Source organism: Saccoglossus kowalevskii, chromosome 8, assembly GCF_978046115.1.
Source record: "Saccoglossus kowalevskii chromosome 8, keSacKowa6.1, whole genome shotgun sequence".
Taxonomy (NCBI): domain Eukaryota; kingdom Metazoa; phylum Hemichordata; class Enteropneusta; family Harrimaniidae; genus Saccoglossus; species Saccoglossus kowalevskii.
Window position 1 is genome coordinate 18417448 of NC_140648.1, and position 144179 is coordinate 18561626.

At 34.7% G+C, this 144179-nt stretch overlaps 5 protein-coding genes and 1 pseudogene across 6 annotated transcripts; 4 read left to right on the forward strand and 2 right to left on the reverse strand.

The window, feature by feature from the left end:
• Positions 1-1088: 1088 nt before the first annotated feature.
• LOC102800622 (dual specificity mitogen-activated protein kinase kinase 6-like) lies at positions 1089-21858 on the forward strand. Its single transcript, XM_085502291.1, has 10 exons — positions 1089-1673; positions 4855-4915; positions 12903-13071; positions 13217-13336; positions 13597-13713; positions 13895-14074; positions 16693-16776; positions 18423-18562; positions 18938-18983; positions 19487-21858. Exons 1-10 carry the CDS (start codon positions 1655-1657, stop codon positions 19577-19579), a joined length of 1029 nt encoding a protein of 342 aa, XP_085358417.1. The 5' UTR covers positions 1089-1654; the 3' UTR covers positions 19580-21858.
• Positions 21859-23420: 1562 nt separating this feature from the next.
• On the reverse strand, positions 23421-88054 carry LOC100371914 (protein tweety homolog 2-like). 2 transcript variants are annotated; one of them, XM_002733229.4, is made up of 14 exons: positions 87775-88054; positions 52132-52295; positions 37857-37968; positions 36404-36648; positions 35641-35736; positions 32558-32630; positions 30337-30409; positions 29247-29302; positions 28939-29031; positions 28039-28172; positions 27548-27649; positions 25221-25367; positions 24915-25041; positions 23421-24487 (listed from the first exon to the last, which is right to left on the reverse strand). In XM_002733229.4, exons 1-14 carry the CDS (start codon positions 87901-87903, stop codon positions 24380-24382), a joined length of 1659 nt encoding a protein of 552 aa, XP_002733275.1. In that variant the 5' UTR covers positions 87904-88054; the 3' UTR covers positions 23421-24379. The 2 variants fall into 2 exon arrangements, with proteins under 2 accessions (XP_002733275.1, XP_085358416.1); XM_085502290.1 differs by lacking the exon at positions 87775-88054 and adding an exon at positions 87010-87074.
• A 105-nt stretch (positions 88055-88159) lies between these two features.
• Positions 88160-94662, forward strand: LOC100371765 (leukocyte receptor cluster member 9-like). Its single transcript, XM_002733228.4, has 3 exons — positions 88160-88280; positions 90263-90470; positions 91514-94662. Exons 2-3 carry the CDS (start codon positions 90296-90298, stop codon positions 92992-92994), a joined length of 1656 nt encoding a protein of 551 aa, XP_002733274.1. The 5' UTR covers positions 88160-88280; positions 90263-90295; the 3' UTR covers positions 92995-94662.
• A 6819-nt stretch (positions 94663-101481) lies between these two features.
• On the forward strand, positions 101482-104253 carry LOC146739368 (uncharacterized). The gene has a single exon (XM_085502734.1). The coding sequence runs from the start codon at positions 101482-101484 to the stop codon at positions 104251-104253; it is 2772 nt and encodes a 923-aa protein (XP_085358860.1).
• A 138-nt stretch (positions 104254-104391) lies between these two features.
• LOC146739369 (uncharacterized) lies at positions 104392-109570 on the forward strand. Its single transcript, XM_085502735.1, has 2 exons — positions 104392-105532; positions 109092-109570. The coding sequence occupies exons 1-2, from the start codon at positions 104392-104394 to the stop codon at positions 109568-109570; spliced, it is 1620 nt and encodes a 539-aa protein (XP_085358861.1).
• A 3660-nt stretch (positions 109571-113230) lies between these two features.
• On the reverse strand, positions 113231-114135 carry LOC102810380 (histamine H2 receptor-like; annotated as a pseudogene).
• Between the last annotated feature and the right edge of the window lie 30044 nt (positions 114136-144179).

Below are 144179 nucleotides of genomic sequence, written 5' to 3' on the forward strand. Positions count from 1 at the left end.
CATTATTATTGTACACTGTAGAATCGATCCCATCTATATTTTTTTCTTTTTTTGGCATTCGTAATTTGAGCATGTTGATGGGTGACAACGAAGTTCCATGAATATCACTTTGATACAACAGCCTATTCGTCTTAGTGTTTTCATTATCACTCACACACCTAAACAAATGGTCTGGGGGTAGTGAAGTCTGTTGCAAAACTAATGTGATTTACAATACCTTGTACATCTCCTGCTATTTTCTTGTTGTTTTTATTTTTCAAATATCCTCTTTAATATGTGATGGTGAAAATGAATACTGAATTTAACAACAAAACTTGTTTTTCAGTGTGGTTCATTTAAATAGATAAAACAGAATGGAAATTGGCTATCTGTTTTTCAAGCATATTAAAATGCTCTCACTGTCTGGTATAAAATCATGCCACTATGGAGAAAAATAATCAGTTATTTCCTTGTGAAAATACATCAACTGAGACGACTTCCATCTTTTCACCTGATTAAAATTATCCCGCCCCCCCCCACTCCCTATATTTAGGGGGGCCTATGCTTGTTCCCTCATTTTTTTGACCCCCCCCCTATCTAGGGAAAAGAAGAAAATTTAACCCCCCCTTTCACAGGCTTTTCCGATGAATTTCACCCCCTATCTAGAGAACTTTTCAGTCTAGAACTCCTTTTAAACCCCCCTTTTTTGTATATCTCGGGAAGTGTTTTGAAATACACCCCCTATTTTGAGAGTCTCTGGAAAACAAGCAAAAAATACCCCCTTTTCTAAGATTTTCTCGGGAAAATGTTCCCGAGACAGATCGTCAAAAAGTACCCCCTTTCCCGAGAAAATGGGAACGCGCATGCGGCCCCCTATGGATCCTGAGTGGGGGGGGGGGGGAAATTATACTGTTAACATAAAAGTTACGGAATCTAAGCGCCATCATTGGCGGAAAGTGTTTCTTCTTTTAACTTGTCAATGTGCCACCACCACGCCACCAACGACAGACTCACTCCGAACTAAGTACGTTCGGGAGCCGAACATTGCCGAAAGCTGTGATGATGATTAATGCCTATCAAATACCTTAGTATGAGTCATCAACGTCACCGTATTATGAATGACCACTCCGTACACCGGTCGTGAATCTTAAAAACCTGATCACAAAATTGTATACTCTGCGTAGTTTAGTCGAAAATCGCAACAGAATACTGCGAGTCTGTAGTTAAAGTTTCAATCTTAACGTCACATCCGGTGGGGACAACCCTTAGCTGACTCATTCCGGAACTAAAGGAAGAAACATCCGTAGTTACGCTTGCTCCCTGGAAATACTATTGTTTAACACGTGGATTTTGCACGATTCGAATACTGAATAGCTTGTCCGTGATTCGGTTGTGACCGAGGAATTTAGTTTAATGACTTGGTAGATTTGTGCAGCGATCGATTTAGTGGCTCGAGTTCCTGTTTCTTGATCACCGACGCGACACCGGCGTAATCAGCTGTTAGCTGTGAGAATTTGGTGTTTGTTTGCCCATCCCGATTGACATCCCCATCGGTGGTAGGCAGGTATTTTCCCCATCGCTACGTGTGTTGGGGTCCCTGCCTGCTGATGCTAGCAGGTTTTGTGCTTCGGTCAGCAGAATTCCTTGGATACGATAGAAATTCACCGAAGACAATATGTCAGCTTCCCGGACAGGTAGGTCAGACCGTTATTTGTCTTAGAGGAACTCGGAGGATGGAAGTGGGGTCAATATGGGCGTGTCGCATTTAATTTCCAAACCTCAAATCTGCTGGGTGTTGTACAGTTTCTTATGGCATATTGTACGTGTTCTCTTTTTGCCATTTTTTTTCAATAATAACTTTAGCCACACGTAGCGTTTCTAAATATGACGAAATATTACATCACGGTTTTTTAGTAACCGTGATTACATCAATGATACCAGTATACATCTAGCTTTATCATTTGTTACTTAGGCGGGGTGGGGGTGGGTGAATTACAGTATTTTACCAAGTAGTTCACAGGTCAGCTTACTCTTTTGTGATATATTATCCTAATCTACTTGCGAGTACAATCTTTTTAAACTAGTTGATGTGGTTTCACTAAATTTAAAAAACCAAAAAAAAAACAAACATTTGTTCATGTTCCTGTATTTTTGTGTCTTTTTTGTGGATGTTATAAACTTAGTATTGAGAATGTTCCTGCATACTGAAAATATCAGTTGAAATATGTCAAATCGGCACTCTAGATTAAATTTAATATGTGCTTTGAAGATTAGAGAGCTAAGGCGCATCCATGGATACTGTTATCTGAAGCAATTGTAGTATTTTTTAGTAGTAATGTTTGTTTAAAATTTATGTGACTTGAGTTCAAGTTCAAGACCTCTTTGCATTTACATAACCCACCATTTATTTTAATATGATTACATGTACCAAATTCAACATAGCCTTTAGTGTGGCTCAGTTGTCCACAGAAAAACAGCGTATTGATGGGCTGCATGATGCAATATATATTATTATTGAAAAGTATTAGATTTGGCGGGCGACTGTGGTGGACAAAATGCAACACTTTGGGTTGGGGACTTAAAAACAACACAATGAATGCATAAGCTCATTTCGCCAGATCAAATATTTTGGTACTCATCACATGGAATCCGGATATACTTGTACATATCAACGTTTTTTATTCTATTTTAATGCAAACATATGTATTGATCAATTATAAAGATCATTGCAAATCTACTGTTAGTCAGATGATCAGAACCTTGTACTAAATGTCATTAATTTCTCATGTTTGTTGCAGTGGTTTTTATTTAGCAATAACTATTTACTGTAAACAGTTAAGTTTTCACCACTAGAACTATTCTCAGTTTCATAATTTGTGTTTGTGAAGACAAAATTCCATGAAAATCATTATGACTCATTTATGAACTTCACTGCTACAGTATTGTCCAATTGTTTCTGGCTTACTAAATTTATGAAAATTTATCTTGTGAATTTAAAGCATTTGCAGTTACTATATGTCACATGATGCGTGAAATGCAAATGAAAATTCATAATTGGAGCTATCCATTATCATTCGTTAAGAATTGCACTGTATGATTGAACAGTGAATTTAGAAACTGATCGTGATAATATTTTCACATACAGGGGAGTGTCTAGTATGTAGGTGGATTTTTGATAAACGGTCAGCGTTCTTTAGATGACATCTCCTCCCTAACTGTTGAGCTAATTGATGTGGGTGTTGGTACATTGTATGTAGACATTTTCTGGGTAAATAGAAAGTGGATTTGCCCATTAAATTTTGTAAATGAGATAATTTTTCTTCAAATGGCTTCTTCTAATCAGTTTCAAAGTCAGTTCATGATGGCTGACCCTACCTGCTTGCTCAAACTATAACAATTCCATCAAGCTACTAAAAACTCTTTCAGGATTTCACTATCTGTCAAGAAGTTGTGTGAAAGATAGATATTTCTATACTTGTCTGAATTCAATTTTATTACATACTCATGCAGACAAAGTGAAAGTGAAACCATCAAACAGTCTATGTGATGTATACTCCTCAAATTCAATTTGAGATAATACGTGAAGTGTTTGATGTAAATATTATTTCATGTGGTAAATCTATATTTTTATAAACATGCAAATTTATAAACTGCTAGCAATTTTTTGTTAATAAATATGGTCGTACCTAGCACACTTGTAACGGGAATTTCCTGACACTTTGCTATTAAGGTAGAAGCCTACTCATAAATTAAAAAACCCAGAATTTATTCATTTTGCAATAAAATGTACTCCAAGACAATATAAGGATATTGACCTAAAAAAAGTTGGGGGTCACCAGCCTTTTTTTCGAGAAATTGATGGTTCTATTTTAGTGGAAAGTCCCCATTTTGACACTTGTAACACTTTTACCACAGGTTCCTATGGCAGAGTAATTATGCAATATCTCAAAATCTAACCTGGTGACATAGGCTGAAAAAATCATATATTGTTAATGATGGGGTTTTTTGTTCTATAGCAATTTTAGCAATTTTCAAGAAATATTAGAACACGTTTCTCGAAAAGCTTAACTGTAACACACAAAATAATGCTATTTCATTATTTCATGAGGCATTAGCTTCATGATTGTACATAATAAACTAATGAACCTGTTCATGCGATTTATGACCAATTTTGTCAAAAATTATGACTAGGCTTTTACCTTAAAATTAATCTTTGTGATTGATTTTTTCAAAACTCGGATGAGAGAACTCGGGATAATCTTACTAGTTTTTATATTTTGAACATCAATTGTGTTTAATATTTTACTTATTTTCAAATACAAAATGATCATAAAAGCAGGGTTATATACTATGGAGAAATTGTCATTGTTGCCATGGTAACACATTTGGGTACGCTTTCTTTTTTTAGTTTCTCTTCCACATTTATTTGATAGAACCTTTCAATTTGAAAAAATATCATTCTATTTTTATTTTAATTTCCAAATTTTTTTATAAGATCTAGTTAGTGTATTCCATTCATAGTGCTAGAATCATTCTCACCTCCCTGGAACAAGTCTTTTGGGGGCCTGGCCTTCTAACTGTCATATACATGTACATGTATGCAATGACATGTGATTAATGTGGTGTAGAAGGAATCCTAACCAACCGATATGTTATAAAAGTTTTTTATTACTCAACTAATAAATACTGTTCCAAAACAAGTAATTCCAGTATCACGGTACGTTTATATGATAGCATTAACTCTAGCGAATTAGCTCTCATAGTTGTACCTTGAGTTGACAACTTCATTTGGTACCTGTATTAAGATGCTTTATTTGAAGACCTTTCATTTCTGAAGTTATGGCCAACGTTTTTTTTCATTGTTCTATTTTTCAGGGAGAAAGAAACCTCCACGTTTTAGGGGGGAATTGAAATTCCAACCACCTGTGAGTCCACCGTAAGTAATTTTAACTTCACTATTATATTTGTTTCATTCACTACTGGCCGAAATGTCAAATACCTTGCCAACTTGAGGGGCTAAGCCATTCATTGAAAGCCTCTGATGATTATATGTGTTATTTCTCATCATAGTGTCATAGTATTTGCCACAACTTGGTCAATTTCAACAAAATGGTGACTACCTTGATCCTTAGTTTACACAACTTGTCTTGTGAAAGGGCACTTTGCCCATGCATATTGTGTTAGACACAATTACAGTAATTGTGTCTAAAACAATATTTTGGTAAGATTTGGTAATTTTTACATGGTTTTATCAATTATTTAATATTCAATACCACAACGAAAAGATACATGAGTACTGCATTGGAGTACTTGCATTGAAGGGTCAAAAAACATTCTCTTGCTCTCCATAATGAGATCCAAAATGTTTGTTTTTTTACCTTGCCCGTACCATCAAAGATGGAAGGGAAAGGTATATTAAGGGAAAAATTTTGTCCGGCGTTGTCGTCGTCGTTGTTGTTGTCGTCGTCGTTAATAATTGTTATTGTGTGCATAATAACTTTACTAATTCTATTCCAAACTTTATCAAACTTGGTCACCTTATTCATCAGTATAAAGTCTTCCCTGAGTTTGAACAACAGATGTCCTGTATGAAAATATCATGCACAAATTGAGAAAATATGATAAAATATTTTGACTGTTTCTACTTGACTGATCACTGGTGATACACATCAAAGGTCACTGATCTCAGTGGAAATATGCATTGTTGTATGTGTTCAATGAAGCAAATGATTTATCTTGTAATAATATCCTTGGTATTGTATCTCAGAATCCCATACTGGGTTTCAAAACCAACTCATGGAGAGATTGCACAGTCTGATACACATTTGCAAACCTACCAATAAAATCTTTACAGAAAACAAGATGTCAGAAAATCAATATAAGCACTCCTATGAACTGGGTGTCTAACTTTGATCAAGATCTGAAGCTAATAGAAAATCTGTTTAGTTCAAAGTTATCAAATCAAAAACAATACATAAAAAATACATTAAAAGCAAAACATTTCATCCACATTTTAAAAAGAAAATTATTTTAAAATATATGTATTCTGTATTTGACAAACAGTTCATTCGACAAATGAAAACTCACAGGAATATGTTTCAGCTATTAGAACAGAATGATAGAGTTTTTATAATACTAGTTTAAAAACGCACTTCAAAGATTGCAGTGTTTGAAGATGTAGATTCTCAGGAGGCAACAGTACTGTTGACTTCTTCCTCTACTGGACACCAACTATTTACTGTGGAATACTTTATTTTCGCTGGAATAAATTTTCGCTGAAAAGGCTTTTTAGGCGTTTTGTGTGGAATTTATTTTCACTGATTTTTGATGAGTTTAATGTGAAATATAGGAAAAAAAGTATATTCGCTGGATTTTATTTTCACGGAAACATCCCTTCAGCAAAAAAAAATTCCAAGCGAAAATAAAGTATTCTACAGTAAGTTGATTTGCATACAAAGCAGAGCTTGCAACATGATAGCTATTCATAAAAGGAGTTTTTTTTTACTTTTCATATAATACAGTAGTCACACAATGAGGCAGTTCATATTTGTCTCAGTGAATCATTAATTTTTGACAGACACCTGTACAAAATACTTGGACTAAAGCCAGCTAAATTTTTCTGTTATCTTGCATGTTTTATGAATCTATTTACATCTAAATGCAGCACTTTTTGTTTGCAATGAGACATTTGTTTTTATTCTAAAATATCTGAATTACTTTGAATAAAGCTGGAAATTATGTTCCTTAAAATAATTAAACAAATAAGGCATGTTTTTGTAAGATATTTACATCTTTTAAGGACATTCGGTAGACTGATTCCCCACTGTTGGTTCAACCCCAAAACTTGTTTGTATTCAAAATTAATTATGACAATGCATATTTATATTGAAACAAACTATGATAAAGGGAATTATATTATATAACAAAGGGCAAGGTCACCAGAGTTCAACTATGTTTTTGCCCTGATACTGTACTGCTCTATTAGAAGCATATTTTCAATAATATCACATATACATCCAAAGTGCTTTTATTCCAAAAATATTACTCATTTTGATCATAGAAATAACTCTAAATGCTACTACCGTAATAGAGCAAATACCATATATTAGAAAAAACAAACCAATTTATTCAGTGGCAAATTTTATGGGTTAGTCCACTGAAAAAATAAAAATATATTGATTATAGCCTTATTGCATAGGTCAACAACCATTACAAATCTAATAATGTAACCTTTGCACCATGGGAACATAAATCATTTTGTTGGTCCCTTTAAAACAACTTTGAATTGTAAAGGCTGAAAATGAAATAAATTTAAACTTTTTTTTCATTTTCTTGTGTAAACATTACACAGAATTCAAGCTATTGTGTGATACACTGATACAATGAAATAATTTCATGATCTGGTATTTTTGGGTTGGTCAATTTATTATTGTACACAAATTTTTTTTGGGGGGTGGGGTGGAGATTGTCTCATCTATCTATCTATCTTTCTATGGATTTTTGAAATTATTTTAAAATCATACATAATATTAACAATCAATATAAATTTATATACAACTAATTTTAAAAATGATTGATGATTTTCATAATAGATTTATGCTTTTTGTAAACTACCATACCTATATGTACTTTCTGTTACTTCTGAGACATTGATGTTACCACTGTTTAGTTTTTTTTAAATAAATAACACTCTTTGAATTGTTTATACAAATAAGACGTTAAACATGCGTATATATGATTTTTGTACAATGTGCTGATGTTAGTGATTGAAACTGAAGGAAATATTAAAAGGTATAGAGGCATTCATGCCATCCATCTAGGTGGCCTTCATGACCTTTTTTGAATTTTGAGCCTTGTATTTGTATCTTTCTCATGTCAAATTACAATGTAAGACACCTATACTTGAATACAGAGAATTGTTAACACGTTCTAATTGTTTTGATATTAACGTATATCGTTAATACCTGGGTATATTGAATTATTGTTCTTGTGAAATCGGCAACCCAGTATTAAAACTACTTTTAACAGTTCTGCTAATAAAATCAGCAGCCACATAAATTATTGCAAGTGGAAGCAACACGACAGGCAACTGTGGTATTTTTTGTGTGTGTGTCAACTATTCGTAAATGCGAACGTGAGATGTCAAACGTCATCCATTTTTTTCGCACGTAGACAGCCAATGATCGTCAGTGTGTTATTTGTTTTTAATTCAATAAATGTGAAAAAAGTAAGATTGTTGAGGTATGAGTATCACTAATTACTCACTGTACAATCAAGATGTACATTATTTTTATTTCTCGTCAAAATCTTGTATGTCAATGAATGATGTACTGAAAAAACTATGTCGATTTGGAGAAATTAGGCGCAGTAATTTGAAACTTTTGACACTATGATGAATGAGGACTAATTTTACAACATGTACCAGACATTAGACAGCACATCAGTCTCTTTGATGTTTGCCACAGTTGTGTGAACCTGTAATATTTATTAGCCTATATATATCAGGTCTAATAACACTTTTATTTGTAAAGTGAAACAATTCAGCAACAAGTACATGCACTATAAATTACTGTAAAAGGATTAATTATTCACTGGGTTTTAATTTAGCTTATTTCGCTGACTGGAAAATGCGCTAAATTAAAACCCAGTGAATATGTAAAATTTAGCATAGAACACATTATTAGTCCCCGTTCGGACGCTGTCCGAAAACGGGGACTTATGTTTTGCCCTGTGTGCGTCCGTCCGTGCGTCCGTCCGTCCGTGCGTCCGTGATCACCTGTATCTCGAACATGCATGGACCGATTAAGTTCAAACTTCACTCATACATCACACATTATATGGGACATATGCACATGCATTTTTTTCATGATCCAATTAACGATAGCCGAATAGCGGCCATTTTAAGGCCGAAAATGCATCAAAATCGCACATTTTCACCATTCCGGACCCGGATCTCAGTTATGCATGGACGAATTTTGTTCAAATTTGGTACATACATTAAACATAATAGGACCTTGATGCACGTCATTTTTTTTTTTGGATCAGGTTCGAAATGGCCGACTGGCGGCCATTTTGTTTTAAAGAATTCAGTTCTGGATCCGTATCTGAGACATGCTTGGATTGATCGAGTTCAAACTTCACACACACAAGGTACATCATGTCACAAATATGTATGTGCATTTGTTTCATGATCTCATTAACGATAGCCAAATGGCGGCCGCTTTAAGGCCGAAAATGCATTGAAATCGCACATTTTCACCATTCCGGACCCGGATCTCAGTTATGCATGGACGGATTTCATTCAAATTTGGTACATACATTAAACATAATAGGATTTTGATGCACGTCATTTTTTTTTTCGGATCAAGTTCGAAATAGCCGACTGGCGGCCATTTTGTTTTAAAGAATTCAGTTCTGGATCCGTATCCGAGATATGTCTGGATTGATCAAGTTCAAACTTCACACACACAAGGTACATCATGTCACAAATATGTATGTGCATTTGTTTCATGATCTCATTAATGATAGCCAAATGGGGGCCGCTTTAAGGCCGAAAATGCATTGAAATCGCACATTTTCACCATTCCGGACCCGTATCTCAGTTATGCATGGATGGATTTTGTTCAAATTTGGACCTTAATGCACGTCTTTTTTTTTTTTCGGATCGAGTTCGAAATGGCCGACTGGCGGCCATTTTGTTAAAGAATTCAGTTCTGGATCCGTATCCAAGACATGTCTGGATTGATCAAGTTCAAACTTCACACACACATGGTACATCATGTCACAAATAGATATGTGCATTTGTTTCATGATCTGCTTAACAATAGCGGAATGATGGCCATTTTAAGGCCAAAAATGCATCAAAATCACATATTTTCACAATTCCAGAACCGGATCTCAGTCATGCATGGATGGATTTTGTTCAGATTTAGCACAATGTGTTGTACATATGCAGGTGCATTTCGGTCATGATCTGCTTTGAATGTATATGTCACTCAAATATGAACGGAACGGGGACGTGTCATAGACAATGACTTGTCTAAATGATAAATTGTGAATTTAAAACACCATTGAATATGCCTGAAATGGCAAATCAGCGAAATTTAAACCCAGTGAAAATTAGTTCTTTTACAGTATATATTTGGGACATTTCTAGTGATACTGGATATCAATCATTGCGATGATCGTAAAAAGCATAAACCAATTGTTTCATATCATTGGGGGGAGGTACATGTATGTAGAACCCCCCACTCATTTATGATTTCTGAGAAAACTGTAAAGAAAGTTGTAAATAGAGATACAAGGAAACAAATCCAATCGTGATGAATCATAGGTCAAAATTTGCCCTCAAACTTTGTACTACTATCTTATCTAAACTTCATCTTAATTACTAAATGTATCGGCTCACACCCTTAGTTATTAGTTTCAAGTGATGTATAAATTCATGCTTGTGTAATTTTAATAGCTGGACAACTATACTCTGAAATTTCAAAAGTTCCTGTTACCTAATTAATTATTTCTTTTATTTAATAATCAAGTGTTGTACGTTTAGTAGGATGTTTAATTTTTCACATGAAAAATCAAAAATACCATGTACAGTGTATATACACCTCTGTTGCAGATGTGTTCGTAATAGAACAAATATTTGGATAACATTCTTTGTAATGTTCAACCTTTTCGCAACCAATTCCTTTTTTTCATCACAAATTCACAAAATAGTCCTGTTTATAGTTTGCACTTTTTTTTCAGAAGATTGGGACAAAAAATTGTTTAGAGTAAAAAGTGAAAATTTACTCGAATAAAAAAGCGCAGACAAATTTGGGCAAGAAAGTCTGGGGGTGAAATGGTTAGAGGTTGACACATGACTTGATACAAGTTACCATAGTGATAATATTTCATGTAAATTGGAAATGTGTTTCACACTTAATTCTTGGTCAGAGTACTGGTATTGTGGGGAAAATGTTTTCACTGTGACTCACTGCATAGCCTCAAACACATTCTATTTAAAAATCAGGAACAATTCAGAAATCCTTTATTTTTGTTATGGTAAGGACTTCAACTAAAGTACATACATATGTACACATTTAAGGGAGGAACTGACATCAGGAAGTCTATGCAATCACTGTTGAAAACATATCTACCCTATTTTGCTCTGTAAAACATACTGGTACATCTCTATAAGAAGTACATTTGTATTCATTCTACGCTTGCGCATTAACACATTGCTTGTGTCAATTGCTAAAAGCCTCCACGCAAATACCAAAATAAAATTACCAGGTATATGTTGTTTCTTAGAGTCATAGATTTCTTCTGAGCCTGTCTGAGTTTCTAATTTTAGACTGATTTGAAAAGTCAAATCTATTTTACACACAGTTGTGTTCAGCCTTGTACCCTCAAGTACAGTGCCTCATCAAGATTGTGAGACTGGGAAGCAGAATTTGGCCTTGCCACAATCCTAGCTGGTATTATCATAATTTGTAAATTTTGTGACTAATACATGTATGTGTGATAACCCTTCCTTATCTATTATTTTTTGCCCTGTTTTTTTATAATTTCTATCTGCCGAGGTATGTATGGGTGCCTCAAAACAGCATTTGCTACCGCAGTTGCGACTCACCAAAGTGGCAGCAAAGGTGCTTTGCCTCGGCCGCAAAGCTCTTGTAGGACCATGCTCTTACCTAGTAGCAAAGTGCTGATGATTCGATGGCCGTTTATCATCTATCACATGGTGACGCGCTACACGAAATAAAAACATTCTCAGGGGCGGATCTAGGATTCTAGAATAGAGGGGGGGGGCGATAAGTTGGCCGAAGGCCAAGTTGGCGAGCGCCGATGGCGCGAAGCCCTGTTGGTTGTTAAAAATACATTCATTGAAATCAAACCTTTTCGTAAATAATTTTCCAAATTATTCAATCGTCACAATGTCTAAAACTAACGCATTTACAGCGCATAATAGTATCGTATCGTGGAGGAGATCACTTTCCCGGCCAAGCGGTTCTATATAAAAGTCCAAAGCTGCCCAGGTCGACGTCCCCTGGGATAAAACAAAGTGCTGCATATGGAATGGCTTCCCAAACTAGTTTCACTTCGGGCTTTGGGTTACTGTTTTGTTTTACTATTTGAACTAATAGTTATATTTAGGCATTGAATTAAAATTCTGATACATAAATGCGTACCAACAAGCCTAGTAGTAGGGGAAAATGAACAATACCGCAACAACTATTTTTATTTTTTCGTATATAACGAGTACAAATATATCTAAAATCATGATATTCATAATTACTTGTCAGTAAAACCTGTCAAAATCGACCATGATAGGAATAGGTGACGACGCCGATCATTTGTTTATATCCGGGGTTATACTGCCAGACACAATGTGATGCGTGGGGGTCTGGTGTGAAAAAACTTACAGGCCGACTATTTACTAATTTGACTGATTATTCAACGACAGCAACTGTCAATCATTCATTAAATGTAGATAGTCCTAATCTTTTGTTTATGTGTATAGTTACTGATTTGAGCTATGTAAAGTGAAATAAACAATTCATTTCTGGTGACGAGGCTTGTTGGAATCCGAATTCAAGTCGGGTATTCTAGTATGCACAGTCCATTCTAAAGTCTATGCTGCAATGTTTAATAAATATATTCACAGACATAAATGACGTTGCGTAGAGTAGAGTAGAGTCTCTGGTCTCTGAGCGATCACTTTTTACCTCAGACAACTAAGAGAACTGTATATTCAAATAATATTTATGTTGATTGTCCTTGCATCATGAACCACATGATTAATTTGAAACTGTGTAGTGAAAATTTAAGACTACAAAGCCAAGAGGCAATTGTCTTTGTGGCCTCTGGAAATTTTGAGCTCTGTATGTGCTTGTTGTATATATTCTAATTAAATGTTCACTGTGTTTTCTCTTCAGAACTCCAGAAAACTTACCTGCTGATAACAAAGCCTCAATCACTGTTGAGGGGAAAAATTTCCTTGTTAGGGCGGATGATCTGAAGCCGATATGTGAACTAGGACGTGGTGCTTACGGTGTGGTGGAAAAAGTAAAACATGAACAGAGCGGCACTGTAATGGCAGTAAAGGTACAACTAAAATATGTGTTAATTAATATTGCAATTCATGAAGTACATGTGTTTAACAGGTCGATGTAAACAATTTTAATCAGTTTCAACATTTGTGATACAATGAATGGCATATTGAATGTTTTTCTAATGTTTTTCTGTTTAGAGAATAAGAGCGCAAGTCAACAGTAAAGAAGATAAGCGTATTGTAATGGACATGGATGTAGCCATGCGAAGTTCACTGTGTCCATTCACAGTCACCTTCTATGGTGCTATGTTTCAAGAGGTACCGTTTATCATCACATTAGTTTTCATCCCAACATAAATACTGTAAACTGCTTTATTTTCACAAATTTTCTCACTACATTTTGTAGTATTGAACATTTCTCTGGGGTTCTGAGACACCAAGTGAGTTTTGTTGGTACATAGTGCATTCTGTGAAAAATAAAAGTACTTGCAAGTGCTGCTAATCATTGGGTCATAAGTTTTGAATGTACCTGGATTTTTTTTAACATACTGTAATCTCATGGTATTTTCTCATTGCAGGGTGATGTGTGGATTTGCATGGAAATATTAGACACCTCACTGGACAAGTTTTACAAAAAAGTTTATGAGAAAAATGAGACAATCCCGGAGGAAATTCTTGGATTTGTTGCATATTCTGTGAGTATTATTTCTATACCAGTTATATGATCCTGCTTGTACATTACACATATAATTGTGGTTCTCGGGAAATGTCACATCCATACAGCCATTCAGCAACTCCCATTTATTCTTATTCTTTGCTGCCTCACACCTCCTCCACATCATAATTTGTTTTTTTGTTTTTTTTTCTACCTGTCAGATTGTCAATGCTTTACACTATCTACACACACAACTTAAAGTTATTCATCGAGATGTGAAGCCATCCAATGTTCTTATAGACCGAGCTGGTCATGTCAAGATGTGTGACTTTGGGATCAGTGGACACCTTGAAGATTCAGTTGCCAAGACGATGGATGCTGGATGTAAGCCGTACATGGCAGTAAGTGTACAACACATAGAAATTGTATTGTTGTTATTGAGCAAATCATCTAACTACCGGTAAGTGCCCGGTCGTTGAAAATCAGCGGAAAGGTCAGGTCTGCTCACTTCTGTTTTCTTGTCATTATGTTTGTATCATTTTTTATATGTAGCTGTCAAAATAAAACATTCATGTGGGTATACCCAACAAATTTTTATATAAAATATTCTTCTGCAATTAGAAAAATTTGCAAGATTTTGCTAATTTTCGCCAAAGTTAATTTTGATTCAAATAGACAGTATATGATATTAGAGATATCAAAAATTGAAATTATTAATCTGCTGATTTTAAAATGCCATATACTATTTTATAACGGTTATGACATAAAATTGTTGAAGGTGATCTCATATTCAAACATGCGAGTCAAACCTACGAAAACCCAAACCGCCCTAAACCGCCCAAACAAAACTCAGTTTTGCGATTTGGAAGTTTAAACAATAGACAGTGCAGTTCAGGACGACCGCACGAATTTGCATAAAAACTGCGGTTCGAACCGATCTCATTCACACCTCATTCAAGCTGTTGTTTATTTTTAGGATTGACAGAGTTTACATTGCTTTTTGAAGACTAGATAGTTGTCTCTAAAATGTGTCGATTTATTGGTGTACACACGGTTATTAAAAAAGACTGTGGTGTACAGTAGTCATTTTACCGTGTGTCTTGCCTAAAAAAAACACTCTTTCATATATCGGTGAACAGCGTGCTGAATACATTGTTTTGTTTTGATAAACTGTTATGCTTGAGTCACAAATTGAGCAGAGGACGTGAATCAGACTTTTCATTGGGCTGGACAATTGATATGTGTCTCTGACAGCTAATAAGTATCAGAAGACGAACATTTGTTGATACAAAGTTGCACTTGAGACTTACGCTACTGTGTTCAAGACTTTACTACTGTTGCGCGTTCAATTTTCAAAAAGTTCATTCAGGAGTGCGGCATCGCAAAATCCGGGAAAACAAATGCAGCGTACGCCATGAAAATTTATTTCGATTTGCTGCACATCGGTTATTTGCAGTTTTTCTTATTCAATTGCCAGTGACACGAAGTATCAAAACAGAAAATTAAATTAAATGGACTCGAGCTGATTATTTAAGGCTATTCATCTGCAGACGAGACTGCTTATAAAAAACGAACCCTGACCTCTGAAAATACCTTATTCAGAGAGTGCCTTATGTACCTAAGACCGTCGCCCAAGGCGACACAGTGCATGTTGCGATATCGCAATCGATGCATGCTGGGTGACAAGGAGAAATTCTGATTGAGGTAACCAAGATGGCTGCGTTGAGTGCATGATTTTCTGCGGTGTTTAAAAACAACACCTCGCTGCCTACTTCGCCCACAGTCCCTCAAGGCACTGTGCTTTGATGTATTTTCTAAAATAATCGTTTATTTTTAATTTACCGGGGGTTCGAAATGTGTGCATTTTGTCACAGCGTTAGCCCCGACTTTAGTTTTGACACAGTGATAGAGGGACTGTGGTTTTCAGATGTCTTCGTAGAAAACAATGTTGCCATTATCGATTTAATACTTTCATCATATTTTGATAAATCGCAGTCTCACAGACTTTACAAACTTAACCAAAAAATGTGTTCTATGAATTTATGAACTGACATGGACACAAAACTGACCGTACTTGTTACGGACAAAATGTACCAGTTCGCTCCATGGATAAACATATTTTACTGACTATGCCAAATATATATATAACGTAAGTAATTTATCCTTAGAAGCTGCTCATTAAAATTCTAGTGCATTTTTTCCCTGTTCTGTTTCAAACATTAATTTATCATATATATCACAATAGAGAGGGTTTATGGTATCACTTGATTCTCATTTAATGACAAAATATAACAAACCATCACGTCAGTAATTAATTCCAGATAAATTGAATAACAATAACAATTGTTCTGACTTGTACCAAAGTGTAAGTTGTGAGAAACTGATTATTATTACCAATCACAGAAATAAATGAATATAATTTTCATCACACTTATAAATGACATGATGTAAATAGATTTGTGAAACAAATGCAAGTTTGTTTTTTATTAGCATTTACATGTACAAGACTTGCAAAGAAAAAAAATCGCTGCTGTAATTCTTAACACTTCAAAATATAACACTCAGTATGAACATGGAGCTCCATAGTATACATCTTAATTTTTTTCCTACTGAAACCAGGCTGAAACAGTATTGTAAGAAAAACCTAGGTTTCCCTAGGTCTGTCTTCTTTGTTCTCTGTTGTTTGTTTTCAGTAGGGGCGTTAATGGGCAGTTAATCCAGAGATTAGGTTCAAACCTACTACTAATTTGCATATTGTAGGTCTAGTAGGTCTGAATAGGGCAGAAAAGGGCAGGCCGGGTTAACCCAGGTTTGACCCAGGTGTTTGAATATGAGATCACCCCTTATATCTTTATACACATATGTAGATATGATGTGCAGACAAAATAAATAGGAAAAAGATTGGATACTTCCATTCTTGACAAGTGCATTCTGGGTAGTATGTGATATGTGCTTTTATACATACATGTAACATAACTGATTGCGTTAGTAATAATGTTTTTGTGTTCTTAATTCTCAGCCAGAACGAATTGATCCTGAAATAACACAGAATGAAAAAGGCTACGATATTAAATCTGATGTCTGGAGTTTGGGTATCACTATGGTGAGTATTCTGATGTGCTGTCTTGATAAACCTGTAGGTTCTGTGAGAGTGTCATCACTGAATATATCAGGGTTAAGTTTCAGAAAATACTGCTACTGACAACACAGACTTAACACCCAGGAAATGTGGCAGTGGTGGAATTCAATGGATTAGTGACTGACATTTCAGGGTACATGTATTATAATTGACATAAAGGACTCCTCACTAGATGGTGTATTTTCGAGGCGAACATCCGGGCGTTTTCATCGCCTGGCAACTATCACGGTGAAAAAAAAGACGGAAAACTCTCAGAAAACTCTTCTTTGGGATAGTTGTAGAGACTCCCCTGACACAGGGTAACAAGATTACCCCTATATATATATATATATATAAATTTGGTTTATTTAAAAGTTTGTGCTGCTTTTTTGACTTTAGCTGTTTTCACAGGCTCTTTGAACGGTGTTCCACAGCAGCTTGTGCAGAGCCCATAGAAATACATGCTACAGTGGTGCACGTCTTAGCAACATAGAACGTTCCAAGGATACTTTGTTTCCTAATTATATATACCAGTCCCCTGTCTCTGTAGTAATCAGTACATCAATTTCAGCGTTCATGCTATGGCACCTTGATCATTTGTTTTTCTGTCTTTAAAAATTCACAGAGCTTGGGGAATATGTTGACAGATAGACACCGTGCTTGTACATATGTAGATTGTATTTGCCAGTTGATATGGAATTTCATTAAATCATGTTTAACAAACCAGCCGAACCCATTCATTTTGGTTTTTATTGGGTTATTAAAGTACAAATTATGTGTTGTCATTTGATCCAATTTTTTGCTTGCTGCGAGATCCCACATTATGTGTGAAATTGAACATAAAAACAGTACAAACAAAAGTCATAGTGGCGTTAAAACGTTGCACATTCAACAAGTGTGAAAGTATTTTTTGCACATTTCCATGTTTACTGCAGCTGCATGTAGTGTTCAAACATCAATACAGTGCATTAGTAAGCAAAGTTGTTAGTCAGTGAGCAATGTTGCTTTCAGACAAGCTTCCAGTATATTGACAGTGTACGAAAACAATAAACCAACCAGTATGTCAATATTCCTGTAATTATATACCAGATAGGTAACTTTGCGATATGAACAATATCTGATATCTCTATCAACTCCGGGGGCAGGCTTAAAACAGTGAAATTATTGTCCATCTGTCCTCTTGAGAGGTGTTATCTCCGGGTTTTACCCATCTTGACTATAAAACTATGCACTATAATTTATTTAGAATATTCCATTGGGGAAACAGTTTGTGGAAATTTTAGAATAAAATTGTAATAGGAATAAAGTCAAGTTTCATACGTGTGGAACAACTGCTTTTCGTATTGTGTAAGAAAAACACAAATATGACATTCTGTTCGTTGACGAAATAAAAGTATCCCAATGTCATATTCTCCTCTAAAAAAATCAGCATCTTGACATTGATCTATAAAAATAAGTTCAAAATCTAATCATTCAATTTTTGTGGCAGTCGTTCGGCCCACACCTTTCACATAAAATGGTGTGAAATTGCAGGAATGTAAAAGACTGCAGATTGAATAAGTATATTTTGTGAGACTAGTGTTATAAATCTAATGTTCCATTAGATTGTAACTCTTCCTTTGTTTCTTCAGATTGAGTTGGCGACTGGTAACTTCCCGTACGCCTCATGGGGAACGCCGTTTGCGCAGTTGAAGCAAGTTGTAAAGGAGCCATCACCAAAGTTACCAGACGGCATTTTTTCACAGGAGTTTGTCAACTTTACAGAACTATGGTAAGTTGGTTCATTATTGAAGACGTTTTTCTGACCTGTCTAGGGGATGCTAAAAGGTAGAGGCTTCCTCAACTGAGGCATTTTCTTTGATGTGACACCAATTCTTTAGAAGTTTCAACCATACGTACATTTATGTAGCTTTTTCGAAGAAATGATTTGATGCAATAATACAATTCAGTAAAATACTGTGTCTGTAAACAAGACGTGTAATTTACAGAGAGATCCCGAGTCTCTAGGTCATGTGACTTCAGTCAGGTCACATGATCTCATTCAGGTCATGTGACTTCAGTCAGGTCACATGATCTCATTCGGGTTACATCAGTCAGGTCATGTACTCTTATAGTAATGTATTGCTTTCATTCTTTGTCTTTATAGCCTTAAAAAGAACTTCAGGGAAAGACCTTCATATCCATCACTTTTGGTAAGTTGTCTCACTTATATATCTGTAGTTTCCTCCATCTTTTGCTCACCTGCTGTAATAATATTTGCAATGAAGAACATATATTTATCGAGTGTAGTACAGTTGTTCTGTTATACTGTAAGACCAATATTAACCAAACTCTGTGTCAGTCAAAATCATGCCTAAACTATCGTACACCTTTTCCATATAGAAAAAATTTCTATTAAAGCTGAATTTTCTAGCTTCTTTCGGTGTTCAATTTACATATGTATTTTATTAGTAAGCAATACATGTTCATTTCAGAAAAGAATTTGTTTGATGGTAAATCACCCTACAATTTGCAATAATTATTTTCTTCCTAAGCCAACACGCAATGTGGGACAGTGCTGCCAAATGTTTATATCTCCCTCTGTAGTTTGATTTTAATGATTCTTTTGTTTTCAAACGCAAGTTCATTGAGCCAGTTTAAACAGAATACTATATAGTTTGGTTTTAGTGATTCTTTTGTTTTTTCAATATTTCAGAAACATGAGTTCATTGCACCATATGAAAGCAAAACTGTTGATGTTGCAAGCTACGTGCAGAGAATACTGGTACCAGAACCAGACAATCAATAAGTTGGCCAATATATATATTAAACTCAGGATGCTATTTTTATTACAATGTATGTCGAGTAACAATTTTAGAAACAATTTATATCATGTAACCAAATGGGAGGGGGGATAACAAGGAAATGTTTTTTTTATTTAATTATTATGACCTGCCCATATGGGTGTAACCAAGTATTAAATCATGTTGATGTGGGCAATTTGGATTCATCCATTATAGGTTTATGGGGATGCAAGGGTACAGCCACGTGAAGGGGCAAATGCAAGTTTAATATAGAAATGGTTTTTTTTATTCTTATTTTATATGAGAGTTATGTGAACAGCAAAATATCCTTTTCTGCGATAATATGAAATACCCTTATCCAGTATTTACAGAATTTTGAGCACATGTCCATGCTGTAATTTCATATATTTGGTTTTTTCTTTTGTAGTATAGTTACCGACATAGCAGAATATTCTCCCTTAATTGTTTTCTTCTTCTTCATGATATGTATAATCCATTATTTATACCACAGTACCGGGTATAATAAATTCTGAAACGCTTGACAACAACCCCCCTCCCCTCCCACCTCCAGTGCATTCTTTGTTATCAAATACACGCGTTTAGTTTTTTCCATGACACTACTTTTAATATTATACACACACCACTTTTATATTCATTTCATCAACTTTGAACTCGCTTTACTCTCATAAGTATTAGGGGCTGACGTAAAGTGAAAAAATCATGGACAAGTAGGCAGCTAAAAGTTGAAAAAAAAAATTATGTTTCTTTATTATCGAGGTCTTTAACTCTTAGAAACTTTCTCAGAATAAACTAGCATCGTTTTTCCCCCATTTTTGATACAGGCCTGTAATGGAAATCCCACACTGTTACATTTGACATGCATGTTTTTTTCGTGATTGTTTTTAAGTTTCTTGTATTTGTGACATCAGTTTGGTATTTATGATTTTAACATTAAGTAAATTTATGTCCAGTATAAAGCTAACAGTATTCTGATTTCTGTATTTGCTCCATTAGATGTGTATGAACTGAGATTTGCATTTATTGTATACAGTATACATTGTATACAGAACATTATAATATGGCCTTTTTTTTAGACACATCTCTGCCATGTTGTAAGATGCATACGATGCTATTTAGTAGAGCAAATGTGGTATACAAAATTATAGCAGGACTTACCAGTACCAAAAATTGCTGTCATTTCCCATATATTTCTGTAATTTATATTCTAATTTTAGTCGGAATTGACACAGCACGGTAGTACTTGCAGATTATAGTGACCAATAATGCTTTAGCAAAAAATGAAGAAATTCTACAGTTTTTATAAAAAGTGACAAACGTGGGATTGACGCTTGTTTGTAAACCAATGGTCCAAGTTTGAGATATACTTTTTATTGTATTTGTTTGTTGGACAACATTTAGAAAAAGAAAAAAACAAGCAATATTAAACTGCTTTAGTCTTCCTAGATAAGTACTACAGATAAATTGCTGCTGAGGAGATCTTGTGGAGAGTGAGAGTACCAGGAGACTTGTTTTTGCCCCTCAAATAGGTAGCATTCTCCCCCATCATCATGTCCACTGTTCCCATGATCTACTACTATGTAATCATAATATTTGGAACGGTGGATTTGATGACAGGGGAGAATGAAACACTATTTGAGGGGAAAAACAAGTCAGGTGGATGCTCTCAACGTTATCTCAGCAGCTATTTGCGTCTATCTATTGCAATGAGATGAACACATTTGGATTTTTGTAGCATCAGAGGAATTTGTAAATAGACTTGATATGAAATATTTCCAGTGTAATGTTATAATGCATGTGGTTATTCGTATTGGGTCATTTTAAAGCGGGGGAATCGTCACCTGTGCATGCGTCAGATGGCCATAGTATGTCATTTTTTACAAACAAGCGTCAACCTGTGCATTTTTAGCATGTGTTGTTATCGTCGCTTGGAACTAAATTCCTGCGCAGGTGACGACCCTCCCGCTTTAAACACCACAGTAGTGTCATTGCATGCTTTTTTGTGTAAATAGACGATGTAATTGACACTCATTGTATACGTCTGGTGTATTGGACATTGGTGTGACTGTATATCCATGCAGTGAACAGCCAAATTATTATCATTAACTAGTCCAATTGCTAAGTGTCTCTTACCGGTAGTTATGTTGCAGAATGGAGAGACACTAAAAGCCGCAAAATTGAACTATATTTCAATGCACTTCCTTGACAAAGTTTATTGCTTTTTTTCAAATGAAACAAATTTTGAATAAAATGTATTTACACTGGAGACCAAGTATTTTGTGTCATATTAGGGTTGCTTTGATGTTTTTAATATTGTTCAGGATCATACAGACATAATTGAAGTTTTGTGTTAATACACAAATTGGCTGACTAACCTAACCCTGGTAACTTTATTCATTAACCGTGCACATTATGAAGAACTTTTGTGGCTCTGCCAAATATCAGTGGAGGAATAAATATCATCCTGTGGTTTCAATAAACCAGTCAATGAAAGACAGTCATCCACTGACACTGTGGGTGAATAACATCTGAATTAGTATTTTACAGGTGCGCTATTTGAGATTTCTATTGGGAAACTAGCATGATTCCACAATAGACCATGTACACTGTATACGCAATAATGAGGTCACAAGCAAAATAAACAAGTTAAACGGTGTTGTTCCCCTTGCAATTCTAAGTACCAAGGCGCGATATTCCGGTAGCTTCCTCCAAATATTGCATAAATCAATAAAAACATAAGCAATTTTTTTTTCTTCTAATTTTATTTTTTTTGACAGAAAATGTGAAATATATTCAGCTGATATAGACAATGGTAAAGGTATGAAAATTACATGATAAAAAGTGATCTAATCTAGTTTGGGTCAAGCACTCTCAGCGAGTTTGTTGTGAGCTTCTGTACTTCAGTAATGAGCTTCAAGATGTATAACACATGTACAATTGAAAAACACAGTGGGTACACAAAATATTGCTATACAGGAAAAATAAAAACATTCGCAGAGCAAATTCTACTGGATCATTTCATTTGGTTTTGCTAGTGTTCTTTGTAGAGGCAATTCAGTGAGACTTCAAAGCTATATTTGACCACAATTTTGAGCTGCTACTTATATCATGCAGATTGTGTGAAAAGCCCCACTTCAAATAATAATATTTACCAGTACATTAATACAAAAGGCACGGAATATTAAAAACAATCAACTGAATTTAAAATATGAAAATGGTATCAAACTGGAATCAAGAGGTTTGTTTTTTCCCCTCAAATAGTTGGAATCAAGAAATTGGCTCTCATAAATCAAACATATTGCAAGAATTGATTGTTTGTGAGGGACCTCTGTTCTAAATATTTTTGTTTTTAAATATTCAAATCAAGATATATCGGAACAGGGAGTAAGACGAGATTAAAAACACTTTTTTTTAAAATTACATTGGTAGAAAAATTTAATGCTATGTTATTGATGGGGGAAAAATACTACATTCAGGCAGTGATCATAGTTTCACTATGTTTCATCACCATGGCAACCTGTATATACAGATCAAAAATCCTTCAACATCTCCACAACTGAGGACAAGAACAAATTACAAAGACAGGTTTACAAATTTGTTCACAATATAAAATAAGTAAACCATTAAAATAAATGTCTCGACAGTAGTGTTGAAAATAAAATTGTACAGATGTAGTATTTAAACAGCTGCTTGGATTCAAAAGATAAAAATTACGAAAAAAATATTTTCTTTATTTTGGGGTTTATTATATACATATAAATATGCAAGATAGTGTAGAGACAATTTTGTTTTTTTAAAAATGGGCAGGAAGACTGCCCTCTACAAATGAACAATGCCTGAACTTTTGTTTATTTGAAAGGAAGCAAACAAGAAAACAAGCTTGTGGAGCAGTTAGAGCAACACCCAGACGAGTAAAAAGTGTAGTAATTAGAAAAATCTTTACATCAAATATTAATATTAAAAATGTTATTTACATTACATATTCCATTATTTAATAAATCTTTTATTCTTTATTATAGGATATAATAAACCATACATTATCATAGATACCTCAAAAATATACGATTCTAAAACAACACCATCTTCAGAAAAACAAAACAAAAAAAACAACCTTCTTTTTTATTTTGTTTAGAGTTGGTTGTGTAGTATAAAGAACGACTAAAAAAAAAGCCCTACTATCACGTATAAGGCACCGTATTTACAGCAATTATTGAAACATCAACCTGTACAATGACTGGGAAATATTTTAACGGGCTTTGAAATGTAGAGAGCCCTCTAGTGCCAGGTTGTTATAAATCTGTTGTTTTCATGAGTTACAACAACTCCTTTGTGATGTCAAAGTTTAGACAAAATGTCATTACATTAAAGATTACAATAATATTTTATGAGAAAAAAATGTCAAATAGGCACATCACTAAGTTGTGGATTTTAAGGAAAATAAAGTTAAAATCACATTTACTGAACTTAAATTGTTGATATTTTTTGATACAAACTAATTTATCGTCTTAATGACAATACACAGATTGTCAAAGGATTCACACTACATGCCTTAGAATCACCGTGGCAGTCAAGGAAATAAAAATCCTAGTAAACCTGATTAATAATTGAGAGTTGTTGTTTATGTAACTCTTGCTGTTGACAATGTGCCTGATTATCAATGTCAGCAAAGATTCACCGTTTCTAACAAGCATTCTTCAATAAAAACGGCTAGTCTTCTAATAAAAACTGTTGTGCTAGAAAAAACAGTAACTCTCAGACTTAGAACACAAAAGATGGTGCACACTTGTTTAGTGTATACATATCTGCCGATATTGATCCACTGTATACTCGTCATATGGATTTGGCGGGATGGATGTTGGCGGAGGTGGAGTGTGGTCAACGGTGACGGGATGATACTGCAGTGAAAAAAAAAATATTTTATTGAAGAAACATTTTGATAAAGAGCGATGATCGTTGGGCAATGTCGCCAAGCCTTCACTTGGTAATTTCTTTGGTCATCAACAGCAATTAGTGCATGTCACGTCCAGGTCAAAACTCGTGCATGTGATTTCCATTAGAAACGTGCATTGGATTCTGGGAAACTCAATGTTTATTACGCAAATGTCGCACACGTTTGGCGCGATTACCACTGCCCTTTTTACATAGTACTGTAACAGTAAATGGTATTCGCTACAATAAATTTTGATTGTTTGATTTGGGCATTCTTGAAAAAAACATTTTACGTTTAAATTTTTTAGTTTGAATTTTGTGCAAACAATGTACATATGTATTTTACAGATGTTGTACATGTGGCATGGGACCCACATGATTTACTGTACTTACTGCTGGTGGTGGTGACCCTCGTATCAGTGGCAGTGTCTGTTCACCATTAGGTAGTTGTTGGGTAGTTGGCCCTCCAGTGTACTGATTGGCACGTTGTGCAATCTCCACACTTCCTCGACCGGTACTACTAAAATGAAAGAAATTCAAGATGAGTTAGATTTGTTTTTTTTTCATCATCATAAACAAGGTTCCTTTTGCTTCTTGTCATCTCATTATGTGTATACATATTGTGTCTATTTTTGATGCGCTTCTAATAAAGCAAATACAGAATTGGACTGTGGATGTGACACTTAACCCTGCCCTCACCTTATGGAACTGACTTCTGGATCAGGTGACCTCAGTATAGCAGGCATAGTTGTATTATGACTATAATAAGCATCAAGATAGGGGGTCGCATCACTCTGAGGCTTTGGATACAACCCATCTGTCTTCTCCACTTTGTAGTAGTTTTTCCTATAAAAATAAATAAATATACATACCCATATATATTTTTGTAACAAGCCCAAAATCGGAACAGTCACTTCTTCAAATTTTTCTTTAAACGAAACAGACTTTTGACATAGCTAATATATTTTTATATTTTGAGCAAACGTTTTTAATATTTTCATTTTAATATTTTAGTTGTGAACAAGTCATTGAAAATGACACAGTCCTTGTTTAATTTTTGAAAGTTCTCTTTGTGCTCGTCATATTAAAGCAGAGGGGTTGTCGCGAGCGTGTCCTTGAAACTTTAGTTCCAAGTGACGTATACAACAGATTGTTTATTTAGTTGTAGTAGTAATATGGCCAAAAATAAAAACAGCCGTTATTCGGCCATCTTTGATCTGATTATGAAACACACTGATATGTATGATGTATGTGCCAAATACGAATGAAAATGGTACATAAATTGTGGAAATATAGTAGTAAGGCCAAAAAGTCAGATTTTGAAACAAATTGTCATGGACATGCATGGACATGTATAAAGTACATGTATGTGCCAAATTTGAATGAAAACTGACAGAGCACGTCCAAGATACCGCATAAAAAAACAAGACAAGATGCCTGCCAGTCGACCATCTTTGATCCAATTGCGAAATAAATAGTCATGGACATGTATCCTAACATGTATAATCTATGTACCAAGTTTGAATGACAAGTGACAAAGCATGTCCAAAATACAACATTTTCAAAAAACAAGATGGCTGCCAGTCAGCTATTTTGAATCGAATCGCTAAACCACTGCATGTGCATATGTCCCACATAAACACACTGATATGTATGATGTATGTGCCAAATACGAATGAAAATGGTACATAAATTGTGGAAATATAGTAGTAAGGCCAAAAAGTCAGATTTTGAAACAAATTGTCATGGACATGCATGGACATGTATAAAGTACATGTATGTGCCAAATTTGAATGAAAACTGACAGAGCACGTCCAAGATACCGCATAAAAAAACAAGACAAGATGCCTGCCAGTCGACCATCTTTGATCCAATTGCGAAATAAATCGTCATGGACATGTATCCTAACATGTATAATCTATGTACCAAGTTTGAATGACAAGTGACAAAGCATGTCCAAAATACAACATTTTCAAAAAACAAGATGGCTGCCAGTCGGCCATTTTGAATCGAATCGCTAAACCACTGCATGTGCATATGTCCCACATAAAGTACTAGGCACATGCATAGAATGAACAAAATCGGTCCAAGGGATTCTGAGATATGATTCCGGACGGACGCACGGACGGACAGAGACCAAATTATAAGTCTCCGTTTTCGAACTTTGTCTGAACGGGGACTAAAAAAGGTTTTACATCAGGGTCAAAGGTTTAAAGGTTATGACTTGTTTAATGCTAAAATATTGGTGCATAATTTTACATTACTATTTTAGCATTTAGCAGATAATTGCTTTGTTTACATATTCATGTCAGCAATTTTGCAGTTATTTAAAGCCACAATAGCTGTAACTAATGATCTTTTTCTCTGATATTTATTTTTAATAAAACATTTCCTGTATCTGTGGTATCAATTTGTAATGGCCATCGCCAAAATGTACTATTAGACACTAAAAACAAAGTTGCACATTAAATCACTTGAAAGTAGAAAAATATGGTCGCAAGGTTACTTCCAATTATTGGGAGTGCACCATCTATTAAAATCAAGTTTTGTCAAGTGAAATTCTGGAATTACGGTGCAAGATGACAATTTACCAGGGCCCTGGACGAAATCATGACAAATATGTCGCCATCTTGAGAGGCTAAGCGTCTCTTTGACAGCTGATTGTGTAGGGTGACTATTGTCATGCAATTGTGTCTACCGGTAAAACAATATTTCTGTAAGATTTGGTCATCATTAAGTGGTTATATTTAAACAACAAAAAATTCACAATTCACAGCCAATGTCACTTTAAAAATAGTGGTAAAGCTAACAAATTCTAATAATTGGGAGAAGGAAGTCCGAGGGAAAATGATACTCTCTTCTCTTTTAGATTGTTAACTTGTAAGAAGTATGCCAGGCCAGCTTTAGGAATATTAAATAACTGTACAGTTAGGTTTAAAGGTTGATTGCAATAGGTGTACTCAAGTGATATAGTCATTGATTAACCTATGACATGATCTGTAATTAAGTACCCACATACTACTTACTTTGTTGCTAAGCGACGCCAAGCACAGGATGCAACTAACACCATGAGACCAAACAAGAATCCGGCACCGGCAATGCTCACCAGTAACAATGCCAAACCATCACTGTAAATAGATACAACATGGTACATGGTAAATCTGTGTGAGTCAGTCAGGCATGAACAGATCCCACATACACTTCATCCATATTAATAGCTTTCCACTTTTCACATTGATTTTATTGATCATATGCCATGACTATTACAATTAAACTTGTGCATAGTGACTACCTAAGGGACTTCCTTAAAATGGTCTTTATAGACAGACGGTCGTTACTGTTTTATAACAGAATGATAATTATTATTTTTGTCTCTGAACAAAGACAAATCTGAAAAAATAATGAGCTGAAAGGGTATACTCAGATTGTTCATAAGTTATGCCTTGGAACTGCCTAAAAGCAGTCACTATAAAAAGGTTGTCTGTAGTAGTATATATTAGTCAGTAGTGGTACTTACAGCGCACAATAACATACGCCAGTTACAGCTCTCATGTATTCACTGTGTAAGACATCACAATCCACAAGGGCAGCCACTTGATGTATCGCCGCCTCAGTCTGGTTCAACCCTCTAACTATGACATGAACAGTGCTCTATGGAGCAAATCAAAAAAAAAAGAAAGATCAGCACAGTTTGATTTTTGCAACGGTACTCGTAAGAGTAAAATTTCATGAAAGTCTATGCAAATCAGTGTTTCAGAAAAGCTTGAAAATCTATGTTAGTGTCATTAAATTTTAACTGCCAAAAAATGGTTTGATTTTTACTGATTCAGAAAATCCGCAAATATTTGTGTTCATAAATTAAAACGATTACGAGATTTGAATGACACACATTAGCAGCCTACCTTGAGTAGCACATCAGCACAGTTTATATCATTTTTAAATTTACTGACTTTCTTTTCTTCAATGAAAATTTAGGCCAGTCAGCTAAATTTCATCAAAATCAAAAAATAACTGGAGAAAAAATTTGCCTTTGTACCTAATTTAAACCAAATTTGTCACAATATCTGGAACACAGGCTGCCAGTTATCCATTTTGAATCAAATTAACTAGATGACGTGCATCAGTAAGCCAGTATGAGTAATGTTTATTCGATAAGCAAATCTGAGAAACGGTAGATAAACTGTTCAAATGTTGTTTTTTGTGACAATTATTGTCAATCAAGTCAATTGTCAACCAAATAAAAATAAAATAAAAAATTGACATGCATTATGACTTGTCTTTGTACCACTTTGAACAAAATCGGTCCAGGCATGTTCGAGACATGACAAAGACAGACGAATGGATGGACAAGATCCAAAAACTCCCCCTTTTGGACAACGGAACTAAAAACTTACTGCAAACTACATAACATACGTACCATGGCTTTTGGGTAATACAATGCAGCCAATTTCTCTACTTTATGGATATTGGTTTGTGTCAGATCTAAGTTCGTCTGTCCATCTTTCAAGGGCTAAAGAAACAACGTTAGAATATTGATTATTAAAGCATAGATCATTCATATAGAAGTTAATATTCAGCCAATCAGCAATGTTAAATTCAAAGCTGGAGGTATACATTGCATATGATATGCAAATATGACCAGAAATTTATTTTCAAAAAAAAAAAAAAAACTGAATTTCATTGGTTACAAAATAGCAGTAAGAAGTTTTTGAAATTAAATCTTACATTTTGGAATGGATTATCCGTATCCGGGTAACAGTACACATAGTACTCCACAACATCTGAAAAAAAAATGATAGACACATCATTTATTGTCTGTAGAGGGCGCTTGTGCGTGTTCACATGTTCATTCATTTTAAGTAATGTGTATGTAGCGCAAATTGATGCATAAGCCCTTTTAACTGAGGTAAGTTTTTCTCATTATTGTTGGTAATCATGAAAGAAAGAAAACATTATAAAAAAAGTTGAATAAAGTTTGATGAATTTGTAGGTCGAGTAATGTACAAGAGCTGTATTTGCAGCACATCTCCAAGAGAAGAATATGCCCAAAATGTTAGTTGTCATTTATGTATGGTATATGTGCAGAGAGTTAATATTTATCTGATATGTATTTGACCAATGTAAATAAATCTGTTAAATGTGAATATATTATACTGTAAAATACTTTATTTTAGCTGGAATTAATTTTCGTTGAAAAGAATTTTTGGGTGTTTTGTATGGAATTTATTTTCACTGAATTTTGACGAGTTGAATGTAAAATACAAGAAAAAAGGTATATGCGCTGGATTTTATTTTTACTGAAACATTACTTCAGCGAAAATAGGGAAAATTTATTCTAAGCAAAAATTATTTTACAGTATTCTGTATTATTACTGAACACCTAATTCAAGATTTACTCAACACTGTGTTCATTAGAGTAAATTTTGTATGCTAAGTTTGATGTAAATTGATGGGGTTCACAAAGACAAAACTGCTATAACTATTTTCAATTCTGTGACTTTCGGATGAAGATTTATCTCATCAAATTGAATGAGAAACAAGAATTTCCATTATTACTTAATGTTTAATATGGGAAATAACAACGGAAACTTGAATCAAACTCAAGCAAATGATCCCGGGATTGAGAGCAGCAACAGCAGGGACCCAATTGAATAATACTGGTATATTCAATTTACTGAAGTGGATATTTAGCTTACAAGTTTTTATGTGAGAAGCAGAAGTCATGTAAACACATTTGTGTTCTTGCACAAACTAGAAATTGGCTAAAATACAAGATTTCTTTTTCACAATTTGTTTTCATGTCCAGCAGCCTTACCTTCACCAAGTGGAAACTCTGCAGTTTGATCAGTGATGTAAACATCTGGTGAAACACAGAAATCACTCGTACCCTAGGGAGGAATAAACAGAAAATTGAATTGATAAACAACTGATATATTGGTACATATACATGCATGAAAGGATGTTTCAAAAAGAACCCCCTAAGTCACTATCAACTATCAGTACAGCTAATGTCAGAATAAATGACTCCCTAAGTCATAGATAATTATCAGCTTATGAACTAATACAATTGTTCATGTGCAGGTCTTTGCATTTCGACCTAATGCTTGTGAATGTAATGATAAAAATATTCAACTTTCCAGCTATGTATCAATCAATCATAAATTTAAACACTGCCAGTCCTTGTAACAAAAGCACGAGTATTTTAACATAACATTTTTTACAGTAAATCTCATAATATATAAAATAAAACAAAAAAACATTCAGTTCATTTCATTTTATTTTATTTTATTTAAGTTAAAATAATTTGAAATCTCTGTCTGAACTTTCCCCTCAATAAACTATCTATATACTCAGTACTTGTACTACTTCCAATAGATATTTTATTGACTTGCCAGTGTTATCATGCTTAACGGCAACTTTCACTCTTCGTACTGTCTAAAAATAGCCACTGAAATGAGTAACTCTTGTCTTTCCTTCACATAATTGAGCAGTTTTGTTCAATATATTTATCTTGCCAAATTACAATTAAGATAAAAGCCATCAAGGCAGTGCGATATGGTCTAATGCTCAGAATTCATGAGCACTGTGCACCCAATTACTGACGTGCTGTCACGCACATGTTTTATACAGATAACATTTTATTGGATTTCTGTGATGGTTGTGTTCCTAGTCATTCATCACAACAAAGTAACTTTGCGTTTCGAGTTTTAAACATGCCAGAATAAATCAATACCTATATACAATCCACAGTTTTGTGTGACTATTGATCAATAATATCTCTGGGATGGGATGGGATGGGATAGGGATGGGATGGGATGGGATGGGATGGGATGGGATGGGATAGGGATGGGGATGGGCAATATATAATCCCACATGCGAGTTCCATCCATGACACCATCAAGGTTGGAACTGCACAAAATAATTCTTTTTCAAGACGTTCTACTGGATTTAAAAAAAATACTGATATCATATTTTCTCTATTAGAAGGGCATCTTTAAAAGAGGTACATGTAAACCCAAATTACATTTATACCAGATGATGAAATATGCTATTTATGTAAATGAGTAAAGAAATGTACGGTATATTCCCAATATTAATCCAATGCCACATTTTTTTTCAGATTCGGTCTAGACTTTGGGTTCCCTCTGGATTCTGAATTTCAAGCCCTACCTGAATCATGGTCTCATGATGACAAAAAAAAGATGTTATCTATTTCACAATGACAAATAAAGAAACTGTATTTATTCTATCATCGAATCTCCAATAAAAGCACATATTAACAAAATTTGCATTTGTTGTATACTGAATAGTTTTTTAGCTTTTAGAAGCAGAAAAACAAAAAATACATATATATATATATTGGGGATATGCAGTTTATACTTTACTGATACTGCAAAAAAAAAAGAAATATTCATCGTTTAATTTTAGTGGATTCGATGTTGCAGGGTTATTTACTAGGTTTTAAATTCAAGGTTTAGGAAAAAAACAATACTTTTTATTAATTTAGCATATTCTCTGAGTTTGTATACAGTGCATTTGGCTTTCAGCAAAATGTTACAGTATTTACTCCATAGTAGTGTATGCACTTATAGAAATTTTTCTATGGTCAAAAAAAGTACAGTCAGTGAGATTATTGATTCAAATGCACTTCTGTTGGAGATCCACTTCTAACGGAGCAAATACAATAAGCAGAAATAAAATTCAGCAAATAATTAGAGCGTATTCTCGGGACCCAACATTTTGTCATTTTTACCCGCCTGGCAACCATCACTGAGAAAAAAACAACAGTTGAAAACCCTCCAAAAACTGTACTTTGGGCTAGTTGTTGAGACCTGTGTTCCATAGCAGCTTGCACGGAGACCATACATGGTACAGTGCCACGCATCTTAACAACATGGAACTCTCTGTGACATAGCTCCGCCCCCCCCAAAAATACAGCATGAGAACAATGCACGTCCATATCCACAATGTTGGTATCTGCTTAGTAGTACAGACACAAACAGCTATGTCACATCTAATATATTGTAATTACTTACGAGTGACACAAACAGCTTAACACCCAAGGCTGTCCAGCATATAATTAGAGTGATTAAACCGAGTGCCGCAACTCTGCAAAGAGACAATAAAAGGTGTCCAAATGTATGAGATATCTAGAATGGGTCGTAAATAAAATCATGATTCATTTGTTACCTGCATATTAATGTGTCAGTGTTTTTTCCACAGTGTTGCAAATGGATGCAACACCACTGTTCCTTTTAACCAAGTTAATTTTTGCCATCATTCAAAGCGGGGAGTCATCAACTGCGTATGCGTCAGATGGCTATAGTGTGTCATTGTTTACAAACAAGCATCTACCTATGAACCTTTGCGCTTTTAACATGTGTTGTTATCGCCGCTTGGGACTTAATTCCTGCACGTGCGCAGGTGATGACCCTCCCGCTTTAATGTTCTTCATTCAAGAAAGGAAGACATTTCATTTGCATAACTGCATTGTTGAAACTAAACTCTACTACCGGTACTGCTGTGCTGCTACTTATACATATATACCGTAAAATACTTTATTTTCGCTTGGAATTTATTTTCGCTATTTTCGCTGAAGGGATGATTCAGTGAAACTAAAATCTAACAAATATACCTTTTTCCCTATATTTCACAATCAACTCACCAAAAATCAGTGAAAATACAAAACACCCAAAAATCCTTTACTTTATTTCAGCGAATAATAAAGTATTTTACAGTATATACATTTATCGGTACTACATGTCATTGATAAACAATCCCTGTCATGATGTATAACATATATGTTAGGTTTGATTTAATCTGGTTTTTCAAAATGGCAGGAATGCTCGATGTTGGTGCACTTTCAGTTTTAAATGGATGCCATTTGGCCATCCTAAAATCGGTCACATTATTACAAATGCATATGTATACATTAGACATGATGTGTTTGTAAAGTTTGAACATGATTGTTGAGCCACTATGAATGGTATAAAACAGCATCAGAAGGCAAAATAAAATAGCCACCAATCAACCATTTTTAATCTGATCTGCAAAACCAAACGATGTGCATCAAGGTCCCATATGCCGAATACAAACAACAAACAAATGACAATCGTTTTCCATTTTGTTTGTGAAATATCACTGAAACATTACTGTTAAAGCAACCCATGAAGAGTAGGAGGAAACTATAATATTCCAGTTAAGTCAAAGCATATATACAAGGCAGAATTTGATACAACAAAAAAGAAATTGACACCATGCATGCTTTTCTCTGATTGGTCTGACTGTTAATTATTTGGGTTGGGTAACCAATCAGGCACGCTGTTTTGTAAGTAGTCTTGCATTGACTTCAATATTCTACACCACTTTTTTTATGTCAAAAAACAAGCTGCTCTTTGATTGGCCTGACTGTTAGCATTTGGGTTCGGTAGCCAATCAGGCACACTGTTTTGTATATAAAGTAGTCTTGCATTGACTTCAATATTCTAGATCACTTTTTTTTATGTCAACAAAAAGCTGCTCTCTGATTGGTGTGACTGTTTGTTGTCAGTAGGGTAGCCAATCAGCCACAATCTTGTAAGTCGCTTTGCAATGATTCCAATATTCTAGATCAATTTTTTTATATTTCTGTGTGACCTGTGGAGTTCATGGCTCATCTTTCGAATATGAATATTAAACTAGATCACATTATTTATTCATAGAAACTATTACATGGATGAAAAAACTAAAATGTTATTAAAATTTTACAACCAATATGTCAATCAATTTTCCTAAGGGAATTCAGAACATAGCAAATTTCTCTCTGATTGATGATAGCAAGAATTCTCAACACTTTCACTGACATTCTCAACTTCAGACGCTTTCCACAAAACAGTCATATATTGTCTATTAACATGTGAATATACAATGTATTTTTCCTGTGTTGTATATGTCATACAAGACATACATCAAACAAGAACTGAAAATGACACTGGTGTTCTTCAAATTTTTTCCCTTTAAAATTTTCAAACATTTGTGGCAGAAAATGTTTGACTTTGTAAAATGTCTATAGTGTTATGAAAATCAACCGTAACATTGTTAAAATTGTTTTTAAAAAATCTATTGATGTTCACGGAAGACATAAATATGAACATTTTCGGTTGGATAATTTCTTTAAGAAATTGTTCTCCTACCCTGCTGAGAGATTAAAGAACAGCTGTGAACAAACCACATGATTCATTAGTCCAGATCCTAGAGGCTTAATCAAGTAAATTATTTATTACTGTTGATTTTTATTAAACAGTATTATTTTGAATGGCAGTTTTCAAACATTCTTATAAATAATTTTTTTCTCAAAGAAAACCATCACACTATTACATCTGTTATCATATCTCTGTAAATTCCAGCGTGTCCTAATTTTGCTTTGTTGACTGCGATATCTTCATCCTACTGTAAAGATGCAATTTTTTCCCAAATCATGGTTATATTCTAAACAGAGTTTGCTATTATTCATATTGGAATACATGTATGTTGAAACAACATTTGTAAATTTGGGAAGCAGTTCATAAATTGTTAATGAGTTATCAACTTTTTATTAATTCACCAAGGTCTGATAGTACAGCTGCAAAAAGCGAACTAATTTACAACCTTCGTATAAAGAAATAGAGCTGAATAACACATCATTAAAAAGAACTTTGGCAGATGCTGCTAAGATATCCAGCAGGCATCCTTTCTTGGGGATGTGGATCACTATGGAGATTATGCAAATTAGGTGCCATTGATTAGTCCAATGGCATGCTGGGATTGATGTCATCGCTATAATCTTACATTTTCATGTTGGGAAAGTGAAAATAATGTTCATCTATTTAAATCATTATCATAAATCTGTCTCTGTAAACAGCGAGCCATCAAAAATCACATCACCCTAATACAGTACTCACAATTACCTCCATCAGTCAAACAAATCTTCTAAAAGCAGGATTTAGATTAAAACGATAACATAGCCTTACAACCACCAAATAACTAGGGCTTATTATATGTATGTGCATGTCTACAAATTTGTAATTTACAAATATTTCCCCGAGTACTGTTTTCTATATTTTACATATTTGAAAACTTGGATGATGCGATTTATACTTACAAAAAGAGGACACATCTGGATGAGCGGCAAACACCGAGGAATACAAGCAGACACACGATGGCTTCCCAGCAGAGTACTATAATGGTAACCAGCCACCTATTAAAAGACATTATTATACATCTGTCATTGTAACGCCATAAGTTACAGCATGCCGTAATTTTGTGGTATTTTACGGGGTATTTTCATCCTACCATATTATAAAATGAAATGATTACACATGTAAATATCCTCTTTTAATAAAAACAAACATGGCTGCCATCATGGTTTGACCGGACTCCACACAAAAAATTAGCTGATTCCGTGAATTTGACAAACTCCACCCATGGCCAAGTATCAACGCAGCAATACTATTTATTTATTTTGAGTAATGTGTTTTCCACAGTGTTGCCAATTGTTCCTTTTAACCAAGCTTGATAATGTAAATCTTTTATGAAGGGAAGAAAATGTTCTATTGACATTATAGCATTGTTATGAAATTACTAAATTCTATATCCACCAGAAACATTTGCTGTATTCGTGTTTTGAAAAAGTTGAAAAGTTTTTGACAAATTTGTATATTGGAGTATAGTATGAATGTGTGGGATTGAAAGTCGCATTAATAAGTATTGTCATAACTATTTTTTCCATTGTTTGTGGAAAGTGATATTTGTTCAATTTTTTGTGAATTATCACTGACACACAAGAGAGCTAACATCTGTGGGTGACAGTCAACACTTTAAGAAATAGAACTAAACTATATATGTAAACTTCATAAAAATCATACCTCAAAAACTCGTAGTGTCTTATCATGCTGGCAACCTCGTTGAATTCCACATTTATCTTCTCAATTTCCTGTTTGACTTCTACTACGCTGTCTGCAGCTTCCTCGACATACAGGATCATAGCAGATGTCAACTCTTGGAGTTTTTCCTGCACCGTGACATTGCTGATCGGTAGAGAAAAGGTTCCTTTCAAGTCTTCAAGACTCTGAGTCAAGTCATCACTTAGAGTTCGGTCAATGATACTCACCTAAAAAGATGTAATGATCAAAAAAAGTTAACACAATGAGAGCCAGAGGACCAAAAGATTTTGTGTTGTGCCATTAGATTATTTAGTGTAAGATTCAATACAGTTTTCTTGCTTTTCAACCTTAAAAACGCATGGTCACGAGAGGGACTGGACATAGCCACTAGAGGGAGCCAAGCAAAGAGTACCACGGAATACAAACATCAATACAAATTAATTTCCTAACAACATACAAGGCATCTACAACGTAGGAGAAAATAGTTTCTGTCAGTGCCTGCTGTTACACAGGTACGGCACAATGCCATCTATAGAGTCGACAAGATGCACTAATTTTCACACGTCACTGTATGCAATTCCATCCATGAATGCAGTCAGTATAGACTAATGCTCACCATAGACTAACATTTTACATACCAGCAGATGAGTTAGAGGTAACATATTTTGCATAACTAACAAGTTAGGGGGTCACACAATTTGAATACTTACAAAGTTAGGGGGTCACATAATTTGAATACTACATAAAGTTAGGGGGTCACACAATTTGCATACTTCACAAAGAGGAGGGTTGTACATTTTGCATACCTTACAAAGTTAGGGGGTTGCACAATTTGCATGACAAAGACGCATGAATAAAGATTTTATTAAAAAAATTGTTTTAAATGACTGATGCAGTAAAAATTACTGGCATTGTTAAATTCCTACAAAAAATGAAGCAATAGAACTGTTTATGAGCCAGTGAGATTAACTCTCAGTAAAGAACTAAAGAACTGTTCGCAAGACGATGCAATCTAGTCTCAGGTACGTTTCATCAAAACAACTTGGTACAGTTTAACTCGACAATCACAGTGAACATTGCAGTCCATTCATTCATGATTCCTATCTCCATACTGACTCCGACTCCTCTATATAGAAATATACCTCAGAAAACATTACAACTGAATGTCACAATATAATTGAAAAAAAAAAACCTGACATGTGGCAATGTGACAAAATGAAAGACATTTTATTTGCAAGTATACCCCACGGCATGGACAGTACTGTAACACAAAACCTGTTTTAAATCCTGGAGCTACTGCTATCAAAGGATAGCAATCAATTATTCACAAACTATAAAATGCAAAAATAGGGACAAAGTTATATGCACAGTATATATGAAGCATTACTGTAAAAATGATAAGCGAATTGAATGGACAATATCAAACATTTGTTACCTGCGTTTCTACTTTTACTATTGTCTCATTGGCATTCTCTGCAGCATCAGCAACGTCGCTCACACCAGTATTCATTAGCTGGTTGCCATAGAAACCAACTGCAAGCGCTACCCTGGAAACAAAGGAGAAAGCATGTTCATTCAATATTCACGCAGAGAGAAAAGTATTGATGTCATAATGTCATCACGATAATATTCAAACGATGAGTCAAAAACGTCTTTTCTTTATTAGAAGTTCTGGAACTGTACTAAAAAGTGAGAAAACGACACGATCAATATTGTGACGATATTTTTCATATAATCGTTTTTCATTTCTTTGTTCAAAATGATTTTGTCAGCATTTATATTTGATCCAAGGGGAATTTTACTGATAAACAGAGCTACGATACATTTATGCAACTTGTTTTGTTATTCCTAATAGACATGGTTTAGTGTCACATGACATTTTTGTGTGTGCATCATATATCCACCAGGAATGAGCGTAATCATCATGACTCAACTTTAAATCAGCGTACTAGTTGGTGACATGGTAACTGTTTTTTACTGTGCTGACATAATCAAACAGAATATTATTCTCAACTACCTGAAATATTAATTTCTTATTTCTGATTACTATGAGACCAGGAGAAAAAAGCAAGATAATATTTTTGTTGGCCTAAATTTAGTTAACCTCCATAAATATGTGAATTAGAAGTGAGTATAAATTTGGTGGAACTATATGCAAATACAGATTATGCAAATTTTCTGACCAAATCAGTGATATGTAAATTTCCTAACATATATGCAAATTAGCAGTATGTAAATTTCCTGACCTATATGCAAATTTACATGATCACATTTATGCAGGTTCTGTTTACAAGTCAGGACTAATAGATTTTGTTTACTTTTATGCAAATTGGAACAATGAAAATTCGGGTGAACAATATGAAAATTTATTTGGCTTGTATACCAAACCACTGGAAGCAAATTTTGTTAACATTTATAAAGCAGAATGCTTTCTGTTGTATGCAAATTATTTAGAATGTAAAGTTTACTTAAATTCACAAATTATTACTTGTTAGTTGAAGCAAATTCAGTTGCGTCATAAATCTGTGATCACAATTTAGTTACTCATACATGTAAAGTTAATACATACTATACATGTCCATAATTTGATGATTTATAGCATTCGTGAAGTCACTGACATTTCATATAATAGGACAGCAGAGTGAAATTGTCACTGCTATAACGTTTTTCAATATTTACTGACTCGCATTTGTTTCGCAAAATAAAAAGGGTTTACAGTATTGTTTACTCACTGTTAACAATGTTATGTGTACACAGTTAATTCAACCCATATATAAATCTTTACTAAACATACCATACCACTGTATCCTCTATAGAGCAATCTCTCATACTAAATACAGACGGAAGTTGATTTAATTAATTGCCCCATTTGTCAGCTCAGCTGCACTTTCGCTAACTACTAAATCACATACACAGCTGATAGCACAAAAACATGTTTGCCTCCAAGTTATGCAATTTATGGATGAAATAGAGTTTGTCACGATTCATTTGGTTTTCTCATAATAGAAACATCCTCACATTTGGAATGCAGCCAAAAAGGAAAAGCAAAATAATGTATATGCAAATAAGCTAGTTAATATGCATAGATTGTCAACAAAACATAAGCAACTATAAATAGAAGATGCTGGATCTGAGTATGAAAAAAAGTTGTTGTTTTTCACATCTAGACGTCAAATGATATATTGTACATGACTTTTAATTCCAAAATATCACTAGAACATGATAGAATTTAAAGTAATTAAATGATCATTTCCAAAGTTTCATTTCAAACCCAGACTAACTTATTTCCACTGACTTAGGGGGCTCGAGCATTCACAGATTTGGTGCCAATCAATTTAATACGCAGCGGAGTACGTCTCCAGTCTATCATTTCATTAAAACACTAATCACTAGCCGCCAGTCTTTCTCCAATTGTAATAGGCAAATAACTGCCATAGTAAGGATGTTTGGAATGTCAATAGTTTGAGATATAGCACTCGCACATCCTGGCTACATATGACAAGAATTCAACACTGAAATATTTGTTATAATACCTATACCCACTGGAAGTGATTTTTTTCTAAGAATCTAAACGGCAGATTTGTTTTCTTATTGCCTACTGTCGCATAATAGTTTCAGGCACTTGTGCCAACAATGCAAACTTTGGACTCTGCAAGGAAATGATATAAACCTCTTAACCACCACTGTCAATTTTTCTTGCCACATTTAACAATTATTTTAATAATCAAGCATTCAACTAGCAGCCTGTTGGCTACACTGTGAGGGATACTCTAGAAAATAAGATTCTCCACATTTATAGAAGTTGGATTGAAGATAACGTCACTACCAGTAAATGAGCAAATCCATCTAAAGTAGAAAAACATAAATATTGGACTTGTTGTCAAGAAGAATTAGCTTAAGAACAAAATTTTTCTTTACCAAAAAATGAGAAGTTATCATCATGAAATAAACAACTCTGAGAGTGAACCACCCACTGTACCTTCCTGGAAAACATAAAAGCCTTATACGGCAGAAAATTTCTGAGTAAAAAATGTAAGATATTCAGCTCAGCCTGTCAACTTTGTTGACAACGTAGCTAAGATTGCAACTTATTGGTTTACATGCATTTCTACTGTAGTGATAAATAGGTGTTACAATCAAAACCAACGCATGAATAAATCATTATTTATTAATCATTTTATGATTAGCTTAATAATCTGTACACAAAAATGTTGTACATTCCATCATAGACCTTAGAACATACTGAACTCTGGTGACCTTGCCCTTTGTTATATAATATAATTCCCTTTAACATAGTTTGTTTCAATATAAATATACATTGTCATAATTAATTTTGAATACAAAAAAGTTTTGGGGTTGAACTAACAGTGGGGAATCAGTCTACCGAATGTCCTTTAAAGATGTAAATATCTTACAAAAACATTTGTGCCTTATTTGTTTAATTATTTTAAAGGACATAATTTCCAGCTTTATTCAAAGTAATTCAGATATTTTAGTATAAAAACAAATGCCTCATTGCAAAAAAAAAAGTGCTGCATTTAGACGTGAATAGATTCATAAAACATGCAAGATAACAGAAAATCTTAGCTGGCTTTTGTCCAAGTATTTTGTACAGGTGTCTGTCAAAAATTAATGATTCACTGAGACAAATATGAACTGCCTCATTGTGTGACTACTGTATTATATGAAAAGTAAAAAAAAAAAACACCCTTCATGAATAGCTATCATGTTGCAAGCTCTGCTTTGTATGCAAATCAACTTAAATAGTTAGTTGGTGTCCAGTGGAGGGAGAAGTCAACAGTACTGTTGCCTCCTGAGAACCTACATCTTCAAACACTGCAATCTTTGTTTGAAGTGAGTTTTTAAACTAGTATTAAAAAAACTCTATCATTCTGTTCTAATAGCTGAAACATATTCCTGTGAGTTTTCATTTGTCGAATGAACTGTTTGTCAAATACAGAATACATATATTTTAGAACAATTTTCTTTTTAAAATGTGGATGAAATGTTTTGCTTTTTATGTATTTTTTATGTATTGTTTTTGATTTGATAACTTTGAACTAAACAGATTTTCTATTAGCTTCAGATCTTGATCAAAGTTTGGCACCCAGTTCATAGGAGTGCTTATATTGATTTTCTGACATCTTGTTTTCTGTAAAGATTTATTGGTAGGTTTGCAAATGTGTATCAGACTGTGCAATCTCTCCATGAGTTGGTTTTGAAACCCAGTAAGGGATTCTGAGATACATTACCAAGGATATTATTACAAGATAAATCATTTGCTTCATTGAACACATACAACAATGCCTATTTCCACTGAGATCAGTGACCTTTGATGTGTATCACCAGTGATCAGTCAAGTAGAAACAGTCAAAATATTTTATCAGTTTTTCTCAATTTTTGCATGATATTTTCATACAGGACATCTGTTGTTCAAACTCAGGGAAGACTTTATACTGATGAACAAGGTGACCAAGTTTGATGAAGTTTGGAATAGAATTAGTAAAGTTATCATGCACACAATAACAATTATTAACGACGACGACAACAACAACAACGACGACGACGACGACGACGACAACGCCAGACAAAATTTTCCCCTTAATATACCTTTCCCTTCCATCTTTGATGGTACGGGCAAGGTAAAAAGAAAGGTCTATGGTTTCATGCGGCTAATTCAAAATCTCCCCAAATAACGAGTCATCTACGATTAGAATATTAAAGGGGAACCGCTCAATCCCTTGGATTGCACCAAAGAATCATGGGACACTATTGTTTATGTTGTTTACAATGTTAATCTATCTTTTGTTATCCATTGTTATTTTAATCCAGAAAGTAAATTTGTTGTAAAATTAATCTTAACTGGAAGGTGCCCCCTTTAAGAATGAGACATAACTGTCAACATATCATTGATCTGTGTTCAGATTAGAATTTCAGAAAGCAAAATGCTTAACAGCTAGAAAACTAGTCAGGTTATTAGCTGTATATGAAATCAGAGACTCGATGCAGTCATATCAGTGTACCTGGGATTACCCTCACAGATTAGAAAGGAGATTCACCACCATATATTTATGATACTTCAAAAAATGTGAAATCTTACAATATTATGTATTTTTTTATATTTAAATTTCAGGCAAATATGAAAATGTGAAATTAGGTAATTTTCTACACATCTACCACGAATGTTTTTAAAAGGAAATTTATATGAAATGTTTACCCTGGAAGACTAATGCTTCATTGAAAACCGAAGAATATGCTTTTATACACATGTAGAAATCATTTTGCAAGTTTTTCTAAATCATTGGCTGTTATTGATATTATAATTTATACTGCAATGCATTTGTTAAAAGTGTTGTGATTGGTCAAGTTGTTTTCATCAGTCATTAAAAAATGAAAAACATTCATGTCTTAATGAAATTCACTGTATCTTGCGTAGTTGTCAATGGTAGTGCAAAGCAGCCACAAGGTTAAAAGTCCTTGTGTCACTATGGATATCTTTAATAAGTTGCTAGATGGCTTAAAACTCATTTACAGTTGCTATGGAGATCACTACATTGGATTCCCAAGCTGTGTACCTTCATAATACTGACAATTTTAATTAGTATAAGGCATTTTTACAAGTCTAGAAATTGTAGAGTCTTTGGAAAATAAAAATTCAAACACTGTTAGCATAAAATTATACTTGTGTTTCTCTAACCCTGAAAATCACCTGCATTACTTTTTTGCATGTGACAATGGAAAATTTGGTTCATTTGTTCCGAAGTTGAAGAAATTATAGAAATATCAAAATATGAAAAATGTTTCAAAAAAATTAATGATGTTAAAAGCACGAACATATTCATAAATACGCTGAGCTTTTTTTAGCCAAAATAAGTCCTTTAAACTTGTGTATTTGTGCCTAATTATATGCAAATATCATTTTGTCACTATGCAAATCAACACATCCTACATATAGGAGAAATTTCACTACCATATATGGCATACATGTACATGTCACTACCATATATGGCATACATGTGATTAATGCACTGTCCTTGTTTGGCAAACAAACCATGTGACTCAATACTGTGGAATACTTTATTTTCGCTGGAATAAATTTTTGCTGAAAAGGCTTTTTGGGTGTTTTGCTTGGAATTTATTTTCACTGATTTTTGATGAGTTCAATGTGAAATATAGGGAAAAAAGTATATTCGCTGGATTTTATTTTCACAAAAACTTTTCTTCAGCGAAAATAGCAAAAATAAATTCCAAGAGAAAATAAAGTATTCTACAGTACATTTGATGTATTGGTGACTGGAGGTTTCCTACTTCTAATGAAGATAATCCGAACATTTATCATTTCAGTTTTTATAATTTATGGATCAAATAATAATAAAGCTCCCATTAAACAAACTGTTTATTTTAGATAATATACATAACAGCTGGCGGGTACTGTTTGTTGCATTACACTTTCACTTGATTTATGAACAAAGCCACCAATGCATGCGATAAGTCAGCAATGCATGATGGGAACTTGAGCAAAGCAGAGCCAGTCTTGTTTGATTTATATTTGAAAAAAATTGATTAAGTAACATTAATTAATATAATTAAATAAAGCTTAATTTCTCAAAACCTCATTACACTAATGTTACCAGGACAATTGAACACCAAATTATTTTTTATTATAATACCCTCTTAGAGTGACTATTCCTGAGAATTAAAACTGCAGATTTCTTTTCTTATTACGTCACGCATGCACATGCAAATTTCAGCCTCTGTAAAAAAAACAATATTAATTGCTGGACCACCACTGTCAATCCTTATTCAGTACAATTATATCACAAGAAATTAATCAGATCAGCCTTTAAGGTAGAAGCCTACTCATAAATTAAAAAACCCAGAATTTATTCATTTTGCAATAAATTGTACTCCAAGGCAATATAACGATATTGACCTAAAAAAAGTTGGGGGCCACCAGCCTTTTTTTCGAGATATTGATGGTTGTATTTTAGTGGAAAGTAGCCATTTTGACACTATTATAACACTTTTACCACAGGTTCCTATGGCAGAGATATTATGCAATATCTCAAAATCTAGCCTGGTGACATAGGCTGAAAAAATCATATATTGTTAATGATGGAGTACTTTTTGTTGTTCTGAATTATTTAAAAAATCTGGGTTTTAAAAAGTGTAAAAAAATGCAATTTTTCTTTAACATTGTGTTCTATTGAATTGTTCTAAAAATAGCAATTTTCAAGAAATATTAGGACACGTTTCTCAAAAAGCATAACTATAACACACAAAATAATGCTATTTCATTGTACCATGAGACATTAGCTTCACGATTGTACATATTAAACTAATGAACATTGTCATGCGATTTATGACCAATTTTGTCAAAAATTATGACTAGGCTTCTACCTTAAGACTAACAGCAGCAACTAAACAGATCCTATAGTATCTATTTCCAATATTTCATTCTAATTTTGGAAACACTTAAATCTAGAACAAGTGCATTTTCTGAGAGCGGAATTCAATCAATTGTAGTCTACCTTTATGTGTTTACTATTGTAGAATTGAGACTCCATCCATGATTGCAGGAATTGTATATGGAGTAATTTCAACTCAAAAAGTGAAATTTAAAGGAAAGTTTGAAGAAAATTGTAAATGAAGATGAAGTTGATGAACAATAATTATTAGACTTTTTAATAGTTCATAATTATATTAATTTTATTTTACATGGACTTTCTTTTAATTACTACTGAATTTGTTCTCACATAAAATAACACTACAGTGATACTGTAAAATCTGTATTACAAGCCGCAGTTTCTTTTAAAATGTTACAATGCAACAGAGGGGATGCTATTAGATTACCTACACATACGAGAAATGGTGAATTTTGTGTTTCAATTGTTCAAAAAGAATGAGTGCGACTTCTATTAGGGATGTGGCTTCTAATACAGATTTTACTTTTCAAGTTGCACTATGAGATTGTTCATATAACTTTATTGAAGTCTTAGGAATGAAAATATTTAATATTTAAATATTTAATGGTCTGAATTTGTAGGAAATGTGTAATAATATTTGAAACTTTAATGATTTTAATGTAGCTGAATGAGAAAAAATGTTATAAACACTGCAGCATACATATAATGTCAAGGCAAACAGTTAAAATAGCTAGCATAACAAAAACCCAGGGGAAGGACATATCATTTACATATAATGTTGGCTACTTGGAGAGTTGATCTTATGAAGAGAAAGACCACACATGTGATGGCATGCACTGCCAATAGATCATGCACATCCAGCATGTCATAGCTGTGATGTATGATTTCAGAAGATGGAAAAATCAGCATGCTCCGTTTGATACCCACTGATGTTTTGAATCGTATCAATTTATATAAATATTTTGATTGAAAATTGGATTGAAGGCAGGAATTTTGTTTTTTAAATCGCAATCAAGGTATTGTATGGGGTTCAACATGGTACATGCAATTGCAGTCATAAATATATTCAATCTTTGAGACAGCAAGTACAAAATCACACTCAAATCGTATTATAGGTTGAATATTTTTTTTCATTATTTCTTGAATTTGGTTCATATATACATGTATATACACGGTACAAATATAGCTGCAAAAAATAAACCACAAAATTTACGTCCATCATCGTGATCATCAATAACAATCTCATGAGCATAGCTGCTCAGATATGTTGCAATCGAACTTTTTTCGTACTTCGTTATATTTATTTGGTAATACATTTATTATTTGGGACAATGTTTGTTTTACTATCAAATTTTAATGTCATTAACAAATTTGTCCATTGTTTAATTCAAATAACCACAGTCCCCCAACAACTGTGAAATAACCACTGATACTGTAAATTTCTGATTCAATACAATGTATCTAGTAAGCATCAGCCGCAGAGACTAAACAGAAATATTTTAGCAGGATTGTGCTACAGTCTGTTGAAACGCGTACATGCATGTAACAACATCTCGCAAAATTGTCTAATAAAAATGCCAGACATAAAGTTAACATAGTGTAACCACAAGAACCTTGCCCCCTGACAACATTATTTCCTTGCAGTACATCACACGCACTGCAGTGTTCTCCCCAGGATGTAAACAGCGTGGCGGTCCCGCCACAGTGCTTCGATTTGCCGCCACACCGGTCTGACACCGCCACGGTGATTAGCAAGACTGCCACAGTGCTTTTTTTCATTGGGGGATCTAGTCACGCTGGTCGGCCTGACCGGCACTCAAAATTAGCGACCACCACGGAAACGCTTCCGACTATTGTCATATTGTTATTATACTTGCGTACCGACTGACACGCATCCTGCCAGTCGTGGATAATAATTTGTAAACAATAGACATAGTCGCGTGATGTGGTAGTGGCTTTGAACAATACAAGTAAATTTTGTAAAATTAACACCTCTTTGTTTGTAAGTAAATATTTTCTGACGATAGACTCAGTCTTTAGTTTGAAAGCTAAAATTCTTTCAAAATCAATTCCACCCGATATAACATGGGAAAATCGGAGTTCACGATCAGTTTACGCTACTCAAGAAAAAAATAACGTGTTTATTGCGTTATTGGGTAAAATACATTTGAACTGTTATCATCGTGAATTATGTAAAAACTCTTCTTTCAATACTTTTTTTACCTTTTAAAAATTTCTAATCACCTCTTTCGAAAACCATCATGCAGTTTCCATCTGAAATTCATACCAACACATCGTGCTACAACATTGCTTTACTTCCGCAATGTAATTTTTATGATCACGATCATTCGGAAAACTTCGGGTTCTACCGACATTACCATGCGGCATTCTGATTGGTAAATGGAGTTTTTGACCCACCGGGTCAAAGGACACATGCCGGTCAACTAATGCGTCATAACTATCATGGCGGGTCTGTGTTTTTCACCGAAGTGATCGAGTGATCAAAAATAATTTCTCCCAATAAAACTAGCTCAAATTTTACGTTTTTTCATATAAAAAAAAGTAGTATTTAATTTTTGCATGGCATCATGACCGAGTAAGAGAAATTATTGGTATAACCAATGTATAACATCGCAAAGTAAGTTATGTCACATCGTAACTTCGATCGTTTGGAAGTGTTATTTGTTCGTTCATTTACTGTAAATGTAAACGTTAGAAGATGATGGTCGGAATAATAACCAACAATCCGCCAAATAACTACATGGTCAATTTTTTGAAGGAGAATTTTGTAGTAAATAAGATCATGAAAGTGGTGAACATAATCCTGGCTCAAACGTTTCAAATGAGTTTCATTTAACCTTTTACAATTTATTTGTTTCTTTTTAGTCTGCAGCATTTGCATTTCGAGAATGTTTCATTTTTAAATTCAAACTCTTCTAAATTGTGAAACGTAATATTTTGACTCCAAAAAAAAAATATTTTCCCTGTGACGGAGCTCATTAATATTACAAAAGTGCACAAAATAAAATTGTTTATAACACTGTGTGAACCAAATAAATATCTGCCACTTTGTTTTTAAAAATATATGTTGTTTATTGTGTGGGTGTAAATGTGCTTTGGTCAATTTCTATTATTATGTAAACGATATGCAAATTATATGCAAATTAGGCCACCACAGTGGTTTCAATTCCTGGGGAGAACACTCCGCAGGACATGTGTAAATCTATATAATTCTGCACATGTCATCATTTGATGGCAGAAGCAAGAGGTATTAGTATGACTGTCGGTTCAGGGAATCCATGACTGATGGAAATTATCACTTCCTGCGCCAGGAAGTCGAATAGCTGTTACAGAATAAGAATCTGGAAATACGATCAACCACTTTGCACGAGACAAAAAATGACGAAATCTGCAGCAGGGAGGTTTTCATCTCCACGAAATGAATAATAGAGCATATACTATAAATGAATTGCATGAAAAATTTTCATTGAGAAAGGATACTATGTCCAAAAAGTCTGGTTATATAAAATAATTACCAAAGACTTTTTTCGAGTGCAAAGTGTCAACATTTTTTTTTGTACTGGTTTCTAAGGTGAAAATATATCAAAATTTTGCATGGGATGAAAAAGTCGTTATTGATATTAATTTAAATAAAGTTTACAGTGCAATGATTATTTTGTATTAAATACAATGAGAATATATCTCCCATAATGCATTGCATATATGTGCAGTAACATGCTCAATAGTTCTAAATCTGTATTCAGTTTGAACTACCTTAAATTGTAAAATCTAACATTTTGTGCCAAGCGTACACCACACATAACAGCCTTGACAATTCACGTAAATGCCATCACACACTAAAAACATCCATTATAAAAAGCAATACATCAAATCAAGGCAATGTAATGGAACATTCAGACATTTTACAATTCAGCATGCAATTCAGCTCCATAGGGGACCGCTTTTCACAGCAAAATAAACAGGTTTATATGCACTAGGCATTCACAATGCTATTAACACACCTTCAATATCCTTAGAAAACAACACTTAATTTATCTTAAGAGGTTATTACTGTCAAACCCACAAACTAGTTTCAATTCATTCCCCAACAAAATTCCAAGCAACTACACTGAATATTAATTGTTATCCTTATCTTTTGATCAACATTTATTCAAGTGCTTTACAATTTTTATTATTAATCTAACAATCTGGGACATGAACTCATAGATATGTCATCATAAATTGAAGTCAAATTTTATGAATTTTGAAATGACAAAGTAAGTGCATTTACATCATAATTAGACTCCAAATATGCAATGCTGTATTTTATAGACAACCTTTCAGTTTCCATTAAAGTTTAACAACATCTAAATCAGCGAAAGTGTTTTCCTCCAAAAACACTCTGTCCCACTGAGCATGATTTGTATGTTTGTTTGTTTTTTTGTTTCTGAAGGCAAAATAGTTTTTTCTGACAACATTGGAAAGAAAAAAGGCACTTGACCTTAGTAACTTGTCTGGCAGATTCCAGCCTACATGTATTACAATCAATATGCATGTTGTTGATTCATTCTGTAATCTGATTTAAATCTGATGTATGGACTAATATTTTATTTTTTTTTATCAATATTATTTATTTTGTTTAAATTTTGACATTATTTTTATCATTTCTAAATGGTTTTAACATTTTCTTACCCGATGTACAAAATGATAAAATGTTAAAACCATGTAAAATGATAAACAAACAATAATTTAAAAATTAAAACAAAATGTATACTGGTATCAATATTAATTGAAAAAAATAAAAATATTAGCTTGTACACTACATCATATTTTAATCAGATTGATTGATTTTCGTAATATGTGAAGAATTGGTTAAACAAGCAACTCATAACAGGAAGTGAATCCAGTAGCCATGTTTCAGTTTAGACATAAGTTTAAGCCATAGAGCATAGACGCACACAAACTACCGGTATGGCATGGTTGGATTACTAGAAACACCCCGTTTATTTTAAGTATTGCATACAACTTGGACACAGATACTCCCTGTACTGAAGTATATCCACTTAGATTAGCGGTGTGACACACAAGAATTTTGTCTCGTATGTTTGCTTCCATAAATGCAGACAAAGTCTGATACAGGGGAGTACAGGTTACAAATAAAGACGTCTCCAAGGGAGCACCAGACAGCGCGATCATTGACAGAGACGTAGAAAAGGTCGGTCTATGTAGTGTCTGAGTGCATACTTTGCGGTATCTTTTTAAAATTATAATATACATATTCAACTATTCGGCATAGTACACAGGGTTTCTGCGAGTGCCGCCATACATCATGCAGATACCCGGTTGGATGCAGACAATTACAGTATTATAACATTTACAGTGAGTGTATACCATATTTGCTGAACTAGAAGCACATCATAGAATCACACATTAACCAAAAAATTGTATTTATCAAATACTGGGCTATGACATTTCAGCTAACAATTTTGTCTGTTTATACACCACTCATTCACATATTAAGCACTAATTCCTTGCAGCTCTATACATCTATGCCCCAAAGCTGGAAGATTTTAGCATGGATGAATTATTTCCTATTATTGTTTCAAGTAATGATTTTTTCATTCTTAGCATTTTTGCAAAATTTTATTTCTATATTCTTGATATGTTTTAGTACTGTAAGTTTTAGTTATTCTGAATGTTTTGTTATTGTTATTTTTGGACTTTACTCAAGATTTCATTGGTACGTTCCAAATAAAAAATTCTATCTATCTACTAAGCACTAATATGGTAATTATAATCATCTTTTATTCTCGCAGCGTGATAAGACAATGATGTACGTACAACGTACTTATATTTGTTCATTACTGACAGTGACAGTGAGGGCCAAATAACTGATCAGGAAACCCACTATCTTAGCAATTTCCTTGTAACATTGTAACATTCTCAGTGATGTTTGTTTCAACTTTGCCTTTAACCATTGGAAGTCAACATCCCTCATTAGCATACAGAAAGTCTCACTAAATTGTAAAATACTTGATTTTAGCTGGAATTAATTTTCGCTTTTTTGGTGTTACATATGGAATTTATTTTCACTGATTTTTGACGAGTTGAATGTAAAATATAGGAAAAAAAAGTATATTCGCTGGATTTTATTTTCACTGAATCATTCCTTCAGTGAAAATAGCAAAAATTACTTCCAAGTGAAAATAAAGTATTTTACAGTATTTGATGATGGCGCTTGAATTTGTTATGAAATAGTATGCTTGTAATCAAATAACTCACTGTGTTCATAATGTAAACACTCACAGTAACTTCATTTTGAATTCAAATCCATAATTAATACCATTTCAAAAATGACTGCGAATTGGAAGTGACAGCGCCAAAGTCAAAACATCGCTGGAAATGTTCCTCGCAATGTTGGAAGGAAAACTGTCAGGCAGATTTTCCTGATCTGTTTATTTTCGACACCCACAGCTCTTAAACAGTGCTTAAAAAGAACGATCAGCTGTTAGAAAATTAGAACTACAGAGTATACATCTACTACATAATTTATATGCATACCACAAAGATCACACACGTCAGACATTTTTTGCCCTCAGGGTCTAACCACCTGTTTGTGGGTTTAATTCAAAACCCTCAGTATGACATTCATTGGCTTGTCAGTTTTGGAGACTTTCCAAACACTGTACCACAACAGATACAATTCATGTTGATTATGACTACAATGGGAAAACAATTCATAAACAAACCACAAAATTGCTAATTGCTTCACAACAATACATCATTAATAGATAAACATTCCATTCTTAAGATGAATAGAGATTAAATAAACAATTATTATAGATACAATTTGGTATTATATGATTATAGAAGGTACTAATCGATCTAGATTTTACCCATAACATCACTCTGCTTTTACAAGAATGTTTTTTTTTTATTGAATACCTATTTGTGCACAGATCCTCAACAAGGGAGGGTGGGAGGAGGCTAGGATAGACTAGATGCCGTCAGGTCAGTCTGCACATGCAAGATTCCATGGTTATGTACCGAAGTCATAGAGGCAGCCAATCAGTAGTGACACACAATTCTGTGTCGTCTACGTATTTACAAAGCGATTCACCAGCGATTCTTGAGTGAACTGGAAAGAACACTCTGAATGGCTGGATTCCAGGCTACAGCTAGGGACTGTGATTTGTGTAAGCAATAGTAACACACATTTATTTGTAGTGGAAAATTAATTGCTACAAAATTACTCAGAAATTTGTAAAAATTGCTAATACTTACAGACAAAGCACAGTAAATAGTAGAAGAAAACATTTCAAGCAAGGTATTCTACGTTTGGGTTTTGGGTGTCGGCAGCAGCAGCACCAGCAGCAGAAATACACCAAGAAGAATAGTAGTGAAAGAAATAAAAAAGCAATTGGAATAGCTCCCCAGAATGTCAGCGCCTGGAAAAAAAGATATGATGAAGATTAGAAAATTTTGATTCAGGTATGAAAATGGTATGCAAAGAAGATTTTGTGAGAATTGAAGTCATGCAAATTGAGAGATACCGGTAATCACATTATCACCAATATACATTTCTAAAAAAAATCATCCAATGAGCGAGTCTGTGAGAAAAATTATTCGGGTTCTTCTCAACTGCTTTTATAGTGTTTTTTGCAAAGTGTGTATTGTTCCAAAGTGTTGCGTTTTGAAATACAGCGATATCAAACCACAATCAAATCCTTTCAAATGAAATGCCACTGGTTAAAATATGTTTGATGAGTGCATGGAACTCACAAGATCATAGGATCTTTTCCCAAATCACCAAACATACATGTAAACAATGAAGCATACCCTCATTCTTATAGAACTTTGATTCTATGTAATATATATAATATATATATTTTTTATAACATGAATATAAAATTTGTGAGTTTCAGGTGTACATGTCAACTTGTAAATTATATTCATTTGAAGTAGATTCACAACAGGCACTGTTATGACAATTAACTTGGACACCTGTAATTAATGCCACTTAAACTCTCATAGTCGGTACATTAAAATAAATTTAAGTTTCCTTTGTGCTGGCTTTTCATTCAAAGTTAGATTATGTATTTTCTAGGCGAACACATTGAGGCAATCCCGCTACTGATTGATTTTTTTCCACGCTCAGAGAACAAGTATATAATCAGCGCATAACAACTCCCAACAGTGCAAGCAGTACTTAAAGGCATCCATATTGCATACCCTATCAATACCGTATTGTCCCTTTGGACATTTTCTTTAATTCCAATGTTCAATTTTAAACTGTAGTAAAATCAGTTGAGAAGTTCAGGAGTTTTGTAAAGAGATTGAGCAAGTGCTACTCGTTTTGGCAACTAAGGATATTTTCGGTGAAAATCAGGTGCATCACATTTTTTGCGGTATCACTAATAAATTGTAAATCAGTTACTGTAAAATACTTTATTTTCGCTTGGAACTTATTTTTGCTAAAGGAATGATTGAGTGAAAATAAAATTGTGTCAATGGTCAAAGTACTGTAGAATATGATATTTTCGCTGAAGGGCTGCTTGAAGTGAAAATAAAATCCAGCGAATATACATTTTTTCCTACGCCTCACATTCAACTCGTGAAAAATTAGTGAAAACAAATTCCATACATAACACCAAAAAAGCCTTTTCAGCGAAAAATTATTTCTAGCCAAAATAAAGTATTTTACAGTATTATGTTTGTTTTTTAAATGTAGGTATAAGTATAGATAGTAGTATAATATAAAATGTGTGTATGTTGGTAAAATGTCACTGTAAAACAAATTGTGCAAGACCATATTTGAATTATGTGTGAAAAACCAATGCGTTTTTGATAGTCATACAGGACCCATAGTGACACTTGATGGTATGGGGGGAAGTAGCTGATGTACAATGCAGAAGATAGAGGCATCCCTGGGACGCATCTCCAAAAACCATCGCCGCTCATATGTATGCATCCCATAATGCAATTGGGTAATGACATCATTGTAAATGTACAGCCCTAACCCACACCCCAAAATCCTGCTTCCATCCCTGAATGATGTTTTCAAAATAAAACGGCAGGTCCAATGATATTTACACAAGTACACTTTATCATTCACCTAGGGAGACCCATAACCCAAAGTGAGGCTATGTAAATTTATAGTACATAAATAGCCTGGAAACAGAATATCAATGTGTGAAGGGCTGGCAAAATTACTCTTAAGTAAAAAGATCAATTAAACAGGATGATTAAAATGCAATCAATTTACAAACTTCCAATTTACATTTCATTTCTTGAAAATTTGAATCTTTCATGCTGGAGCACATTTGGCCAGGATAACTACTAGCCTGCTGTGCATTGCAAATGAGACTGTGAAGCCCTTAACGAGTGATTCCAATCTCTCCCTATAATCATGTTTTAGAACAGATCAATGTTGGGACCGAGATATCAGAACTCAGGCAGACAAGTGATTGAAAACCACAGTGGAGCATGTTATTACCTTATCATCATCTGTTTTTATCTTATCATACGGAAGAAGAGGGAATCAACCTCAGAGCTGACATTTCTCATTTCTTAAAGTGATCTCAGAAAGCCTATTTCACTAAACAGCAAGTGCATCAAATTGAGGATTTGAAATTAAATTGACCCTCCCCCTTAACATGATGCGCAGAAGGCTGGAAATACGGATATGAAATAAGCTACAAGAAAGTGACTAATATATTTCTGTTTGGAAGTGAAAAAGAAAAATTAAAAAGCATGAAATTGATTTCCTTCTTTGCATTTATGACAATGAAGTTTTTCTCAGCTAGCAACTTTTACAGTCACTCCAACAATATTTGTAGATGTGGCATCCACCAATCATAAGAGAGGTATATAGACAGGTGAAAACAACCGGATGTAGCATCTACCAATCACAAGAGAGGTAGACAGATGAAAACAACCAGATATGACATCAACCAATCACAATAGAGATATATAGACAGGTGAAAACAACCAGATGTGGTTTCCACCAATCACAAGAGAGGTAATTTTATATAGACAGGTGAAAACAACCAGATGTGGCATCTACCAATCACAAGCGAGGTATGCAGGTGAAAACAACCAGATGTGGCATCTACCTATCACAAGCGAGGTATGCAGGTGAAAACAACCAGATGTGCCATCAACAAATCACATGGAAGATCCACTAAGTGTGCACAATAAACTGCAGATATCATTAATCTCATCTGTTGGCATACAGAACAAGTGTTGCACAAACAATTTCAACATACATCATTCACAAGACTGGTACAAAATGTATGTACCTGCTGCAACCTTCAACTCAAGTTCATAGCTCTCAGTTTCATTAAAGCTACTTTGTAGTACCAAATACCAATTATATTAGGACGTTATAATGACAGTAACAAATGATAGTTGACATGCTTAATGAACCAACTTAGAAGTTACCAAGCATTACCCCGGTACTTTAGTCTTCATTCTGAAGAGGTCAAAATTCAGAACCTGAATGATTACTAAGGTAAATCTGCATTTGTTTTAAAATGTCACATAATTGAATGTTAAAATTTTCCTATTATATGGGGTAAACTACAACACCAACATTGAGGTGTTCAAGGTTCACATTTAAACACATTCTTTCATTTACGTTAGACACAAACGTTCGCACCATGCAACACGTTTTTTATTGTCATATTTGGCTGTTATTCTTTATTGAATTATTACTAAAAGAAGAGAAATGATGTATAATGATAACATTATAATAAGCAGCCTATCGGCTGAGATAGCTCCGCTGTTAGAAATGCACATTTCAATTAAAGAACTGAAGACATCATCAGAAAATGAACAATATGTATAGTATCAAAGCAATCGGACTTTACAGTTTTTAACAAGAAGTCGAAAATATCACTTTCTACCAAAAATGACAAAAATATTCACCAAAATTAGAGAACTAAAGATATCATCACGAAATGAACAAATCTGAGAAAGGTCTACATGTAGTATCTATATATGTAATATCAAAGCAATTGAACTTTTGGTTTTTAACAAGAAGTCGAAAATATCACTTTTTACCAAATATGACAAAAATATTCACCAAAATTATAGAATCCAAGATATCATCACGAAATGAACAAATCTGAGAAAGGTCTACATGTAGTATCTAAATATGTAATATCAAAGCAATTGAACTATTGGTTTTTAACAAGAAGTCAAAAATATCACTTTTTACCAAAAATTACAAAAATATTTACGAAAATTAGAGAATTGAAGACATCATCACAAAATGAACAAATCTGAAAGAGGTCCACATGTAGTACCTATATATGTAATATCAAAGCAATCGGACTTGTGGTTTTTAACAAGAAGTCGAAAATATCACTTTTTACCAAAAATGATAAAAATATTCACCAAAATTAGAGACTGCAGATCTAGCCTGAGGTGGGGGAGGGAGTCTTCTGAAACAAACAGCCTGTATCTACCTGAATGTAGACCTAGCCTGAATTGGGGAGGAAGTCTTCTGAAACAAACAGCGTGTATCTACCAGACTTCAGATCTAGCCTAGGGTGGGGAGTAAGTCTTCTAAAATAAAGAACGTGCAATCATCCAATTTCCATTAAAAAAACAATAATGTGCAGTTATTAAACATGAAATTACTCGTTAAAAGAATAATAACCAAGAAGCCATAAAAGAGCCTACCAATACAGACACGAAAGTTTAATATCACCCATTATTCATTATCACTAATAAGTGACATATTATTAAATATGAATATTAGCACACAATGTTGAACGCAAATTCATATTTTGGGTGATTCTCACATTTCAACAAGAGTTTTACCATAATTTCAATAATAAGTCGTGCAGTCGATAAATAATCATGTCTTGAATATCATATAATATTTGTCTTAATCTTTAAATTTAGTAAATGTATTTTGCTTATATGCACTCACTGAAATGAATGAAAATCACATTAAAACAAATAGAACATGACAACGCTTGAAGGTGCTTTATGCGACAATGTATACCTCTAAGTTTGTCAAAAATTTGTTGTTTTTACTTAAAGAAATTAAGAGAATTACATTTTCAAGTGAAAAATGCATGTGTAACAACAAGAAAAATATGAATGGCAGTTTATTTTAATTACAACACTGGAGATATTACTGCCAATCAACAACAATATCTCTCATTATCTTAATAGTCATGCATGAATGTTTCTCATTGCACAGAAAGGTTTTTACAAGCTTAAATAGGCACTAATATTAATATAGTCTTAGAAAGAACACTTCAACTGATGGGCACTGAATTAGATTCGCATCCTATTTTAAGACAATACTGTAAAATGACTAATTTTCACTGGGTTTAAATTTTGCTGATTTACCATTTCAGGCATATTCAGAGGGTTTTAAAATAACAGTTTTATCATTTAGATAATGTGTTCTATGCTAAATTTTACATATTCACTGGGTTTTAATTTAGCACATTTTCCAGTCAGCGAAATAAGCAAAATTAAAACCCAGTGAATAATTAACTCCTTTACAGTACGTGATACTGAATAACTGTTGTTATTATTAGAAAAAAAGAAATAATCTTGATGATCAATTTTGCCATGTGTACAATGTGGGCGTAGTCAAATCTGAAAAATTGACAAATACATATTCTAAATTATAGTACAAAATAGTATATTTATTTTTTTTGAGGTTATTGTACTGTATCTGGTGGATTAGAAAAGAAAAATTATAGAATGAGACAGCAATGACTAGCAAAGCTTGATAATTATTTTATTTTTACCTTGGCCAAATGCTGGTAACCTTGTTTATATTTTCATTATGTATTGCATAATTAATCTTGGTTACCATGGTGATTATTTTAATTACAATATAGAAGCCCAGCAAAATTTAGTATAAACATTTGTTTTTCCCCATAGTTTATCATACTTCATTGATAGTTATCTACAATTTCATGTGGAATTTCTCTTTTTATGAAAATTGTAAAGTTAAAATGATAAAACACCAGTACAGGTGGACCACATACTAAATATATTACAAGTACCACATTGCTAACCTAAATAGAAAATTAATAATTCATGTGGTTGGAGCATTTTTGTAAGTAACCACCCTGTCAATGCAAAAATTCCCTTATGGAATAACATTTAGGTAAATAAACCCATGTAATTGAGCTTATCTTTCCACCAGATTAGCTGCCAGCTGGCAAAGACTAATCTGTTTTCACTTTTGATAAGATAATTGCTACATGTACAGTCATGATATTTATTTTATGTCATCATTCACTCTGTTTATATTTTCCAAGGTGTTGATGGAATTTCAAGTCATCTTGTGCAGCATACTAGTTTATTTTCATAGCTGGAATTGATTGTTTGCTGAACAAAGAAACTATAATATTATATTTGTAATAAGATATGCGCAAAATATACAAGTTCCCACACAAATTCAATTTCATTGGTTTTGAGCTTCTATAATAATAATCAATTAAAAAGAACAAATAATTAATACTCACCCACCAACACCCCCACTCTGGTATTAGTATACTGTAAGAGCAGTAATTTCACTATTTTGATCAAATTCACTACTGGTAGATTTTAAATTCACAGATCTTTCAGTAAAACAGAGAGTTGTTTTGTAAATTTCTGAAATCACATGAATTCAATTCAACAAATTTCACTTATCAGGAAAAAATAGCAGTATTTGAACGTAGCGAATAATGATTGCGTTTATAATATTCAGTATGTGCATTCAGTAAAAGCTTTTTAACAACTTGTTGTTTCATTATATCATTTGCCTAATGATCGGAAGCAAACCAGAACTATATGATACATTTCAAAAGTGTGGTACGGTTGTCAATTGGATCTAAATAGGTCTGAGGTATAGAAACACATAGATGTTCTTCCTCTCCAATTTCAGGCATTATTGTATTATTATCTGTTTGATTTTACGGTATTAGTTACCATTGTTGTTTCAGTGTCAATCACTTTTTAACAGCAACTCATGAATATTGTAAACTGTGAGAATTTTTTGCTATCAATTTCATGCTTTAACCATAGATGGTACACTAGTAGTAGGGTTTATCAGTGTTCACAAACATCACTTTTATTCTGTCATAAGGGCAACAGTGAAATGTTCACAGCTACAATAATTTGATGTTTAACAGCGTTCACCAAGGTCACATTTACTCTTTCTTAAAAACCACAATGAAATTGTTGACTGCTAGAAAATGTTGCGATTTTATTTTGCTATTTGATGCTTAACAGCGTTCCCATCGGTCACATTTACTCCTTCTTAAAAACCCCAACGAAATTGTTGACTGCTAGAAAATGTTGCGATTTGATGGTTTAACAGAGGCTGAAAGACCACTGTAATGTTCACTACCAGAAAATTTTGCAATTTTCTCCAACCAATGAAAATGTGCGAAACTACAACAGTTTACATTAATTAATCAAGGAATTATATGCCAGACGACAAAACAGCAGGGAAACTTCAATTGCATGGTAAAGAATATTGGGTCATGCAGTGGCCAATGAAAGTCATGCTGGGATCGTTACCATACAAGCGCAGTATGGGGTGAACACAGAACATGAAACATACAAAAATATGCATAACCATTTTCCTCACTTGTCTGATGATGCAAATTTGGGTCAACTGTTTCTTTTCCCAGTGATACAATTAACATTCCCATAGCAATTCTTTCAGGGACACACTCAGTTATGTGCCACAACTACATGTATGCATGAGGTCATCATGACAATAGTACAACATGGCAAGGTATGTATGCTGTACAGTGGTTATAGTGGTCTGCAGCATCCATAATACAATTAAACATATTTCAACAAACAGTTTCATTTTACTGTTTCTATTATCAGAGACATAAACCTAAGGGGTAGACCATTTGAAACTGGTGAGGGGAAATGTGAAAGAAAGTCCTCAAAGTTAACATTTTGAATTTAAATTCTACCATCTACTCACCTACAGTTTGTAGTTTGCCAAGATTGTAAAAAAATTCTGCGTTCTTTCATACACTAAAATGCATGATGGAGAGAATACTGTAATTTCGAAATACAGGGGGAAAAATTGAAAATGCAATGAACATCGATTTGATAAGAGTCTAGAGAGTCACAATAATATGTGAATATGTCAACTGGACATGATATACTGGTAAACTTGAACATTTCAAATTGCAACAATTTAATACTTTATTGTATCATATTGTACATGTAGGTTATTTCCAGCAACTTAAGGAGTCTTGGATGTGTTCCACACCAGGAGATACAATATATTCACTCCGCTTTGCTCTACTGCCCTTTCAGTATTCATACGACAAAATGAAACAGAATCTGTTGATGGGGAACAATATTAAATAATTAGGTTGTTAAAATATGTTAACACCATCTTATTAATACTGTTTTATTATTAGGTTCTGAGAAAAGAACTGAAAAAATATTGATTAATCGAAAATTTGCTTGACGTAATATAAATTCTGAGTAGGAAACCGGTATATTAAAAGAGTTAACACTTGGATGGCAAAGAGCTATAATTCTTATATTTGAAAGGAATGAGTTTTGTAAAATTGTTCTTGCGCATTAACTTTATCAACATGATATTAAAATAGCAAGTGCTTTTATCAAACACAAAAAAATAGAACAAAATTAGAAAATTCTATGTTTTTGGTATAACTGGATTGATTGACCTTCAAAACTCTGTATTGATTATTATGTCATTGCCGCTTTTTTGAAGTATTACAATAAGCGATAAAAACATTGTATTTAGTGTACATGCATATAACAATACATTCCACCCTTCATACATGTACATGTATGATCTAATCATATTATCATCTGCCAAATGAATGTCGCTGCAAAATTACATTCAACCATTTCAAATGTGTACGATTCACAATTTGCTACGCTATTCCAATTAAATCTTCTCTTTCTCAATAGACCCTTGAGAAACTAGACCGATAAAGATATTTGATTTGGAAAACAGAGGTCTTTTCATAGTCTGTGTGTTAATTAAAAATAAGAAAATGGTATCCAATTTAGACAGTTTGGTTTATAAAAGTACCGCTGTACTAGTTTTATAGCTTAAGAAATTTACAAAGTGTTCGACAACAAATTTGTGCTTCATTTCCTTACTTCAATAATTTGTTCCGCAATACATACAATTATAGCACACTTTGGCACTATATAACGCTGTATGGTGCTCGTAATAATACAGCATAAAATTTATGCGCTGTTCAATATATTAATAATTTAACTCAAAAATGCATCAGCCAATACCACAAATTAGATTGGATACAAAAAAAAATTCATTTTGAGAAAAAAACATCAAATAGTCTAAGAACTATGAATATTTTTTAAATACAAATTGTACATAATTACTATAGTTTAAAGCCTTTTTAATATTAAACTTATATATTGCCTGGAATACAATTCATATTAAAATGAAGCCATGCATGAAAAAGCAATACAATTTATGATGAACAAAATACAACACGTGTACAACACAAGTATCATGTACATATACGTTAGTAGTATTCTGATGGCCAATGAACATCAAGACAAGGAAACGTATTGCCATACTGGGATGATTCAAATAAAACAAATAAACCATGATCAATCTCCAAACTATAAACGATCTACAGTACTTTTAATGAATATTAATATTTCATATTTTTCCTTTAATATGATATATACAGTGCAATACACAATTCCATCCTGGCTATCAGCTAGCGTTAACTTTCAGGTACAACTCATTCTAAAATGCAGGACTCGTCAAAAGCATGTATATTAAAGCAGGTAAAATGTGTTACCATAGAAACAATAATAGCTAATTGCTTAGTAATCAACAGGAGTTGAATTTAATAGTTAAAGGCTTAATAGGATCAAAGAACCTACAATATGATATGATAGAATGGGATATTATATTTTGACCCATTCATGGAAGGTGCTTTACACAAATGAAGCCTTGAATTAAATTTTAAATTGATACATACTTATCTCATTCTTTAAACTCAAAAACCGGAACAATCAGATCTCTAGACTGTTCGGGCTAAGACAGCAGAATTATTGAAATATTGTAAACTACTTAAATTTTACTAGAGACAAATTATAAACAAATTTTATAATGAAAATTTCATCATGCTTCTCACAGAGTCACAGTGACATTTCACTGGGTTTTCCAAAACAGAGTCAGAGGGACTTTAATACACAGAATTTTGTCCTTATGAACATCATTATAAAATCACAAAAATTCTTAGTACTGGTAGTGAAAATTAAATAGATCACAGTATGTTGCATTGTGAAGATTATTGATTATGATAATTGAACTCAATATAATGCAGTTGAAAATTCAAATAAATATGATACAGACACAAACAAAGGGGGGAAGAGACCAAATAGACGGAGGCAAGATTAGAGATGGAGAATAACAGAACACAGGAATGGACCAGATCTACATATAAATCATTTCAGCTGGAAGAAACATGCATCATTTATCATTTTCATAATGAATTGAAAACAAGATATTAATTTTATTAATATATCAAGATATGATGGTTATCTAAAAGTACATGCATTGATGACTGAAAATAATTAATATTAACATTGTTTTATAATAATGAGATTTTAATAATTTTATTTGACGGATGGTGTATGTGTGCTCAATTATTAGTTTGTCCTCATGTATTACTAGTCTGAGGTTTGCCTACATGTACGGTCAAGTATTACGATGCCCAGAGAAAAGATGCTCAGTAAGCATAGTAAAGCAGCAAAATAGCCTGGCAGATACCATATAAGTATTTATAATTCATCTTTCCACCGAGTTCAACATGCATCATTCAAACAGCATTTTGATCAATTGCGCAGCTCATCTCAAAGCTTAGACAATTAAGTCATTGTTTCCAGTAAAAAAATAATATTGGGTACCCATAACTCCTCGATTTTTATTTGCTCTTCATTATTTATTTGATAGAACCTTTCACTTGGCAAAATATCAGGAAATTGTAGCGCTTTTATAATTTCCACATTTTTTATGAGTTAGCCATTGTCAGGAGTCCATCTGCGAATAATATACCAATCACAATAATCATGATAATCACACGTTCACCACTAACAGGTCTTATTGGACACACATGCACACAATTATAACCTACGGTACTTCAACAGATCTTGAATTTGACCTATGATCCCATGCACTAAAAGTGTTGCCCTACAACAAAACTGTTGATAAATTTGTTTCAACAACCAGATACATGTACCACAGTCCCTCTATCCCCGGTCTAGAAACAATCATTGTATTAGGTGTGAATTGGTCTCCTTCTCTGGCAAAGGCGCATTGCGGGTGTGGGCAAGGCATTGTCACGTGATCAGTACGTGATTTGACATCGTCAGTGTTATGTATTTTTTTTACAACTTAGTTGTTTATTCCAGAATTCGTACTTTTTCATATAATTTTTTAATCAGGATATCTGTATAAGGTCATATTGTAGCCGGCGAGTAGTTCTTTAATTCATCTATTTTACCAGCAGCGACACATTTTCGCAACAAATTTTCATACCTATACCCAGATATTTGTCGTTTTTGATTTTGGGGTGATTGAAATTAACTCAATTTTATTTACCATACTTCTCCGCGCGAAACCAATATTTGTCTTCGATTTTGACATTTTATGATCGAAACATATCATTAAAAATTGGTGGGCTGATTTGTTATTTGTCACACCACATTTTATTAAATGGATGCTTTTTAGATCGTAAATGCAAATGGCGACGTTTTGAAATGACAATGTACTCAATTCTGTGCTAAAAAAATCATTTATATACAAACATTGAAGCATTGTTATATACTTTTGCATAGAATAAAGTCATTAGTTGTTGTATAGTTGACTTGAACTGTTATGAACCCCCCAAGAATCAGAAATACCACAGGTTTTTCGATCGACTACGTTAACATGAACGACGCCATTTTGACAAGATTTGTTTGTCAGCATGTTGGCACGCAAAGTTTTCTTTCCTATTAAAACGGGAAAATAAACATAATTCCCGATATTAATCTTTGAATTGCAGGAACTGGATGTTTATGAGTTGGTAGGCTGGTTGTGATGCGTATCAGGGTTCAAAAAACCCAAATTTCATAGTGATAATTTTGTTTACATGTTTGTTTACGTTGTGGTTGCCCGAATTTGAAGTCAAAGTGAAGTCATACAATGAGGTATCGCTTTGCATGACGGTAACTTTTGAAGGTATTGTAATCTGTCTGACTTCCTGACTTCCTCGGCCCGCGTGTGAACGGTTTGTTTACCCGCACTGCGGTTCGAGACAAAAGAACGCTAGTTGTTTCCAGACTGGGGATAGAGGGACTGTGCATGTACTCACTACAGATCACTATCAGATATGATAAGAAATGACAAGGGACTGGCAGACTAACAAAGTGTACTAATTATTAACAACCATTGCCAAATGTGGAAATGCATGATTTCACAGAAACTTTCATTACAAAATGCGGCAAACAAATTCTTCAAAAAATCTTTTACTATACACATAAAACAAAAACTTATTATTAACATTGATTCTTTTCACAGAACTTTTATTAGAATTGTTAACTGTTAATCTGACAATTTCACGAAATTGTGGGGTGCTTTTCATTTTTAATAAATTATTAACCTTGTTAGGCAACCAGAGTCTGAAAATTTGTTATCTACTTGTATTCTGTTTTGCAAGTGTATAATAAGTAAAGACAGGATGACTAAAACATCACATGATATAAACACATTGTTTACAGTATAATGCAGTGACACTGTTTGTTTAGTTTTACTTGATTTGTTCTATTTTATGTCCAAATTAATAAGGTCTTCAAAATCAAAATCAGTGTATTATATTTAAAACCAGAACTGTGCACATATTAATTAACTTTATTGAATAAATTGAATAAACCATAGGTAAATGCGCTACTTCTACTGAGACAAACAATCGCAAACTATGAAATCAGCTAGTTAGCACAACAGGTTGAAAAGAATATATCTTGTGTTGTATTCACGGTACATGACAATTACGGTAAAGTCACACACAGTCCCTGTTGTGTAACAAAACTGAAAAAAGTCATCCATTTCGAATCAGAACTTTAACAAATGCATGTCAACACGTATGACTTGATGTACAACTTACATGTAAAGTTTGATTGCAATCAGTCATGGCATGTTAGGAATATAGCTCTGGAAATATTTTTTTTTTTTTTTTTTAAAATGGCTATGAGCTGGCCATTTTGAATCCAATTTGAAAAACAAAAATATGTGCATCAAGTCTGATTAAAGTTTGCATCAAGTCTGATTATGTTTGATGTGTTCATGCACGACGTAGATTTGATTTGAAAATGGCAGTAATACTTAATGTCATTCGGCCATCCTGAACTGGATCATCAAATGAATGCAAGTGTGACATGATGTAAGTGTGAAGTTTGAATGTAATCTATCAAAGGCATGTCAGAGATACAATACAGGTAGACAGATGGGCGGACAGACTGATGGATGAATGCATAGACTAAAAAGTCACATAATCAAAGAAGACTTAGAAAGAACTCCTATGTGATGAGAGTATAGAAGGCATATTTAAAATTAATTCAAAATTTAAGATTAGCCTTTCAAACAAGAAGCTTGACAACTAATATTAGTCTGCTATTTGAAATGCACAACATGAAAACAATGTGATCCACAGTAATGAAGTTTATAATACTTGCAGATAATAAATTTGATTGTAACATCTGTAGTTTGCAGTTTGATTTATCAATATGCATGTTTTCAACATTAAACTAGTCATGTCTGTGGATTACCCCAGAGCATCTATGTACTAAATTTCAATGAAACTAAACAGGTCATTAGCATTGTCCTCATGTTCCATTACAATGTGATGACCTACTCTTAAAAAGTGGTGAAAATTAAATTATTATGCAAATTATGTAATAAAAATATTGAGAAATTTAAACCCAAAACACATCAGATCTCTGCATTGCCCTAAAACATTTACATTGTATGTGCTAAGTTTCAGTGAAATGTGATGATCAGTACTTAGAATATAAGCAGAAAAAGCTGAAAATTGACTAAATATTATGCATGTATTTTTATCAAGTCTGCATATTATTCAAGAGAATCTAAATACTAAGTTTAATTGCAATCCAACTATTGGTTCTATAAATACTTGTGAAATAGACATACCAACATAATGTACATGTACATAAGTCGCATACATACAAACACGGTAACCACAAGGACTTCCACTGTGTGTGACGCACACTGGAGTAAAAAAAATGTGTTGCTTATTTTTAGTTATTTTGGATTGAGTTATGCAATGAATACTACCGGTAACCCAAACTTTCAAACCTACTTATTTTTTTTTTACAACCATAACAAAACAGAATAAATATCCAAATGTGATACTGTGAGAAAGAACATTTGGCTGATATCCAGCAATAAATTACAAGATGTTTATTGGTAATAACTACAAGAATATAGGATAAATGATTATTTGAGTGCAGAGAAGACAAATATACAATCACTCAAGGTGGCCGGCAGATGCTGGTGGGTTTGATACAGCTTTCAAATGGATATTGTATCTATGCTTCATTTTTTAAATAACTCGACCAGCAAATCCCTCATCGAAAAAAAATATGAAATAAGTAACAGATAATCTGCTTCCTTGCGACATGAATACAGCGATGCCTTTGGCATGGAGACTGCTGCATACATTGTCATGGCAACCACATTCATTTCGTTAAAATCCTTTAGGGAGATGGCAAACAAAGCTTACTGCACCAAAACAGTTTTATTACTACAAGTATTTCTGGTTAAGCTCCACTGTTCAACTTATAATAGAGTTACATTAGTTACATGTACCTAGTGTATAAAGAATTGGCGTAACAATACTATTTTGTCGTATGAAAGAGGACTTTTTCGTAATCTATTTTACTTGAATCACTTGCAAAAAAAAACCTGTCAATGTATATCATCTCAGCAATGTCTCAATAGTGTACAAATTATTTCCGGAAGATAATTGTAATACTAGTCAGAGTGTGTGATTAACGTAATTTGAAAGAAATTTTTTTTCTTTTATTGTCTATATCTTAGACTCCTTTTAGTATTTATCAAAAGAGCTCCTCAGTTCATGTCATAAAAACAAAAATATTAACCAAATTTAATAAATGAAGCTGATATCAGTAAACCACAGAAGGAGAAGTTACGCAAGAAGACATGCCATTGTTGTAGATTTTACTTCACTTCCAGCCTCATCTACATGTATGGTGAAATCTTCAAGTCTGTCTGGGGTGCAGTGACGCCATGAAATGAGGACAAGTGCTTCCAGGCAAATCTGCATCGCCATCATGTCGCTAGATAAGCCTCCCTACACTATTTTTCACTTGGCGGCTTATCGTGTGTTCATTACAATGGCTTACTATACGTAAAACATTGCAGAATGCAAAATCTAAGTTAAGATGTGGATATTTGCAGTGTTATAATAAATTTCAATACAAAATGTATTAGTTCTTGATGACCTGTTTTTACAAACTTACATAAATTATTCAAGATATTTTCAACTAACAGTATTAGGTAATCATAAATAACCCATAACCTGCACTTTTATTTTCAACTTTTCATATTTTTGTTGTTTTTTACCTAAGTTAAGGTAGCGAGACTATTATTTGTGTTGAAAATTACGATTTTCACATTTATTTATTAATTGATGAAATGCACTATAAACTTTCATATGATAATGTCAACATAACATAGAATGTCATGTAAGTTGGTTAAAAGGTATATTTTCTGAAGGGAAGCAAGGCAGCCTCAGTAGTGTTTTCCAAAATCAACAATACAGGTTTAATCTGTGTGCCTATAAGTTTCAAAGATAAACTCAAGACAAAGCAATGTTAGGATGTGTTATCAGTAGCTATCTGACACACAATGAGTGTTTCCAAACATTCAAGTGGTTTGTCTCCGCCCCTGTTTGTTTCACAGATTAGCATTTGCATATGAATGTGTCAGGCACAAGGTCACACAGCCACTGAAAAAAATCACTGATTTTGGTGTTTTCATATGCCGAATTTATCCAATTATAGCTATCCCATTCCTCTATTTTTTTGGTTTCTAATAGCCTTACACATTTGGATGCCCCTACACATGGTAAAACAGACCTTGATGGGAAAACAAATTGATTGTGCCGATACACAAGCTTGAAAATCTTTGCTGTCACTTCATGGACGTTTTCTAGGAGTTTATGTTTTTCAAAATACAAGGTCTTTAACAAAAAATAACGTATACTTATTGTCGTCGGATTAACACCAAATTTTCACAGCTTTAAGGTGACAATGAGAGGAACTTGAATGTGTCCAGACAAACTATTTCATCGATTATTTACCAACGAGTTGTGGTTTGAGTTGGGGGCAATGTGACTAAAACAGTAATTGAAATTCAGCACACTATTTTTTAAAACGCGTTGCTTGAATAAAACTGACCAGACACATTCAATTTACCAGACTATTGAACAACAAGGAAAAGTGAAAAAAATACTTCTTATCGCCAGCGTAAATGCGTAATTATTTTTTTTACAGAAAAAGTAATTTTTCACCTTTGATTGAGTAACGCGTCGTAGAATGCAGATACGGGCATGCAAAATACACTTGTGAAAAGCTTGAAGTCTGGCGATTCTAAAAATATATACTTTCCCGGATCTATTTGTAGTCATTTAGTCACAATTAGAAGATGAAAACAAGTATGCAAATAATAGTCTCGCTACCTTAAAACAATTTAATTCAGATAAATTATGTTTTATATGATTCAGTAAAACCAAATTATATTTTGTGAGATGATATAGTATCTAGCATAGTTTACAAAATTCTAAAATTACTGGTCTCATGTATCTCTTCGTAGATACATTGTCAATATAAGTGATTGATATAAACTACAAGTGGAAAAAAATCCACATCACCTAATGTTTAAATTGAGGGTCGTAACAAAGAAGCATGCAATTTAGAAGGAAAACTATCGAAAGACACTCACAGTCACAGCTTAGAATTTCATACAAATTACTTATTCTGTCACTTCTTATTAGTTCTGCATCAGGAGATTCATGTACTTTTCTGATCAGAGGGCAATGTACAGATTTTCTACGAGTGTTCTTGTTGCTGCCATATTATTTTTCAAAAATTCCCAAACAAGAAAATTGTTTTATGAATTTCCTGACACAGATTCATACAAATTCAAAATCATCAGTTTTCTTTACTGGGAAACAGTATACTCTTCTACTCAGCCAAATTATTGTTGAGCTAGGGGGCCTCCACACCAAATTACACATTGAAAAGCCAGACTCCCAGTCTCATGGCACCATACCAGACAGTATAATTTTTGACATCTTTTGAGAATATTAAAAAGAAGAAAGCGTCTTTGAATTTCCGACTCCCTATCAACCACGCTGTATTTGTACTTGGCGCCATCTTTTCTAATTATCCAAATGGTAGACAATTTTTATTGAACACCTCAAGGAATCAGATACATTACTTCCATTCCCAGCAGATTTGCTATGCATTTTTAAACAGGATTACACATGGCTTTGTAGAAATACAATGCCCATGTCAATAACTGATACAATTTCACAAAGTATGATATCTCAGGGGTGAACCAATTGACCAAAGTTAGAGAACAGATTATATAGTAGGGTGAAAGCAGTTAAAAAATAATTTACTTGATTACATATGGGCATGTCTATTTGCTATGACATTGATCTGAAAACAATGTTTTCTTTATATTCGCGAGAAAATGGTCTGTCCCTACGTTTTTTTCTTTGAGGTCATGAGAACTCATGGTTTGTCAGTATAAACACAACCATGGGTGTGAAGTGATAGCATGCATGCAATCACTGCAATGCACTGAAAAAACCTATTTCGCAGGTAGTCAAACAAGTGCATTGATTAAAAGGGGTACTTTTTCAATCAAAGTGATTGGGAGCTGTTTCCACCGATTTAATAGTGATTCCTTGTTTTTTGAAAACACGATGAAAATACAGACAGACAGACGCAATATTTACCATGATATAATCAAAAGGTTTAGCAAAAATGTCACGCACATGTTTTCAGCAATCAAGCATTGTAGGAAGTACACACATTTTTGAACCCTTGCATGTAGAATGCTATAAATGATAGTGCAATATTTTACACAATTTTTATGTATTTTTCTCGAATGTTTCGGTAATTTTGGACCGAACTCTTATTTCTAATTGGCTACATGTCCACGTCTTGATTAAAATGTTTAAACAAATATGGAAAATATTATTCAGATTTATTTACAGAAGGTAGGCAGACAAAGTGTTGAATGTTAATATCAGTACGATACTGGCATTATATTATCTCCATACTGTAAACTGCGTTAATTTTGCAGAGACATTTTTTCGCAAAGTTTGCTAGTCAGCGAAAATCATGAAATTTTATAGCTGTGAAAATTTTTCCTGGGTCATGTGACACAAAGTGTCAATGACTCGCACACATTTTTGTTTTCACGAACGCCACAAAATCATGAAATCGCAAAGGTTCCTAGCAGCCAAAATTAAGCGGTTTGTTTGTGGTAGACATGCTGTGAATAACATGTACACACCTTGGTGACCATATTGTATCAGTCACAACCACATGATAAACAGATCATAGTAGTTTATTTTCGTTGAAACTGAGACCCTTCCCATAAGGCACATGAATGCAAGGGTGGTCAATACAGTATTAATCGATACTGAGTAGAAGTAATGTACGTTCGTTCGTAATGTTTATTCAAATCTCAGAATACTCAACGAATAACAAATAAAGCTGCTGCCACTGGAAAAATACATGTATCGTGTACAGGAATTTAAGGAAAAATGGCTTATGGTATTTTCCCAGTTGAAGCTCACTCAAACTAAAAACTGCATTAATTCAATTGTATACTGGATAATTAAAATACTTTTATTTTATACACATCTCTGTCATTTTGGGTAAAGTACATGCAATCTAATAGAGAAAATATGTAAGAACAAATATGGCACATAAAAACAACTGTTCAGGTAATGGTATGATAATAATGATGGAGTTTCCTTTTCTATTGACATGTTGAAGTATGACAATTATTAAGGACAAAGCTTGCTAAAAAACCCTCACCTTTATTGTCTAACCCTTGCTTACACATTAGTAAGCCAACCAGCACATATTTACACTGAGGTGTCTCGATGTCACCATGGCTAAAATTAATTTATTTTCCCAAATTCTATTTAAAGTCACGTATTCTGTTCATCATAGCGTCACAAACAAACATGCATGTCATAGCACACATCGATATAATCCAGAGAACAGTACAAAATTAAACATAATGTTCTCCAAAACCAAGAATTTATCATCAGGAATTTAAACTGAAGTAAATCAAATATATACATTTCTAGCAAAAAAAATGTTTAGTATTTCTCTCACTATCAGTTGGAAGTGATCTAATAATCGGATGTTTACATTTATAATTGTTTATTATTTTAATTAACTGAAATTCCCCTTACTCAGTGATTTATTTAACATGCTGGCCATCTCCATCATAGAACAAAATATTAAATAATGTTTTGCATAATTGGAGTATGAGAAACAACAAACAAACAATATTTATGATCAATGCATGATGAGTCTCAACACAGCCATTAGAATCTATCCATTTCAATTCCCTGCATTTTCTATTATTACAATAATGACACAATGTTCAGTGGACATTATTTTTTTATTATTATTACAGCAGAATAGAATTTTTAAACAAAGCAGACATTTTTCCAATGACAAAAGCAAATCCAAGATTAGATTTTTTTTAAAAAGAATTAAAATAATCTCTATTGTCTGAAATTCTATTGTTTTTCTACTTGTGAACTGAACAATTGTACTAAATATCGAGACACCAACAAAAATTAGTTCCAAACAAGTTTTTGCATAAAGTGAACAAGATAATGTAAAATATTTTATTCAATAGCTTTTTTGAATTTTTTTCCCCTCAGGTTTGGACTGAGTTTCAAACAAAGAAATGAATAAAATATATGTATATGATGCTAGTACATTGCGCATGCTTTGAGCTGTCATACTACATGAAACCATGATATGTCTGAATTCATGATATAGATGACACACCTACTGACATCTACAGGCCCGCCTCTAGTGGCGAGCTTATACGAGTTGTCAATCAATGGGAAATGATACGACAAGGGTAACAATTTCATTGTGCTTTCAACGAATTACAATGGTTTTTGTTAATACCAAGATTCACTTTTTTCAGTCTTATTGTTGTAAAGATGCAGTAGCAAATAAGTTATGAAAAAATGATAAAAAGATGAAAATATTTAATGCACAAAATCTGGTAGTTAATCTCAAGACCATCATTGGCAGTTCAATTGCTGGAGGAGAGAAACACCAAACAATATGCTGATAAGCCCCTGAACATCATCAGCAGAGTAATCCATGCAGTGTTCTGTACATAATCCAATGATCCAGCTTTAACTGATACAATTCAAAAAAAAGTGCTGCGAGATAAGAAATCCAAGAAGAAACAAAAAGCTACTCCAAGATAAGAAACAGTTATTCATTTTTAAAAATTAACATCATGGAATCGCAGTGCCAACAATTCCTTTTGAAACCCTTTAATAATGAAGTGAATATGTACATAGAACGTGAACCAATATTAGACGAGAAATCCAATTTCAATTGACAATCTAATTTTCATTCATTGCACTGGTTTAATATTATACTTAAAATATGTTATTCATTGTGCATACTTCCTGTGTTCCATGGTTCTGACTTTGTCATAGTCGTACATTCAAGCGTCAATCCAATTTAAAAACTCTTGAAGTGATACAAATTTACAATAAGGGTTTCATATAAATTATCCATAATGCATCCTTAAAACTGTGTTAAACAGAGAAAAGTACATGTACAAACATAGCAATGAGTAGTATCAGCTGGGGATGACGGATTATTTAATTATTTTTTTTTTAAACTTACCTACTCAACACTCGCGAACTGCATGAAAGAATAATCATTTTTGTACCAAGACTAAACCTTAGTTTGCAAGGTAAAATTGATTGCTGCAATGTATACGAGGACGAACACTTGAATACTGATGTAGTATATCAATGGCAGATGTTAAATGGTTATAAAACGAAAAAAGGTAATTTAATTACGCAATGTTCATGAAATACGGAGGCAGCACTGAATTGTCAATCATTTAATGAGAGAGAGGGCAGTAAAATAAAACAGATCTTGAATCTTTAAAATCTGTTGTTGAGTTGAAGCATATACAAGACAGAATTTGATACATTTGTACATTGATACAAGCTGCTCTCTGATTGGTCTGACTGCTGGGGATGTATTAGTTGTTGGTAGCCAATCAGACGCAATCTTATAAGGATGGCTTCACATGGACTCACAATCTTTAGTGTAATGCAATCATTTAATAAGTTTAGTCAAATATCTCTGTAACCAGTGTTACTAGCATTGATTTCAAACTAGAATCTTTTAAAACTACTCAATTTATTTAACCCGTAGAATTTATTTTCCATCTCCAAATTTACTATCTCGCCACACAGAGTTTCTAATGGCCAAATTGTTCAAAATGGTGAAATTGTTCACTACTGTGTTTATTTAATGCTGAATCTAAGGATTAATATAAGATACGAATATGCAACCCAACCATGTGCTATGAGATACAATGACGATCCCAATCGTGAGAGTTCCATGCATACACACGTCAATCAAACTTGATCTGACCAATGGCATCACAGAATACTACGACCGATTGACAAAGTTTGATACACTAGACATAAAAACAACTTAATTCTTCCTTTCACAGACTTGCACATTTGCATTAATGTTTTTTCAGAAATATGTATGTTTGTCTTGCAGTTTGTAATTATCTGATAATTCATGTAACTTCAAATGGGATCACATGACAAATCACATTGATTGTCAGGGATTGAAAATCTGCCTGTCCATAGGATAGTATTGAAGAATAAAATTGCCTGTTCCAATTCATGACCCACCCCTAGCAAGACAAATTAAGACACTACTTATTTGAGATGTCTACCTCCTAATAAGGTAAGATGCAGACACACACTCATTATTTGGATAGTCTACCTCCTAATAAGGTATGATGCAGACACACACTCCTTATTTGGATAGTCTACCTCCTAATAAGGTATGATGTAGACACACACTTCCTTATTTGGATAGTCTACTTCCTAATAATGTATGATGCAGAAACACACTTCTTATTTGGAAAGTCTACCTCCTGATAAGGCTAAGATAAGGCTAAGATAAGATAAGATAAGATAAGATAAGATAAGATAAGATAAGATAAGATAAGATAAGATAAGATAAGATAAGATAAGATAAGATAAGATAAGATAAGATAAGATAAGATAACAGCTTTATTACAACCATGTAGAAAATTTTACATTTCTAATTTGGTATTTAAAATATAATAAAGTTAATAATGAATAACTAAAAAAAAGTAAGTAGGCGAAAGTTGAGTAAATAAAAAGTTAAAAAAGTGTGACTGAGTGTATTTTTTTGTTTGTTCATTTACTGTTACTCAAGTACACATAGAGGGCTATAATAGTATCTTTATCTTTTGATTGTAAGATATGTTTAAATTGTTTTTCTTTATCCAAATTCAGGAAATTTGCATTTACACTGTTGATAGTGTGAAACATTGCGTCTCTTTGTTTTGTGTACAATTTACAATGTATTAAATGATGCAGACACACACTTCTTTATTTGGAAAGTCTACCTCCTGATAAGGCATGATGCAGACACACACTTCCTTATTTGGAAAGTCGACAGCCTAATGAAGTTTAGAGGCTGAGTGCCGTGCCATACCATACATTATTGAAACAAAAATTAATGCCCCTCCCCCACCTGTCACCTGAAGTGCCATATTGGATGAGGAGAAGAGTCTATGGCAATTTAATATACATGGCAAAGATAATGTACATGGTGAAGCCGAAGGGAATTATCACATCTAAAGCTATCTCCGAATCCAATGTGTCGCTGTGGGAGATTCGTTATTGTTATAAATCACCAACATCAGAATTATACAAATTTTTAGGGGTAATTTGTTGATACGAATTTACATGTACTTGCAAATAGAGGTTTATATTATCACAAGATGATATCATAAAAACCTCTAATTCTGATAGTGGTGATTTATAATGGACAACAAAGCACCATAGATCACCGCATTCCACGAATAATAACATGACCTTGTAATTTATAACTGAAATTTATCTTTTCTATCACACATGTAATTATACCACATAAACAATGACAGGTCAGGTAGGTCAGGTCAGGTCAGTAGTTACTTTGGTAGACTTAACCTCATTGTTATTATTATGCCACATTATTCATCATTAGAGATTAAATATATATGTGACTTCCGGGTCATGACCTGGCCTCGTTAAAGATATAGGACATTCATAGCATATAGGTATACCCAATCAATGAATTTCTATATGTCTGCACCATTCCCCATGAATTCATTCATTCATTGCTTTCTCTCCATGTGATAGCATCTCTAGTTCTAGGACATACCCACAAACACAATGACCAGATTTGATACCAGAATAATCTAGTATTTTCACTATTTCTTTCTCTTGTCAAATCTTTTCTGTGGTTAGTTCAATAGCTTTGTTCATTTGACATTGATAAACAAGATATCATCTATTTGCTTATACTGAATGATAACAATGTGCCAATAAAGGGTTGACATTACAAACATTAAGAGAGGGGAAAACATTTTTGCAATTTCTCTCTACTTATATTTTTCAAGATCATGTTGCTGTGAAATGTTTGCTTTTCTTCGAAAGTGTGCAATTTTGCTATCATATCCCCTGGATTTGTTTTTTTTCTCTGTGCAGACCCCCCCCCCCCCATAAATGTACCCCCTCAAAGTTTACAATGGTCAACCCCATAAGAAAGTGTTTTTGTTGGGAAATCATCACTTATGGCCATTTAGATAAGTTGATGACAAGGTATACAAGTTTGTTTCAAAATCAGTCAAAATGAATGCTTCTAGTGAAGATATACTTGTAATAGGAAACGGAAATTAGGTCAACATTGTTTTTTCAACTTACCATTACCTACACACCCTGTTGCTATGACAACTTCAGGCTGCATGCCAGATTTACTGTCTCCAGTTTGAACAGATTAGATTTTAGTTATATCGAGAATACTGCAAGGTATGCACAAAGGCAAAACGATGATTGTACATGTACTTGACAGACCCGTAGTGGAGATCGATGAGATCCTGTACTGACATCGTGCATATGCACAACTGTACTCGCCTATATCTAAGCTTTCAGATGATATATAGGTTGATTATAGTATCACACTTTTACTTTTAGTAAATGTTTGAATCACAGTTCAGTTTTTAATGTGTATCACCCTGGTTGCTACCTCAAGGCAAGTGAGTTACTATACTCTGTTGCATGAATGACAATTATATTACTTGTCCTGGGCTAGTACTACCTTTAGCGTCAAGTCCTGTTCTGCAAATAGTTTTTCATCGATAAAAACAATTTTTTTCACGCCAAAATTTAGGTAAAACGAGACTGAAATGATTAAGATGCTGTACCATGCATAGGTTTGGCCAAAACACTGCAGAGAATCTCATAAAACAAGATGGCATTCCAGGATAATAAAAATCAAACTGACCAAGCAATAAATTTGATGTTGAAGATGTGACAACATCCATAAACTGACCTTATTTTTAGTATCACCCAATTTAAGAGGTTGGAGAGACAAACATATGCCAGACGAACCGGGCAAAGGCATGCCCTTTAGGAGATGGAACCAATACAGTAGAAAAAGTGAGACCCGCCCTTTAATAAACACACTCGCCTGCCCTAAAGAATGCTTGAATGTAAATTATGCTTTGTGCTTACTATCATCTATAGCATTAATGGGTGCACTTTGTGCAGCGGAAGCTACTATGCTCTGTCCCTTACATAAATGAGAGAAGCACCTGCTACACCATTATCTCAAAGTCAGGTGATCAGAAAAGAGCTACAAAGTATCCATACGCTGTACTTTCACCCAATTTAGATGTTCGTGATGTCAGAAAAATAATAAATCATCTGGAAGAGTTTGTATTAAGACAATAAATAACACCACTGCTAAAATAGTTCTCAAATATTTATGTTGTGTCAAGACAAGAATAATGGCTGCATGTGAACCTGGAATTCACTTGAAAGAAAGGAAGGAAGGTTGGCAGTAACTTTGGCATAAATAAACACGCAGCCTCTCGGCTGAGATAGCTCCACTGTTAGCAATGCACATTTCAATTAAAGAACAGAAGATATCATTAGAAAATGAACAATATGCATAGTACAATCAATGTAATGGGACTTGCTGTTTTCAACAAGAATTCAAAAATATCATTTTTCACCATAAATGATTGTGGTTTTTAACATGAAGAAAATATCACTTTTTACCAAAAATGACAAAAATATTCACCAAAATTAGAGAATTAAAGATATCATTACAAAATGAACAAATCTGAGAAAGATCCACATGTAGTACCTATATATGTAATATCAAAGCAATTGGATTGTGGTTTTTAACAAGAAGTTGAAAATATCACTTTTTACCAAAAATGACAAAAATATTTATTAAAATTAGAGAACAAAAAATATCATTACAAAATGAACAAATCTGAGAGAGATCCACATGTAGTACCTATATATGTAATATCAAAGCAATTGGACTTGCGGTTCTTAACAAGAAGTCGAAAATATCACTTTTTACCAAAAATGACAAAAATATTCACCAAAATTAGAGAATTGAAGATATGATCATGAAATGAACAAATCTGAGAGAGGTCTACCCAAGGTACATAAACACCAAGTACCAAAGCATTCAGGCTTGTAGTTTTCAAGAAGAAGTCGAAAATGTAAAACATTGACATGGACGCCGGACAATCACTCGTATTATAAGCTCCACTCGACAAAGTCGACAGCGGAGCTAAAAAAATACTTTACAGAAAAATAAATCTCATTTCATTTGTCATTACATGAAATACCGTATTTTAAGCACATCTCTTATAGAAGTACATAAAGCATTTATAGTATACTCAGTAATTATATAGGCTTTTTAATCTATGGAAAATATGTTGATGTTAGTTTCCAAGGATACATATAAAAAGCAGAAAATAGCTATTGCTCACTGTCTACTTTTGCCACCTTTTAAATTTACAAATGTATCTTCTGATCATTTCCAAAATCATTTTGATCAGAATAAATAATTAAAAATGTTGATCAAATCCTAAGGTAAAGGTAAAAATCTGAAAAGTAGACAAGGTAACTGCAATACAACTCTCAAAGCCAGGGATACCAATTATTTTTATTGTACTGCAGAGTATGTATGTAATAACCATCAGTTATTTGAATAGTAAAATTCATTATGTTTGCATTCAAAATAAAGAATTCAGCCACCAAAGAAAACTGATATGGATAACTTTATGACATTGGCTAGCAGTAAATACCGAATAAATTTCATCTCTCAGGCAATAATTTTAAATCTGCAGGAGGAGTATCAGTCACTGCATTGGTAAAACGTCATTTCCAAAGATGAACCAGTAGAACAGGAAGTAACAAGAAGACAAAGAGGTGTGGAGGGATTGGTTAGTGTGGGAGAATGAGTTAATCCAAACAGCGTTACACAATCTTGCTCATTATTGGTGCTGGCAATGTTTGAGGGACAGTGGCACATCTCAGTCTTTGAAAATAGTGAGTTACAGAACACCATGTACGCTTGTGTATTTGATCAGAGAAAGACAAAATACACTAATACATAAAAATACGCTAACCATTTTCCTCAAAGACTATAAAACATACAATTACATCTTGAAATTTTGTGATTGTGAGATACTTTTTATCTACCCATTTATTATATCCCCGGGGGCGGACATCCAGGCATTTTCACAGCCTGGCAACCCTTGCGGTGAAAACGAAGACCAAAAACTCACAGAAAATGGTACTTTGGAATGGTTGTTGAGACAGCCCTGAACAGTGTAACACGATTAGCCCTACGTGTGTAACATATATAAATTTGGTTGTTCAGGATTGTTGAGTTGAGTTTGTCTTGTTTTCTTGAATTTTCACCGACTCGACCGGCGTTCCACAGCAGCGCGCACAGAGCCCATAGAAATGCATGTACAGTGGCGAGCGTCTTAGCAACGTGGAACGTCTTGTGACGTAGCTCCGCCCCGAGGATAAACCGTATTTGATGTTCACTTAAAAATTTCAATTGACATGCATCACATAGATTTGCGTAGATGACGCAAAGTTTGACAAAAAGAGTTTGTAATCGGTTCGCAACATGATTGTTTAAAACCAGACACTACTTATAGTGGATTAGGTAGGCTGAATCATTTATGAATCACAGTTGATCTCAGAAAGAAAGTAAAAGGATTTCATCACATCCCACAGTGAATCATTTACGATTTCCAAAGGAAAGAACAGATTTCTCCACATCCTATATTAAAGATTTATAATCTCTAAAGGAAGAAAAAAAGATTGCCACACCCCATGGTGAATCATTTACAATTTCCACAAAAATGATTTCACATCAGATTTCAACACGCTATAGAATCCAGATGTATATACAAGAAACCCTAATGACGCAGAAAGGACATGTTTGCCTCATGTCAGTTCACCTCATTTCCCATCATCACGGAATACAACTCTTCATCACTTTAAACCATCTGCCGTGAAAAAAAAAAATGAAGAATTCACAGATGATGGCAGTGAAGCCTTCTTCAAAACCATCCAATTTCCTACGTCCACAATCTGCGTCATCATTACTGATGGTCCATTAGGCCAAGGAAAACAAAAACCTTCTTGTAGAACTAGAGACGCTTTTCTGTTGCACTTGCAATGGCAAAAACTTCACAAATACTAGTATATCAGTAATCAGTCATAGACTAGGATTATACGTATTATGTTATCATGCAGGGTTAAATTTTTTCATATTATTTCAAATTAAAATATTCTATTATAATTATTATTTTTTACATTAAAAACAAGCTTTTTCAGCTGACAAAATTTATCATAATAAGAGCTTAATTTACAAACACTATACAAATTTTGAAGCACAATATCTTGATGAATTATTGTGGTGTAATTGTGACAACACTGAACATTTCAACTATAAGCGATTAACCAGGCATTTCATCCTCACAATGATAGTGTTCTTCTAAGTTACATTGTATACCTGCATGCAGCTAGCTAAGTGCACCAAGTTGTGCAGTGACATCACCAAAGTGTGCAGTGACATCACCAAGTTGTGCAGTGACATCACCAAGTTGTGCAGTGACATCACCAAGTTGTGCAGTGACATCACCAAAGCATGCAGTGACATCACCAAAGCATGCAGTGACATCACCAAAGTTTGCAGTGACATCAAAAAGGTGTGCATGGACATCACCAAGGTGTGCAGTGACATCACCAAAGTGTGCAGTGACATCGCCAAAGCGTGCAGTGACATCAACAAAACGTGCAGTGACATCACCAAAGTGAGCAGTGACATCACTAAAGTGTGCAGTGACATCACCAAAGTGTGGAGTGACGTCGCCAAGGTGTGGAGTGACGTCACCAAAGTGTGGAGTGACATCACCAAGGTGTGCAGTGACATCACCAAGGTGTGCAGTGACATCACCAAGCCATGCATATAAAATTAATGTATAGCAGCACATGTATATCAAGTAGCAAAGTTAATTGTAAAAATATACTGCGTTAGACAGCCATAGCGTGTCCTTGTTTACATACAAGTGTCTGCCCATAACCCTTTGCGTTTTCAGTGTGCGTTGTTATCGTTGATTAGAACTGAATTCTCGCACGTGCACAGGTGACATCCCTCCGCTTTAAATGGTTGTTTACGAAATTTTAAATAAGTTTCGATTTTATTTTCAATGCTATCCCAGTTTTAAATATTCCTAGCATGTTTCTAAGAACCATCATCAAAATTAAATCTCTAGAACATGTAGCCTGACAGCTGTTGGTGATGTGCTATGACTTAGTAATGCAAAAGTCATGTCACAACAGACTTGATTGCAAGATACATGTTATACCGGATTTGTACAGGGTCTGCATCAGATAAAGTGGCAGCTGTTTTCATGTCAGTGTCCTAAAGTTGTGGATATGCTGTGAAGAACTGCATTTACATCACCTTCACATGAATGAAATCTCATGAAATTCACCGAGTCACCCTGTCCATGTCTTAATTGTGACCCAACCACAAAAATAGTCTCCATTGTCTATGCAGTGTATACAATGTACATTTGTTTCTGTATCAAATCCGAAAAATTACATTTGCGCCACTGTCAAAATTTAAGCAAAAGCAATCAAACAAGTGTGTACAGTGTGCTCCTCCCCACATGGAATGTTAGTTGAAACTGAAAGCAATATTTGAAACTCTCCATATGAACCAAAATGATGATGAAATTTAGTGACAGTATTGAAGGAATGAATTTGTGAAAATAAAATCCAATGAAAATACCATTTTTCCTTTATTTTGCATTCAACTCATCACAAATCAGTAAAAATGTATTTTCACCAAAGATTAATTCCAGCTAAAATATTTAAAATACATAAATAAAGTATTTTACAGTGTATAGTATATTGTTTAGTGTTATTAGTAATAGAAATGACAGTGGAAAAAACTACACAACTATGAACTAATGCACATACATGTATGCAAGAATAAATCAATTTGGTACAACTGCAGGATTCAAAATCGTTCTCCCTATACTATAAAAATTACAATCACGCTATAATTTGATCTAAAAATTGTAAATGAATGAATCTTATGTATTATTATAGTTTTCTTATACTTCTGGAACCCACAAAAGAAGTTGTACTTCCATTTTATATTAGTTGTTACAAGCTATTTTGAGTCTATGGTTAAGACATGCATCATAGTTCTACCGGGTACTAGCAGTACATGTATACACATAATAGAGCACACAAGGAAGAACCATATTTAGTATAGAAATACTTGATAAATTCAAAATTTGTCACAAGACACAATTTATAGCCTTGCTAAATAAACAACAGTGGTTTAACACTCTCTGTAGCTTAGTTTTAACTTTTTATTCTTTCTTTTAACATTTGTAACCATTGACAATCCCTCCAGTGAATGTGTAAGTGTTAATAAAATTATTATTATTGTACAGGATACACATTCTCAGTGGAAGTCAACATTGCAACAGCTTTAGTTTTATGTGCGGTGATCAAAAGATGCTGCTCGACAAGAATTACGAGAAGAAATTTATTTGAGCATTCCAAAGACATAGCTGAAAAGTTCCTCTCATCCACAAAATGCTCTCGGTTCATTGGACTATAACCACTTTATCCTGTCACATCTATTACCTAGAAGCAAAGCACCAACAGGAAGTTGATTGTTTGTTTTAATTCACACCCACCAACTTCAAAATAATCAGACCTTATCCACACACAAAAATCACATCTAACCTATTCATCAGTTTGTCCTCTGGATATCTGACACCCTTCAGCCAGTCAGCTTAGGCATGACTGTAGTTGACTGCATTTAAAAAATTAAAGCCCTAGTAATTCAATTTGACAAGTTTTGGGGCTAAGTAATCCAATTATGTTTGTGAAAAGAAGTGGAAAAATCACTGGAGGCATTGTATGACAGCTGACAGCCTACTGTGTACTCTAATGAACTTTGCACAATTAAGGAAAACTGCCCAACATGAACTCCAAAATACAAGCATTTTATTCTTATTATTAAATTAATTAAAGAAAAAGTTAAGGCTTCACTGTTTATTTTAATTTGTAAATGTAACTTTGTAATTTGTGTCCACTTTTTATATTTCACTGTTTTTTATTGTCTTGTAGTTGCTATATTTATCAAAGACAAGTGTTGTGTCAATAAATACATTGTCTAAAATATTGGTGTTTATGATTTATATTACAAAAATGTACAATTTATTTGAAAGGGAATTTGAAAAACTGGTAATCAGATCTGAATTTAACCCTTTGACACAATTTCTCCCTACACAAATTTGGGGCAACATTTTACACATTTTTATGCATTTTTTTTAATTTAACCTTTAACCCTTTCACCACCAGTTCCCTCTTTTCATCACAAATTCACAAAATAGTCCTGTTTATAGTCTGCACGTTCCTTCAGAAGATTGGGACAAAATTAAATAGCCAAATTGTTTGAGTAAAAACTGAAAATTGACACAAATTATATCTACTGGCTCCAAAATTAGGGTTTATTTCCAGAGATATTGTAGAATATTAAAAAAAAGTGCAGAATAATTTTGGCGAGGAAATCTGGTGGTGAAAAGGTTAAGAACAGGTCTTGATTTAAAAATATTGAAAACATTATGCAGGTTAATTATTTGTGAAAGGTGACAAAAGTTGCCTTTGGCGCTCAAATGGTGTAGAGTGAAATTTCCCGGAAACATGGAAACCTCGGAAACATTAAAAGTTATTCAAGCTCCTTTTTTATGTAAAAAATATATATATAATGAAACTGAAAAACACATGAATATATTAACATTTGTTTATTATTAACATTCGTTTCTAATATACGACAGTAGTTTTTACTTTCCATGTTTCCATAGTTTTCACATTCCGGGTTTTCCACTCTACGCTCAAATGGTTAACGAAGCTGATGTGATCTCATGGCCTCTCATACATTCTGTATAAAATGTTATCTCATTTTCATACTTGTATCTCAGGGTAAAATCACAGTGTGGACTACAAAGGTTAAATAAAGCACACAGCCATTGAGCAGCACTTATTTGATTTTTTTTGTCCCCAATTTTTCCATGCGTCAAGTATATTCACACATGTTGTATACAGTGCATATTAAACCATGCAATGCATTGACTAAGGTAATATATTTTAAGTATGTTTAATTATTACTAAATTAGGCTTTGACATTAATGGAAAATTACAGTCCAGTCCAATTGAATGCTAAACAGGAGTATAAGTATTGAGCTGAAACCTGATCATAGTACCACATAGTGGGTATATTTTAAATTTATAAACAAAAAGCATACACTTTTAAACTAATTACTTTAGAATAGCAACATGTTATGTACGAATACCTGAATCAAGTATTTTTCAGTTAAAGTATTGACAATTCTCATGGCAAAATTTCCTTTGTCTTTATTAATGTTTTAAATGACATAATTTTCCCCATCAAAATTTGTATTTATTTTCATAAGAATTTGTTGTTAATTTTGGAACAGGAGGACATAATTTTGAATTGATCAGGTTTTGATCGAAACTTTTGAACAAAATATGAAAAAAAAGTTGAAAGGTACCAAACATAGACTTTGGCAGTTGAAGGATTAAGAATACCAGTAAAAATGCCAGATACAAAATTTAGTGAATTTGATGAAGTGTGAAGTTTATGTACGGTAAATGTTGTCACTTGCAAAATGAAATAATGCATTTTAAAAACTTTCCATCATGAAACATTGAAAAAATTCATTGATGTTTCTGATCATAATTGCTAGGAATGTCTGGTAGATTATAAACTGTGAATTTAAAGAAAACATGATTTGAAACAAAAATGTTGTCGGTAAAAAATGTGAAAGTAAATTTTATAGAGTATTAAACTAAGAATGTGAAACCTCTCAACCTAATTGGGAAATCCCACAAAAGTTCACAATAAGACATTATAAAGAAATCCACACCTTAAATAGTAGGCCTACTCTGTTGTCAAGCATAAACCTGATTATACTCGTCTTTCTACTAAAATGGAGGAGAAAGCAGTATGATTTTTGTATAGTTATAGAGAAAACTATAGAATAATGTACATTTAAACATTAATATTACCACAAACACTTTCAGCTATGCAGTTTATGAAAAGTCATTCTTAATTCATATTGTGTTTTAAAAACTGGAGATTTCCTTATTTGAGTACTTCTGTTCACAAAGTTCAGAAATACATCAGTCAAGCAGGCACAAACTGACCAACAGCAAACAATATTGAATAGCAATAAAATGTTGCTTCTGATCAAAGGACATTTTTCGCTGGCACAAACAGTTCATGCAAATTAACTCCTTTGCTGCCATAATGTTTCACCCAAAGCGTTTGCCAAAAGGTTTGTCTGTTGTTTTTTTTAACAAATATTGACAATTTCGGACTAAATAAATATTATTTCCAATTGCCTGCTAGTCTTCATCAAAATAAATATAAAAAAAATTATGTCGGTTTTATTTTGAGAAAGGTGACAGTTGACTTCAGTTTGAAAACTGCAGACAAAAAAATAATTGTGGTGCAGTTGCTAAAATTGTGAATAATTAACAACTTTGTTTTTCAGGGAAGGAAAACAAATAGTATTTGTTATTATGCACTAAAAACAAAAATGAGTGTATTCTAAAAATATTATGAAAAGTTTCCTCTTTGTTATGAAAATATCATAACACTGCTTCACAAAGTGAAAACAAAAAATGAAATTAGAGAAATATTTTGTTTGATGAGAAGATTTGTAGTTGTCACAGTGATTTCAAACATTCAAGATTTTGACTTGGTTCTCAAAGATTACACTAACAAAAACATTAAATTTGATCAAAAGGTTGAGGAGAACCGGGCAAACTACAATGAAAGAAACTGTTCAGTTCACACTCGCAACAAATGACCACTCCAAATGTGAAACTTGAATCAACATTCCACGGGTTTCTATATCTAATCCCTGGCATAGAAATCCAATCGTTCAACATCATAATACCTGATAAGTTAAGTGGTTCAATGAGATTTAAATACATCTAACTTGGTGGTTAATCTTATTTCAACAACTCTGGAAATTATCAAGAAAACTGTTTCAATTCAATTTGGGGTGGGGGTGGGGTTATAACATCACCACACTCGCTATGTAGCAGGCATTCCAATTATACAAACAAATTCATTCTTTACAGGCGTTCTATGGGTCACAAAGAAACACATTGAACAAGATGCTACACGACAACTGAGGCCCTTTAAGTCAAAGTTTTTTTTCTTTTTTACAAATAAATAAAACAAAGTTGTTACAAGCTTAAAATAAGAATCATGCCTGTGACCTCAATTCTTAGTACATTAATAACGATAATATTATTATTAGAATAATGTATCTATAGTCGCCATTAATTAACCATTACAAACTCTCAAGATATACAAGTGAAAAATATTACGTTTGAAACAGAATAGAAAATAAAATGAATATGATTGAATTTTATGAACACTTCAGGGAAGAAATACATTTAATTTTCGGTTTCCTTACAATTTCCTGCTAAGGCATATAATAACACAATAAACATTAGCAAGTACTCATTCTCTAACCATAAATATGAGTGTGGCTTATATTGCAACTGATAGTGTTATTTATCATCTAGGTGGTTGAAGAGGGCAGAAGAAAGAATGAAATCAACTCATCAAAGAGTTAGGTCAAGGTCAACCCCCTAATTACTAGGTACCACTTGATTAAATAGGTGTGGAGATATAGGGCTTTGGTTCTTTTATTTTAGCGGAAACGCATACTCACAATGCAGGAAAATTCTGTAAATCATGACAAAGCGAGGGCACAACAGTGGGCTACAGTACGTGGTGTTAACGATCGCATGACATTACACCAATGGACATTACTTTACAGTGTATCCAACAAAAGGCGATATTGACTAATGGACTGTGGTTTACTGCGAGGCTATTGTTCGACTGGATTTGCTATATAATTTGAATAAAAGAAATAAGAAGAGTTGCAGAGAACGCTGAGTAGTACTCGTGTAATAACACACTTCAGACCCTAGCTATAAACAAAATGGGTTCCCTTGCTGAGTTTACCATATAACATCAGATCATAGTACTACAGTAGTACATACAATGTTAACCTTCTGACACTTGCAGCCAGCTGGTACGGTTTGTAGCGTAAATTCTTGCAAATATACAATGCAGCACACATGAAGAGCGATAAAAAAATGACAAAACCCATTACGGAATTACCATGTATGTGAACTATAGAAGCCAGAAGTGTGCATTAGCATGGCATTAGTAACAAAAAGCTTGCTCGATCAACACAATAGATTATTTACTAAACTAGACACAATAATTGAAACTGAAAGGAAAGCCTACCAACAATAAACAGATTTTCTGAGTACGCATCATAGATATAAGGCCATGTTTGCCTTCAAATAGCTTTTCAGCTTACACGGTCTGTATATTATTATATCAGGAGTTTTAATTTCGTCTCCGACTCTGCTACTGCGGCGTTGACAGCGTCAGACTGAAATCCATACCAAACCAATAATTACCAAGCAATGCAGAGATGACATTTAGAACGCAAGCCAGAACACTATTAGGCGTGAAATGGTACTGTTTAAATAAACAAACGACGCTCTTTGTTTACGAAAGAAGTTAATTAGCTGAAGTGTTGAAAAAAAAAAAAAAAACGAAATCTTTTGAATTAAAGAAATTTCAGTTGACAAACACCAATGACGAATTGTTTTCAATTGCAGTGCGATCGTTTAACGTTGAGTTGCTGGAAATCAAAACTTCGACGCAAATATGAATTTACTAAACCAGAATTAACAGCATTTTTAATTTCAAGATGCCGACTGCCTAACCCAATGAATGGTATGGGTGACCGTTTGTAATAAACAATTATTTGAACTGCGGCATGGTGCATCGTATTCATTGTGTTCGCAGCAATGAATTCTGACTCTGACAGTTCTCACTCGTTCGTCGTCGTCACATTTTTAAAGTTTGTGTTTATCTTCAGCGTCTTCGTACCACAAATATAAATACATTTTATTTATTAGGATTATTACTGAAAAGTAGTTGCATTTGTATATTCCAAAAAAGTTTTGCCATAGAACCGGGCATTAAAGAAAATCTCACCTCCAAATAATCGTAGTCGTCTGGAGCGAACGTCGAGTTAGTCTCCATGAAACCCTGTGATATCATAAGTCGGGGCCAACTGTGAAGCCATTCCGCCAACCATGTTGCCGTATAATTCTGCGCCTCCATAATCCAAGTAACTGAAACTAACTTCTTAGTACAACGCACAAGTAGAATAGATTCCCTTCCGCCGAGAAACGATAACCCGACGGGAGAAAAGAGAGATTTTCCTGAACTTGTTGAGCTTGTCACTCACACCGCCATTTTAGCACACTGCAATAATCACCTGGGAAGGGAGGAGTTTCAAGAGGGCTCCCTAAGTTTGTACTAACGAATGGGTGATTGAAGGGTTAAAGGTCAGATACTATTTTTAGTCACCTTGGGGATTGCACAAGAAAGTGGCAACATAAACGGGACGTCCGTTTTGCGGTGGCTATAAAACGCCTTGTCACGAACGTTGGGTAGTTATTTTCGTCATAACTCTCATTTGGATTGTGAAAATACAGGTAAGTAGTACATATAAGACGTAACGTTTTTAAAGCTTGCTGAATTTGATCGCAAACAAGAATGTCTGCTTGATTTGTTCAGCTTCAAGTTTGTTATTATACGATGGAGCAAATATAAGATTTAGCTCAATATTTACCGGTATACTAACACCATAATTTCGTTTGTGTGTATGTCTTTAGTTTATTCACTTGATACAAGCAAATGCAGGGAAAGATCGTACACACTCCGCAGTGCGTGATTGTGTGAAGTACTGATTGATATTTGCGCTACAAAATATTATATAAAATTTGTGTTAATTGTGCAATCGAAATAACACCACATGTATTTGTGTAATATCAAGCTCCAACATTTACATTACATAGATAAAAGTACTACATGCATATGTTATGTGTATGCTATTATTAGTTATTATTATCTTAGTTACCTTAGGTTGGTGAGTATATTTCACAAAACAAAACATGATAATTGTTATTATTTGTTTTCTGCACTACTGTCAGACCATAAACTCATTTCCTTGATATTTATAAATTTCACAAATCAGACTGAGACGATAGGTTTCTATTTGCCAATGGAGTAACTTTGGAACATTTTGAAATATGTATGCTCACTATGCTCACTGATTGGTTGGTTGGATTCAACTGCCATTGAACTTTATAAATATTTCTAAAAAAAAATCAAAGAGGGGTTTGTGGCTACCGGTAGATCTGATTAAATATGATCCTAGTTTTTAGAAGTTTTGATAATCGCGAAAGCGAACAAGGTAAGTATGTGGCAATAGTTCAAGTAATACAGAATAAGATGTACATAATAATAATAATAATAATAAAAACAATTACAAAATAATAAAAGTATATAATAAAAATTAAATATATAAAATTAAATTAAATTCACATGATCAATACACCGAATTTTACAGACACATGTACACGCTGTTCTAAATATTCTTTATATTTTCCTAACTTCTAACATTGCTATGCCATTGCCACAATCAGATAGAAGAATTCACTATCGATTTGTTATGTGGTCATCATCATGATTTGGAAAGGAATGAATTAAAACTGGGAAATTGGTTATATTGTTGAAATTTGGTTGATTAATATCTGTCATTTTACCTGCAATTTCGTAATAAAAATAATACAATTTTAATAAAGGCATGTGTAGAGTTTCATGAAAGAAATTTGAGGGTGGTGGTCAGTGTGAGCACACATCCAGATTTTGTGCAAACAAACAATGCAACATTGTGTGGGACCCATATTGAAAAAGACACATCGCAGTGACCACAGTATGGATTACTTATTGATTACTAATTCTGAGCCTTTTTTGTTTTGAAAAGGTTTTTCAGTGAATTTGGTCACTTTGAGAAATATTCCTTTTCATTCCTTGCATTATGTATTCAAATACAACTGATTCATGGTGGATTTTGGGATGAAAATGCAACATTTCTCTGTCCAAATTTCTATTTGGGGGATGCTGTTCTTGCAAGTCTAGCTATTGTAAACTGTTTCTGACAACAAGATCCAGTCAAATGAATTTGATGGTTGAAAACAACTAACCACAACACGTTAATAAAATTTGCATGGCAGTAACTTGACCAATCACTGAAGGTAATCGACAAAAGCTCATGGGTCATTACCATTATCAAATGACTTCTATAACCAATGAAATCTTATTCTTTGAATTTAAATTATAAAATTTCCTGAATTCATTCATGCCTTTGTGAAATTTTCTGTACATTAAACAGAAAGTTTATCACTGTTGTCTTCTGTTTTGTGAACAGAGCAATTACATAAACACATGCAGTTCTAATAAAGTTAAAGCCGAAAAATTAGATCCTTTTCTGGTCAGCATGCGCTGGTTTTCAATGGAACATATTACGCCATTTTTGTTACACATTATTGATTCATAAATGCAATTTTTAATTTATATTTTGGTCTATGTCAATAACACATGTTTTTTTTTTTTGTCTGCTATCTCTGAACAGTCTCATAAGTCGTGTCCTCAACGCCGTTTTATCATGGCGACACAAAGCGATTCTCATTTAGAGGACCAGCAAGAGGAGATTGAAGCGTTACGCTCCATTTATAATGACGAATTTCATCTCTTATCATGTACTGGTACTAGTTGCTGTAGCAACAAGATCCAGATTACTCCGGATGGTACTGGTATTGTCCTAACATTCAGTTTATCAGGTAGGTCTAAATACATTCTTGGTTTCTGTGTTAACGTAACACCAAAATAAAAATGTTTCTATTTTTATTTTGCTTTTCCTTCTGCTTCTGCCTCTGTTTTTGAGTTAACAGTAGATTCAGTAGTAGTTGGTGTACTCATTTGCTGTTTTGTTTTGCTGAGTGACTATTTGCATTATGCCACAATTATGCAAAGTTTACATGTAACCTTCAAGAGCTATCAATTATCATTGGTTGGTTGAATATCACATGACTATCACATGACATGCCAAATCTCATATTCTGACATTATAGAGTTTGTTCATATCTAGTCAATTTGTTTTTCAAAATTAATGTTATTATGTTTTTTTCATGTAAGTTCTTTTTTAAATGATAATCATCAATTTTGATAACTATTTTTATTTACTGATTTGGGTGACCTCAATGTATTTGAGATGCATTTTCCAATTTTGCCATAGAGGGCATGCTTTTATTTAGATAAAGGACTTTGCTCAGTGCTGCTGGCAGAATTGTGGTTTGGCCATTCATATACCAGGTGCAAACTGACTGTTGTGCCAAGATTGTGTATAAGAAAATTTTAAAAAAAACCTGCTTTACTGACACTGTAATATACCTATTAGTGATAGACAAGAGTTTATTCAAAAAAAACTTTTACTTTTTATTGAATCTGACTAAGTTTTCAAAAAAATGTTGTCACGAACATGGCAGGGAAACAGTAAGTTCTATTGTTATTCAATTTAGCGAATTTCACTTACTTGTAAAAATAATTAATGGATTTACAGTAGGCGAGTGGAGTTATCACTCTTCTAAGAAGGTAAAGTATGAACAGAGGTTATGTTAGTTAAAATAAAAATAGTTGATGTGCTGTGGTTTTGCTGAATCACGTGATAACAAGCAATACAACATATATACAAGTTTATATACCGGTAAGTTGAAATCATTCACCCAGGGAAATATATCTATGTTTTTTTTTTTATCAGAACTACTCAATTGTTTTATCTTTATTATATTCCTATAAGTAACACTTTTTTTTATTTTCATCTTAGATTCATACCCTGCGATGACTCCACGTATCGACATCGAGCTGCAAGATGGGTGTGGTATTACTGCCGAAATGGTGGGAGAACTGTTTGCAAAGCTGTATGAAATGGGTAAACATTATATCGGGGATGCCATGATTTACAATTTGGTGGAGTTCACCAAACACTGGGTGCAGGTCAAGAAGAAGACAACAGATGCTGTTGCTCTAGCAACCACTGATGTCGTGGAGGAACAAGATAAAGATGTCACTGTGTGTCAGTTTCATCTGCAAGGCAAATGTAGATTTGGTGAAAAATGTAAAAATCCACATGTAGGTGAGGAAATTACTGTATGTAAAAAGTTGAAGGAGCTTGACATGAACGACAGTGAGAAAGTGACAAAGAAAGACAAATCGATTCCAAATGAGGAGGAAATTGTCGCCAAGAAACCACCGATGAAAACAGCTAGTGATGTCATATCCAGAATTCAGTGGGACTCCAGTCTTTCTAAGAAACGGTTCACTGTCGGTTATTTGGATCGATTTTTAGGTATTATAGAGAAGCCTTTTACTGTTTTCACCTGGACGTCTGAGCTGGCTTCGGTGGATGATCATTTTGAATTGGCCATTCCTCAGCATCGGATTCAGTACTTCAAATATCGGGATACAATTGTTTGGGATAAAAACTGTAGACTTGACAATGTCTTTGGTTCAACTGGTAGTGGCACCACTATTTTAGAAGTTATTGACAAGTATCGTCAGTTACATCCTGATGACAAAGATGACGATGAAACTGATTCCGCCTGTGAAGAGCCTTATGAAGATTACGATTTCGGGGTGGTGGAACCTGTTGGAGTTGAAACTCCTATGGAAGCTGCTGCGAAAACAGACCGACCTAGACATATTGGACCAAATTACTTTATTGCTGTGCGTATTACAAACCCAGCTATTGGTGAAGCTGTGAAGACATTGCAAGATAAGATTGTGGAGTCTGTGCCAGATTTAAGAAACTGTTGTTCTACCATTGACAAACTTCACATCACGGTTGCAACTCTGCGAATAGACACTGGAAAAGAGATGCAGATTGCGTTTGAAGTACTGCAGAAACTCAAATATGATCTGTCACATTTACTGAAATCGCCGATTATGCTACACTTCCAGGGACTGCAGAATTTCCATGGTCAAGTCCTCTACGCTGCCACCAACCCGGATCCGATCTTTGATAATTTCCATAAACAACTTACGTCCTGCTTTGAAAATGCTGGGTTGAAAATAGTTGGGGAATTCAGTGAATTTGTCCCACATATGACCATTGCACAGATGTCTCGCTTTGTAGGTGGAAAATTACATGCCCCCACTATGATTAGCAGTCTGTGTGATAAATACTCAGAGTATTATTTTGGTGCTCAAGGTGTGGAGTTTTTACATTTATGTTCCATTGGCCAAGGATTGACGCATGATGGTTTTTACCCAACTGCGGACATTGTAGATTTGTATGAAGATTTCTAAATTATATAATTATTTCAATAAGACTAAGACAAAAAAAAAGCATGCTTGTCTGCGGACTATGAGTATGTAGTATTCACAAAATAATAATAATACAATTTTTTCAAGACATGAACGCAGCAGATAATTATATTTATTTTCAACTTTTTTGTTCAAAATTAAAAATATATGAAAATTTGCAATTTGTTGCTTGCAAAATTTTGGCGGGAAAATTAAACAAACAACTTGTTTTACACATATTATCATAGTCGTCACATATGTATAAAGAGTTGTGTGATGCTTGTCCAGTTTAATATTTTGATATATTGGCTGAATAATACTGGATAGGATTCCATAAAAATGTTAGAAGGTCACAGTCATCACTCTGTGTCATGCAACATTGATTTCTTTTGAAACAAAATTTGAACTCTTGTCGATTGTAACGCTTTGCAAACAAAGTTACAAATATGTTTTGTGGGAGTTATTCTGACAATTTTTTCAAGCTATGTAATACTGAGTCAACATGACCTTTGTGGTGTCAATTCATTTTCAATGCTCCAGAATACTGCCTCCACAAATTCACATTTTCCACCTGCACGATGTTGTTCTATTTGTACATTGTACGCTCAATAGTGGAGTGCTTTGGCCAAACAGTCACCTTGAAAATTCAAGATGTAAATTCATGGAATTCCTGAACGGCTATTAGCATATCAACATTAATAAATACATGCGGTATTACATGTTTCCACATTTGGTATCAGCAAAAGTATTTGGCTCAGTACTAAAAAAGATCTTTTTATTACTTTTCACTAACTATCGGTAGTCACAAGTGAAATTGATTAAGACAATGGTAATTAATTAATGTTAGTTACAACAATAATAATCAAGAGTGTATGCACACATGTTTGTTTTGATTTTAGATAAAATTATAAACAGGGGTAAATCTGTTTTCCAGCACTGGGGGCGCTGTCACAATATATTTAGTAAATCCAAAAAAAAAATGTCATACATTTTACCTTTAATCATAAATGGGTATGGTGTTTTTATAGAAGAAAATTGCAATCATTTTATGACAAAAAGTCTTGGTGAGAATGGAATTAAACAATTTCTCTTGTAAACAAAATTTTTAAAAATATACAATTTTGGACTTAGACTTGTAGGAAATAATGATATGGAAATAGTCTGTTTTATTCAGAGATAGTTTTATGATTAACTTTTTTAACGTATGAAGTGATGAAGGATCACTGATTTTCTTTGTTGCAATATGGATAACTTATGAGTATTTTTAGTATAATTTAAATGATTTTGTTTGATACTTCTTCTTGATACAAATAATAGAGTAAGATTTTTTTGGAAAGCAAAAAATTAATTTTGACAGGGAACATGTAATAATAAAAATGCTAGTAAGTGCACATTTCAAATTACGGATATGCAAAGATAAATCTGGGCTGCACAAATGCTTTCAGTATTTCATTGATTTAATACTACTATGATTGCTGCCAAGTTGACAATTTTATTTCACAATAAATTATACCCTGATGCTTCTATTTTTGTCAAACAAAATCTCTTAAAATGACCAGAACTACTCAATGTTATTCACATATGGTAGAGAGAGTGAAATAAAGTCCTTGTGAATTTGAAGAAATGTACAATACTGCACAAATAAATTAATAATGATTTTGTAGTCCAAAAGTCATGTCAGTGTGTGCGTGCATGTACGTGTGTGTGTTTGCATGTGTGGTAACAACGTTGGGACGACAGAACCTTATTATTTATATAATTTATATTAATATTTAATCAAATTTAGGTAAAACTTGTGTAGCTTAGGTTTAGTAAGGGGGGCATAATATAATTGTACCATACCTACCTTCTTTACTAAACCTAAGCTTTGCAAACATTTCTATGTTCAGTCACGGGATATTCAACTTTTATTTAATTACGGTAAACATAATTAAAATTCAATTCTACGTCGAATTGCATTGTAATTGAGTTTAATTAAACTCCAATTAAAACACAACCTTATATAGGAACGCATTTTAATAGAGTTCATATCGCAACTATAAAGTTAATTCAACTATATGAAAAGTTAATCGACTGTGTGCTGTTGCAATGACGGTAAGACGTCCCTCTATTATCTATAGATGGACTTGGTTTGAATTACTATCCTCATTGTATCTACAATATGAATACACCCTTAATGCAGTGGCTCTAATATGTGGAGCAACTCAGTAAATATGTTTCCATAATTTACTTACCTTAAACTTAACTTAGAGTTGGGAAACATGTGGCAACAGACGTTACGCACGTTTGCAGGATATCGAATTGCGAAAGAGGGCGCACTTTAATGCACACCTTGATTGGCGTAGATTAGCAATCAGATATAACGGTATGCATTACGAGTAAACATTAAAACCTTTTAAACAATTATATATCAAACAATTATACCCTATTTAACATTACAGGAATTTGTATATCAAATACAGACGAAAAATGTATCAATCGCATTTAATTCCATACGCCTGCGGGCGGAATCAAACACGACTGTAGTCCCAACTAGCCTGGCATGTAGGTGTGAGTAGGCCCTCTGTGTTAGGTTTGAAGCACTGCAGAAGGCGCAACTCATGCTACCTTGTCAGGCTATAGCCCCTACTTACAGATTTAAAGGGCGTTTTTCGTCGCGCAGCGCGTTTTCAATTTCTATGTAAATAACCAATGTATTTTACACGCGCTGTATACCATGTCCCGTGTCCCGCGAAGCGACGACCACTGTCCTTTAATGCAGTGTGTTGCGATTCCAATGAAAAATTCATGAAAAAGAAATATAAATTGCGTGAACGAGGGGTGAACGCGAAAAGCCTGTAACCGCGAAATTGGATTTCGCGGTTACAGAACTTTCGCGACAGGAGACTCATGACTGCTAGCAAGTCTACCAATTATAATATATTCGTTATATAGTACTCTTACCATAGTCGCTTTCATTACAATAACACATCATAATAAATTTTGGCAAATTTTCTGTATTATCATTGTTGGGAATTTTAAGGCGCTGTGGTACTTCTATTACCAGCTACATCGAGCATGGAATATTCATTTTTTTGAAATAAATGGCGTCATTTCGCATGAGTACTGTGATTTCAAGGTAACACGTAACTTCCCATAATGTCCTGCAAGGTGTTAACTGGCATAAACAAAATCCAGTTGGTTTTAGACCGGGAAAGATACACACCGCAGTAAGATTTGGGAAACGTTCAACTCTCACGTGACTTATATAGAAAATGCCTATATTTAAAGCGCGGTGGTAGTCGCGCAGCGCGTGTTCGAATTTCATGTAAATAAACAATGTATTTTACACGCGTTGTATACGTCGCTATGAGTCCCATATCGAACAGGACGCGGTACGACGACTGCCACCCTTTAAATTGTATACATCCCATGAAAGTATCTTCTCTGACTCACATCCCAATCTCTTCCGGCGGGAAAAAAAACATTGTTGCGTTGACCAAACATTTCAAAAGCGTCCACAGACCCTTCAGAAATGCTGACGTTTGTCATACTATGCCCTCTATGGTGTGGCACTTTTAGATATATATATAGTGACTGTGGATTCAGGCACTTTTTTGAATGATTGAAAGACGATTTCTTTGCCTTTTGGGAAGTAACCCTTGAAAAACCAAACATGAAGTCATCTTTTGTCACCTTTTCGAAAATGAACTGCGTATTTATTTCCATATTTTTTTCACAAATTATGATAACGATTTATAACAAATGGAGAGCAAATTATAGAAAAAAATACATACATACATGGTGGGCCGTGAATAATTATGGTTCAAACAATTATTCGTCAATTAATGGAATGTCTAAATACTGTCAAACACCCCATTTTAGATGGAATTAATTTTCGATGAAAATTGATTTTGTCTGTTTATTTTCACTGATTTTTGATGACTTTAATGTAAAATATATATAAAGGGGTATTTTAACTGGATCTTATTCCCATTGATTAATCGTTTCAACGGAGAAAAATGAAAATTTACAGTACTACTCAGCAGTATCTATTCTTTCAATGGATGGAGTAGATGTACATAACTTACGACCAAAAGGTCACCATCTGTGATATCTCGCGGCCATTACCTTTTCAACGTGTACTGTAAAACTTATTTATTTTCACTAGCATTATTCAATATTTTTGTTATTTTAAGTATATATCTACTGGGTTTTAAGTTCTCGAATTTGCCAGCGAAACAATAAGTTCAATAATGCCTTTACAGTATATTGAATAAAGGCGATCATATGGCAAAACGTCATGTTTCAGCCTTAAAGGGCGGTGGTCGTCGCGCTGCGCATGTGCGATTTTTGTGTTGATAAACATTGATTTTCTCACAATCCAATGCGCTCTTTTAATGGAAATCACAAGTATGATGTTTGACCTGGGCGCGCCCTGCACTAATTATTGCCGGTGACTCCTTCGATACTTTTCAATCACCTAAAAAATACCTAACTAAAGCTTGGTAATGTCGCAGTTCGTACTCGTTGATCTGCGCAACAGTCAAAGTTGCCATCTTTGTTTATACGAGACCCATACATCTCGCGCATGCGTGGTGCAATGACTACCGCCCTTCAAAATGTGCCATTTACACTATTGAACATATCTATATTTTAACTAGACCACAATAGTATATTTTTATTTCATATACTCACTGAATATGGACAGAGAATTTTCAATAATGTTGTTTGATGATGTGGATTGCTGATTACATTGTACTATGAACACACATCTGAGTATTGGTTTGACATTGTGGTTAAAGCGGGGGTTGTCGCCACCTGCGCATGCGTCAGATGGCCATAGCGTGTCATTGTTTACAAACAAGCGTCTACCCATGAGCCTTTGCGTTTTAGCGTGTGTTGTTATCGTCGTCTGGAACTCAATTCCCGCGCGTGCGCAGGTGACGACCCTCCCGCTTTATTATGAAGATCGGTAAAGAACGCGGCTCGAATACGACTTGCTGGTTAGAGCAACCGGACTTAGCGTTTTAAAGAACGATCATTTCCCAGAATGGAGTATTGGGTGTATGGGTATATAGGTTGTTCATACATTAATTCCTATACATCAACTTAGTTTGATTACTTCAGCGATCCGGGTATATACTTGTATCGAACAATCTCGTGAACAGTATATTGAAGGAATGGATTGAAAGGTGAATGTAGTAACTGTAAAAATAGTTTAACTGTTGTGGCTGCCGCCCTCTATTGGCAGATTTGAAATGTTCTTTCTTAGAATGTTAGAAGAGCCTCGCGAAACAAACAGACCGAATAGCTTCACCTTCGCGGTGGTGTGCCATTACGCATAGAAAATAGTTCTTTTTGTTTCATGAGTTTTATGCATTTGTAGACTCCTTGTTGTGTTTGGGGTCTTTTATTGATAGTAATAATTATTTTGTGTTGTATTTTGAATACTTTTACTCATTACTTATTTGATCTTTCTAAGTGACTTGCCCTATTGTATCCATTCGCCTTTTTGCCGTTTGTTGATACATACAAGACATGAAAGCTGTTTTCTGTTATGTCACTGTGAATTTCGGATACTTTCGATTATCCCAAGGCTTTACAGGTCGCCAATGAGGTAAATATGTGCCCATAATGTATCCGTTGCATTTACACTATTTTTGCCTTCTTTTTGTTCAAGATTTATCTTCAGTTGTTATCAAGTAATTTAGATGTTTTGAGTAGATCGGAAAAACGGTCATTTGTTACTATTATTCGACATACCTAGCATATCGTTACTATAAATTTAATTGTGTTGCTACGTTATTGTTATTTGTATTTATCTGTATTTTTCAGTTTTTAAGGAGCTTAAGATTGTGAATACGATGTTCATGAATGTGCTTGGTTTTACACTACTGATCGTTCGCTGTATAGTGTTAAGCAGATCTGCATTGTTGCTTGAATAAATCACATCTCTAGTATACGAAACTCTTGTAGACTTGTCACTTTAAAGTAAAGCTCTTGGTGATACAGTAAAAACTCAGATCTTTGTGGCGTGTCTCCAAGTTGTGTTGAAGACGTTTGATGCCTTTCCAGGAAACCCCACAGTAGTTATTCACCGGTGCTGTGCATTACTGCTGTTCAAGTCAACATTAAGCTGAAGTTGTCAAGAGCGGATGAATTCAAGACCGATGTTGGAAAGCTGGTAACTGCCTGAACATTCCATAAAGAACATACATATAATAGCTGACAGTTTTGTGCGAAAAACTGAACATTTAATTTGAACACTATATAATCCATACTGATTGAATTTATATTTGATATTTTACACATATAATTTCTCACACATGTATTTACTGCTGTCATAGTCCCTGCTGCACAACTATGAGTCTGCATAGTTTAATCTTGTAGTTTTTTCACATTGTTTAGATTTACCTGTTTGTGGTTGTGAGACTTTCTCTGAGCTTATTGACACAAGAGTGTAGGTAGTTTTACACACTCCTTCCATTTTCATTTGTGACAATCACAAAAACGTTGACGTGTGTTATCGTGACTATGGATTGTGATACAGCACCCTCAATGTTGGATATTGAAGGTAAGCGAGAAGAGGCAGTGTTGGTTGGTACAGCTCAGGCTAATAGTAAAGGTAAGACTGAATCTGAGTCTTTATTAAGTTTACGTAGATCAGAGAGAGTATCTAAGCTCACTGAGAAGGCGAGAGAAGGTAAGTTACAAGATCTTGAACAATTTTTTTGGCAAACCCATGATCATCTGTTGTCGCGTGTTCCGCATCATGAGCGATTAATAGATGAATCAATTGAATCGCTCAACACACTGATTGACGTGATAGAGGAAGAACGCAATAAGATTATTAAAATACATAATCAAATTAGAGATCTGTCAAGCACTCCACGAAAAGATATTTTGATGGCCATTGATCGAGTAAATGTCTATGTGGATCAGACAGTTCTTCATGCACAACGTGTAATAAAACGGGCTGAAATTTCGAGTATGGTGTCCATCGGTTCTCTGTGGTCATCTAGTTCTAAATCGGTCATTTCGCATTGCTCACGGTCTTCTAAGCACCCAAAAGAAACAAATTCATCATCATTACACAGGGCTTCCACTGTTAAAGCAGCTGCCCTTCAAGCTGAGTTGGAAGCCAGAGAAGAAGAGGCTATTCGAGAGGAGGAGTTAAAGCTACTAGAGCTTGAGGAGAGTAAGCGAAGGGTTGCAGCTGAAGCAGAAATGCAGCGCAGGTTAAGAGAGCTCGATAGACAAAAAGTAGTAAGAGAGCTTCGTATTGAAAAAGCTAAGTTAGCTGTATATGAAAGGGAAGATTTATTTGAAAATTTTCCAGTTAAAAGAGAACCCAATTTAGTGCCACCAGCAATGGTAGATACACATAGTACAGGAAAACCAATGGTGATAATGGAGCCACATAGCCCTCCTGTAGTTGAACAATCAAATAATGATAAACACAAATGCCAACCAGTATTATCTCAGGACTATTGCCCAACTACAGCACAGAATGACCTTAGAGCACTGACTGAGAGCTTGAAAGCGTCAGTGTCACTGAGTCGACTACCAGCACCAGAACCGTTGGTATTCACAGGAGACCCATTAGCATATCCAGATTGGATTACTTCATTTTCTACTCTAATCGAATCACGTGGTATCCCGCCTGTTGAGAGGATTCATTACCTGAAATAGGTACTTAGGTGGCTCTGCCAGAGAAGCGGTAGAGGGATGCTTTCTACTCAGAAGTGAAAGTGCATATGATGAAGCCAAAGCCACTCTTGAAGAAAGATATGGAAATTCTTTCACATTGACCGAGGCCTTCAGAGATAAGATAGACTCATGGCCAAAGATTTCTGGCAAAGATTCCAAAGCCTTGCGACGGTTTGCTGACTTTCTAAAGCAGTGTCTCATAGCCATGAGAGTCACAACAGGTACGGAAGTGTTAAATGATGTTCGAGAAAATAGAAAAATGCTTCAGAAACTGCCAGATTGGCTTATAAATAGATGGAGTCGTATTGTTGCAAAGACAAAGAAATGCACAGGTATATAGCCCTCATTTAAATCATTTGTTTCTTTCCTGCAGGAGGAAGCGGAAATTGCATGTGACCCGTGCACTTCTGTGGAATCTCTGAAATCTACCCTGCAGAAAGACAGAGATACATCTCAACGCTACACACCCAGAAACGGCAGGCCTGGAGGTCGCACTTTATCAACCATAGCAAAGCCAGAAAAAGATGACCAGTCCTGTATTTTCTGTAAGAAGGGTGGACATAGTATTCAAGAATGCTATACTTTTACAGCTAAGACCATGTCAGAGAAACAAGATTTCATCAAAAAGGGTGGTTATTGTTTTGGTTGTCTGCATTCTGGTCATGTGTCTAGGAAATGTCCAAATCGAAGTATATGCAAGAAGTGCAGTAAGAGACATCCCACTAGCTTGCATAGTGAAGAAAGAATAAACATAACCAAAGTACCAAGATCATCTCACAGTGAAACTAAGGAACCCAAATGAGCAACAGATCAAGATCTCAAAGAAAGGACCAATATACATGTGAAAGATGCTGGTTGTTAGGCATAGTTCGCAAGCGTGACAAATCACTTTCATCCATGATTGTGCCTGTATGGATCTCCAGCAAAGAAGATCCTAGTGAAGAGATGTTAGTATATGCACTACTTGATACACAGTCTGATACTACATTTGTATTGAATCATGCTGCAGAGCAGCTCAAAACAAAGTCAGATCCAGTTAGTCTTTGTTTAACAACCATGACATCAAGTGATCGTGCTATTCCCTGCAGAAAGTATCCCAATCTCAGTGTTCGTGGATTTGATTCTGATGTAATGGTTACACTACCAACTGCATATTCGTTAGAGTACATTCCAGTCAACAAATCGCATATACCAACTCCTAAGATTACAGAAAAATGGCCTCATCTCCACCAAATCACTCATAGGATACATCCCATACAGAAGTGTGAAGTAGGTCTATTAATCGGTTATGATTGTCCCCAAGCCATTGCACCTCGTAACTGCATCACAGAAGTGGGAAATCAAACATTCGCCATAGAAACAGACCTGGGATGGAGCATTGTTGGGCAGATGACACAGGCAGAAGAGAGTGAAAATATTTTCGGTGTTTCACATAGAATACTTACCAAGGTAATACCAGACAATTTGGTACTCAGCATTAATGGTACTGGGGATGTACATAACTCTTATGAAAAGCAGTATACACCATCAGAGATTTGCTATGCTTTCAAGACTTCAACAAAAGAACAGATTGTCAGTCCTTTGGATGTAGTGAAATTACTTGAATCTGACTTTAATGAAACCAGAACTGATGAAGTGTCTATTGAGATTATTGAGAATGGTATTCACAAGGGAGATGATGGGCTTTATACAATGCCACTCCCGTTTAAACATGATAAACCTAAATTGCCAGACAACAAGATTATGGCAGAGAATCGCTTGCAGTACCTTCGGCGTCGATTTAAGAGTGATCCTAAGTACTTAAATGACTATAAAGTGTTCATGCAGAGCATCATTTCAGCGGGTGATGCAGAATTAGTTGAGGAACAAGAAGAAGAAGTCGGACATGTCTGGTACATACCTCACCATGGAGTCTACCACCCCAAAAAACCTGGTAAAATACGTGTTGTATTTGACTGTAGTGCCAGATACAAAGGAACAAGCCTTAATGACCATTTATTGCAAGGTCCAGACCAAATAAATTCTCTTGTTGGTGTTCTTTGTTGCTTCCGGAAAGAGAAGATTGCTATCATGTGTGATATCGAGAGAATGTTCCATAGATTCAGAGTAGCAGAGCAGGATAGAGATTTTCTTCGATTTCTTTGGTGGAAGAATGACGATATAGATTCTGACCCAGTTGTATACAAGATGAGAGTACATCTCTTTGGTGCAGTGTCTTCACCAGGGTGTGCGAATTATGGTCTTAAACGTATAGCTAAAGATAATCAACAGTATGGTAGTGATGTCTACTTCGTTAACAGAAATTTTTATGTAGATGATGGCCTGCAAAGTGTTGAATCAGTGTCTAAAGCTATTAAACTCATTCAAGATGTTCGTGATCTTTGTGCAGAAGGGAATCTTCGTCTGCACAAATTTGTTTCCAATAGCAGGGATACTTTGGAATCGATACCTATCTCAGAGCAAGCACAAGGCATCAAGGACTTAGATCTTTCTTCCAGTGACCTACCAGTAAAAAGAGCCCTCGGTGTTGAATGGTGTGGAGAATCAGATTCCTTTCAGTTCAGACCAGCCATTAGAAGTCATTCCCCTACACGTTGTGGTATCCTGTCAACTGTGCCTTCGATATTTGACCCACTCGGATTTTTTGCACCACTTGTCTTGTGTGGTAAACGTTTTTTACAGGAAATGTGCAAGAAGGGTATGGAATGGGATGAACCCCTACCAGATAATCTTAGTACAAAATGGGAATCATGGCTCTCTGAAATTTCTAAGTTGGCTGATCTCAAAATCAGGAGATGCTACAAACCAGAAAGTTTTGAAGACTTGAAGAAAGTTGAGCTGCACCATTTTTCAGATGCTAGTCTTACAGGATATGGACAATGTTCCTATCTGAGATTAGTTGATGTTCATAGTAACATACATTGCTCCCTTGTCTTAGGAAAAGCAAGAGTCACTCCTCTGAAACCAGGGACTGTTCCCCGGTTGGAACTTCAAGCTGCAGTTACTTCCATTAAAGTCAGCAACTTCCTAAACAAAGAATTAGACTATGAAAACATAGACAATTTCTACTGGACAGACTCAAAGGTAGTACTTGGTTATATCGGAAATGATGCACGTCGCTTCCATATATATGTGGCAAATCGCATACAGAGAATTAAAGATGCTTCTGTAGCTGAGCAGTGGCACTACATTCCCAGTGCAGAAAACCCTGCAGATCATGCATCCCGTGGCCTAGATGTGGCAGGCTTGCAGAAGTCAAACTGGTTCACCGGTCCAGCCTTTTTATGGAATGAAGAACTACCATCTTTTGGCAATATGAACATAGATCTACAAGAAGATGATCCGGAACTGAAAACTGCAAAGATGTTGGCTACTACCGTAGTTACTTCATCAATGCTGCATCATTTGGAGTGCTTCTCAGACTGGTCCAAGGCAGTAACTGCAATTGCTGTATTACATCAATACATTTCCAGGAAGCTTAGGCAGACTACTATTTCACCACAAGAAGCTAGACAGAAAGCAGTGATGACCATCATAAAGTGGGCACAACAAGATGCATTCGCTGAATAAATAGAAATAGACTTAAATCGTCATGTCAATTCAAAGGATGTATTATCTGTGAAAAGAAACAGCTGTCTAATTTCATTAAGTCCTTATTTAGACGATCAACAAGTACTGAGAGTAGGTGGACGATTGAAGAGATCTACCATGCCTGACCATGTTAAACATCCCATTATCCTTCCTAAGAAGAATCATGTGTCGTCTATGATTATTGTATGGTGTCATAGAAAGGTGGCTCACCAAGGCAGAGGAATGACCGTGAATAGTCTAAGATCAAGTGGATTTTGGATTCTGAACTGTGATTCGGCAGTTGCATCGTACATATTCAGATGTGTCCTGTGTCGAAAACTTAGAGGAAAGGCCAACACACAAAGAATGGCAGATCTTCCCAAGGATCCTTTAGAGCCAGCTCCACCATTCACATACTGTGGAATGGATTGTTTCGGCCCATTCATCATTAAGGAACGTCGATGTAAAGTGAAACGATATGGTGTAATTTTTACTTGTTTGGCCCTTCGTGCTGTTCACATAGAAACTATAGAAGAAATGTCTACTGATGCATTCATTAATAGCTTACGTTCATTCATTGCTATCAGAGGTCCTGTAAGACATATACGATGTGACAGGGGATCTAACTTCATTGGTGCCAAAAATGAGCTTTATCGTGAAATGCAGGCACTAGATAAAGAAACAATCCAGGACACATTGCAGAGTGTTCAATGTGAGTTCATATTCAATTCTCCAGCCTCTAGCCACATGGAAGGTGTCTGGGAACGCCAGATTAGGTCAGTAAGGAACGTGCTTGCAGGAATCCTTGAGCAAGCTAAAGCCAGGCTGAATACTTCGTCTCTCAGAACATTCTTATATGAGTCTATGGCCATTGTCAATAGCCGGCCTTTGACAACAGAGCACTTGAATGATCCTATGGGACCGACTCCACTTTCTCCTAATCAGCTCCTGACAATGAAGTCTGATGTTGTTTCACCACCTCCAGGTAATTTTGTGAAAGAGGATCTATATGCTCGTAAACGATGGCGCACAGTTCAGTACCTAAGCAATTTATTCTGGACAAGATGGCGAAAGGAGTATTTGATAAATCTCCAGTCCAGGCAGAAATGGCAAAAGACGAAAAGAAACATACAGGTAGGTGACATTGTACATCTTCAAGAAGAAGACACCATTAGATCTCATTGGAGATTAGCAAAGGTAATAGAAACCATTAATGACAAAGATGGACTTGTACGACGGGTCAAGATTCTTGTGGGTGACCCAAACTTAACCAAACGAGGTAAGAGAACGACTAATTGCTCTATTCGAGAGACTTGTTCTACTTGTAGAAAACAATTCTGAAGACCACCACCCCTGATGTAGCCCTGATGGGTGGGAGCAGTATGGAGTACACTCGTTATCGTAAGTTTTTTGGTACATGTTGTAGAAAATCATAAATGATTTTGGGTGGGAGTGTGGCTGCCGCCCTCTATTGGCAGATTTGAAATGTTCTTTCTTAGAATAGAAGAGCCTCGCGAAACAAACAGACCGAATAGCTTCACCTTCGCGGTGGTGTGCCATTACGCATAGAAAATAGTTCTTTTTGTTTCATGAGTTTTATGCATTTGTAGACTCCTTGTTGTGTTTGGGGTCTTTTATTGATAGTAATAATTATTTTGTTTTGTATTTTGAATACTTCTACTCATTACTTATTTGATCTTTCTAAGTGACTTGCCCTATTGTATCCATTCGCCTTTTTTCCGTTTGTTGATACATACTAGACATGAAAGCTGTTTTCTGTTATGTCACTGAGAATTTCGGATACTTTCGATTATCCCAAGGCTTTACAGGTCGCCAATGAGGTAAATATGTGCCCATAATGTATCCGTTGCATTTACACTATTTTTGCCTTCTTTTTGTTCAAGATTTATCTTGTTATCAAGTAATTTAGATGTTTTGAGTAGATCGAAAAAACGGTCATTTGTTACTATTATTCGACATACCTAGCATATCGTTACTATAAATTTAATTGTGTTGCTACGTTATTGTTATTTGTATTTATCTGTATTTTTCAGTTTTTACGGAGCTTAAGATTGTGAATACGATGTTCATGAATGTGCTTGGTTTTACACTACTGATCGTTCGCTGTATAGTGTTAAGCAGACCTGCACTGTTGCTTGAATAAATCACATCTCCAGTATACGAAACTCTTGTAGACTTGTCACCTCAAAGTAAAGCTCTTGGTGATACAGTAAAAACTCAGATCTTTGTGGCGTTTATAGTTCTATGGTTATGCAAATGTGGACTATGTCGACCTTTTTCCCGTGATGCAATGCACAGCGAAAACGTTCCAAAGACGCGCGCCAAGTAGAACTGTCGACGACCACCGTCCTTATATGGCAGCATAAGTCCCCTAGGTAAGTCCATGGAACTATAAACCCCAGGAAGAACAACGAAACTAAGAGGATTAAAAAAACCTTTGTCTTAGTTTATCTTACAGTGCTTTCGCTTTTGTTTCCACAACATTAGTCATGGTCATACTCCATGTTAGTTGCCGCCGATACGCCCGTATCAACCGCTTTGCTGGAAACGGAAAACTTGAAAAAAAAATTTCATATCTGCGCAGTAAAATATTTCGTTCACTATGCATGCGCAAACAAGTCGGTCTGCAGGGTGACCTTCAGTGTACCGGAAATCATGCAACGGGTCGGAGTTTTAGCGAGTTTTCATAATTTTCAATGTCGTTTTTAGATTACTTCTTGTTTTTTTCAACCCTCGAAATAATAAGGTTGCGAAAGTTTGCGAAACATGGGGTTTGGTATGCTGTTTGTTGTCGAGATATCCCGACTTATTCCGTGTTTCCCTTCGATCGCCAGAAGTGGCAATGTGTTTTTTTTTTCCTGTTGAATGTCGCTCATTTATCAGTGTTTTTGTCTTGGCGCCATTGTTTTTTTATGCTATAACCGAAACAACTCGATCACGTGATCTCCCGAAGTCGCCCGATTGACTCCGAAAATGACCGATAGTCGGAGATAAACGTTCATTTGCGTAAATAAACATTCGACATCGCGGCAACTATCATAGTTCAAAGCTCAGACTAGTAATACATTAATGTATTACTAGTCTGAGTTCAAAGGAAACGAAGTGGTTGTTCTTCCTGGGGTTTATAGTTCCATGGTAAGTCGGACAACTTACTGCTCTGACCAAAATATGAATGATCTTCTCTAAATATGACATGTACGCATTCCATACCCACGGTGGTCCTCAGGCGATATAAGAGAAACAAACTACTTTACTGGGGCGGGGATACGAGAACCTGTTTGACCCAGTTTTTCACAGGTTTAATATGCATGCCTGTGTGTTTATCCATGGAAGGTACTAACGGAAGGAGCCACGAAGCTATTGTTTTAGCTTTACCCCATGGTCGTTTGTCAGTGTTTGTTCACAAACATTGTTCTTGTTAGCTTTTAGCACCTTCGTACAATGGGTTACGCTAATCTCGAGCATTCGGTAATATTCGGAGCATGTTCGGAAGCGATAGTCGAACCTCGCATGTACAATATTGAAAATGGCGTCTAGCTTGAATGCTGTTGTTTCCGGAGATCTTGGCGAACTTTAATGGAAAATTGTCAGATACAACATTGATTGAAGAAGAACTGATGAAATATCGTGAATTTTGTATTTGTAATGGTAATGAGACTTAATCAATGATTGCTTGTGACGATTGCATTATTCAATGGTACCAGTGCGTGGGTTTGACGCCCGAACTGTCGAAATGTTTGACCACCGGACATCGGCGAACACCAACAGAAAAGATAGTATCGAAAGAAGAGCATGCCTAGACACTTTCTCTGTGAAAATATTTTGTAGGAGTCCTTAGGAATTGTTGTTGTAGGCACTCGAAATCTTGTTCTAGTACAGTTCCTAATAATTAAAACATGTGAAATTTGTGAAGTCAAACGTTCATCTGTTGAATTTCCGGTTGTGAAATACGTATTTTGACCTTTCCGTTAGTACCTTCCATGGTGTATCCCACAAAATACCTTACAAATGTAGGCACGGATACCAAATATTTATAAATTATATTTTGTTCAACTTTGTCGTGCGTGTCTTAATGTAAAACACGTTTTCTATATTTCATGAAAAGTTCGTAAACCTTCAAAGGTAAAGTAGACACCGCAGCAAAACTGAATTTCTGCTGCGTGTGTTTCCCAGTAATTTTAGTGTTTTCTGAAATTCGTTTATATGTGATCTGCTACTGATGACGTAATGCTTTATCATCGCTACGGAAACGGGGTGGGGTGGGTGATAGTGATTGGAGTAAGTTGACAGCCTGGAACCATTGTTATTGGATGGTTAGAAATACCGCCAGGTGAGCCTCGCCAGGAACCGAACTAGAATATATGCATATTTATTTTTACACTATGAATGAGAACTGGTATGCTTTATTGTATTTTCTGTACATTTTCCTTTATTGTATTTTCTGTACGTTTTCATAAAATAGAGGCTTGGCATCATACTGACCCATACTGTATGGTGTGCCATACATACTGAATATTTGCAAACTACACAAATGTAGGTCAGTATTATATGTGATCATATTATGATTTTGCGTTCAATTACAGATCTAATCTCACCATTATCGTATCATGACTTCCGAAAGAAGACATAAAAAATCATATGCGAGGGGTAATCGATCGACAAGGGGAAAAAGACCGCCGGGATCACATGTACGTCCCAATTATTTTCTTGCGGTGCGTGTAACCAATCCGGAAATCCTTGAAGCAGTAAAACGTATCCAGGAAACGCTCGTTGGAGTTAATGAGGATTTGAGCGAGTTTTGTGCGTCTATTCCCAAGATGCACCTAACTCCTTTCAGTTCACTATTCGGATCGACGACGAAACGCACCTAGGGGCGGCACGCGAAGTTTTACGGAGTCTACAACCATCGATTTCAGCGCTACTCCCGCCACCAACGTCTCTGTATATATCTGGACTGAACAATTTCAATCGTAGGATCTTGTTTATGGATGTCGTGGCTGACCCGGCCCTTGACAGATTTCGGTCAGAACTGCTCTCCAATTTCGAGAAAGTCGGAGTGCGAAACGTCGGGAATAATCTCGAATACACTCCCCACGTGACTTTAGCGAAAATGTCATACGATGAAGCGAAACAGATGAATTTCCGGTTTCTGGATGAGAGATTGTGTCCCGAGTTCAAGGAGACGCATTTTGGAGTGCAGCAGATAGAGGGCGTACATTTATGTGAATTAAGTAATGACGTCAGTGAGGATGGTTTCTACAAAACTGCATTCACTTTGAATGTTAACACAACCTAGTGAGTATTGTGCATGGAAGGAAGGACAATTACAAAGAAAGAAAATAGAAAATATCTGTTTATCTCAAATTTTCTCAAAAATCCAGTCAGTATATAGTAGAGTACGTTTTCAAACACAAAACGCTTATTAGCACGCGATGACAATATAGTTGACTTTCGGATATTCTCCGGTATCTCGACTAAACCTACACATAAAATAATAAAAATAAACACTGTCACTCTCCTCAAATTTATAAAATGAAATCTGAATATGATAACCTGTGTTGACCCATGTCCTGTCAGTTATGATGCAATTGCCAGATAATACACGTTAGGTTGACATTAGCAAATTGTCAAAGCTAAAACTGAAATGAGAGAGGTATTCATGAAGTAGTCACTGTGTGAGTTGTGTCGGTCCAAGACAATTATGTAAATGGTCCAGTTTAAATGTTAAAATCGTACTGAGAGTACTGATACTACATAACGCCTTCTACGGTGACAGCGTAGATATCGAAAATATTTCTCTTGTTCATAATTTGGGTGTCAAAATCTTTATTCGTTTGTCATTATACAATACACATTTAAGCACCTTAAAGCGGGGGAGTCGTCACCTGCGCATGCGTCATGTACACGCGTCATTGTATACAAACAAGCGTCTACCCACGAGCCTTTGCGTTTTTAGCGTGAGTTGTTATCGTCGCTTGGGACTCAATTCCCGCGCGTGCGCAGGTGACGACCCTCCCGCCATAAATATGGATTCCAGTCTTGTAAATTATAATAAAGAATTTAGTTGAACACAACCGTTATATTGACACTGTATTGAATGATGACCGGCGTTCACAATGACGTCACTAGTCGACCATTATTTGATGACTCGAATGTTCCGACCTGGAATGAGTACCTTGAGCCGTATGACATAGAGTCTTGAACGAGGACGCTACGAATACATCGATGACACGACCACTTAACCATTTCTAGCTCCAAACAAGAGCATAATACTGTTGGTGTCATCTGCTTTATATTCGTTTACAGTATTATCTTATATGTTGTCATAGACGGGGGACAATTTGTTCGACGAATATATACCTGTTAAAACGAAAATAGGAACTAAAAAAATGGCAGTCAATTTGGGGTTCCACGAACAAAGTTTTTCATGCACGACAGATGTCGCTTATCAATATTCACTGTAGCTGAGAGGTAGAAGTCCACTTCTCATGACCCAGGCTGGGGTGACGTCCTTTAGGGGCTGTCGACAACTAGTATAGTCGCATATCTCAGCACACCTGAAAAACACAAAGATGGCATAGTCGTTGGTAACGGTTGTCAAGACCTGGAGGAACTCTCATTCTTATTTTTTAAAACTCAAAATCCCCAATAATAAGTTTATTGTATTCGTTCTTTATAACATCTAATAGGCGGAAAAAAACTACAAAAAAGTGTTTTACTGCTAGACATGGGCCGAAAAAAAAATTCTCGAGTTTCTTACTATCTTGTGTCTAAAATTGATGCACGCTTGTTTTTTTTTTTTTTTTGTTTTTTTTATTTTGTCTAAAGAGTTTACATTATTTTCGTAAATTTTGAAAAAAATGTGATGCGCATATTTCACTGGTGCACGCGATGGCGAGTAACCTGAATTGGAGGGGGGCAACTATCACAATAAGCTGCCGCATATTATATTAGTAATGCTTGAATCGTCGTGATTGTTGTATTTCTTGTAAATACTAGTATTTCTTATTCCATTTTTTGGCATTTTCAGTTGTGACAAGTGTCACTCTGTTCTTTGCGTTTTGGATCGTAAAGAAAGTAAATAATCCGACAATATTTTTCGCACGTAAAATATATTTTGTGTTTGAAATATCAATAAAAAACACCAACAGTGTCTTGCAATATCCGTTCAGATTGACGTCATGGTTCTAGTTTGGGTGTAATCTGTGAATACTTTTCTGTTTCTCTTAGCAGCTTCAACACATTAACAATTTTATCTGAAATCGCTATTAGTAACGTAGACAACGGGTGATTGTGATGTTTTCAAATTCGGCATACTAACGGTGAATCATTAATGCATCGAGCTATCCATTAAATGAATGGCCTATCGATGACAAGAGTGGTATTCATGACGTCATTGATAGCCAATTTCCGGAAACTTCGGAATGAATTATTTTCTGTTTGTTGCTCAAGTGCTGTTTTCGTTCACGGTCATACATAAATTGGGTCATTAGTTTCCGCAGTTCCCTGAGTTTCCGTGTATATTTATTCAATTCATGTGCCGATACTGATCGCCGTGGATACTATTAATTCACAGCGCATGCGTAGTTCATCGTTTCATTACTATTTCCAATTAATATAAGAGCACATACCACTAATTGAACTCCACAGACGACAATGTTAGCGTTTGGGTGAATTTCTCCAAAAAACAAACGGGTTACAAAAATCAAAATAGTGATTTAATTTGTTGAAACCACGTGTACGTAATAAAACTCTGGCCATGACCAGTACAACACATATTGGCCAGCTACTCTTACAAAATACATGTAAACAAAGCACACAGATTTGTCAGGCTTTCTACCAATATTCTCAGAAATGCAGCGATTTTGAAAGCGTCTAATTGAAAGTTGCCCAGATCCACAGGTCACCGGTACTTGTCAATAAACAAAGCTTCACACACTAGTCCAACAGCTGACGAAATTGAAGTACGCCCTCATACATCACGTTTCAGATAAAACGCGGTAAAAAGAAAACCCATTGGCTAACAAAAAACATAAGATTTGAACGATTTGGCTACTGAACGTTTTCAGCTCAATTACAAACAACTTTTACCTAAAAACTGACAAAATGTAACTCCCCATAATATAAAACGAACACGATTAAAACAACCTACCTGACATACAGAACGGTTCGTATGGAAGTCCAGTTCAAGACGCAGACAAAGTTCCTAAACCGAATTAAAACTTTTATTGAAGGGCCGTGGTCGTCGCGTTGTGCATACGCGACACTTGTCTTGATAAACATTGATTTTTCACAATGCAATGCGCCTTTCTAATGAAATCACGAGTACGAGTTTTGACCTCATGACTGGCACTCATTCGATACATTCCAATCACCAAATATTTAAGCCTGTACTCGTCGGTATGAGCAACAGTCGAACTCACCTTATTGTGTATATGAGACCCATGTCTCGTGCATGTGTGGTGCGACGACCACTGCCCTTTAAGAAATTTAACTTGCTGCAAGCCCGCGATTTTACGCCACTCACCGCTTCCGATTACAATATTGATGTTTAGCCCCATGATTGTAAAATTATTACTAACTATATCTAAATATTTGTTGAACAAAAGTGAAATGTCTTACTTAATTTAATGTGCGACGTATAGTAACAGCAGTCATGGAAACGATCACCAACTTGCTCCATTCCAACCAAATACACCTGTGAGCGAATTCCATACATGAATGCACGACTCATCCGATGCCATCGGTTCACTCATTGTCTCGAAAAACAGATATGTTGAAAACTGTTACTTCATTGGGTGTTTTACCATTTTTCCTCAGGCAACGTAAAGTGACTATGAAAGCACGACGAAAGTCGCGTCGTGTTATCGAATAAATTATAGGGTTGCAACACGAGTTAAAATAAGCAAGCAGAGTAGCCAGCGTGTTCACCCACATCCCGACGACGCCGTTGTCTTTATATACCGCTTTTAGCACTTTGGTTATGCAGAACGGCGTTAGACAAATGAAGAATACGGCCACCATCGTTACGATAGTTCTTGTGGCTTTTCCTTTACGCGGTGATTGTTTCTTGTTGTTTCTTTCTTGCTTTCCAGTGTTTTTTCCAGAGTCTGATAGATGACTGCTATTAGTAAGTTGTACTTGCGAATCTATTTGAGAGACTTGTTTGTCCTGGTCAATTTTCTCTGCAACTGCGGCCATTCGATCGTTTTCAGCCGCAATGAGACGACTGTGTTTCCTCGCGATTTTATATATCCCGTAATATGAGAACATCATGACAATGGCGGGAACACAGAAACAGATTGCAAATGCGGAAAGCGTGTAAATTACCACTTGGTCGTTGTTTTCCTCCCAGTTAATAGCGCAGACGACCTCAAAATTATCGTACCAGATCCAGTTCATGAATACCGGCGGGGATGCAAAAATAAACCCCAGCACCCACGTAGAAGCGATAAACACGCACGCCCTCACTCTGGTAACTATAGTCTGATAATGTAAGGGCTGTGCAACGGCGAAATATCTATCCAGCGAGATTAATCCGAGCGTGCACATCGAGACGATAATGAAACAATAATTTAGAAAACAAACTCCGTTGCACCATTCTGATGAGAACACCCACCTGTTGGTGATCGTGGATGCGAGCGATGCGGGCATCACTAGCACGGCGTTACAGCAATCCGTCAGCGCTAGGTTGACGATAAACAAGTTAGAAACCTGATTGCGAAGAGCCCGGCTTCTGTAAACGGCCACGCAAACAAGAACGTTTCCAAACACCGCAGTTGCTATGATCAGTATCAAAATAACACTTATAATGACGATTGGAAGCAGATCCCTCTCAGAACCCATATTTTCCGTTCCCATGTCCTGATGAACAAAATAAGAAAATTACAGTTATAAATTTGCACTATTAGGTGGCCAGACGAAAAACAATCTCGAATGACATGTCATCACGAAACAATAAGCTGACTTGGTGCCGCGAAACGTTAGGAGTCTATTGGCGGAAGTGTTGTCACGTGACATATTAGTTTACAGCTGCATATCAACACGGCAATAATGACAATCATATCAGAAGCAATATATTAAGAGAGGGCGTTGTTCGTCGCGCAGCGCGTGTTCGAATTTCGTGTAATTAAGCAATGTATTGTACACGTGTTTGCTACTATTAAAACATATTTTCGACGCATACAATATAATTTGATTTCATTTTCTTACAAAACATAAATAAAAAAAATAAGGTACACAAACAAATAAATACACAAACAAAAATGAGTCAAACATTTGTGTTGTACCCATTTGTTTCTATGGTAACCAGGTCCCATCATACCTCAACAATTATATGTAATTATACGAATTTTAACTAGCTCGTATTAAGGAAATAAGTCCATTTTTGCATTTTTTAAACAGTTTTCACTCCACAAATGTGTACAGAGTTGAAGAAACACAAAGTTGATGTCCAAATAAGTACTAGTTATTATCAAATACTTTTGAAAAAACCCACACATCATCACGTGACACCCTTACGAGGACGCAGAGTATATAATTCAAATAGTTGGAAAACAAACATGCATTTCATTTGTCATATTGTTCCCTGAAGTTATCCCGAGTCTGTGAAATTCTCAAACTGATTATTTTGTTAAACTGACCACAGTGATATGAATAATTAAATATTTAATTATTCTCTTCATTGAATTATAATTCTCGTACAATTGTGTAGAGATTTCAGATAATTACTCGTACCAGTTATTTACCCACGGACTAAAAGAAAGGGTCGAGTGTCGGGTCCCTCTAATTCCCAGACTACAAACAAAGCATATATACAAGGCAAAATTCATTATAAAATATTTGTAGATATTGTTGTCGTAATTACAGTTACACGGCAAATAGTTGCTAATGGCATACACGGGACATTGGCCTCACTAAGTTTTAGATTCATATTGGCAATATTAAGGAATTAATATCTGGTCATTTAAGGAATGGTAAGTTATGAGAGAATATCTTGACAGTAACTTGTTTGAGTTTTGTCGTGTTCATCAACGAATTGGCGAAATGTCCCCCACCAAATTAGTGCACATACTTTTACATATCACTGCGAATTAAATGGCTACTAGTGGCCCTTATAAACAAGATAATAAACATAAATTTCCCGAATATTAATAGATTTTCCAAAATTATTCTGGATATTTTTTAATTATTAGTTCCAGTTGGATCGAATTCCGAAACGGAAACTCGCCTGAGCGTCCGGTGTCAGTTGACACAAATGACATGTCATAATGACATACATGTGCACGTCGATTTATTTTTCGTTCTGTCGACCTTTGACTTGGTATAGCCATCACCCACAGCGATGATCAGAGCTCGTCATTTTTGTTTCACAATATGAATAAAAATGACCATTTTATGTTTCAAAACAATTGTGCGGCGTCATAATCCAAAAGACATTTCGAAACACCTCAACGATATTATGTGTCGAGGAACAAAACAAAACAAATTAACATATACAAAATACTTGGGTTAGTTATACACCAGCTATATACCTGAAATATAAACACAAAATAGAAAAAAAATGAAGATCAACAAATCAACGAACATTGTACATTTGGGCAATCGTTGGCTTACTTGGTTGCTTCTCAGTTAACCTTCATGATTGCATGCTACTTGGTGCGTACGCATTGTACTGGAAATAGGCATCGCACAAAATCCAGTTTTGTGGCAAAAAGCATTAATGAAACTACCCTGAATCTGTTCACTTTTCAATACATTGTCATCCCAGGCAACTTGAGAGTGTTGACAACAACACAAAATATTACAACGGTCTCGCCATTGGTACAGATACTATAGTGCAAAACCTCAAATTGGTGGCTGACATATCATAACTGATGGGGTACTAGACTTTAAAAAGCGATAACACATTTTTGAATTGTGAATAATTATGTTATATTAAAATGTTCTAAAAATAACAGTTTAATATTTGTCATAATACAAAACTGTTAGTAACACAACCGAATAAGTTCTGAAATATATTTCTCAGTATTTATTCACTGTTAATAATGGATGAACAATTACTTTCGTGTTTCACCATCTTGTACAGCCAAATCTGAGGTTACGCTGTGTGGTTACATCGGTTCGAGTCACGCATGCTGAACGTGTTTACATTTAATTGACATGAGCATTTACCTTGCCGTGTATTCGTGTAACCAATCAGGGGTGTGATCGGAATACTTGTGTTTGTAAAATACAATGTATACAGGGGGCACAATGTTACCAACATTTGATTTGTTATGTATGTCATGGGGGGGGGGGCGAGAAACATCATGTACTGTATTGGTAGCGATGACAAATATTAGTTTCGGGATTAGTATACTCATGCGAAAGCATTGGAGATTTAATTTTTAATTGTGGTATAACTACTGGAAGTATATATACGATAAACAGTGAATGTAGGTATTCGATTGGTTAAATTATTAATGAGCTGAGCGTCACTCATATGCGCGTGCGTTAGATATATGGCAAAGTAAACATGCGAGGCGTTTCGATTTTGAATGATGAAATGACGGGGCAGGCGATATTACCGTGATAATGCACCTTGCCTCAGCCTTCAGATTAGGAGTAATTTGCCGCTTTGCCTAAAGCGGGGAAGTCGCCACTTGCGCATGCGTCAGATGGCCATAGCGTTTACTTACAAGCGTCTACCCATGTGCCTTTGCGTTTTAGCATGTGTTGTTATCATCGCTTGGGACTCAATTCCCGCGCGTGCCCAGGTGACGACCCTCCCGCTTTAACGTCGTCTGAATATTTACTTTAATGTTGGTCGAGATGATCTTCCTGTAATTTGAATAGCGTTCACAATTTCAAACCTGACACAGTTGTACCAAATTAGAAACACACGATGAAGTATCTCGCACAAAAAGAAAAGTGCCTTTATGTGTTTAACCATTTGAAACTCCTGAGAAATTGGTTTGCTCTTTGCGTAGATATGAGTTTTGCCTTCTTTATAGATTTTCTTCATACATATTTGTTTTTGTAACTATTCCTGTAGAATTGTTTTTTTTTCAACATTTTCTCTGATTGTGGCTGAGAAATAACGCTAATTATTGCGAGAAGAGCAAATACATCCCGATTCACATAATGTTAAAAATATAATTAAACATAAGCAGTATAATTATATTTACCTGTGCCTATCCCATAATGCAGTGTATGTGCACATCACATTGTCACTGTGTCTGAAACCTATGACAGACATATTCATACATTTGAAGCAAATAATCACATTTTTATTTGTACCTAGTCGCTAAGACTGAAATCCGTTCATTAATTAAAAACAAACCAATAATAACGTTTCCTATGTGTCAAAACTAATACAGAAATCGGTGCACGGATCCGAAACAAATTAATAATTACATTTCCAGTCTGTACGAGCCTATTACAGAAAGCCTATTGTGCATCTAAAACAAATCAATAATCAGGTTTCCATTGTGCCGAGGCGTATGACAGAAATCAGATTATGCGTTTTGAAACAAACCAATGTTCACGTGGTCATTGTCAATTACATCTGACTACAATGAGTCCCAGTCTCATTAAGATTTTTTTGCATATGACTGTGGTGTATAGTATTCACTGCACACGTCACAATATTCACGTTAAACGTCACCATGTTAAAGTAGAAGCCGACTCAAAATTGGTCATAAATCACATGACAATGTTCATTGGTTTATTATGTCAAATCATGAAACTAATGTCCCATGGCACCATGAAATAGCATTATTTTGTGTGTTACAGTTAAGCTTTTTGAGAAATGTGTCCTAACATTTCTTAGAAATCGCTATTTTTAGAACAATTCCATAGAACACAATGTTAAAGAAAAATTATATTTGTTGACACTTTTTAAAACTCAGATTTTTTAAATAATTCAGAACAAAAAGTACTCCATCATTAACAATATATGACTTTTTCAGCCTATGTCACCAGGTTACAATTTGAGATTTTGCATAATATCTCTGCCATAGAAACCTATGGTGAAAGCACTATAACACTTCCAAAATGGCGACTTTCCACAAAAATACAACCATCATATTCTCAAAAATTAAGCTGGTGGCCCAATTTTTTTAAATCAATATAAATAAATTTTGGGTATTTTAATTTATGAGTTGGCTTCTACCTTAAGCGTCCTCGTACAAGACAAATCGTCGGCGCGCGTAGCTCTAGATGCGCGTCCACCAACGCGCTTAAAAGTCACGCCAAATTAGTATTCACACTTTAGAATAGTTGCACATAAAAACTAAATGCTCTTACCATTCAACGGTGATTTATAAATTAGTACAATCATGTACATTAAAATGAACTAATTGTATTACGATAACTGCTTTACTGAAGTAACTACTGACTAGAACCCGAAAGTGGCGTATATAATATAAACAATACATGAATAGGAAACAATTATCTCTTGCACGTTAATAATGTCAGTATAATATACGATTTTCTGTTCACTGCGAGATCCCGCGTTATGCATGAAAAAGGAAAAACCACGGTCGTAGTGACGTCAAACATCGCACGGGTTCGACAAATGCAAAAAATTTAAATATATGTTTGCACATTTGATTGTGGTCAATGGAATAAAGGTTCTAACGCAATATTCCTCTCTAAGAAATTGACATTTCGGCATTGAGCTATAATACTCACGCAACACGCGACATCTCGCAATGAACAGAAAACCACCTAAACAAAGATACATGCTACGTGTGTCCGCACGAATTGTTACATATGACTGAGGCGAGTATGGCATGGGAGGCATACTTCGGAATCAGACTAAGATTTATTTCCACTTCAATGATAATGTAGCTGTACACTTAACTGAAAATACGGAGATAATTACACAGCGGTGGTCATGTAGAGTTAAATTACCCCGTTAATTTAACTTGCCAAAAAAGAAAGAAAAAAAACCTGTCAAATCGGTCAAGAGGATCACATCATCAGTGTGATTGGCGTAATAAAATTCGACTCGTTCAAATACAATGCATCTGGTAATCGCATTTGTCAATTTTACGAAAATTAGGTTCGTTACAGTGGCTTCAGAAAAGTCGTTTACAAAATTTACGGTTTGTAAACATTTATAAATTTGATAGGCATATCGACCAGAATCTGACTTTGTGGCACATCGTGGAACACCGCGCGTATTGTTTTAGCCAATCAAGTTGTCCCAATTTGATTTGAATGAAACGTTCGGTAAATATGTTGAGTGCGTTTGCGTCGCCATCTCGGGGTGCCCGAGTGACGTGGTCGTAGTGACCCATGGAAACAAAAACGCCCCAAAGAAAGTAGTTTACACGAACGTAATCCGGGGAAGTAGTGTCACGTGATTGTATTGGTCCGTTGCTATGTAAGACAAAGTCATGTAAAATGTCCAACATTTATTTTTAAATCACATTCAGTTGCATTTTATGAGTAAGAAAATTACCTAAATACCTTTTCACCAATCGATTTTGTCGTTCGCTATATTTTCCCCCAAACTTCCCCGCTGCGAGCAAGGGTGATAAAAACATCCATTTAAAGCTTTGTTAAAACATTTACCACGGAAAAATTAAAAGGCACATATACAAATAATACATATAACCAAGGTTACTTAAAAAAAGTAACCGTGATATAACCGTATTTTGTCGTTCGCTATATTTTCCCCCAAACTTCCCCGCTGCGAGCAAGGGTGATAAAAACATCCATTTAAAGCTTTGTTAAAACATTTACCACGGAAAAATTAAAAGGCACATATACAAATAATACATATAACCAAGGTTACTTAAAAAAAGTAACCGTGATATAACCGTATTGTGGATTCATGATTAAAATTCGATTTCGAGTACCTGTGTTTGTATTATGAAATTCCCTTTTAATAGTCTCTGAACTGGCATATCCATGTATAGTACATTCGACAAATTGTAAAGATTTAATGTGTCACACCCATTGTAACGTAGTATAGTGTTAGGGCCGATTATGTTAATTAGTATTGTGTGGAATGCTATAAATAAAGATTATATAGTGTGTATGCTGATCCATAAGGTACAATGTGCAATGCATCTTCACTAATCACAGTGTGTGTGTACGTCAACAAAAGGATCAATACTGTACTACTAAGTAAAGTAGGACGTGCCACGATACAACAGTACGTCGCCCGACACACACACACATACACATACAAACACGTTTAGACAAAAATGTTTTGCTAATCTAAAATAATTCCAATTCCCTCATAGAAATACGATCTAAATCATGTATTCAAGGATAGCCATATTGGATTCCACTGACAACATCGTAAATAATATTGGTCGTAGACATGTCCTGGGTAGTAGAATAATTTTCAAAACACCACCATCACCTTCAATATGTCATCATAATTGTTTTTTGAAAACTAATTCATGAAGAAATTCAAGTCATGACAATCAAAATCACAAAATGTAACAATTGTAATAATAGAGTGGGTTGTATGTGTAACATACACCAACCACATCATTTACCTATAAAGTTTGCATAGCTTGCCATACCATCATTACATCCAATAAATTAGCTCCATGCATATATATTAGAAAACTACGACGGGTACGACTAGACAGCAAAATATTTATACTCACTCTGGTCATCTGTTGGCATACCCCAGTGGCTCATGGTTCTTTATTTCCGTAAAGACTGTTGTCTCGTTATTTTTGCTACTTTGCTATTTTATGTACTAAGGGGAATCCTCTCATATCGATGCTTCGATACACAATACTCGTGGAAATACATGTACTACTTTATGCAGCCTATCATGAACTATAAAGCAACGTCGTTGAAAATTCATCGTAAATGCTACACATGCGACTTTATTTTTCAAGGTAACCTTCAAATGGTCGCTTCGACTTTGCATGAAGCACCAAAAGTGAATTAGGTGTCATACATTCTTTGATGTAACCCATGCAAATCACGATTTCAATCTATAAACCTGTGGATACAAATAACCATCAGTTTCAATTTCATTTCATCTAAGAGAGGTACAATGGTGGGATTAAAAAAGATTTGATTTAAATATTCATATATTTCTGTGTTTCCACCTACTTTGCATGAGCAGCGGATGAAGGTACGATACCTAATGAAATGGAAACCATGGAAACCATGGCACTGAAATGACAATCTATAAGTGGCCGTCTGAGTGACTTCCCCTTTTTTCACTTGCGTATAGCGTAATCACACCATGTTACTTTACCCTTTGAAATACCAAAATTAAATTTCACCTCTAACAAAATATTCTATATATATGTTTTTATATTTTCACAGCGTTGATCAAAAATAACAAACCAAAGAAAAAACACAGTAAAACAGACAACGTTTTGATGTTCAATTATTATATTTAAACCTATCTTTATATATTAACCAGACACTAGTAACCTTTTGAAATACACTGATTTACTATCAACATTCATCGCCGGGAATAATAACTTTGTTACATCGGCCATTTTATTAAAGCTGACATTCTAAGAATGATTACTTAATGGGGAAGATCGCGTACCGAGCCTTGGATTTGTGCATTATTGACATGTAAACACGTGTTTAATTAAATATGCAGATATAATATCATGCACAACCTAATAAGAATGGCGAAAAATCAATAACTTTCCCCCATTTGTTGAGAGCTGAAATTTATCATAGCACACTGCTAACTTCTAAAATGCACATTAAAATTAAAGTTCACAAATCGAATTCCCTGAAACACGAGATTCTAATTCGCATCTCCGCAAATGCGGCGCACCACTGTATAAAACAGACGCGCTCTCCGCAACACTGCCGCAAAGAAGACGGTCACTGGTAGCATAGTGGTTGTCGCATCAGACTCATGATCGGTAGACCCAAGTTCAAATCCTACGTTAGGTTGAACATCAAAGGGTCGACCCTGGGTGAGTGTGCCACAGACTCAGTGGGAAGGCCAATTCCACTGGCCGAGATTGATTCACTAACGAATGCGACTTTGGGGGAACCTTGTTTAAGGTCCGCAGGTGCTTATGTTCGACCGGGCCTGGTTGACGCCAGGATAGCGCATTACAAATTGCCATTTGACAGAGAGATGGCCACACAACCCTGTCATGTAGTCCCAAACATGAATATGACTTCTGTGGCAAAATGCACTATTTGTCGTCACTAGCACTTGCAATATGCACATACAAAAAAAAATAGTCAGGAGAAACAACAGTGATATCCAACTGTCGCCTGGCACAAAAAATATTTAAAAAGAAAAGACACTTTAAAATAGCGCTTAGTGAATGCGCACATACAATGACTAAATGGACATGCGCAATTCGAATCCCTGATGTCACAAACAACATGTAGAATATAATTACGCTCACAAATAAAGCTAAGTATAATCATGGCCAGAACGACCTACCCAGCCTGATACGATCAGTTACAACATGGTATCCCAACAATAAACATGAATTTGTGAAACTGTATTCTTGGGAAGAGGTCCAAAAATCTTTCTCTTCGATATTGTTATTGTGCATTCGTGCTGTTATGGTAGATCATTGTTATATTGATTATGTTCTTTCGAGAAAAAAACAATTATAACATATTTTTTTTATTGTAACAATTGGCCAGATTATGTATTGTTGGAGAAGATGAGTATATCATGCTGGGGAAAAAGTATTTTATTCTTATATTAATTGCTTTTTGTAATAATCAGTCTGGGGATATATTGAAGGAATCAATGCACATTTTTTTTCGTTTTAAGTTTAAGATTAAATTACAATAATCAAGCTTACTGGTTGTGAGTGGGAGCTAAGTTTCGCAAAATTGCGTGATCGAGTTAGGAAAAGCTATATTTGACAACCGTTGAATTGAGTGATTTGATTGGGTTCGCCAATGAGCTGGATACACCAATCAGCGTAAACTCGCATCAATTTCAAATTTAAACCTATAGATTGTCAGGTCTTATATCGCACTGCGCGTTCGATTTACAATGAAAACGCACCTGTACACGCGTCGATGTGTTTGACGTCGTCGTCCCTGAATACAAATTTATATTTGGAAATTCTGCCAAAGTGTAATGGCGAGGTCATGGCCGAATAAATGAACATTGCTTGGCGAAGAAGTTGCGTAATCAATTTTTTTTCTTTGTGCTATATATGTATTTGTAATGGAAAATAAAACAAGTTAATTAAAAAATAAGTTGCGTAAGCAGAAGCACACCTTAGTATGCAACAGTTACCAGCCCGACGGCATATAATATCAATAATATAACTGCGTCCACCTGAGTTGACGTATGTGGTATAAATACAAGAAAAACATAAGATATCGGGGTACAATCTAGTGTGGAATAAACCCTTAATTTAATAACAAACTAATATATATATTTATATCAACCGAGAAACGACAATGATCATTATTGCCTACACTCCTACATAAACAATGGTCACTCCCAATGTTCTATTAAGTCGGATAACTAAATTCAATTATATCTACGTTAATATTATTGTCATGATATTTTTCAGAGCTGAATAGTGTTAAGTGCAAGTCCATGCGTGGGCGTTGGTCACACACAGTTTAATCAGAGAAACTTGACCCCCCCAGATAATACAGGCCAGGAAACATAATTATGGGGTTCTATTTAGTTTAGAATACTTACTAGACTTCCTACAGGAACTCACAAATCTCTCCTTAAGAGTTAAGTTGATTAACCAGGGTTTACTTGAATTCACATAGCCATGTATGGCAATGGACAGTTAGAATATACCATTTAGAAATATTTCATTGGCTCTCCCAATGAAAGCCAACCTCCCTATGATTTACGAGCCATGGCCTATTTAAGGGCTAGTAATCTTGTAATTAGGTGTCTAATGCTATGATTGTCTTGCGAGACGATGCTTTCATTAACCCGGTATTAATAAAGAGTTATTATATCGTGAACTACATGTCTGATCATTGGTTGGTTATTGACTGAAATGGTATTATACTGGTGTCTTCACACTACCCAAATAAGAAGTTTATCACAATTAGAACCAACAAATATTACCATAGCAACTGCGAGACGCTCATAAAAAAATTACAACAACGTCAGACACGAAAGAAAATTGACAGGATTAAGTTTTATAAATATTCACTTGGTGCTTGACATTTAACAACATTTGACATTTAACAACAAACACCGCGGCAAATTATCAGTCTGAGCTTTGTTAGGATAATTACCTAATACACAACCGGAATTGAAAACATGAATGCATTCGTATACAAGCAAATTAAATTATTTGTTTTTTCATTAAAAGACCTCAATAAAATAATAGGCATGGAACGATACACGTTGGAGTGAAGACACAAGTATTAGATTAAATTATTATTTTACAATTAATTGAGCAAAATATTAACTTATTGTCACGTGTGTTCAACGACGACGCTTCATTCGTGGTTTGGAATGAGTTTCTATAAAACCATTGATAACATTCGGTGGAGATACTGGATCGCTGCATTTGCAATTGTTTTTTTAACTAGCTTTTTTTGAAAACATATTACACCAATCCGGACACCAAATTTTGATCTCTTGTAAAGAATAATAAACGCATTTTGGTATTTAACACCTCATTTTGAGCATTTAGTTTTCATATATCTCGACATTATATATATATATATATATATATATATATATATATATATATATATATATATATATATATATATATATATATATATATATATATATATATATATATATATATATATACATTTACACTTTTGTTGATAATAAAATGGCACACGTAGTCACGATTTAATAGAATTTGTGTTTGATATCCGTGTTCATCTGCATATTACCATTCGATGAGCTATTCGAATGACTCACTCCATCGCGCATCGCTTGTGACAATATTGATACATCAATTTGATCTTCACATTACCATACTATCCGCCTCCTTAAGCGTTGTCAGTGTTCAACAGCAGTGTGAAATATTCCAAATCATGGTTACAGACCAGATCGGTGCAATTATTTGTGTACATAACCATTTGTTTTACAATGTCTAAAATCACTACACCACCCGCAATCGTTGTGTCGATTGTTTGTAATCTCAAGGCCTCTGTAGATGAACCGACAATACCTAATAACTGAATATATCCTTTGATCTTGATCAAACATCCGTTTTTTTCCGCGTCAACAATGAAGTGTCATATAATTAGCTGTCGCACTTTTTTCTGTAGTAGCCACCTGAGCCTATTTAACAATCCTTTCCAATAACACTTCTCAACGAGTTGGATCGATTTTCGAAGCAACCGTCCAGTCTATTCATGACTCAAGAAATCTTGTTATGATAACGATAATAATTAATTTCTTAAAAACCTTTCTCTTTGTCTTGTATTATTACACATTATATCTCTAGTATACACCTGCGTATAATAAATATGATTTTATGAGTGAGTGTTTACTTATCATTGTGCAGGCTTTCGTGAGTGAGAAACAGCCAAGTAACTTCTTTCACTGAGGTACGATAGTTTTTTTCATATAAATCACACGAGCCGAGGATGATTCAGTACATCATGTGCTTTTAAATCACGACTACAAATTTCACAGTGTAAAAAAACAGCAATTCGCAATAATGCGTTGCGTTATATTAAACACGTGATCATAATGTTAATACATTTACAATTGTATTTTATTTCATACATTCAGCGCCTAATTGGGTTTCAAGATCAACTAGCCACTGGCACATAGTCCCATGTGACAGCGTTTTATTTGAATCTACTCGACCAAATATTTATTACACAAATAACTAAACCTAGTTGAAACATACATATTGTAATTATAGAAATATCCAACTCAACATGACATAATCAAGTTTTTTTTTTTCAATATAATGTCTACACATACGCATATCATCAATTCCGGCCGGAACCGGAAATTGCACACTTATATCAATGTTATGCGGTTAATACAGAGGTTGTTTTAATTTCATTCTGTCAATATGTACTTCGTCTCGGATTTAACCACAAACTAATCATAAATTGCCATAGTGATTGTTCGTTCTGATTAACCATATTACATATTTTAACTAATTTATGTTGTAGTTTGTATGCGAAGAAGCTTGATAACTTGGAGATATAAATAGACAAAGTATTAGAGTATACGGACATACAGTTGTTACATCATTGGAGCGTATAGATATATAATCGAATTTCCAGATTAACTGCGTTTACTGTGTAAGCATTGCGGGTATTGACCAAGGGTCCCGACCTGAGCTGTAACTGCGAAATACAGATTTCACGAGTATTTTATTTCAATAATTAGTCCGTGTTTTGAGGACGTCTCGGATTACTAGTACATGGTAACGGCGAAAACATACTGCTTGATCTGATGATATGTACTGCATATTATGGGATGTCTGAATATAATTATCCACTATTAAACTAATGTTCTGTCTCGTCATATGTTACTCGTCTTCGGCCAAAAAAAAAATTAGATGACGTCTTGTTTACTTTACAACGTTCCATGACAACGGACGATTCCATTCGGCAATGTGAATATTCAAACTGTCAACAAATGGCCAATAGTTATTCACTGACAACATAACATTTTGACCTTGATGATTAACGCAGTATACGACTTGCATCGCGTTTGTGTTGGGAATTCTTTCATGTATTTGTATATTGTCGCAAAATATGTACGTCCGTTCTCACAGATACCCATGTATTGTTCCTGGGGGCCTTCAAAATAAACTTCGATTCAAAGCATAACCAACAACAATTTAATATTCTTTAAAAAAAGGAGTGACAGCATAAAAGTAGACAAATTACGATGATGCTCCATTAAAAGAGATAACGGTCAGTAATGGTCATTAGAAAAGCGGAAAACACATAACGACAATTTAGAATTTAAAATAGTTAGTCTAATAAGTAGTTATTTAGATGACGCTTCATCAATCAAGAATCGTATCCGTTGAGCGCACGTAATCAATGACACCATGTTTTCCACACGAATGCTTGCCGTATTGCTTCTTTAATTTGTCATATATTGTTTATTTTTTTAATTTTTAATTATATATTTTATTCATCAAAATGATCTGTTATAGTGTACGAGTAGTGTAATTTTTCTCATTTTTTATAGTTATAATGTTATTATTTATAAATCAGTGATTATTTGTTTATTACTATTATTGGCCAATCTTATTATTTTACATACTATTTGTATTAACACCGTGTACATTACAAATTGCCCCAGTGCTTTCAAACATAGCCCCCCCCCCCAATGATTCAATAATCATTTAGATGATTGAGGTTAAAACATAGGATTTAGTTAAGTTAAATAAATTATGTGTCATTTTAGCTGCCATCTTGAAAATATGTAAAACAAAAAACATGTCTGACAATACCATATATAGATTTGTTGGCCAAAAACCGTAGTCATGGATACTAAAATTATCATATATTTACCCAAACCAAATTTTAAAATTACACTTGAAAACTTTTTTAAATTCGCCTTCAAATTGAATATATTAGATAAAATACACAATAGTAGCCATTTTTAATTTATGCAGATTGCATGAAAGTACCAAAGAAACTTATTTTGTAACCAGTCTGAATAACTAATATGATGTAGTTGTGATAATATACAACAACAAAACAAAACAGACGCAATTGTACACTTTTCTGTACTGGTAACCGGACTATTATTATAGCGGATTGATATATTCTGTTAGAATACAGTGAATTGAATGTACAATGCATTAAACTTTTTTTTTTCACTCTGTCTTTACGGAATAACTGCATAAATTAAAATCATCTCTCACACAATCACAATCGTGCATTTACAGCCTTAACCGAGTGGTGAAATATAATATTGGTTAGTTGTGTGCGTGCGTTTTTATGCATGACTTCGATCAAGTTGTGTTTTATGGCTGTGCTTTGTTAAGTTGCCATGTTTATAATAAATGACGGCAAAAATACAGTAGTTATAGCACAGACAATCTCCATTATATCGCTTAGTATTTACGACTGATCCCAGTATTTTGACGGGGCAAAATACCAAGATCACGAAATCACGGCGTAGTCGTGTAATAACCTTTTCATCATAATGGTATCACGATCCACAGTGTGTTGTGAGGCAAATGTAAATGATTTCGTAGCAGTTTTGGTTACATCCTTCAGAACTTGATGCTGCGTCGGACGCGTGCGTGACAAGCGCCCTGTGAACGATACACAGAAACGCGCACTCTTGACCAGTAAGATCAGTAATGGTTGAAAAACAACATTGAAACAGGCCGGGATCGAGTTATTAAATTGTGTGATGTTTACAAATAAATAGTTCGGACCGCACAGTTGAAATATGTTGCCTATTGTTTACTGTAAATATAATATAACAAAAACAAAACACCCAAGTATGCACACAGCGTGGATGGAATACCGATTATATCAACATTATTTAATGAGGTTAAATGAAAATGAATATACAACAACATTAACAGTAATTTCCAAATGTAATTTCCCCTTACTTAGATTTCAATTACAATCACGCCATGTGATTAGTCGGAAAGCAAAAGCAATGATGTATGCATATAAGAAGGTGGCAAGTGTATTGATGTTATTAATAAATCACTGTAGAGGTTAGAATCATACTGAATGTGAGGTTAAATGTCATGGATTAATACGTCATTAAATGTCAATATGCGCCACTATTTGTTGCTGGGGGAATATACTGATGAAACATCATCTCTAATTACTTTACGGTAACTCGATAAATTCGACAAGCTTTTTGTTTGGGAAAAAATCCTATATTTACTAACGATGTCTAATATTTATTTGTTTCATTTCGGGGGTCTGTGTTTAGGTCATCGCTGATGAGGTGACAGGGTTGTACGCCACGGCTATACAGTAGCGTATTTAATCTTTCAGCTGGTATGCGTAAATACGTTGCCGGTGACAACGCGACGCCGTTTAAAGATTGTCATACAGATACATGTTGTTCATTTGAGTCACCAGATATGATCTGGGAATCAATTAGTGGTCTTGTACATAGATAAGGATAATAATGTTATGAAACATAATAAGTAACATAACATTTTCTATAATGTTATAGGTATGACAATGGGTAGCTGCCATACATGTCACAGGATTTCTAAGGGAAATGGGAAAAATTACAACATGTATATTCGCATAAAAACTACTGGATTTACGATACAGTATGACGGCAATAATATCACAGATTCTAAAATAAGAAAACTTATCTATACATCCAGTGTTAAATATGATGTCAGATATGTTCAACCATAAAACTCCCGTCAGTGAATTTGCCAAAATATAACAAAACCAAAATAATGGCGATTGCGTTGGATATTAGAGTGTGCATATCTATAATTTCGAAAGCTAACGTCATTAGCATATGTCAATGACATTGATCGATGGTAACTAGCGGCAGTAAATCAAGTGTTCAGTGTCAATTTCAGTTATATAATATGAAACTACTTCTCATAAAGGTTTCTTGGACAACTATAAATCTGTTTAATTTCGTTTGTATCTAGCTGAAGTTAAATAAGACTAAATAACTGATAACTGTTATTTTTCAATTCCCGACCACGCATATGGTTTACCATCTATCGCCTCAGTCTTAGTAATGGTATTAAACGAACTTAATTAAAGAAATATAAGTAAGTCGTTATGTAAATAATGAAAATGAAGTATTTCTGAGAAAAAAAACACGTTTACATACCATTAGAAGTAATCGTGTCGTTATGTCGTGTGAGACCTCTTGAAAACAATTTAATTTTGTAATGTATTTTTGGCATGTATAGATGTTTGATATTCACTTGATATATACGTGCACAACTGTGTTCAGTGTAGACTGTGTAACTATTGTTTTTTACGGAACAGCTTGGTAAATGCATAAATATCACGCATTCACGCTGCGTTAATCGGCGATAATCAGCGAATTCAGACTGAATAATTGAATGATTCGCCATCATTTTAACGAGTCGCAGATCAAAGGACACGCGCGTTATAATGTGTTTCTTAAACAATCATGCTATTCACATACATGCTACGTCATGCCACCGCTACTAATATTGTAGTGAATCATTACTTGACAAGTATCAGTTACGAAACAAAAGTTGCGAACAATTACCCATACATGATGGGCGATACGATGAGACATTTTAATTAGTCCGACCCACAAGAAAATGTTTTTTTTCTATTTCATTCTATTATTTTTCAGAAATGGTTGCATGTCACAAACGGTCGTATATGAAATAGAAATTTGAATTTTGGAGAACCTTGAAATATTACAGATATACATTAATTAAACAAGGTCAAAAATATTAACTCTGAATGTGTAGTTCTAGTTCACTGACCTTTACAAAGTATTTGAACGAGTTTCACATCGCTCAGAAAACAGAGTTACATGTGAACGTCAATGTCTGAAAGAGGTATGGGAGGTTTTAGCTGGAAATCTAATTTTAATGACGGGGTTGAACTTAGACTATCTAGACTTCAACACACCATCCAAAAATAGGCGTTTATGCAGACTTTTCCGTTCGGTTATGTGAAACTGACTTGAAAAAGTATAGGTCACATTTATTGGCACTTGAATCAGTCTGATTATATAAGATATATAACTGGGGGGGGGGGTATGGCATGTCAAATAAACATTTCTATGATATATTGATGACGCACACATTACGGTGTATGGCAACAACCGGTGTTATAATACTTATAAAGGCTTGCTTGGAAATTGTAAATTTTCAGATTACTGACTGATTCAATCAATTGAAGGAGATTATCAATCTGCTGAATTATACCTAATATAGGTTATACTATATATATATATATTTGTTATTATTATAGTGGTATGTAGTATCTACCAGCAAGTCCTCGCGGACTTATAAATAATCTTATATAAATAATGCATGCATTTGATAAAGATACGTTTATTTTATGTGTTTACCCTGGATTATGATTAATGGCAACTACGAACGTTGTGTTCTGCATTAAGTGATTTAGTGTTCCTCGATGAGGGAATGCCGTCGTGTGTTAGTCCATGTACATATATATATATATGTATATAAAGAGTACAAATAGTTTTATATATTGCTAATTTAGCTTTTAAATTAATTAATATCTTACCGCGGAAAGAATTATACATTTTCAAAATTCTTTGATATTCTGATAAGGTTCAAACCAATTCCACAGGAGCAGAATTGGCCCTTGAATTAGCACTCGTCGTCATATATATTCAAATAGAATGATATCAATAGATTAACTTAATTATTGTTTCAATGTGAATGGCTTAATGGTTCGTACGGCCATACATGCACATTCAACACCACAGTATCTACTGTATCGCGTAAGCTACCTTGAATCGTCGTGCATCTTACGTTGCATTGTGCTTGTTGCGCAGCGCTAACATTGCACACGATGCGGTTCGCAAAATGCGGTGTTTTAAAGATAAATAAAAACACTGTGTAGTATAAACGACGGTGACGGAGATTCATGTAATTAGATTGCAGTATTAGTATAATATTGCCGCGTCTAGAAAGTCAAAAAGTCGTCGTGCACATCCCATACATACGCTTTTCAAAGCCACTCTCAACGAGTATTTATATAATTACATGTAGTTAGCAACTCAGCGTGTTGAGTAGAATTATTAGGTTAAATCAACATTTGGGTTTGAATTATCATTAGGAATATCTCGATTGTATTGAATTGGATGTCGACTGAGGAATGTAGCTTTGTGTGTACTTGTGGTTATATGTGCACGATTTTCAACAAAATACCATACACGACACTGTCACCGTCTGTTTTACTTACCGGGAATTAATTGTCCTGAAATAACTCCAAGGTTACGTAAAAGTCTGAAAATTGCCCATAACTTGTATGTAAACCGGACAAGTATATGCCCTGCATCCGTGATTGATTTTACGCTGGGATGTTACTGAGTGTGTGCGCGACGAGTGTAAACATCTGCCATCGCTGACGCATATCCCGATCACGTGGGTGTCACGTGGGTTTATCGTTGTCGTGGACGTATTTTCGACGTATTGCCACACATACACATTCCCGAAATCAGTATATCCATGGGGAATTATTTTATATATTATGAATAGTTTCATGGCAACAATATGTTCAATCATGGAAAGATATTCGGAATGGAACCAATCACAAACTGAATGAGTTGGGAGGGGACACCAAGACGGAGGTGAAATAGAGCGACAGAATATATAACGCTAATTTACCAGCAATAATCATCACACCCCGCTGAAGTAGGGTCAGTAAATTTGCCAAAATGTAACAAAACAAAACTAAAATAATGTCGATTGCGAGGGATATGAGAGTGTGCTTATCTACAGTTTTGAAAGCTAATACGTCCTTCAGAAGTCATTAACATATGTCAATGACATTGATCGATGGTAACTAGCTGCATCAAACGAAGTGTCCAGTGTCAAGTTCAGTTATACAATACGAAACGACATTTCATAAAAGTTTCTTGGATAATTAGAGCAATATATAAGTGCATTTGAATAAGATATATAAGATATTTACATTGTAGCTGAAATAAGGTTGAAATAAATACACACCCCGAAATATTTTTTGCTCTGAATTTAGTATAATACTGTATGCTGTTTATTATTGAAATAAACACGTTCTCAATGGTCGATCGCAACCACGTGTAGCCTTCGTATCTGACGATACCTGGGCAGTTTTCGAGGTGTTTGACTCAGACATACCCAATGTTTCCTACGTGATGCATACACGTAAACACAGTTATGGTAGAAAATCTGATGGAGTATGCATATTTGTTGCCGACTGTCCCTAAGTGAAGCGAGCCTTCGTGAAATTCAAAAATTATCCCAGATAAAATTATATTTGGTTCAGACACAGATATACTGTTAGCAGCTGTGTATATACCGCCAGAAAACTCCCAGACGTACGCTTCTTAATTGTATTGAATAATTAGAATTGTTTTTAATTGATTTTAACGCACGCACAGGAAATATGCCTGATTTCATTGTATAGGATAGAGATTATTTTCTACAGCCTGGTTATCGAACTGATGGTTTTGATTGGCATAGAAATTCAAAAAAACAAATGTTTTAATTCATATGGTCAACAACTGTTGGAACTATGTAAGACATTAGAATTACATATTGCGAACTGTCGTTTTCCCAGGTATAAAAACGGTCATTTCACGTGTTTCGCCAATAACGTCGTTAGTGTAGTTGACTATGACATTTTATCTTCAGAGTTGTTTCATATTGTTGATGACCTGTTCACTATTGCCTTGGATACATCTGATCATCTTCCAATTTGTCTTAAATTTAAATTCACTAATTCTAACCCACCCCCGAAATAACCCTGAATATGCATCGAAAAGTACACTCAGGTGCTGTTTCAACTGGAAAACCTCGGTTTTTGAATTGTGCAAGCTGTTGTTGCGTGAACTCGTCGTTCATACGACTAATGAATAATTCAAGACTGGAGGTTCCAGTTGAAACGGCACCTGGGTTTAGTTTTCATTACACCTTCAGGTTTATTTCGGTAGTAATTTACAAACTCGATTAATTTTGAAGAGCGCTTTCATATCCCCAGATTAAACTACCATATGATAAAATTTGCACATTGACGGAATCAAATACTATAAATGAATCAGATAATAGTCATACCACCATGTTTTCGAATCAATAGTTTAAGTTGAAACATTGTTTTTTTACTCTGTGCTGATTGGTTTAACTTAGTCGGATTCCAACTAAGTCCGGATGAAATATAACACACCAAAATACTCGTACTAACTAGAGGAACAACCTTAATTTCATGATCGCGATAAAAGTATTAAAAAGGGAAGACGTGAAAATGTCCCCCTTAATAGTAGATTGTGTGAATACTGTGTTGAACGCAATCAATTTCACATTGTACAGGATAGGGATTCTTTAATCGAACTGATGTTTTTGATTGGTATAGAAATTAAAAAGACAAATGTGTTAACTCATATGGAAAACAACTGTTGGAACTATGTAAGAAAATAACTCGCATTATTCATTAGTCGTATTAACAGCTTGCATAAGCCTCTGAATATATCACACTGAATAATCACAACCAAGCCATACATGTACTGGGTGAAATATTTGATCACGCTTCATCGGAAATGAAGTCAACTAATAGATCTCGTATCCGGAACCAATCCCAATCCCAACCAGCGTGGTGGGATAAAAAATCAGCGCAGTTAAATTAGAACAGTTTATTTATATATATTTTATATGGCTATTTGCCCTCGTTATCACGGTATTAGAGCAGAATTTCTGCCTGTGTGGTTTTGTACTAACCCCTTGTACAACAAATTAAACTCGCTTATGAGTTCAAGAAATGATACCAATTTAAATCGGTTAGGTTATATTAGTATTGTTTATTTTGTCATGAAAACAGAGCTTGAAATTTCCACCGTTACCATTGTATAAACTTAAAATGAAAGTCTATGGCAACATTCACGTTAAGTAATCCTGTTTTTATCTAGAAACACACTTACCACACTGTCGCTTTCTTCCTTCTCAAACTAACACTGCGCGTATTATTCAATATTTCGACAGTCTGAGCATGGCAATTGAAACGAAGGACGACGCAGTGTCCGTTATTGTGTGAAAACTGGTCTCGGGTGTTCGATTAAATAATAGGATCGGGTGCGTTTCGACCAATATTTCACTCTTCTCCAGAAATATCTTGGTTGTCCCAAAGTTACAGCGCTTCTCACAATAACTTTGAAGATAAATGCTGCCGCAGTACAAAGGAACTAAACATTGCCTCATGTATATGATATGATTAGGTGCTGATAAATAAATAAATAAATAAATAAACAAATAAATAAATAACTAACTATGTACGCATTTCATGAAAATAGGGACAGTATATATACAGAGCGTAAAAGTGCATTGTATTAGCGAGACGCATGACGCCGGGAACAGCCACTGGTGACGCTGTATACAATCGAAACCTATATAGGTTTGCCAACGCTCACGCCAGCAACAGTGTAAAAAACAGAAACACTTGTTAATTTTGGTGACTTGTTTAGTATGATAAAAAGCGAGTACAGTTTTCAAATAACCACAATAGACAGAATGGGGGTCAAGACCCAATATACGTGATTCCGGCGTTTCATAATAAATGCTTTCTATTAATAATTGCACTTTAAAAAAATATTCATGAGATATGTCTACGTCAAAACCAGCGCATGCTTCGGGCCCTTTTCCATTTTCCATAACGCATGCGACATTACAGTGAGGTCCACTGAAATTTACGTTTCATGTAACTTAACGTTCAGCGCTGTCAATGAGGTTTCGCCTCATTGATGGTACTGAACGTTGTGTTCGTATTCGAGCTATAACAAGCCACACCAACCCAGCGACTGCTGAGGATTTATACACACTCTCGTCATGTCACACGCTGTGATATGCAATTACCATTCCGGTTCCCCTATAACTCTTGGTATGGGTAATTGTACGGGTTTTAGTAAGATTACAATTTTCAACTTCATTGTTGATGGTTGATGTTGCAAACAGCCGGAAAATAAAGAGTTCAAGCAGTGAGATATGCATATCCGTGTCTAGTAGTAATGAATTATCATTCTAACTGTGTTACTTTGTTCTAGATAGGTCAAATCGGACCAGCCCATTCCAGTAGGATGAGTGTTATAATTACACGTGGTGCGTAAAATCCAAATCGCAGAAAATGACGTGTGAAATACCCAATCGTGATTCACAGACGTTTTTTGTACCGTCACTGTGTACAGAAGTTTTCCTATCATTATTTTGCTGACGGACGTAGAAGCGGAACAGTACTTTCCTGAAGACAGTCACGGCAGCCATCACACCGTGTAAACTCACCAGTGCCATCAACCGAAACTACAATTTGAGCTGAAAATAATGCCATATGCACAAACATAGACAATATGCAGATAGTAAGTATAGTTTTTTATTTCTCATTATATCGATACTACTGAATATATGCTCACAGTATTGTCAGAATAATTAATCACTTAAATTCTAAAAAAAGAGAATGTAAAAAATCTCGTTACTTTCGAGTTATTTTTTAAATGGTGAAGTGTTGTCTGAAAGCTGTCGGGCGTTACATGTCAGTGATGACAGCAATATATTTTACAAGTGTCGTTTGCTACATGCTTAAGGAAATATATTGATTAGAAAATTCCATATGTGCTCCGTTGATGTTAAAGTACATTTATTTTTAGCTCACTGTACTCGTAACAGGTTAAACATGTTATATAATGATATTATGTGACTGTTGTTGCTTTCACCAGGATCAGAGTGTCAGTCACTTAATTGCTGATGGAAATGTTCTCAGCTGCCAAGCTGTCTTAAGAAAACTTATTTATAAATTGATATCTGGTTGAGAAATCTAACAATGTGATCATACAAGGGTTGGCAGACCTTGGGTTCAGTGACCTCGAATGTATGGCCTCCAGAATGACATGACTGGTATAAAGATAACTGTATGTGTACGTTGATAATGAGTAATTACCTCATGTACAAATATTAATATATTTTATCAGTTTTTTATCTTTTTATCGGCCACTGTATGTTTTCTCGTACAAGTGAAGTCTGGTAAAGCATTTGTTGATTTATTGATTATATAACTGTACGTACATCGTTAACCGTCATTGCAATTCAGACCTTGTCTACGTTAATTAATTACTACCGACGTTCATCGTGAACATAAATGATGCTGTAGCGCCCTCTAGCATTTCACTCGCCAATATCTGCAGGATAGTCACACTGTACCTGCTGAAAAATGCTCTGAGCATGTTGCTTGCATTTGTATATTTCATGAAACCAATTAAAATTATATCTAAAACATTTAAGTTATCTATGGTAAAATATGTGTTGTGCACGTGACGACACCCAAATGCAAACAGGAATTGTCAAAAGTTGTGGAAATAATGACGTGTTCTTAATAACACGAGGCTGATATACATGTTGTCAAATTGTTTACATATTTAATTACATTGATACAAACTGTATGTATATCCAACTATTTATTGCCTTTTAAGTTAGACCGCGGGTATTCGACATTATAAATAGGTATCAAATATCAACAATATAATTATTTATATTGACATATGAAAACAAATGAAAATTTTGCGGTAGTCATATTAAAATAATAATCATCTTTGTTTCCTAATAATTTTTGACACCATAATTACTCGTCCTTATATTTACATATATAGTGGGAACGCTTTACCATGTGACTAATCGTAAATGGTCCGACAATCACCATTTTTATGTTTGACTTGCGTTTTGTTCGAAAAATAATTATGTTTTCATATGGATTTGATGAACAACAACTTGAAATAAAACCATAGTGTGCATGTTAAGAAAATCTGTACCTTTGTTATAATGGTAACCAACTTCCTTAACAGTTATAGCGAATGATATTTTTAATGACAAATTTAATTACTAATCGAATAGCGATATTCTGTTTATTTCTATATAGAATATAATGCCGACAATAGATTAGAATACCACTAGAATATTGCAGGTTCTGAGGATGATAATAACCCCCGCCCGCCGCCGACGAATTATATGCTTTATGCATCGCAAAAATATATTTAGACTGTATCTCTCAGCGACAACATCGACAGACAATCGACAAATGAGTGTAAATGAAAATACCTATACCTTATTTTAAAAGCAAGAGAGTAAGGTATCGATTCAACATCTTCGGCATAGCTTTATTGGAAATAATTTTATTTTGTCGGAAAACAACTTAGTTGTAAATATTGCTCTAGAAATCCCATTTGACCAACAACAAAAAAACTGATTTGAACCGCTGTTGTGACAGGATGAATACTTCTCTATGACAACAGGGAGTTTCTATAACTGTGAACTAAAGTTCAAGATGTATAAACATGGCGCCACATGGTTTCTGCTCCAGACCTAGAAACGAGCCCGAGACTCGAACTGAAACACTCTTTGAAGGAACCTGAGAGATACTATGTACCACCCAATGGCGTAACCTAGCAACAATGAGATTACAAAATAGAAGTTCAAAATCAAGATTACGTTGTTGTCCAGAATGTTTTTACTGGATTTAAATTAAATTATATTAAATCATGTTACGAGGCACCTCCATGTGGGATGGAAGTGCACTGGACAATTTAAGTCGCGTGATACTTCGAATATTCAAAATTAACCAATGATCAAACTGAAATTGAGAATGAATTGCTTAAAGCTACCACTGTATCAGACAGTCGGACAACTGTTGTAAAAATAATCTGGAATGGATAAGTCTTCAGAACCATGTCAGTTGTTTACTGCTAGACCAGAAAGCAATAATATTGCACAATACCTTCGCCGTCTGTAGCGGTTTGTATCATAGTAACATCAGCTATGGATGGACTCTGATGATCCTGGGTATTTGTTAGAGCACTTGTAGAGTGTGTAAAGATGAATATAATTTCTAACACTAATCTAAACACTAATTGGGAAAGTGGAAATTACATACCAAACCGTTAGACACATTACGTAAGCCTACTTTTAAAATGCCGGAAACAACGTTACTTGAACATTTGGCTTACTGCTCATTCTCAACTCTGAATGGTGGAGAAGCTAGCAGTGGGGACAATAAGACTCTAGCAATACCGTGAAGATAAGCTTGATTTCATGGTGAAAATAATCGAAAAGCAGAATTTAACGCAATTCCTTTTTTTCAACCTTCACGTGATTTGTGTGAGAAGAAAACTAAGAGGAATTACTTCTTTGCCCGATCAGAGCAGAAATATACAGTTTTGGGTCTTGGGGCTATTCTGATAAACGTAGACGAAGATGAGAAAGGAAAATAAATAAATAAATGACGACAACTAATTATAAAATGTGAGACATTCAGCGCCATTTCCAACACTATTCCGCTGAAAAAAAACGAACACTAGCCAATGAATTATGTAAATATAGTCGGCACACGAGCCGGTTAATAACTGCACATCAACCACACAAAGCGGATATTTGTCTTCCTGTCACCTGAGGGACCGTCAACTACATATACAAACATCAATTATACCATAGCGAGGCAAGCATGGGGAATACAGTAAAATAAGGTCGTTATAATGCCTAATATATAGGGGCGAACAATTTATCTCAATTTTGTTTCAAAGTATCCGATTATTATTGTTATTACTTTTTTGAATATTTTGTAATAGTAGCTGACCACCTCAATGCCAAGTCATTGCGTTGCACGGCGTTTGACGTGAGACCCATACGACGTATACAACTCGTGTAAAATACATTGTTCGATTACACGAAATTAGAACGCGCACGTGCGTGACGACTCTGGCGTTTTGAATTTGTTTGTTCATCTTTTCATTTTTCTTTGCATTGCAACTTTAATTAGATGGCATATGTGTTTACACATCCCCGCTATTTTATTGTTAAACGCAGGAATGAATGAGCAAATATCTTTTTATTTATGTTGTCTTAAACACTAAGAAACTGCCCATCTTTATTAATCATAATTATTGACGTACCGGGGTCGTATTCAAATATTGAAAATTTCAATGAATGAGTTTTTTTTTATCGACCAGCCAGTGGACTTTTGTTAATTTCAAGGACCTTGAAAATATTAATCACACAGTTACTAAGCATGACGTCATACAAACAAATCCATTATCTCTTTTCAATTTTAGACCTATTTGCCATTGAAATAAAACAAATCAACTGCATGAAACACAGTATTCACTTTGAATATAGATATTTATATATTTGTAGTCTTCCCATTCGCGATGTCTATACGATTGTCAAAATATTGGCATGTTTAATTGTATGCAAACAAAGTTGTCAATACAAAATTTCAGTCAGTTATATTTACATTGATTCAGCGGATTGCTTTCTCAAATAACGACGAAATACAACACGAACGTCGATGCGCACGTTAAAAGCGAATTCATTAAACTTCGTCGCGACATTCACCTTTGGAATAACTCTTCGACTGTAGCGCTCCCGTTTCCAAATACATATGATTGGCGTACAAGTAAAATGATACGTGGCGTCAATCTATTCCGATTGGCACGTCGGCATTTATTTTTAAAAGTTGAATGGCTGTTGATCTATATCTCCTAAACGGTGATTTGTGAACGGGAGCTACTTTTTGGTTTGAGTAGTAACGCAAATTTCTCTAGGAGAATCTAATTCCTAATTCCCACATAAATTGTGTATAAGTTATCTTGTTACCTATTCCGATGTACCATTACTGTACAACATAATCAAATAATTGTCGCCATCTACGAACCAATAACGTCAAACGTAGTTGTCAATACGTGTAGTGAATATCTAACCGATTCAGAGTAAATGAAAAGGAGTCAATTTGTACATGTAACACTATATAGCACTATGTAATCGAGTTACGTCTGTTTCGATTCGTCTGGTTGTAACAAAAAGATTTGAATTGAAGAGTTTAGTTTACGAATGTTGAACAATGATGTACTAAAACTAGAAAAAAATGTTTACCGGAGAATCAGCAATAATTACATGAATACAGAGATTTTTTTCACGTTAACAAAGAATGGCACATTTTTATTAGTAGCCGATTGACGCGTCGTACTAATAATCAGTGAGAGTAATAATTTTACAGTAACGGATGCGACTATGGGGTAACCATGGTTACGCTTGATTATTATAATTAAGTATTGCTGATACAGGGTCATGCGTGGTCACGGGCCTTTTATTTTTGGATATTACATTGCGTCGATTATAAGCGAGTCCATGGGGGAATACGACCCGTTCAATTTCTTTCTTTTTTCCAACTTAAGATAAAAAAAAAAAAATATTTAAAAACAGGTACAAACGTATTTGTGCGCAGTAGTTTCATTACTATGTTTGTCATATGCTAACACATGGGTGATATAACGTGTTCTGACGTGACAATTTCATTTTAGTTACAAATTGTGTTTTATTTTGTGCAAAAGTGTCACAATTTACTTTGACGCTCAAATAGTTAATATCTAAACATAGTCCGAATGTCAGATCTTTATTTTATTCAGATATTGTATGTATTAGATCCATGTAATGTAAAACTAGTTAGTTTATTCTAGGAATGCATGCCATGCATTTTTAAGCACATTGCATTATATCAGATTATGTTAATGAATATACCCGGACCAGACTATGAGTAGTCACTCAGTACGCGTCCATCTAAAATGATATGATGACGTCATGATGTTTTCCTGAACCTTCAGCAAAGATCTGTCCATATAAACACACTTCGATTTATGGGTGCAATTTCTAATACAATAATTCATTATCTGTTGTACAACTCTATTTCTGCTGATGTATGAGGAATACTTTCTTGATATTTTACGAATCGTGGCACGGCATTTCTTTACATAATCTTCGTTTATTTTTTTATTACTTTACATTGAAATAAAACATATTGTCTAGAATAGATTTACTTACGTGGATTTAATATATATCATCAATTTCATTTTTGAAACTAAATATGCACCCCGCCGCATATATTTAATGACATCTCCCTGAATTTCACAGCCATTAAAACTCAATAATATTTCGAGATGAAAACAGCCAAGTAAAGCATATTCAATGCAATAATATGAGTATTTCGAAGTAGATTTATCAAATACACGTATCTATATTCATTACACTTATGATTCTAGTAATTAAGTCCACTTTAATCAAAATTATTGGTTCAGAATTAGTTACAAATCCAGTCATATCTTGCTTCTGCAACTACTCTCAGACTGACCCCATACCCTGAATGACCACTGGCACAATAAGCCTCTCTATTAAATTAGCCTTGCTAAGATTGTATCGGTCTAGTCTCTTGTCCAAATAACGACTTGAATCGTCACCAAATGTGACCTCTGAGCTAACCGAGCAGCTGTATATTAGGGCCCATACCACTGATCTGATTTTCTTTAGGCCAGACTTTTATTATCTCTTGTTTCGCGAACCCGCCGAATGAGCAGGAGCCGAAAATGAAATAAAAAAATAAAATTTTATTTCAGCGTAATTTTTCGCGCCCGCCGACTTGTAAGTTAAAAAATTGCTAAAAAAAATATTTTTATCTTCATTATTTTTTCCGCCCGCCGCATAACAAACCCAAGTTCCATTTTCGTGGGAGTATCATGATCAAAGTACCGAATTCTCGCGCAGATGAGAAACAAGGTTATACATGGAATACAATTTTATTTCATATTTTCTCACCGATCAATTATCTCACTTACAATTATTTGAGAATCACACAAATCTAATGGAAAAAAAGAATTAATTTTATTGTTTTTCCGCCCTCCTCAAAAAAATTGCCTTACGAAAATTCGAGAAACAAAGAATAAAAAAAGTCTGGCTTTAACGGCAATGATACCGTTTGGGTGAATTACAATAATCAAATATTAATCAAACTATTGTAATTTTATAATTTGCTGGAACCTCAACATCCTACAAAATGGATGTTACCAAAATGTCAGCTTTTCTACCTTCAATATTCTCACACAAACAGTCACTTGTCAATAAACAGAGCTTCGCATGAGTCTATTAGCTGACGTAATTGAAGTACACCCTTGAACATCGAGGTTCAGATTAAATGTTGAGAAAAAAAAACTATTCGCTCACAACAACTATATGATTTGAGAGATACCATAACCACTTGTTTCACTCGCTGTGACCCTGACACAGTTATTTTAACTCGCCTTTAACTAACTCTCGAACGCTTGCACTTGACTGAGTGACGTTTGTCCATAGACTGATTATTTTTGTGCCGTTTCGATGTATGTTTGCCTTTCAAGTTTATGACCACATGACATATAATGCAGTGAAAATCTTGTTGATTTGAATTCAAAATTATTATCTTAACACATTGTTACAAGTTCTACAAGCGTTTTCTTTCGGAGTACAGCATAACTTGAGACTTGACACATTCGAGTGAGTGTATGTATAACCCATATCTCTGAGTACTCGCCCAGCACGCCACAGTCCGCGGAAGAAATTGCACTGATCGCGACTAAAAGAGGGAGGGTCGTCGTGAGGGAGGGACCTGCGCATGCGCGGGAATTGAGTCCCAAGCGACGATAACAAACCACGCTATTAACGCAAGGACTCACGGGTAGACACTTATTTGTAAACAATGACACGCTATGGCCATCTGACGCATGCGCAGTTGACGACACCCCCGCTTTAAATCGCGAGATGAAGACGTTAGAGAAGTAGAACATGTCCAAACTTGGAATAACAATTTCATAATAAACTGCTCGTCATCTTCATAGATTCTGATGAAAAGAATGATTCAATGGTTTATTTTACCTGAAACCTGTTCTCTAAATATGTCGCATAAAGCTCGGATGGTCACATCATCTACGCTTCAGTTTCACAGTTACGATGGGGGTAAAAATAGCTGTTTTAAAACATTTTTGAAGAACTATTATACTTCTCGCTCGCTATCGATACTGCAGTAGAATGGAATTGAAGGGATAATTAATGTGTCATATCTTCCACGCTCCGCTGTCTTAGTTCAATAAAACACTACTCCAATTAAGTAGTATTATCATCGCAACAACGGTGCTCGCAAAATTTTATGTGAATTAACAATCAATCACTGTCATTCATTGCAAAATTATTCAGAATATAATTCTTAATATTTCACAAATTCAACTGTAACTTAATGCATACTAGCTGTATTTGTATAAGAACATACATTAAAATAGTCGTACTAAGTCGTACTAATTTTGGTATTGATTATGTTCCATACAAAATAGCTACACAGTGCACGTACACAAAATAGCCAACATCAGATATGTGATTTAGCGATATCACACATCGTATTGCAGGCTCTATAATATGAAAGAAGCGTACACGTGATTATAAAAGAGCGAATTTAAGACAATGTATGAGTTTTCATTCGATTTCCAATAACATTTAAAGGAAGAAAAT

What these genes read in the sequence shown, in the direction of transcription:
- LOC146739369 (XM_085502735.1), top strand. Translation starts at nt 104,392, where the DNA reads ATGCCTGACCATGTTAAACATCCCATTATCCTTCCTAAGAAGAATCAT. An exon ending in CCCAAACTTAACCAAACGAG is followed by an intron (nt 105,533 to 109,091) that starts GTAAGAGAACGA and finishes TCTATTCCCAAG; the next exon opens with ATGCACCTAACTCCTTTCAG.
- LOC100371765 (XM_002733228.4), top strand. Translation starts at nt 90,296, where the DNA reads ATGGCGACACAAAGCGATTCTCATTTAGAGGACCAGCAAGAGGAGATT. An exon ending in CCTAACATTCAGTTTATCAG is followed by an intron (nt 90,471 to 91,513) that starts GTAGGTCTAAAT and finishes TTTTCATCTTAG; the next exon opens with ATTCATACCCTGCGATGACT.
- LOC146739368 (XM_085502734.1), top strand. Translation starts at nt 101,482, where the DNA reads ATGAGCAACAGATCAAGATCTCAAAGAAAGGACCAATATACATGTGAA.
- LOC100371914 (XM_002733229.4), bottom strand. Translation starts at nt 87,903, where the DNA reads ATGGAGGCGCAGAATTATACGGCAACATGGTTGGCGGAATGGCTTCAC. An exon ending in TCCAGATGTGTCCTCTTTTT is followed by an intron (nt 32,631 to 35,640) that starts GTAAGTATAAAT and finishes GTCTCTTTGCAG; the next exon opens with AGTTGCGGCACTCGGTTTAA. An exon ending in GAGGGTCACCACCACCAGCA is followed by an intron (nt 24,488 to 24,914) that starts GTAAGTACAGTA and finishes TTTTCACTGCAG; the next exon opens with TATCATCCCGTCACCGTTGA.
- LOC102800622 (XM_085502291.1), top strand. An exon ending in TTGGATTTGTTGCATATTCT is followed by an intron (nt 13,714 to 13,894) that starts GTGAGTATTATT and finishes TCTACCTGTCAG; the next exon opens with ATTGTCAATGCTTTACACTA. An exon ending in GATGTAAGCCGTACATGGCA is followed by an intron (nt 14,075 to 16,692) that starts GTAAGTGTACAA and finishes CTTAATTCTCAG; the next exon opens with CCAGAACGAATTGATCCTGA.